Source organism: Coloeus monedula (assembly GCF_965178545.1).
Source record: "Coloeus monedula genome assembly, chromosome: 3".
Taxonomy (NCBI): Eukaryota; Metazoa; Chordata; class Aves; order Passeriformes; family Corvidae; genus Coloeus; species Coloeus monedula.
Window position 1 is genome coordinate 46987033 of NC_138783.1, and position 135555 is coordinate 47122587.

At 42.8% G+C, this 135555-nt stretch overlaps 3 protein-coding genes across 4 annotated transcripts; 1 reads left to right on the forward strand and 2 right to left on the reverse strand.

The window, feature by feature from the left end:
• Positions 1-8490: 8490 nt before the first annotated feature.
• AMER2 (APC membrane recruitment protein 2) lies at positions 8491-10344 on the reverse strand (the record flags this gene model as incomplete). The annotated part of the gene is made up of 2 exons (XM_082277750.1): positions 8491-9365; positions 9540-10344. 2 exons carry the CDS (start codon positions 10342-10344, stop codon positions 8491-8493), a joined length of 1680 nt encoding a protein of 559 aa, XP_082133876.1.
• A 32744-nt stretch (positions 10345-43088) lies between these two features.
• Positions 43089-66867, reverse strand: MTMR6 (myotubularin related protein 6). Its single transcript, XM_082278388.1, has 14 exons — positions 66760-66867; positions 62752-62868; positions 60643-60805; positions 59561-59718; positions 58727-58855; positions 57538-57672; positions 56332-56464; positions 51585-51694; positions 50400-50525; positions 49138-49187; positions 48142-48342; positions 47450-47584; positions 47244-47370; positions 43089-45433 (listed from the first exon to the last, which is right to left on the reverse strand). The coding sequence occupies exons 1-14, from the start codon at positions 66781-66783 to the stop codon at positions 45173-45175; spliced, it is 1869 nt and encodes a 622-aa protein (XP_082134514.1). The 5' UTR covers positions 66784-66867; the 3' UTR covers positions 43089-45172.
• Positions 66868-69436: 2569 nt separating this feature from the next.
• Positions 69437-104971, forward strand: NUP58 (nucleoporin 58). 2 transcript variants are annotated; one of them, XM_082277398.1, is made up of 16 exons: positions 69437-69728; positions 73306-73445; positions 74766-74804; positions 76244-76396; positions 77411-77545; positions 78028-78138; positions 80855-80879; positions 81323-81388; positions 82166-82340; positions 83614-83693; positions 84339-84457; positions 86549-86631; positions 89583-89784; positions 95628-95726; positions 98523-98618; positions 103117-104971. In XM_082277398.1, the coding sequence occupies exons 1-16, from the start codon at positions 69619-69621 to the stop codon at positions 103284-103286; spliced, it is 1803 nt and encodes a 600-aa protein (XP_082133524.1). In that variant the 5' UTR covers positions 69437-69618; the 3' UTR covers positions 103287-104971. The 2 variants fall into 2 exon arrangements, with proteins under 2 accessions (XP_082133524.1, XP_082133525.1); XM_082277399.1 differs by having other exon boundaries at positions 74769-74804.
• The last annotated feature ends 30584 nt before the right edge of the window (positions 104972-135555 follow it).

The following is a 135555-nucleotide window of genomic DNA, read 5'->3' on the forward strand; positions in this document are numbered from 1 at the left end:
TCTCTTTTATGCTGTTTTGGTGACATAACTCCCTAATGTCTTGCTTTGAAAAGCCTAGTATTTTCCAGTGCACTGAATAGATTGGCTCTAACTTGAACATCAAAAAGCAACCTTCACATTCATCGATGAAAAGTGACAACTGATTTTATTGACTGTTTTCATTATAACACATGACAGTGGGAATATTTTTCACTGTTAAGATTTTTGAATGGAAGAAAAGTGCAGTTAGTCTGAGTTCCTTACATTCATTAGAAGCAAGACTATTGAAACCATCAACATTTACAGTGACACATAAGCAAACACCAGAATCAGTGCTAATAAATACAGAGAGTACCAAAATAAATATTTACAGAATTAAAAATATAACAAACACTGATTAGTATATCCTTGTGAACTGCCCGGGAAGAAAGACACCTATTGCTATCAGTTAGGTTGTAAATACATTAAGAATACAGTGATTCCAGGAGACACGTACTCATCAAAGTTTGTAGAGGTGGAAAGGAGCAGAGTGTGTCTAACAGTCTGTTATAAAAACACCCCTTGGAATGTTGTGAGCTTTCATTATGAAAAAGTTGGTGCACCCAGACGCACCAGATTATTACCAAACCTTTTAGATGAGAAGAGTGGGGAGTTCTGGCTTTACTCGCTTGTTATCTCAAATAGGTCATATGCTACCTTACAGGAGGTTGCTGACACAAAAAATACAAGGAAATATTGTAATTAACCATGATCTGTCAGCTATATCTCATCCTATAGAAACAGGCTGAGTGACTTCTAACAGGACACACGTGTCCCCTTCAGCATGCAGGAAACACTGAGTTGGTTTGTCCGATGCAGTCCCTGCTACTCTTTCCTCAGGCACACCAGGATGTTTAAGCAGAGTTGGGTTGTCAAAAAAGTCTAAAGCCATGCTGTATTTTCTGGGTTTATTGAATCTGTATTTTCCATCACCCATATTCATACCTTCATACTTCATCCCCCATTTTAACAGGACCCCAAGCTTCACCACCAGAACTTTTCTGAGACAGTCTATTAAAAAACAGAGCAGGGAAAATTCAGATGGAGCCAAGTTATGGGCTCTTCACTCAATAAAAACCAACAGCACTAACAGATCCACTGATTTCAGAGAGAATACTGGTGGAATGAGATATTGTCTATATTACATAGACAAATTACAATTTCACTCATGGCAGAGGATTTATTTTAATTTTATGAAAAAGCAACCACTTTAGTCTTGCTCCCCCTTTTGAAATGCAGGATGATGTTGCTTAGTACTTGTTGGTGCTGCTGCACAATGTGTCTTACACTCCCTCCCCACTTGTCCTCCTCCTGCTGCAAGGGAGCAGTCAGAGCTCACCACTCTGCCCATGGCTTGGGTCTTTGCATCTTCCTGGCAAAATGAGGATGGGAGAGCAGTGAGATGCCACAGTGATGGGCTACAGGGGACTTGTGGATGCTTCTGTGCTGAAACTGCCTTTAGAAACCAAGACACTGGGCACTGCTCAGGTGTGGATGAGAGCAGTCACACAGTAGTCCACCTGCAGGAGTGCTGGCTTCAGTACGCCCGAACTCACGCTGGCTCCTAACCCAGTGTAACACAGCAACCCCAGCAAGCATCAGTGCAAGAAGAAAAGGATACAGATTTTTTAGGTATACACACAACTTTCTTTTTCCACAAGGCTTTCATCCCATCTCCCAGATGCCCTATCAGCACTCCCACCCCAGCACAGCACCCCCACCCTGCCTTTTCCTGCTGCTGTCCAGGGCTGACACCTCCACATGGCAACACCTTGCACCCCTCTGCTGGCACCACATGGCAAGGTTAGACAGCAAATTCTGCCGGTGACTTAGGGTGCCTTGCTCCCCCAGTCCACAGGGTGCAGGTGAGTTGGGACACACCTTCCCCCCTGCTGTCATTAACCGAGAATAACATTTTAAGGTCAGCCTTAATTCAAAGCAGATATAACCAATTTTCTTTTACGAGCACATTATGTTCAAAGCTTCCAATGCATCTGCATAAAAAGCCCATGGAAACAACCTGATACTGATTTAGCAACTGTTTTGATGCAACATCATCCAAAATAATAAAAAGCTGTTAAAGATCTTACCATTCAGTCCCCACATACCTTCTCCCTAATGACACATTTAAAATGTGGCTGTGCAATAATTAAAGGGAGGCTTCATTAGTTACCATACCAAAAACATGAACAATGACAAAATAAGCAGGGGGTTTAGAGCTCTGGAAAGAATCTGGTCCTGTTTTTGCCATCAAGAGTTAAATTAAGGAAGGCAGTGATTGTGTTAGCTGTAATTTAAACATGCTGAGCACTGGAGTTATGTGCAGGAGTGCAGCTTGTTAAGATGAAAAACAATGGAAAGACATGTTTTGCATTCAGATCAGTGAAAACACTACCACAGTTATATAAAAAGACTGCACAAACACCTGAAAAATGTTAATCTTAAAAAAAAAAAAAAAAGGAAGACTTGTTTAAGAAACACTTTCTATTTCCTTACGATTAAGAGATTAAGAACCTCTGCCAGTTCTTATTGGAGTCAGTGGAAGCTTTGCCACAGCAGAACTGGACCATAGAAAGAGATTGTCCTGTTGGCAAATGCCAGTTTTCTCACTTCGTGGCCATAGCTGGATTAGCTTTTATTGCAGAGCATTGCTTGGATGTGATATCAAAGTAGGCAAAGCAATCTTCTGTTAGCCATTGCTACCAGAAGCCTTTCAGCCTGGCAGTTTAAACTTCTTGCCCTGTGAGGTGCATAACCTTTTCCTCTCTGTACTACAACTTTGGCTCTATTTTTTTAAGTATGTACAGAAAGGAAAAAGGAAAGCAGTTCTTACCAAAGATAAAGAAAATCTGGGCACAGTCTCCATAACAAACAGCTCCTGGGCTTTCCTACAAGAGTGACCTGCTTCCCTGCTACATTCACTAAATTGTCCACAACAGGAAAATACCACTCAACATCCTCACTCGCGTATGAGATCACATAGCAGGTATCTTTCCCTCTTATTCTGAGGAGGATATAATTTTTTTCAAGACCAAGAAGTTGAAACAAAGACCTCCTGAAGAGGAGGCATACTGGCAGCAGCTCCTCTTTTCTAGCTGGAAGGCTAGATCAAAAATCTCAGTTTCCCAAGCAACTGCAGTATGGCTGAGAAGGAATGAGAGATATAGAGGGGAAAAAAAGGGTCCTAGGCAATAGTACTCACTGTTTCGGGGGAAAAGCCTTCTAAGGCAAGAAGAGTTTTAATAACCTGCTTTTGCAGGGATAAAGGCCCCCATGATGTGGCTCAAGTGGTTATAGCTATTATTCCTTTGCATATGACAAGTTCTTCCATTTCTCTCTACGTGAAATGGACCTAGGAAACATCAAATCAGTGCTGAATGTTCCCACCCGAGATGCTCACAAGGAAGACAAGATATGAACTAATGATGAGTAAAAAATTCCTGTGAGTTAAATTAAAAATAAACTGTCCCCTGAAAACAAACAGCAAGACAGACTGAGATACCTCCTGCTCACAGTAAACAGCACGTGGACTCATGACAAGGGAATCTTATCATCCCATCCCTCCCATCCCTCAGTGGAAGGGAGGGATGTTCAGCAGGAACCAGTCCCAGGCCACTGGGGACAGCTGACAGTGTATTCTCAGCACTGACTCTCAGAAGAGTCAGTTGTTGTGCAGTTCTGCTCGGACACGTGGGGTTATGTCACCATAATAAAAACATAAACGGGGGGGGGGGGGGGGAGGGGGAGAAAAGCCAAAATAAAAACGAAAAAGAAACCCTGCAGAAGCTGTCATGTGTAAACTCTGCCAAGACTAATTTCTGCAGTGTCTTTGAGTTGGTGTCAATTTGTTTTTCCAAGAAGGAAGCCCCAGCCTTTCATATCAGTAACTATGAAAATACATTTTCAGGCCACCTTGCCTAGAATCCCCCGTTGCGGCTGTTGGGTAACCATCTGTCTTGTAAGTGGCTATTGTTACTGTGATCTGTCCCTTTCATACCATTATCTTCCTGAAAAGCCTTTGCTGAACGTAGTCCATTAGCGCAGGGAAAGAAAAACCTCGGTGCATGGCCACATAGCAGAATCAATGGCTCCCTTTGATCTGCAAGCTCAGTCAGTACTACAAATTTAAGAAACAACAAGGTTTTGCTTTGCTAAGCAAAGCCTGTTAATTTGGCTCATCTGCACTCATAGCATCTTACTGAAAATGCCATCTGTATCAGATGTTTTAAGACTTTGGTGCAATATTCGCTTAGCTTAGATAAATAATTTAGTAAGATTCATTAAAAAATAATCAGTGAATTAATTTTCATAGTGTACATCTATGCACGTAATTTTTGAAATTCAGTCCTCTACTACCCTGAAGGGCAGTGAGGATATTCACAGTGGAGGAAGAAAATGCTGGTTATTGATGGAATAAGACTGAACATAGTTTTTTCTTATTCTAGTCATGAAATTTCGTCTGAAATATACTACAAGCGTTTGAGTCCTATTACTGGCAAGAGCAAAATGCATACACACTACATGGAAAATGAGACCTTTTATGTCTGTTGCAGGCCACACATTTAGTACAGGAAACTTAGCTCCTATCATGACAAAACAAGTCCACAAAAACATAACTTCATGCTACTGAAAGAAATCTTTTGTGCTGATATACAGGAGTGTATACCACTGAAATCACTGTAGATAGCTATAAAACACTACGCAATATATAGAAAAATCCTAAGAACATACAAAATTTACCAGTAGGGACCTGAAAGTGCAAAGAATACACATAACTAAATACCAAGTCCTGATCTATAAAATCCTTTGTGAACGACATACAGCTGATAATTACAAAGCATCATTCAGACAACCAAATAACAAATGAAACAAATAAAAACCAATATTCTTTAAGAAAATCAAAACAATGACAGCGTTGGGAATGTTATCTTTGGGGCTCAGAACACCATTTCTACCTCAATACCTACCAAAGCCAAGGAAAATATATGCTTGAACAGAGTAACATAAATAAGAATGCAAGCTACCACAAAATGCCTCAGGACCATTACCTCTTTATGTCTCAGCCTTTAAACCCAGCAAGCCATTAACTGTTTGTTCTTAGGCATCTCACAGTATTTTACAGGGATCTTTCAGGAATTATATATAGGTCTAAAGAAAGCCTTTGAACCTCCTTTCAATGATTGTTTTAAGCACTGTGTGGAGTTACACAAATATATTTGTATGAAAATTGAAAGCCTTAGTAAATATTGGATCTTCTATTACCTTTCAAAATAAAAAACATAGATTGCTTGAAGACAAAAGTGATTTTCAGAAATACAAAGTTAATTTGAACACTAAATTGTATCTTTACTCTCACACAACCATTACCCTGAATCAACGTCAGTATGTCGCAATGATTCAAAACACTGACACCCTACTACCAGCTACTTTCCCATTTTCCTTTTAAGGATATGATTGTCCTTAAAATATGTACATAGCAAGCAGCCAAACAAACCGCCAAGAGATTTGCAAAATGTACTTACACTGGGTATGTGACAGAAAGCTTGAGGGAGCGGCTGGGGAGCACCTGGGCTGAGCAGCTGCCCTCCCACCCACGCTCCGCTGCCAGCCCAGGGCTCCTCGCTCCAGGGGTTAGCACCGAGGAGGAGGCCGCCCGCCACCATGCAGAGGATGGAGGAAATATGTGGCAGAAAACAAAGGAGAGAGAGAAGAATGAAGGGAAGCCAAAGCATTTTAATGATGATTCGTGTTAGTGGTTAAGTGAGAGGGAGTTAAGCTTAGTGTCACACTATTGATTTCTCAATACAGACATGCCACAATGCAAACAAAACACATATGATGAATAATTTGACACACACAAGTCCTGTAGAGATGGCAGCTGGTATCTCCTAGTGGGTTTAAAGACCCACCACTCCTATTACCTGTACTCAGTGTTTCCAGTTTTTATGGTACTACCACCACATCCTCCCTCCCTCTCAACTTCCAGTACCCTATAGAATTTCTCAGCACAATTTGTCCTTAGAACAAAATGGGGAATTATGATTTTTCTGCAGAGCTGTTGTGCAAGGAAAGATGCATCCCTTACAGTCAAACAAAAACAAAAGGACAGGAAAAGGAATGTCATGTTTAGGGCTGAGGAGCAGGATAATATTCCGTGTTCTGTACATACATCCTTTTGAGGGTGTTTCAGCTTTGACTTTCTAAAATGCACAAGTGGAGTCAGACCAAATGCAAATCCCTTTCTCAGGCAAAGAAAACCATTGCCAGCATGTTTGGAGGCAGATCTCGAGCACAGCCCCCAGCCTGTGCGTGGGAGTGCTCACACGAGTGTGAGTGTGCACAGGGAGCGCCTTCGCGGGCGCACAGACCCTGCCAGGAGCTGTGTGCTCGCCGCACGTGCATATGTACAACACGTCTGTGTGAGTGGGCACACAGGGAACCACACACGGACACGTCAGAAAGAAAACACAAAATTCTCCTCTTTGAAGTGTATTAAGGTTCTTAAACCATGAAAACAGGGGATGGTCAGGGAAACTAACACTTTCACTGGGGTGCTGCAACTCGGTATTAAATTCTGCAGCAATTTCAAAACTGGATGCCAATTTCACCTTCATGACTTTAAGGTCATTTCCCCAGTGAACCATGAATCATGCATATACATATATACAATTTGTATTATGGTATTTCCTAGCTTTTTATGGTTTGCCTATAACCTTAATATCCTTCAAATGTATATTCTGTATATTTATTTTCCTTTTTTTTTCCTTTAAATTTAAGAGACAATAAAACCAACTGCTATGTAAGATCAGACCCATTAGCTTCAATGATGTGAATTTAGGATTCTCTGCATAATATAGACATGTATATTTTTAAAATGTATATTATTTTTTGGATACACTGGAGCATATATTTTATATTAACTGTGGTCTGATGATTAAATACTTATATCAAAATATTTTGTAAATACATAACATTTACCTTTAGACTTCAGTGATTTTTAGAGCTTTTTCAGTGTATCATAAAAATATGTCCTCAGGCACATTAAAACCCTATTATATTTCTTTGAAATGTTGCCAATGCCCATGTACAGTAGCCACCATTCAAAAATGTCATGGCCATTAATACATTTCTCCTAAGATCCAAGCTCATCAGACCTTTTTATGTACCACTAGCTTACCATATTTTTTCTCTCTTAAAGTAAAATTATTCTGACATTATTGAGAATGAAAATAAAAAGCAACAAGAACCCAAACTTTCTTTAAATAGTCAAAAACTAATTTTATATATTTTTAAAAATAATACTTAAAAAACACGTTTCTTTGCTGGGTTCCTTCTCGGTAAGGTTTAAGCCCAGAGCAACTTTGTCTAAACCCCTGAAAATAGAGGTTTGCAGTGGCAGTGCTGTCAGAACATCAGCTCTGAGCCATGGAATGTGCCACTGGAATAAGATCAGCACTTCAGACTTACTTATCTGGGGATGCATGAGCCCATACAAACCAGAGTTTTTCTCTAATTTAAGGTACTTACACAAAGTTCTATCCTTTTAGAATTGTAAAATTATCTACCTATAAAAACTAACTCTTGCTTAAACTCTAGGTAATAAGGACAGGTGATTTTTTTTTTTAATATATAAAAAATCTGCTAAAACACATATATATTTACACACGGCGAGCAAGTTATTGTATAAATTTGGACAGTGTGTATATATTGGCATTTAGTAAAATGTTTCCCTGAACCTGATTGTATGCATTATCGGACGAGTAGTGATGTAAACATCTGAACCTATGTCAGGTGTCTCTGTTATCCATTTACATCAGACCAGATCAAAACCAACCAGACAGACAGACAAACAAAAATATGTTTTCCTGTTAGACAAGTCCACCTAACTCCTTAGTTTTATCTCCTGCACACAAGTCAATCAAGTCTGCTGCTGAGCAGTGTTCTCGTTCCTACAGCAGGTAAAATACCTGTTAGGTGGGTTGTTTTCTGCTTGGCATTTTTTCCAATATCTTGTAGAGCAAACATCATTTCCAGAGCCAGCCAGGCACCCACCCTCTACTCCTCCCCGAGAAATGATTAAAAGATAAGTGTATTGGAGAACCTCTCATGTCGCTCCTCTTATAACTCTGTTCCCTTGAAGAACTCATGACGCTGCTTTGCAAGAGGAAGAATCGTCATAATCCAAGTCCTGCTTCCAGAAAGGCATGTAAAAATGAACCTCCCCAGTGTTTAGCGTTGCAGAAAAAAGATACAAATGTAAAAAAAAGTGCTCAAAAAGAAGTTGACTTTTCATATTTAGCCATACAGTCTAGTAAGAAGAGACTCAGAAGTGCAGGCCCATGGAGTACAGCGAAGGAAGCCTTTTAGGTGACTTTCTTCAGGTGATGCAAAATTAATTCATTTTCTGTGGTCTCCTATGCAACTTTCCCACAATGACTTTGTTCTCTGTCTTTGTCTCCACCTCTTACCCAACTACTTTTTGGCACTGTCCTGGTACGTGGCAGTTTTCACCGTTGTCCCTGCTACGCCCCTGTTACTGACCCGGCGTACTAGTACTTTGGAGACGGGGATTTTTGTTCTGTGCATCTCACTTTTGGCCAGGTGATGGTGTGCGACGTGATGGCTGTTACTGGCATCTGCTCCATGGCTGGCGGGATGCGACGAAAGATGTTTAATGCTGATGGGTATCTTGGAGTCCTTGGCTGTGCTTGAGGGTGTTTTCAGTGAGCTCACAGTCGTTATTGGAGACACGGGCTTGGAGCGTGGCACACTGGGGACTTCATTCGTAGGCCCCGCTGGTGGGTTCTCATCCGGCTCAGCATAGAGGTCGTAAAGCGCATCCCCACTGTAGATATCCCTGGGAATGGTTTCCTTCTGGATGCTTGTAGAACTATCTTCCTCGGGACCAGGGGTGGTGGAATCCCAGTAGCCCTCATCACTGTTTGGGATACCCTCGTGCTGCTCCTTTTCCCTGCCCTTCTGCTCCTCTTTGTGGTTCAGGTGAATGGTTATCTGGTGGAGGCCACCACGTTTCACCACGACCCTATTCTGGGCCCCCTCAGTACCTCGGGTTTCCTTCAACCCCTCGGGCTTCTTTGTCCCTCCTCCACTTCCTCCTGCTTGTGTCTGAGTCTCGTCTGCCTGCGACAGCATATCCCAGAACTCCTGCAGGCAGGTATCATCCACCTGGTCGGGGCTGGCCATCTCCTCCCCTCCTCCCTGGTAGGCCACCATGGTGGGGTGCTTCTTGGTGGCACCCAGCTTGCTGGGCCCGGGGGTGCTCTTCTCGCAGACGCCACTCCCGCCGCCCACATCCTCCTCATGGTCCGCAATAATATCTCCGCAGCCTGTAAGAGAGTCAAAGCTTTTCAGTGAAGTCACGTCAGCAAACATCAAACAAATACGATCAATCGATTGCTCTGAGGGTGGATCAACAGAGGAAGGGTCAGGGGCGGCTGCCGTCTCTTGACCGCTATCACAGTGAGGTTCAACAGGGGGGATAGTCGTTATTGGAATGTCACCTGTTATCGCCGCATCCTTGGCAGTCCCAACCTCTCCGGCGGCCGGCTCCGGTCGCTCCCGGCTGAGCTCCTCGGGTGGCCGCACGGCGGCGGGCGGCTCCTCCCGGGGCGGGGGGCTGCTGGCCCGCGGCTCCGCGCCGCTCGCCTCGGGCTCCTGGGCCGCGGCGGGCGCCTCGCCGCTGCGCTTCTCCCGCGGCGGCTCCGGCCCGGCGTCTCCCGCGCCGCTCGGGCTCTCAGACAAAGGTTTCGGCGTCTCCTCCTTGATGCACTCCAGGCTGGCGGTCAGGGACCCCGGCATGATAAGGCCGGACGGGATGTCCGAGGTTTCCCCCCTCTCCTCCTTGCCGATTTTGTCCTTTCTGTGCCACCGCATGCTGCTGAAGATCCCCTTCAGCCCCTTCTTTTGTCTGCCGCCGGCCCGCGGCTCCGCGCCCTCCGTCTGCCTGCCGTTCTTCCTCAGCAGCGAGAAGAAGCTGTGCGACTTGGCCACCGCGCTGCCGGCGGGGCCGCCGAGGCTGCCGGCCGGCCGCTCCTGCGCCTCGCGGCTCTGCGGTTCGCCGCCGCCCGGTTCCTCCTTCTTGCTGCTCTCCAGCACGGCGTCGGCCAAGCCGTCGTGCGTCCGGCTCCGCACCATCCCCGGCTTGCCGGCGCCCTTCCCCTCCCCGCCTCTGCTCCGCACCCCGAAGATGCTCGGCATGGTGCCCCCGGACTTCCTCCTCCTGAAAAGCTTGAAGGCGGTTTTGTTAATCCTCCCCGACGGCTGCTCGGCGGCCGGGGGCTCGGCACAGTCGCAGTGCGAGTCCATTTCTGCCTCTGCCGCTGCTGCCGCTGCCGCCGCCGCCGCCGCCGCGGCTTCCCCTCCGCCGCGGAGCGCGGTGCGATCCCTCAGTGACAGCCCCGCCGCCGCCGCCCGCCCGTCTCCATGGCAACCCGGCGGAGGGAGGGAAGGAGGGAGGGAGGGAGCGGGATAAGCCGCTTTGCCCCCGCCGCCGCGGGCCCGCGCCAGGCGGCCGCCGCCGCTCGTTCCGAGCCGCCCCGCGCCGCCGCAGCGCCCCCGCCCCGCGGCCCTTACATAACGCGGCCCCTGCCCACCGCCCGCCGCCTCTCCTACGTACAGCCGGGCTCTCGGGTGCCCCGGGAGAGTGCCGCGCCCGGGCGGGCAGAGCTCGGCTTTTATTTATGAGAGCGTTCTGCATCGCCGCTGTGTCCTGCCGGCACGGTCGCACCGCGCTCTGGACCGCGGGCATTGCGTGACTGAAGCCATGGGCTGGGGGATGCAGCGAAGCGCTCGCAGCGCTGACAGAAAGCGGGGGACGGGGGCGCTGGGGGCTGGTGGCCGTCTACAGGTGCCAGTGCACCACACGGCAGGGACAGGCGGGTGGGTAGATGGGACACAGACCGAACCCGGTACGTAAATACTCCCGCGGGCAGAAGTAAAGGATGCTGAGTTCTCCCTTCTCCCCCTGCTTTCCCATCTCCCACCTCACCAGGACGACTCGCACCGTCCCCGTGTCCCTCTTTCTCCTCAGTGCCCGGGGCCACATGTGCCCACTGCCGACGACCAGAGGGGAGCAGTGGTACAAGCTGGGGCACAGCCCAGCCCTCGCCCCAGTCGCCTCCCCTGCCATGGAGGGGGAGGACGGTGGCAGCCCCCACACAAACCTTTTCCCGGCCCCTGCATCCACTGCACACAGTCATGGCACCCAAATCATACCCATGTCGAATTGCTACCAGGGATGATGGCCAGCGGTCCAGTCACATCAGGGTGGCTGGTGTCACCCTGAGCACAAAACTCCTAACTGGCTGCAAATCTATCCCAAGTAAGAATGGAATGGAACGGAACGGAACAGAACAGAATAGAATAGAGCAGTTCAGCTGGAAGGAACCTATAGCGATCATCCAGACCAAGTGCCTGACCTAATGGCTGAAAGCACATTATTAGGGGTATTGTCCAAATACCTATGAAACACTGACAGGCTTGGGGCATCAACCACCCCTTTAGAAAGTCTGTTTCAGTGTTTACCACCCTCTCACTAAAGAAAGGCTTCCTAATGTCCAGTCTGAACCTCCCTTGGTGCAGCTTTGAATCATTCCCATTCATCCTGTCGCTGGATACCAGGGAAAAGAGCTCAACACCTCCCTCTCTGCTTTCCCTTCTTAGGGAGCGGTGGAGAGCAGAGAGGTGGCCTCTTAGTCTCATTTTCTCCAAACTAGACAAACCTGGCCAAAACAACTCATCCTGGGCTCCAGACTCGCTGAACACCCAGCTCTCTCTCTGCTGGGTTATTTTAGCTTGGGGCAGTTCTCTGCACTAGAGCTGCAGAGAAGACCTGCTTTCACCCAGAGCTCTAATAGTGCCCGTGCCCTGGCAGCCCAGCTGTGCCATACAGCACTAGTATGGGCTCCTCAATACAGAACCACTTGTCTAGGTTTAAGCTCTAAATGCAAGTGAGAACCACTAAAGAGAAGTCACGTGTGGGCCCACTGGCATTGGGCTCCCTTTGAAATCAGTAAAAGGCTTTGCCATTGACTTCACTGGCTGGAAGAATTAGTTGTGGGTTTGGGTGTTTTTTAAACATCATCAGACATTCACTGCACTCTCCCATGAGAGCAGGTTGAATTATCTGTTGTGAATAATTTATCCAGTGAATTTAGTCCTGTTCATGTATTAAAAGTGCCATTTGCATACAGAATTAGAAGTGTTCAGTAAAAGCAATATGAGCGAGCACAACATTCAACTTACAGGTCTCTTCTGCCTTCTGCAAGAGACAGAGGAAAGGACAGATGAGGCAGAAGCAAAAATATTGGCTGGAGGAGGAGGAGTGAGTTACATTTTGCAGAGTACAGTTTGTAAACGTGCCCAGCACCCAGAAGCCACAGAGACAGGAGACAGACCAGAACTTTGACTCAGAGGTGCAAGTTCCTCACCTTGACTGTGTCTCCATCAATTGTACCAAGTCATGAGTTTCCCCATTATGTGGTCATATTTCTGCTCTTTACACAGATGAAGGAAACTTGATAAAAAAGAGAGAATACTAAATGCTCTTGAGAAAATGCTAATACAAAGAGCCAGGCGTACTTTTGAAATTTGAAAGAACAAACCCTGATCGTGTATCTTGGGAAAAAATGGGTGAAAATACTAACAAGTAAGACTTGGCCACATGACTGAAATTCTCAGTTTTTGCACTTTCATCCTGGTGCTTTGCCACATTTCACCAACCGTTTATATTTGGCCAGTTCTTCTTACAAGCATTGGGTCCAATGGAAGGAGACTCAGAGATACAAAAGGCAGAGGAGAGATGACTTAATGCATCACAGCTGTATGGAACAGACAACTTATTGTGCCTTCTTTCTTTTTGTGTCAATATTTGTGGCTGTGACAGAAAGGGCGGACTTTCAGCTTGTTTTCAGCCAGCTTAAAATCCAGCTGTTAAGGGAGGAAAATGACTTGAAGTCAACCTGAAATTACAACTTGGGAAATGTTTTGACAAATTGATTTTTTTTTCTACACATTTGGTTTCAATACTTTTTGCACTTTAAAAAATATTTAAATAACCTTGAAGTACCTCTGGAAATGGATAATCATTCTAAAATGGAATGGTAAAGCACTGAATTTTGAAAGTGACAAATTAAATATTCCCATTTTTTATCTTTTAACATGTTGTTTTAGCCTGAAGACATCCATGGATTCGTCATGAACTTATGACATGCTTTTCAGTCCCCTGAATTACGGCAGGGATTTCTTTATGGCTTCCCTTCATCTCTGTAAGTCTGAAATGGAAGTCTGCTTCTGACAGTGAAAAATGTCATAACTCTGCATGCCTGGCAAGGGGGAAGAACAACTGACAGACACCTTGCAAAGTGAAAACAAACGAGGAGCTCTAATTTAAAAGCACAGAGAGACTCGGAGCCAGCAGGGAGCTTCTGATGACATGCAGAAGAGGGGCAGCTGAGCCGCTGTGGATGGAAGAGCTGTTTCTACTGCATTCCCCTGTCTTAGCCTGAGGGCCATCAGCTATGGTGGAAGAGCTCCCATGCTGAGCTGCATGGCACAGCCACACCAGCAGGTTTTGTTCTAGCTGAAGGGGATACCAAAAGGGTCTGTTCTCCAAGGTGGATTTTTTTCATGTTTAGATTGAGTATGAATGAAGAAAACCAGATAAGAAACACTACATAAAAAACTATGCAAAAGAGCGTAATATAAAAAAATGTAGCATTTATAGGTATACATTTCTTTACAGAGATTAAGGACTTTGTCGTGAAGGCTATCCTCTCCTTGTTTCCTGGACATACCCTACAGCTATTTTGGGCTGCTGATTGAAGGTTACTGTCACAGAGTGCTGGTCCAGCTCTCCTTCCTGGCTCCATCACTGACCTGTGCCGTGATCCTCAGGAAGCTACGGCTTTGCTCATTTCTCACGACGGTACCTTCTCCAGTGACCCACAGGTGCCGCAGTCCTGTCCCAGCCTCAATCCCTATGGAGTGGTGGAGCTGCAGGGGCACCTCTGCAGCAGAGCCTCACCCTGCTTTCTCCCCAGTCATTATACCACACAGATGCTCTCAGTTGCCCCAAAGACTGCAGTCTGTGGCACAGAATGAATACTGAATGACATCCTAGGATTCATCATGTATGAATTAGTGATGGGAGTGACAGGTAGCAAACCATCTTGTACCTCATTTTGACAGAAGCCCCACTTTTTTGGTATTTCAAAGCTGCCTCACGTGCTGAATGGGAGCACTGGGCACAGGGTGACAGGACAGAGGTGTTAGAACGCCTCTGCAGGAGTTTTTCACTCCACGCTTCATTCCTGTGAAGCTTCAGTGACTCCAGAGAGTCAGGAGCAGCCCTCTCAATATAAGCTCAGTTTTAAGCCAGCATTTACCTGTTTTTTTGCTGAAGTGCTTTACATATTTTTTTTAGTTAGCATTCTCTGTGGTTGTATTTCACCCACCACATATACTATAGGATCATAGAATTGTTCCAGTCAGAAAAGACCTTTAAAACCATTGAGTACCACTGTTAATTGTACATATGCATATATAATTCATGGGGCTCAAAGATGCTACATCAATTTAAAACTTGTAGGTCTTCTTAATGATAAGCAGTGAATTTAAATCACAGAATGTGAATTGCAAGACTTTGGCTGGCACAGTGCCTGCATCTAGGCCCCAGCTGGTAATGGGAGAAAGTCAGCAGGCTTTTAGAAAGCAATAAATAATTACCTTGCCAGGATCTAGAATTTAAGGATGAGTGCAGGGAGGCCTGGAGCAATAACATGTCCATAGGGAAAACAGGCCCACTACCTGAAAAGTTACTTTGAACACAGCAGTTACTTTTTACATGATTAGGTGTGCTACTGCACAGTTAAACTCTTCAATGCATTACAGTGCCAGAAAATGGAGGAGTGCTGTTTGCTGGATTACTAAATCAATGGGCTCATTAAGAGAGACGTAAGTAGTGTCAGATCTCCACTGATACCTTAAAATCTGCTTAGGGAGCCACTGGGACTGGAAAAAGAGAAGAATGAAAACCAGCAAAAAAATTCAGAAAAAGAAATGGGGAATTAAAGAATCCCTCTTTATTTTCCATGTGAGCATTCTTGCTGTAACACGTATCAGTGGCTTGTACAGGTAAAGGGGAAAAGTGTCTGGATTTCTAACATTTGCCACTTGTTTGTATTTGTCTCCCAACAGATCCATGTCCTCTAATACCGCATATTTCCTTCCTCCCTCTCCAGCTCATGCAGCAGCAGCAGCTAAGACCTCTTTGGAACCATTTACTTTGTTACTCCTACCTCTGTTTTTCCAGGTCAGACCATTTTCCATATCCTTTCCTCGAACCAAACTTTCCCCAGCTACAGAGGCATAAAGACCAGAGATGTGCAGTTCAGCATGACCAGAGTCTGGCCAACCCTCACTCAAGACAGCCCAAATTTGGGGATATCTCAGGGAAAAAGTTCTTAAAGGTATCCAAAAAAATGCAATGTATGAAAGGAAGAGTAAAGAGCAGCAAGTAGAAGATGAGGGATAAAGTGAAGAAACTCTATCAGACTGTCATCTCCACACAGGCTTCATGCTCTCCAGAAACTGCCCGGTTAACACATGCAAAACTGTCACCAGCAAAATCTGGTATCAGTGAAATGTACAGACAGCAAAGTTCATCATGACTAGGAGATGGGCATGTCCCTGTAATGTATATATCCAGCCTCCTGGGAGATAATAAACTGTCATTACTGTGTTTTATTGGATGAAGAACTGCAGTACTGGGAAGTGTTCAGTGAGCAGAACAAGACCTGTTTCCCAAAATAGAGACCTGGACTCTATTTTCAGAAAATTATGTCTAAACTCCCCAAATTTATAGAATTTGAAAGTGCCCGCTGCAAAGCTGTGTAATTTAAGTAACCAGAACATCCTCTAAATCTCCAAGAAACTGCACCAAATGAGCTGAGGTACAGAATCTTGAATAGGTAACAATCATGCCCTTCCATGGCAGAGAAGTGGAGGAAAGAAGAAAACAGCCACTAACTTTTCATGTGTTTAAACACTGGCTCAGTCTAGCCAAAACAGGAAGAAGTGTCATTTCACGAGCCTGGAAGACCGTGTGTTAGACCTGAGACCTCCTAAGTGAGGACTTCATGAGGAGGAATACTTGTCCTCACTGCTAACATCCTTGCAGCAAAGGCCGACAACTTCTCTGCATGTGAAAGGAATCCTGTGGCCACTGTGAGGTTTGCTTTTATCACTGTCCCTCAGCCCCAGCATCTCTTCTGGGTGCAACTTCAGAGAGGAAAAAAAAGAAATTCAGCAAGAAATGGATGTTCGGGTTGGGCAAAACAATCATGGGGTTTCTGAAATCAAATAAACCATCTGAACTCAGAAAGGATGAGGATAGAGTAGCTCCTCCAAGATTTTTGTAGAGTTTTTTGTTGTCAAAACAACTTTTCTGTATAAATGGCTTATATTTTGCTGTTTTAAAGAGCAAAATAGGAAAATAACAGTAACCCTCCCAAAATGAAGCAGAACATGATCTACACCCCAAAGAAAATTATTGAATGTTTTCCAGTTCAGTCAACAGATTGAAAAAAATCAATTCTCTGCACATTTTCTCTGTGTTATCCAACTGTTCTTCCCAATGCAAAACAAAAGGATTACAGCGAAATAAGGAAACAACTGAGAAACTGAAAGAAGGGAAATATCCATCATTTGTCTTAAAGCTAAATACAAATTAAAAATGAAAGCACTGCATGTAGTCCCCCAAGGGACAGATTTACTTCTAATTAATAATATGTTAGTGCCCTAGCCCTCTGCATTTAAAACCCAAAACCTTTTAATCCTGCTGGAACAGTATAGCTAGAACCTCTAAGAATTAACCCAGTCCAATCCCAGCTTTACTTGCACTGTAATTACTGGAAATGTTTAGAGTTTATTTTCTACCATATTCTGAACTGAAGAGGAAGGTTAAAAAAAATATATCCTATAAACAGGATAGATGGACATACAGTCATTTTTCTTTGGATATTTGCAGTATCTGAGACATAATAAAAACTCAAATTTTATTTCTAATTGTACTAGTTAAGTTTTTCTACTTCAAAAATAAATGAAAATAAAATCTTGGCTGTGCAGACTCAGCAGACCTGACAGACAATGGTACCACAGGAGGGATGGGTCTTCCCCACTATCTTTAATTAAAAGCCCAAACAGGAGTATAAGCAGATTAAGGGGGACCATGGGGAATACTGGGTCAGAATATGTTTTTCAAACAGCTGAGATGCAGTTGAGCATGATTTTTGGAGAAAAATTCTGCTGAGACACTTTTATTGAGAGGTAAGCATTTAGAAAACTTTAATCACGTTGGGGATGCCTGAGTTTTTTCCTCACCTTTGTACTATCTCTGATCTTTCCATTGACTTCAGCAGAAATACTTCTGATTAGTGTCAGCAGGTGAAAAAGTCAGAATTGGGACCTTAATTAAACATTCAGCTTCCCTAAATAGGATACCTAGATAGATGTGATCTTTTTTTTAAAGTAAGAATTCCTTATCCAATTTGCTAACAAGGTGAGATTTTGTGACATTCAGCTGACAGATAAATTTTTTTAAAGTCCTTTCATTACAATTATGGATAGATACATTATTTGATTTAAGGAGTGTTCTGTCTCACTTCCCTCCTCTCCCCTCATTTCACTTTGTATAAAGCAGCCAGGCCCTGAGCAGAACATGGGTCAGGGCAGTTGGGTGCCAGCACCGTGGTAACATGTGGAAGTCTTTGGGCTCAGATGAAAGGACTCAGAGGCCAAGTGTGAAAGAAAAAAGACACCTGAGCATGTGTGAAATACACAGGCTGCAAGGGAATTACTGAAATGCTTTGGGACCAAATCTGTGTCTTGGAACATGGTGGGAAAGGAGAGAAAGAATTGTGATTTTTATTATGACAAATTCTCAAAGCTAATGATAAAATTCATTCACAGGATTATTTTCAGAGCCCCAAAACTGCAACTACTCCTGTATGCAGATACACACTATATATTTTGTGTTTGAAATAGGGTATGTCTCAGCAACTTACAAAAGGGTTGGCTATAAGATGCCACACAAAACCAGGCTATGCCTTGCAAACCTGTAGGAACCAGTGGCTTCCATCTGTCTCAAACCAAAACGTAGGTTTTGTCTCCCCATGCTTTAACCAGCTGCAGAGTAAACAGCTGCATCTCACATAGTTAGCCTAAATCCCCTTTCTTTAATGTACCAAAAGATAGGTATTCTTAGGGTGCAGTTTATGTGACCTGTTTTACCTGGTTTTTTATGGGTGGATGAGGTGAATCTTATCCTAAAAGCTCTGAGCTTGAGTTAAATGTTCAGAGAAAAACACCTAAATTTGCTCAAATCAGCCCCTCTCTAAATGTTTTGATACTCATGGTATTAATTTCCTCACTTTCCCAAACATATCAACTAACATTTTTCAGTTTTCAGATTTTCCATTTGGGAAAAACATTGTTATGCAGAAAAAAGACATTTTCCATCATCTCTAAAGCAAGCACGTGTGTTGCTCAATGTATGTGCACATGGCAGTGCCTTTTTCTTGCACTGGAGGAGCTACTAAGGTGGTCATGAGTTTGCAGGACTGGGACTCTGGCCAAGGTCACACCATGGGAAAGGCTTGATGCAACCTGAATTTTGGTTGTGTTGGTCCCTCAGAGCTGTGAGGGTTTCTAAAGCAATCCGACCCCACTTGTTCTTTCTAGAAACTCTGCCTCGATGCACATCGGTGAGCTCGTTAGTTGGAGGCAGTGGCGGGGGTGCTGGTGGCTTGTGGGGAAGCACACGATTAATTTTGCACACAGCACTTCCACTGATCCCATTTCGATGCCGGTCCCTGACGCCCGGCTCTCACCAAGGAGCATTGTGTGGGACACGCGATACAAATAACACCAGAGGTTTTTTTCCATAGGGCTATTTTTGACAAGTGCTGGTGCTTTGACAGCAGATCACTCGATCAATTCTAACTGAATGTCAGCTAAAGGACGGCTTTTCAGTTGTCTCTTTTTCCTTTTTTTTTTCACCACTAAGAAAAACGAAGCAGTGGGTGTTGATTTATGACAGTTTTACTGAAATATCTAAAGAGTACAGTGCAGTTTAAGAATAGTTTAGTACCAAGGGGAATAATCACTGGGGCTTCCACTCCTGCTCTTCTTCTTGCTCGGACAAAATAGGCTTCTAGAGAAGCACCATTTGAACAAGAACCATGTAAGAAACATAGGATTAGGCCCTCTGAGTTGGCTGGTAGGGTACCTGGTAGGCAGAGCAAGCATCCCCCAGCCTCTTGGAACCTGAAAGGCTCTCCACAGTGGTGTTTCCACACACAATAGCTGGATTCAGCATCTACCAAGGATAACTGCAAAACTCCCACCCAACTCCACAGTCCTGGATCAGGGCCAGGGACAAGCAAACTGGAAACCAGTAGTACCAGTTTTCCCAGTGTCTCTGGCTGATTGGGAAAGGTCCATTTCTTTTGATTTCTGGCCAGGGCGTATCATCTCCTGCTTCCAGCACAAACCCAATGGGAAAATTATGTACCAATACAAAAGATGTTGTATCTATCACATGGGACAGTCAAGATCATCCACTCATTTTTGTGGAGTTTTTCCATGGAGCTTCACAAAAATAGGCTGACAGGTGGTCACAGAGCTTTGCCTGAACTCGTGGATTACCAGGACAGAAGGAAGCATCCTGTGGCTGTTAGATCTGCAGACTTGGAAGAAACAAGCTGGAGAAAATGACCTGATTTTTTTGAAAACACATGACTATGGCCTGTCTCTTTTTGGACTTTCTTGCTTCATGATGCACGTGCACACATATATGTGCATAAAGTCCCAGAGCATTTTTTTCAGAGAGATTCTTTTTCACACTGGTCTTAAACATGCCTAACAGTTTTTTCTCTCTCAAAGTAACTCTCAGTATTAGTTTTCTTATCTGTAATTGTATCTATGAAATAGTAAAGGGGATAAACAGACTACAATCTGCATCCTTCACTAACACTTATCTCAGATCAATTGATAATCCCTTGTCAGGCTGATTGCTGTCAAAACCAGGACAAGCAAAGGCATTTTTCATTCCCACCATTGCAGCTGTTGTCTCTTTCTGTTAGCCCAATTAAGCAAAGCAAAAAGGAAGAGCACCATATCAGAGCCAGCTTGCCTTAGGATATAAATTGTCGTCTTTTATTTGTTCATAGCCAATGCTGCAAGAATAACAAAGCAATGCCATAAAACTCAACCACTGCGCTGAAAACACAAAGGAGCCATTTTTTGTCCTCCAACTCTTGATGGCATCCAGCCATGCTGCCCCATGGCAGGCGCCAGCCCTCCCTCAGCCTTGCTGATGGCAGGGCTGTGCACAGACACCCTGTGCTGTCTGTGGCCAGCCCCGTGCCCCTGCTGCTGGGCACCAGGGCTCAGCCTCCCTCAGCCTGAGCCCAGCAGAGCTGGGCTTCCCCCCACCACTCCAGAGCCAAGGGGTTTTGCTGGGTGCCTCCATGAACGCTGCTTCCCCTCCTCCACTGCTCCTCCACACTTGGCAGGAGAGAGCCCTACACCTTTCATCTTGGAAAACAAGAGGGAGCCAGTAATTTTCTCTAGCACTGTTAGCCAGAGCCCTCCTGGAAAGTAGCTGATGCTATTATTGTAGAAGTGTAGATGACTTATGGCAACAAATGCCAAAGAAGTGCATCACCCTTGTGGCTTGTTGTCTGCATGGCAGGACACCCTGTTGTGTGTTGGATTGTCACATGTAATCTATGCAAACGCAGTCATTAGCTTTAGCAGATGTTTTTTTATTATGCTGTTTCAAAACTGAAAAAGAGATCAGCAGGCATTTTTTTTCTTACCTAGATTTTGAGGAACAAGAATAAATTTCAATGGCCTGTTGCTAATGTGAATGCACCCTTCCTGATACATAAGGCTCTGTACCTACTTCCACTCTATATAAGAACATTTTAATTACTGCTTTTCACTTTCTTGATCTAATTTTCAACAAAAATCCTTGTAACAGCCTTAAGAAAGTAGGTGTGTGTTTAGTGCCTGCCTGTGACACAGGGAGACAAACAGACACCTTAGCAAGATATCAAAGCAGAGCATCAGCAGCAAATTTAAGTTCTTCATTCCTGGTCTTTGCTGCCAGGCAGTGCCCCTCATCACAAAATACGCTTTTTGCTCTCCTTGGGCTTGTGCATCTCTGTTAGGTGCCTATGACAGCTACTAGAGCAGCAGGCAAGGTAGTTTGTATACAGCCACGGGGTCTGAGGGTCAAAATGGTTTAATGGTATGAATGCAGACTATTTTGTGCCTGGTGTCTCACTACCAGACAGAACCCCATGCAGAGAGCAGATATAACCTCAATGTTCCATCCTCGAGCTGTGGTCGGGCGCCATGAGAGCGCCAGGGGCACAACCGCAGTCTGACAGCGAGAGTTTGCAGTGGGAATTGGGACTGCAGCAGGGACCAAGGCAAGGCCAACATCAAAGAGGCAAGAAAGAGGGTGAAGCTGAACTAAGAGGATTTGCTGGGGGCTGTGCCAGGGAGCCCCTGGAGCAGCCATATGGCTGCAGGCAGTGCCGGGCACCACCAGGCTCCATCACTCCTGTGACCATACAATCAGCTTCTTCTCAGCAGCAGAGCAGTGGCGTGCTGGGGTGGCCCTGGGCTCCTTGCCTGCCTTCCCTACGCTCTGCAGCTGCTAGTCCAGGGCCACCAGGCTCACCAGGATGTGGAGAGAGGGTAGAGAGGGCTCAGGAATTGTGAGTAAGTGGAGCAGGGAGTGGGGGGCTGGAAGAGCCCAGCGGAGCTCTGCACCCCACAGCCCTTCCCTGCAGCCCCTGAGCATGAGCCCACCGCCCCTGGGCACAGAAGAGGGCATTAGGCTGTGCTGCGGTAATTAAGTGTGGATCGTTCATGCATCTCCAGGATATTTAAATGTGAACCAGTTTAACTGAGGTTTAATTAAAGCTGTTGTGAATCGGCTTAAATCTGTGCTCCTTCAGTTCTCTGGGAAGATTTTAGCTGCAGAGGTGGGATGCTATCTCCCAGAGGCAGGAGGGTTTGAGCTGGTTAATTGTTAGAGGCGTGTGAAAACCTAAATGTGCTGACCCAAATGCAGCTCTCAGAAAGGGCTCAGCTCAGTGTTCTTGGAAATCACTGAGTCCAGTTGCTCTGGGAATGGAGTCTCACAGGGACTGGAGACATTCAGCCTTTCACCTCTCAGTCCCAAATATAAGGTACACTTTCTGTTTTCTCCAATATGAATAGGTTTGTGTATCCTAAAGAAAACCAACCTTACCAAAATATTCAGTTGCACCAATAAAAGGGAAAGGGTAACAAAAAGACCAAATAACACTGACTAGCTCCCTTACTAAACAATTGGAAAGCACTTAGTGATAAGAAGGCATATAAAATAATAATAATAATGAACAGAACACAGTAGCACAGAGCCCTAATATAAATTTGCTGTGACTCCAGCATCTGACTTGCCTTTTGCACTTCAAATATGGTGAAGCATTTAAAGGGAATGATGCTTTTCTATTAATCATTTATAATATCAATAACTTCTTTTAAGAGTACTTTTTTTCCTACACTGAATATTATTGATGTTCAATTATAATAAAATGTTGCAAACAATTTGCTTCTAGCTAAGGAGAAAGATTTTCAGAGGAGTTTCTCTTAACATCAAAAACAAAAAGTCATTTCCATAAAGGAAATACATTAACCTTCTACCAGTGAAGAGAGTACAGTATTCTCAAAAGGTTCCTGAAAATTTTAAGTAGCATCAGATGGTAAATTATTATCTTATAATACAGTGTTTGTGCATAGTTTGTTGTGTTTCTTTAATACTTACTAAGATTTGAAAAGAACAAGAATGACACAGGATACTCCTAAAAAGGCAGGAAACAATAATCAAACACTTTTCTCCACCTTCATTTCACACTGGGAGCATGTTTGTCTTTCTTTGAAAGAGAGAGTACTACTACATGCCACTACAAATCGCTGTCCAGTGTGTTGCTCTTTACTGGGGGTTTCCTGCTATAAGCCATGGCTGGACAATCAGACTACTGGGCTAAATTACAAAGGCAGGGCTCCAAAGTGTAGTTATTTTTATACTACATCTGTAACACCAGGATCAAGCAGAACCCCGGGTTCCTGGTTGTGTAAGGTAGCACTATCAGAGATGTAGAAAGCTGCACTTGACAGTAATTTACATTAACACATTTCCAAGTGAGAAGTACAGATCTAGACATTGTATAAACCACAACCTGAGTGCCTACATTTGCATTTAAGCATCTTAATGCACAGCTAAATGAAAGTACCAAAAATCAAAGTTGTAATGCGAGAATAGCAGCTGACTTAACTCAGAGCTCAGCCAGGCCCTGCAAAACCTGAGCCAAAGACCAAGCAGAGTCGTGAGGATGCTGGAGAGGGCAGCTGGATGCAGCGGGGCCAGCCCTGGGGCTGGTAAGGATTTGGTTCCCAAAGTTCTGGTTCCCTGCTGTCCCATTTCCTGGGTCTGGAGACACCTGAGGAACAGCAAGGAGATTTCTCTTGCACAGTCAAGGAAGTACGGGGTTGGAGGTGCCACACAGAGCCAGAAGAGGATTTCCCTTTCCCGTAGGTCTCTTGAGGACTGAAGAAGAGCTGAACGCTTCTAATTCCAGCCCCTCAGACCTCTCCAAGGGGAAGCAGTCATGGGAAGAGGAGAACTGGGGACAGCATGGAGGGCAATGCCAAGTGCCTCCTTCCTAGTAAGGCATAGTGTGCCCAAGTTACACTCAATGCCCCCAGGAGCCTCCTGGGCTACGTTTGATACACCTCACATTCAACAGTTTTGGATCTTCACCCCACACTCATACTGTCTGTCAGTAACAAGATGAAGAGTAGGTTTGTCCAACACATAAAAAAAGAATTAATATTACTGAACTGTAGAAAGTACTGACCTCATATGTATCACAAAATTTTTTCTCTTAATGTGTGAGATGGCATCACTATTAGAGATATACAGGCTCCATACAGTAGACAGTAATTGTCAAAAAGGTTTTTTTTTTTCCTGTCCCTGTGCTCATTTAAGCAGTTTTCTGTAAAATTCAACTGGGAATTTCCTAAAGATACTAAAACTACTAGACCAGTTTAATCCCTGCTTGCTTTATCTGCATTTCCAAGTCTCAGAATGATTTAATTAGTAACCAGCATTACAGCATATGTGCATTACAGTCCTTTCAAGACAAAAATATTTTTAGCAGGATTTAATAAAAAAAATTTGCAAACGTCCATCACTCTGGCCCAGTCCCCAGCCATCCAGCTGGACAAATGGGAGCTCATATGTTTGTGAAACAGTTCTGGTTTTGGGCAGATTTATTGAGTTTTTGCACCAGGGAACTGCAGACTTTTGAAGCTCTTTCTGTGGCTCCTCTGGAACACAAAGTATGTCGTGGATCACTGTTATCAAAATAGAAATGGCTATGCAGGGCCAGGAGTTTGATTTGATGATCCTTGCGGGTCCCTTCCAACTCAGCTTATTCTTTGACGCTGTGATTCTGTGATTTTTTTTCTTTTTCCGTAAATATGGAAATAACTTTATTGAAAACTGGGTTAGACAGTAATCTCTCCTGACATCTTGCAAAGCAAAAGCAGCTTGTACATGCTGGGGTTGGTCTGTGTGAGTGGATACAGCCCCACACTCCAGAGAGCAGCTGGGCTAAGGAATGGAGAATTGTTTAAAAAGCAGCAAGGGATGAGGACAGAAAAATTTTAAGGCCATGCCATATAGAAAATACAGCATGCAGACCATGTCTTCTGTCTCCCACATATCACACAGACTCCAGTTCAACTGGGAAATACCCTGGGCTGCTGCAGCACAAGCTGACACAGAGGCTAACACATGTGGAAGTGATGCCCAGGAGCAGTTCTCAGGCACCAGCAGAGCCCAGCGCTGGCATTTCTGTGATGGTCTCAGAGTATCAGTTGCACTGGAAAGCAATCTGGTGAAAAGCAAAGCTGGAGACATGGCTGGAGTGCAGGCAATACTGGCTGGCAGAGCAGCCAGCAGTCCAACACCTTGTTTTGAGGGCAGGAACAGCAATGAATGCTGAAAGAGAAAGCCCCAAAACTGGCAGCTCCGGAGCTGTCACCAGAACTGACACAGGTAGGACCTGGTGGGGCAGTCAAGGAGTGAACACCTACAGATGGTCACACAGGAAACTCCTGGCTGCGGATACTGCCCATCCTCTGCTGCTTTCCACAGAGAAAGCACCTGCTGCATGGCTGGAGGAGAGGACCCTTCATGCTACTTTGTCCTGTGGGAAGTGACTGAGACCCTTGCTCCACACCCATTTCCATACGTGACTGAAAACCAAGGAAATGAAATGTCTCTGAACTTGCAGGCAGTGTTGCATAGAGATAAGAGGAAGATAAAAACCACACATGCCTTTCTTTTTTGCCCTTTCCAGGCAAGGGCAAACAAATCTGGCCAAGATAGTTTTATAACAGAATTGAACTTGAAAAATGTGCCTACTTTTGCATGAACTAAGACTACTTGAGCTCTCTCTAACACCTGAAAGATTGCTGGGTTTGCCTGCCATGAGCCAAATTCCAGCCAGCTGGTGTCCTTATTGCCATGTCAGACCACAAAGGCATCATTACTGGTGTGAGCAAGTTCAACTCACCAATCACTGATCTTCTGGCCCTTCCAGATTTTCATCTCATAGTTTCCTCTCACTGTTAAAGGGCAACATCCTCAAGAGAGGAATGTGGCAGTGTGGGAAGTGGCTGAGCTTCACAAGAAGTCCCAGACAAGATCTGATTTCTGTTTCTGATCACTTATTTCCGGCCATTTCTCAGCTGTGTCCTCTAAAAATTCCTTGAGGGAAACATATACCCCATGGAATTTGAGTTATCCTTGATACCCTTCAAAGGCTGAATGTTACACAGGTGATTTGTTCTCTTCTTTTCTTCCCGTGCATGCAGATGAGAGACATTGTGTTCAACAGTACTTTCAAAAAGACGCTTCATATTCTTGCCCTCAAAAGTAGCACACACATTCAGTTCTTTATTGCTTTGAGGCAGTAGAGAAAAAACAGTAAAGGACAAGGTTTTTTGAGGACCACCTCCAGGAGCAGAGGATAAAATACAGTGCCCAAAATGGGCCAGTTAGAAAAAAAGAAACACGAGAAAGGAAAAAACAGGAGTAACAAACGAAGGGCAGGGGAGAACAAGCTGGTGTGCAACAGAAGACTGACTAGACTTCTTGCTGGGCCTGATGAAAGGCACACAAAACAGAGAGACTGGAAAGCCAAATGAGAGGCCAAAACGTCCACTCTGCAGTGCTGTATCCTGAGACATGCCCCAGTGCCTCGGGCGACTCCAAGGAGAGGAGCCAGGATGTCTGCAACCAAAGCCAGCACATACACTCACGGAAAAGTCACCACCACCACCATGCCCACACTGCAAAGGCAGCCATAACAGTTCTCTCTGGAGCTGAAAAGGGCGTCAAAGCCCCTCTGAAAAGAAATAGCTAATGTGTGACACACAGAGGGGCATTCCCAGATGTATGTCCCTCCCCTGTTTAAGGGGATCATTGATTCAACAGACATGTGTGGTTTGAGTAACTGTAGAATTTAGAGAGTCAAACTGATGTGTCTGTGACAAACAATTTCATTAAAAAACCCCAAAAACCAGAATTGCCAGTTTTTAAGTGGCAAAGACTTGGAGAGACAACAAGGTATTCCCAAGAGCTCAGTGGAAAATGAACCCTCAAACACAAGACCTGCCAGCTGACAAGAACAGCCTGGCATTTTTTGTCTCAATTGGCTAAACCTGTGATTTCACTTCCTCCAGGGTGGGTTTTTTTGTATGTTTACAAATAAATTCCTTAAATCCTTAAATCTTGACACAACAAGCTGAATGTCAAGACTCTCAATTTGCATTACCTTTCCTTTCACCAATGTTGTGGAAGAACACAGGCACATTATTTTAGTAATTAGGTTTCTGTTTCTCCAGCTATTCAACAAATTAGTAATATGGTGAAATAATGTTTTAATGTTAGTTTAGGTTACTTAAATTTATGATGCTGTGCAAGTGGAAAATAATTAGCATGAGACCTCCGAGTATCTACAAAACTTACTGCAATTGTGCTTGTAGAAGGTCATTAGTCTTTCTTCAACATAAAATTTGTCAGTTAATCAAGACCTTTTTTCTTGCTGTTTTTATCTGAGAGCTGTAAGAAACTGTGGCAGTTTCTTGCTTTCCAAGTATAGAAATTCAGTCTGTTCCAGCAGAATTTTGATATTTCTGTTAGTTGGTATAAGGCTGTGCCTATTTGCCCTTGATTTTATGTTTAATTAAATCTACAGTATTCCATAATTAATCTCTTAAACAAGATCTGAAATGGAGATTAGCTCTTGTTAGAATTCTCAGCTTAGTCATCTCTTTTTACTACATGAAAAAGCCGATGCATTTATCTCAAACATTATGTTAACTCTTCATGCTGTTGCCCTAGTCCAAATATTCCAACCCTTCCAATCAATACGGACAAAAAGAAGCAAGCAGCTAACAGCGTTCTGAGATGGGTTGGATTTTCCCTCTAGCCAGGCTCCCACCTATAAAATTTCCACCAGCAGGTCTCCGGCCTGCCATTCACTCCTACTGGAGCAAAAGTAAAACCAGCCTGCATGACTGCTCTGCTGCAAAGTTTCCCTCTTTCCACCCCAGCTCCCAGCCTGAATGTTCTTTGTCTGGGCTGGTGCTTTGATGTTGCATCAGGCAGTTTTGGAACAATAATTTGAAGACAGCATTAAAGCCAGCCAAGGGTAAAACATCCAGCCACTACTGTGCAACTGTGCAGATAATATGTCATGGCTTTGCTGGGAACCTGGAGATGGCCATAGAAGTCCCCGAATTTGAGACCAGGGGTTGACTGGCTGCCTCTCACAAGGAGCTCCACAAAAGCCAGGCCAAAAGCTCCATCCTCCCATTTTGAACCGGTCGCTACTTTGAGTGCAAACAGGACGGATACAGCCTTGCCAGAGCTGTTGTCCTGTGTTGGTTTCTAACAATGGAGGATTGAGAGGGGGAAAAATAAGTTGTTTGTGTGTGTGTGTGCATCTGTCAATAAGGGAGCTTAAGTTGGGGATGAGAGACGAGTGCTGGAGAGGTACTTAGGGAGATTAAGTGCAGCAGATTTATAGGTGAAATCTGGTTAGTGTTGATGCAAAAGGTTGTGGGGGAGATTTTCAAAAGCACATGTGGGAGGAGAGTGCTTGCATACTATTGATTTTCTATTTTGGTGCCTAGCTCTCATCACTGTATGACAGCCTTGTGAAGCACCGGAGCTTCTGGAGACACTGGAAGAGGTCTGTGAAGCAAGCAGGTGATGAGTCAACACTGACACCATCACCCACTGCAGAAAGGGAGGGAGGAAACCACGTGAAAGAGGCCCCCTCCCCCCACACCGCGAAGTGAAAGCAGTGCAATGGTCCTGATTCCCCGTGTGTTCCAAATAGCTGGTGGAACAGGCAGAGGTCAGAGAGCAGGAGCACGATATAGAGCACACATTCATGAGCTGTGGGCATGTTTCCAGCTTTGTGAGCAGGAGTCATCCCTGCATCCGGGAGCACTTTCCCTGTAATTAACCCACCCTCATGTGGAGGCAATCCCTTCTGTTTTATCCAGACCTGTGTGATGGCATCCGAGCACCAGAGGTAGGACTGCAGCAAGTGCCCACACACAGGAGCAGGGAGAGGAGGATGTGAACACAGGAATGGGTTTAGCAAAGCTCTGAATCAGGGGCTTTACAGCTCTTCACTCGCTGTCAGGAAACAGCAGCTGCTGCTCCACCACGTGCACTTTGTTTTTCCTCTGAAGGCAGAAAATAAAGTAGGTCACTATTTTGTTTTCCAGAAGCCGAGATTAAGGATATTAGGAAAGGGCACAGTATAGTGTAAGCTGCTGATGAAAACACCAGAGACTCAAGCTGCATGTGTTTATACATGACATGAATGAGAAACTCAGTTGTTGACATAAAAAACAGAGATCATGTGTGGATACTACATAAAGAAGAGATGTAAGGTGCATTAATTAGAGGCTATTAAGGCAAAAATGTAAGGTTTCTGGCTCTTGAAAAAAAACAGGAGACAAAGTAGAAAAAAATATTAGCTGTCACATGAATAGGAGAGTGCTAGTTAAGTACCTGTTTATTTTCCTTAAGAAGGCTCAGTTTTTGTAGGTGTGCTGTGTTTTAAAGCCTCTCCAAACCACTGTGGGTAACCAACAGTGTTTAAGATGATTAAACCAGTGCTGGGAGCAGCAGGACATCAGCTGTAGGACCACATAGCCATTAGGCACAACAAGCATTGTCACATGTGAAGAATTTGAGTGTTTTTCCATTAAATCTTACACCCTGAGATGATAATTGTTCACGCTCTCAACTCAGGCATGTTCCATCCAGGAAGAAACAGGGAACATGATATGTAAGACAAGTCCAATTACAAACAATTGGTAAATTCAAGGAAAGTGAGAGAACAAAAAATGTTGGGTTGGTTTTTTTTTAATTAAGAAAAAGAATGAAGACATTCAGTGGAGAACTACAGGAGATCATCTGCAGAAATTACACAATGCAACAAGAATTTGTACACAATTCTCATAAGTATTGTACATTTCAGTGGAGTGTGCAATTTGAATCTTCAAAGTTCTCTCTGCCTTAGCCCTCTCTTGCGACTCTGCCCACACAGATGTGTCCTTGCACAAGCAAGGAGGCAGTCACCCTTGTTAAAAGCAGTGAAGGTTTTCAGAATCAGCCCCTTCACCCCAGCATGTCACTAATGCGATCTCTCCTGAGCAAGCATGTCACAGAAGAACTGAAGTTTTTGCAAGTGGTCAAAAGGCATCAAGACTGCAAGACTCACTTCTATCTGTGATAAAGCAGGAAGTTTAAGGTTAGATATTATTATAATGTATATTGCCTTGGAAACAGACAACATCTGAAAGGAAGGAAGAGCAGAGACAGGGCAGATTTATCCATAAGTCATTATATGAGATTAGCTCAGTTGTTTAGAGCATGGTGCTAATAATGAGCAAGGGTGTGGGTTTGATCCCTGTGTGGGTCGTTCACCTGGGAGCTGGTCTTGATGATCCTGTGGGTCCCTTCCAGCTCAGAATATTCTGTGGTTTCTTTCTTTTTTCTTTTTCCCCTTTTAATTAAATAATTAACTTATTTCTAAATCCCCTTTCTTTCACTATATGAGGAAGAGCTCCTGGAAAAAGCTAGCAATGAAGTCTCAGCCTGGATCCTCATTTATGTTTCTGCCTAAACCCTTCCAGTACAGATAAAGGTTTATTTGCCATATAAACCCAAGCCAGGGCTTTCACAGTGTCCAGGACTCAGCCCAAGTTCTCAAAGCTGAGAGACCCTTGCCTTTCCCACAAACAGACAGGGAGTCCCAGACCGTGGCAGTAGGGGCAGGTTGGGGATGCCCCAGCAGGAAAAGCAAAGGCAGAATTACTGAGGCAGTCAGTAAAGGCAGGCATCAGCCCAAGCCACAGCCTGGACATGGGCTTTGTGCTGCCCTCTATGTCACAGCAGAAGAGCCTGGAGCTGGTCTAGCCCCTGGGGATCCACTGGTGACACGCTTATCCCACAGAAGGGAGGGAAAGTTATTTCAGACATGATTCATCCTTCTCAGTCAGGCAAGAGAAACCCAGAGTTAGAGGTCTAAAACAGGATACATGGATGGCTACCTAGAAAAATTTTTCTTGATTGTCTACAGGGGAGTCCAGAGGAGTTTCAAATGCTGTCACCTGACACTCGGACATAAGCACTCAGACATATACTCTGCACCCTTGTCCCAGCTCCTCCGTGCCACCCAGGAGGGACAACTCAAGCCATGCTGACAGGTGAGGGAAAGACTCAGCCCACCAGGAGGAGCTGGCATCTCCCATGAGCAGGGCAATCAGAATTCAGATGTTTGGACCTGCTTCACCAAAGGCAAAGAAATCTGGATCCTTGATGTTATTTATCTGATTCTGAACAGCTTTATGGAAAGAATTTTGTTGTTCACATCTTCATTAGCTATTGCTTAATTCTGTACTTCCCAGTTTCTCAAGGCCTCCAGATGTAACAATTTCAATTCTTCTCTTTACAGAGGAAAGCTAATGCATTAAAACAAGTCACTTCAGACTTTCATTTCTCATGTTGTTCTTAAATTGTCCTTATTCTTCCTCAGTTTTGCCTCACAAGCTAATGGAAAAGAAAGATTTATTGTCTTCATTTTCACTGGTACTTATCTTTAGCACTTTTTCTTGCCCAATAGATCTGTTGCAACTGGTAATAAGGGGAATTGCTACTGTCTGACTTCCACAGAACTTACTTTCTCTCCTTTACAAGCTTTTATGACATTATGGAAATACCAGCCATCTGAGATTAAGAACAGCATTTTAGCATAAAATATTCAGACTGTACCAACACTGGGGACCTTCATGCAGCAGCTTTATGCTGTTGTTCCAGTCACCTAGATACAATATTGCATTTCTGCAATTTGATAGAAGTTTTAAGCAGTTGGGGAGGAATTGTTATTCATTGTGATTTTACTGGATTAATAGATTAATTGTAGATATTTTCTAGATAATACTATTAGAAAATAGAATTATCTGTAGATCCAGCTTCAGGGCCCTCAGTGAAATTGGTCCATATAAATAATATAATGCCAGATCTTTGACCTGAATAGATTGCAATCTAAGCAAACCAAAGAGACAACTGATGAAAAGAGGATATTATCGTAGTTTTCCACAGGCAAACAGGAGTAACACTGAGATTAAAATACTTATCTGAGGTCAGAGATAGCCTGCAGCAGACCCTGCTGTTCAATTCACATCTCTCAGAGTTCCACATTTAACTGTGAAGCCATCTTCCTACTCTCCTACACTCATACAAGGTAATTTTAAAAGCTGGATGATTAAATCTTGGTTTATTGCTGTCTAGAAATTATTACAATGTCTCAAAGAGAAATAAAATATCTTTCTTTGCATCATGTATCTGTTAGTAATTTAGCTGTTTTTCCAGAGAGCAAAGGTACAATCAAAGTTCTTGTTCCACCTAAAGAATCTGGCATATGGGAATATTTACAAAGTATCTAAGATGCCTTGGTGAAAGCAAGTTGCATATTCACATCATGGATTTTGTTAGACTTGCCACATGGAAATGAAATATTGCCTTCTGTAGCAATTGCTACATTATTCCCCACTTACCTTGAAGTGAATCTCCTTCAGAGACAGTAAAATAAGAGATAAGAAATTAACGTCTTCACTGTACAGCACAATTGCTGACCACCACATGAATGGCAATTTTTATCTTGTGTTTCAAACTCTGCATTTTCAGAGAGAAGAGAGAGAGGAATTTCCTACATGTCCAAGGCAATAAAAGCTTCGCCTCTACACAACACCTGGGGCTTCATCCCCAGTGAGGAGCACTGCACTCTATTCAGCAATACAGATCCAGCTCTTCCACTTCCCAGTTAAATGTATTCAAATGTTGGCATCACTTCTTATCCTCAGACCTTGGTACACCTGTGGCATCGGGACACATCCAGAACATGCCTTGGAAATAATGAGGATCCAACACTAGTACCAGTGAGCCCTGTGGGAAGTACGTACGTAGGAGGAGAGCAATATCCCTTGGGGACATCACAGTTTAATCACAAAAGGTACATCTCCTTTCAGCATCACAAAGCTCTGCAGCAAATTTCTTTTTAGTTCTAGGCTGGTTTTCTCAGCACCCTACTTACAACCCAGACTACTTCAGATGTTCCCCCTTTCAGAGATAACTCATCTGTTTAAAAGTCTTTGGCCCATTAGGCTCAAATCTCCCTACCTAGGACGGGGACTGGTTCAAAGCCTTCTCCTTATGCAAGGTGATCTCACAGCGAGCTCTGAGCCCCAAGGAGTCCCAGAGCACTTGGCCAGGAAGATGAAGATGAGGGTTACAGTGCTGTTCTTAGATGAGTACACACAGAGTGGTACTCCCTTTTATGCCCCTTTTCTTCTCTTTAATTAATGTATCTTGATTAGTTATCTGGAGGCCAGCCTTGCTTCCCTGGAGGGCTAGGAAGCCCTCTGGTGCTCCATGACAAGCTTTAGTCATCACAGAGAGGCCCAAGGAGAGACCAAAGGTAAGAGGGGGGTGCTCTCTCAGGGTTTCTGCTGCACTGCAACCCTGCTCAGCCCAACATGCAGCCCAAGTGCCAGGACAGCTGTGCCTGAGAGGTGTCTGCCTGAACCCACCCAGGTTTGTTAGAAAAATGAACTAGAGCCTCTCCTTCCAGGTGCAACTCTTAACCAGTACATTAATAGCTAAAAGGCAGCAGAGCAGGAGGAGGATTTGGGACCTGACCTCCTTGCCTCTTTCACCAAGCACCAGCATCCCTTGCTGGCAGTATCTTAACCAGCTCCCTGCTCTTCACATCAGTGTTTTGAATCCTATTCTTCCATGTCTCTTGCCAGCCAGGCAAACCCATCTGTGGGCTGCAGCCCAAGCTTTACTACCAGAGGGATGAGACTTCAGTCTCTGGTATCTATAAATAGCATCCTGTGAGTCCCCCAACTCTCCACAAACAGCACAAGATGCCTTGCAGTGCTCCCCAGTGCTGCTCTGGAGGCCACTGCCAGGAAGTGCTCCATCCAATAACCACTGCAGTGTTGAACCTCCAGGCACTTTGCTCCTCCATCAGCCCTTACTTTCCCGGGCATGCTTCTGAGCTACTCCAAATTCCAGCCCTTTAACCTGTAAAGGCAGCTGGGATGTGACTCACAGTGCCTTGTGTGGCACGACTGAGGGGGTCACCTGAGGCTCCCTGCAGTCAAATGACAGAAACAGGCATCTGCACCATGTGGTTCCTGTGACCCATTTCAGACGTGCACCATCCCCAGGGCAGCTGTGCACCAGAAGCAGCTGTTGCTCTGTGCAGGAAGCCAGGGGTGACCAGCTCAGAGGTTACATCTGCACAGAAGTGGGCACATAAAACTGGGGATGAATCCCACATGGTGCCACTGGGACCTGGGTACATGCCAGCAACTTGTGATTCCTCCTTCAGGCTTGGCTGGGAAGAGTGCCCAAGGATTTTGATAATTTACATGGATACCGGCTGAAGTGGGCAGAGTAATTTCATCTCTCCATCTCTCCATTGCTTGTGTATGATTTACAGCTTTGACATGTATTTCTGCACTGCTCCTGTTTTATTAAATTAGTGTTAGGATCTCTTGAGGCAACTTTTAAATAATTTGCACAGCTTACCTAACATTACTTGCTTGCTCAAGGTCTCATATGAAATTTACTTGCATTCAACCCAAGTCTTCCAGCCAGTTAAATGTATTACTCCGGAAACAACTGAGAATTTCAGGATTGATGAATTGTTCAGCAACCTCATCATTATTCTGCAGGTTTACATTCCTATTTGCAGTCTTAGAGGACTTGATAAAAGTAATGTTTTGTATCTTTCCCTAGGAAGTTATACAAATGTCTTTCCCCACCGTATTTGTGGCTTTCAGTTTTAAATAAAATCTCTTTTTCAAAAATCAAACTTTTCCAACTAAATAGTCTGATAAAACATAATCCACCACATATTAAAGTCTACAAAAAATGGCAGAAAGAAAGAGGGCAGTTGCTATTATCTTTGTAGTACAGAAAGGAAAAGAGTAATGCTTAAAGGAACAATAAGTCAAGTTCTAGCTGAAAATGATAATGTCACAGCAACATAACTACATTACGTAAGTAGCCTCAGGCTCTTTCCATAGTTCTGACTCAGCCTAGGTGGCACATAAAAGCTCATCAGACAAGGATTGGCAGTGGGTGTGTGGCTCCAGCCACACTGTCATTAGAATGGCAGGAAAAACAAGGAACTAAACAGTGTGGAGAGCTGCCTCTCAAACCCAGACTGACAGTAGCTAATATTTCAATTTTCAAGTCACCATAAAGACCAGTTCCAGTTATTTTATGTTCTAATAACAAGGTATACTTAGCTTTGACAGATTTTTTCTGAAGAAGCTGCTTTTCTCCCCCACTCCCCTGCCCTGGTTCTGTTTAGCTTTATGTCCAGAGAGTCAAGGACCCTAAAGCAGAGCAAGCAGCTGGATGAGGATGTCATGAATGCAATTCTGTGCTGAGCCCTTCATCCTCCATGAGGGTTTAAAAATGAGGCTTTACTTAGCTTGTCAATATGAACTGGTGTACACAGGCTTGACAGCTCCCTCTCCTAAACATCAGCATATTTGTAACACTCCAGAATGGGCAATTAAAGCATTGTAGAGTAAATGTCATCATAATTTGATGGATATTAATAAAATATGCCACATAGTAAAAAAATTTTGGAAAATATATAGACTCTGGACACAGCATTTCCTTCACCCAAAACAAGTCTCTGCCTCTGCAGAGTATCTGACTAGGAACGTCTTCAAGACAATGGATCACTTTGAAACACACCTTGCATGTGTGTTTCATCCTATTCCTAATAAAGTTAGGAAAATATTGAGGAAATGTTGTGGTTAGCAAATGTTGAGGCCACAGTGCTCATGATATTGTCTTCAGAGAAACTTTACTTACCCACTTCAGAGAGTGTGAATCCATTACAAAGAAAAGTATGAAAAAATTACACCAAATACTCAGTATTATTTTCAGAATTAAGCCAAAAGATATCTTCATTGCTTTGTTTTTTCCTTTCTTAAAACTATATGGATTAAAAAGATGTTTTACACAAAATCTCACCAGTTTTAAATTGCTACATTTAATTGAAAAACTATTAAACAGACACAGGAACATGCTGGATAATTTTTTCCTCCTATAAAGCATACTGTAATTTGTGGCCAAACACAAATAAAATTTTTTATTTAAAGTGAAGAACTCAGTTTAGTCCAAGTTCTACCAGAGAGCTGTGAGGGCAGCTTTTCCTTAATTTAGAAGCAGTAGACACTCACTTAGTGGTGTACTTGTAGTTCTGTTTAATGGACCAAATGCTGCTAGAAAATCAAGTTCCCTTGACCTGGTAAGACCTGAGACTCCTTAGCTCCTCCCAGGCTGTGATTTCCAGTTCTAACCACCTTCCCAGGGAAAGAGCACACCCTCAGTGCACACACTGCCTGCTTAACCAACATTAAAGGCAACCCCATTATCTCTTACATTAATAAGCCTACAAAGCCACAGACTGAGCATGAGCAGCACAATTTCAGAATCCCTTTTAATTGCAGGAAATCAGAGCAGCTCTCTCTAATCCTCACAATGAAAGAGCACCACACTCTTCAGATCCTCAAGTGCTGCTCAGAAGTGCTGTTCTTGCAGCACTTGCCTAATGGTCCTTTTCAGAATGGGGCCAGGCCATTAGGAAATCTGCAGACCTGCAGATACCAATACTAAATTACTGCACTGTGCTGCAGCTCAGGCCCAGAGTGGTGCATGGTTGCTAAAAATCCCCAGTGGTGGTTTTCCACCTTGCTGACTTGGATAGCTGCTACCAAGAGGAGCAGCTCAGTAGTAAACCATTGTCCCTTGGCTGACCTCTGCAGCTACATGTGAACAGCTCTCCTCAGCCTCACTTGCCTTGGAGTCAGACTGAATACGGACAGAGAAAGGAAAAGCAAGAGAATAGCAGAAATCACCAGAAACTGAATAGCCATTAGAGCACTTAACCACAAGAGAACATAGGGGACTCAATACAAATCTGCAGATAAGAGAGCAGTCTCTACCAGGTTTTGCTCTTTAAATAAACTTTTGGCAAGACTTTAGGACAGCAAAGCAGAATTTTACATATGGATGCTCTTCCTAAAATAGAACAAGCCAAATAGAGACCCAGGAATTTGAACTTTTAGGACTATATATAACCGAGCTTTAGGGTAATATAAATAGATCAACTGCTCTATACATTATCATACTTCAAATATCAACCACTTGAACTCAGTTAAAGTACTTCTTACTGCCAACCCTAATCCTTTCCCTACTGCCCAACTTCAGCTGACCAGCCTTTCTCCTGCAACAGTCCAAGGAGAAATTCATCCTCTGATAATCACTCTTGGTATGCAATCTTCTCCACATGATCTCTGCTTGGGAAGCAGCTCTCCTTTCCTTTTCTTGGCTGGTATCAGGAAATCACCAGATATCAGTTATCTCTCTTCTCCCAGGCTGTCTTTTGGCAGCATGGATGGACCTGTGTGCTGTGGGATACAAGCAGCAGCAAAGGAATTAGAGGGCAGTTCAGCCTCGAATGTTTTTACAGCTACCAAAACCTCAGTGCCCTCCTCTGCACTGCATTTCCCAAAATTCATAGTGATGCTTACATTCAACTGTGCTCCATGTCCCCCCTTTACATTCTCCTGCCTCAAAATGCATTCCATCCAAACTCAACTCACCATAATATTAAAAAGAACCATTAGATTAATATTTACAAAGCCATCTTGTTAAAGCACCAGGCTAAAAGTGCTTAGGCATCTCTTTTGAGACTACTAACCATCCACCTCTCGATGCATTCACACTGGAATTTAAATCACTTATGAAGTAGCATTTTCAAAACAAACCCCTCCTTAAATGTAGAATCAACATATGCATAAACATTAATCCTTTTTCATCCACTTATCATTCCTTTCAGTATGTGTCATAATAGCTATAGGTAAGTCTCCTCTGACATTTCCTGGACCGACAATGAGCATTTAAAAACCATTCATATAAATGATATAATACCAATTAGAACAATTTTTCCTGCTAGTGTGCTGTCTTTATCACAGTCAAGGAGAAAAGTACTCAAAGTTATTATTCTATCTTGTCAGACACACTTTAATCTCTTGAATATATTGTGGACTAATGGGACACATCACCAGATCAACCAGAAAGCCAGTGCACATGCAAAGTCCAGCGACCAAGCAAAAATCATTTGGTTTATCAAGAATCATTTCCTCTGCCAATATATGACAGAGAACAAGTTTACTAAAAGCTTAAAGTGGGATTAAAAGATAAAGAGGGATCCAATCACTGACAGCATTTTCCTCTAAAGCATTCTCACATGAATCTTAGAGCACTAAGCTGCAGCAGTCTCGTACTTTCCTAGAGGGACTCAGCTTGAGCAGTGTCAGAGCCAAGGAACACATCTAACAACATTCACACTGCTGAATATTCAGAGAACAGCCCTGTCCTCTGCCAAGCCATTCTCTTGCAAGAAAGCAACCATCTTAAATGTGTTACCCAGGGCAGCTTCAGGGGATGGAAAAATAAACACAAAGCAGACAGCGTTTTTAGGATCACTCAATCTTTTGTCAGATTCTGGAACTAACTCACAGCCAGCATTAAAGCCCTCAAGCCACTGCTGTATCAGCCTTTCCTCTTCCCACAGCCCAGTGTGGCCACCACAAAGATGAAGAAAGGCATATCCATGTCCATTTGGCTTTTATATAGTTTTTAAGTCCCACTTGCTTCACTTCAATCACTCTGCACAGTAGGCAGCTATTTCTCACACGTGCTGTCTGTCCTCTGTCTGAACATGCACTCTGCAAGTACTGCATGAACTCTGGCAGGCTGTAGTTGTAGACAAGAGAGGCAACAACTGCACCCTGGACTAAGGCAGTGAAATAAATCAGCCAGCCTGGTTATACTCAGAGCAAGTTAAGCTTAGCTTTTCCCCCCACTTGTGTATGCACATATGGAACCAGTGCTTCCACCACAGCCAGCAGCATCCACGCACAGGAGATGCGGATGAACACGCTCATGCCCTTCGTGTTCTGTGCCACTGGACACAGAACCAACAGAGGCCACCATCGTTGTGGCATATGCTTAAATCATACTGCTCTGACTTCTGAGTTTTGACATTTTCCCCTAATGGCACTAGCCAGATTCTCCTATCGTGTATTCCAACCACCCAGCTTGCCTTACCTGAAAGGAAGCCATTGAGTAAAATGGATTGAGGAGAGCCCTCTAAGTTGCATCTACCTACGGCAGGAGGGTCCCGTTCTGTAATAGACATCACATTGACTAGAAACTGCACAGTCCAATGCTCCAGTGCATGAGTTTCCACCTGTACTATGCACAGAAACCATATTCTCAGCATAGATCACGATGAAGCTGGATGTGGCTTAAATAAATATGAGCTGTTGGAAGAAGCCTGAGCACTGTGTAGCAAGCACTAATTAGGGAGAGCTTTAGCAACCATTTTTGCCATGGTACTATCTTTCCTAAATGAGGAATCAGCTGCATAGACCCTAAGAGGCCCCAGAATTAAGAAGAAAACTGTTTTTAATAGTTAATGGAAAAGTCACTGAGAACAGAAGCTGGTGTTTTCAGAAAATCACTCCAATTTCCTAATCAAATGTAGTGTTGCTGTTGAAAACACTTGTCTGGATAACCGAGTATGCAGTAATGGTAACAATAAGTAAATACAGTACTCTCTTCTCCTGACACTTAAGTCCTAAATTAAGCTCAGAATTGTGCCTGTAATTAACAAGCCAGCAGTTGAGTCAGTAACACAAAGCTGAGCCAGTCTCCCATACCTAAAAGTTACAGAGGCATTCAAGAAACTAATAAATAGGTCAACTCATTTCTGTATTCTATACTCTGTATCAGGTATGATTCATCCATAAAATAAAAATGTCAGTGTTCACACAGTTTTTATAAACGCTTATATATGTTATTATAAATATTTAATGTCCAGTTAGATTGGCAATATTAAGATCACTTTATTTTAAGCCATATGGATTTTGAAAACACATACAAATAAAATACTTGCTACAAAATTCCATTTGCTAAAGTTCCTTCAGGAATATACATCAAGCATGATCCCAGCACACAGATAAATGACTTTTACAGAAAACATTACATAGAGCAATAAATGCTAGTGAAACAGCCAGTCTTTCCAGATACTTTACATGAAAAGTTCTCTTTCCCTTTGCCATATCTAATATTGGACTAAGTTTTATATTTATTTATTTTAAATAGCCATGTCTGAATTTAAAATGCGTAACCAAACCAACTGTGGAAGTCAACAGGCACTCCAAAGCCCCAAAGGGGAGAGTAAGCACTACTTTTCAAGTTCACTAGTTCAGGGGTAAAAATCCCTGAGAGACAGAAAAACACTAAACCCATTTTCTTCGATGGAAAGACACTTGTCAAGGGACATTGCCAACAGACAGCCATAAAGATAAACTGTAAGGCTGAAGAGCAATAGTAAAACAAAGCAAGGAAACCAATCTGTAATGTTAGGTAACGAGGAATGCTTGGTGGAGCAGCATCATGGGACCAAGGCTGCCTGCTTGCAAGAAAAGCACTCAGCAGAAATATATGCAGAGATACAAAGCACAAGATATGTATGTGCTAACCTTGTCATTAAGATGGAAAACACTTAACAGTGTGTGCCAAAACTATAATCCCACCTAGTTGCAAACAGTATGCAACTGACCTCAAGAGTTAAAATATAAACAAGAATAAACAAGATATTGTGCTCCAATTTCAACATCACCTCAGGACATTTATTACATGAAGCCAGTAGATTAAGAAACACACACCCATATATATTTTCTGCTCCTCGAGGCCAGCACAGAACTGCTCAGCAACAAGTGTTTAACAGACCAGGTCACTGAATTCTCTGGGACCTGGAAACTGATCTCAGAAGCAGTATGCCTCTGACCTTCCACCTCAAGTCCCTGAGTTGCTGCTGGACATCAAAATAGCTCTACTGCTTCTACTTTATGAGTCATACCCCTGCAGTGTCCTGTTCCTTGCTACATGCTGTGACAAGGGTCCCCGACTCCATCCCTTTCCTTAAGCCTGTTGTGCGTACAGAAGTTGCACCACTGAATGATGATGCTGTGCTGAATTTCAGTGTTATTTAACATGGAGGCAGGTCAAGCTAGCTAGATCAAGCATGAATTCACTCACACTGTTCACTAAGGCTGATGTGCGCCTTCAGAGTAGTGGAAGAAAGCCACAGAACCCTCAGGTTATTGAAACATCCTAAGCATTAAGAAGCCCATTACATCTGACGGTTGTCAAGCACCACAATAAGCAACACTAGGAGGAAAGTGTGGCGTAAATGGTGAAAGCAAGTCCAAGCAGACCTCAATCTAAAGACCTAATTCTAAATGTTAATATAGGTTTCACAACCACTACTATGATCAGCCACAGGTTTGAAACTATTAGCAAATAAACAGGAGTTCTAAGAGCAACCTTTAGGTTATGACCTAAAGATCTATAAATACCACTGGGGGGATGATCTAGTTTGAAATCAGATTATCTTTAAACTAACTAGAAAGCAATCGTGCTTACGTGAGGCCCTCATGCCAGTCACACTTGCTCCGGAGCAGGGCAGCACTCTACAGAACTGAAGTTGACAACATGCGCCCTGTGCTATTTTAACATCCAGTTTCCCTGTATTATTTATATCACTGCCTTAAGAGAACAGTACTTAAGCCAAGCTACACCAGCCTCACTTCAGCCCAGCCGTGCATCCAGTTTTGTGCTCAGTTTACCGGAATGGGAGGAGCAAGTTCTCAGAGATTTGCTGATGTGTTACTTTAGCAAAAGGCCTCAGGAAAACAGTGACTAGAGAGGAAGAACACATCAGCTTTCCCAGCAAGGCATTCTCCACTGAGCTTACCCTGAGGAGACACATCAAACTGTCACAGTTTGATTTGTGCTAGCTTTCCCTCTACAAAACCATTATATTTAGGGCATTTGTTCCACATAGGGATGTGCCGTTTTATGGAAGGACTGCTGTTCCAGTTCTCTAAACGGACTCTCCAGACTTCAGGCTTCTGCCCTAGATTTAGGTCACTAGTAATTGGACATGGGTAGAAAATGCACAGGCTCAGTTCAGTGCTGCCTAATTAATTTCTTAGTCTGTTGATTTGGCAGTCACCCTACAAAACAGAACAGTTGGATACTTCAACTTGTTTTGAAGAATACTTTATGACACTAGCAAGCCTCCCAAAAAATAAGCCCAACTCTTTCCATACTAATGAAATAAATATTTTAAATTGCCTGGAGTACCAAAAGTGAAATCAGTTTTTTCAGGTGAGACTATCAGCTTGGTTCATTAAAAGAATAAAGATCAAGCACAGCACAGAATATAGAAACTCAAAAGCTTCACCTAAGGAGACCTCCTTAAGATGAAGCACAGAATTGTCAGGTGTCAAAATCTTGCAACCTATGGAGCAGAATCAAATGTACCAACTTTCTGTCTAGGACATTATATTCCCAAGCAACTGGTGAGCATACCACCCACAAACTAATGTCACAGCCTGAGAGGATTCTGCACATTATTTTGATCTGTATGAGGTGCCTTTCCGTATGTAACTGCTCCTGGAGTAGCATATTCAGGATGAAGAAAAGCTCATCCACTGAAATTAGAATTAAAATTAGTTCTTTTCCTAGGCTTCTGCCACAATATTTTAGTTAATTTGCTTGATTTTTTTTTAAATCCTTCTCAAAGGACACAGAACAGCCCCACTGTGCTGAGTCCTGGCCATCCTGCCAAGCTTTCTGTTGGAGCTCACTTGACTACCATCTATTCACTTCACCACAGGTCCCATGTGCTTTAGGTAGTTTTGGCTTAGACCTAAACAGCAAATGAGAAGGGACAGATGCCTCTCTGCAGGAACTTTCCTCACTGGTGACCCTAGGGGTTGAGTTGCCAGAGCTACCTGAACCTTACAAGGTGGTTGCTCTACAAAACAGCCTTATAAAACTCTATTCACATATTAACTGGAGTAAAATATTTACTTCACATCAGGAAGTATTGTATTTTTTGATGGGGAAACAAGCTCAGTGCCTGAGCAGAGTGTTTTATGGCCCTTTAAAGGTGATCTGAGGTGCGTACCTTGATTTAAAATATAAACACATTCCAATTTCTTTCCCTAAGAAGTGAACTCTGCCAATAAAAAGGACCTGAAGACTGAAATAAACTCACTGTAACCGTACTGGAAGGGAACAGATTTCTCTCTAAAAGCCTTGTATACAGGGGCACTCAGATGGCTGTTACAGTAAAAAACAACATACGACGATATTTGCAAAAAAGCTTAATATAATCTTTTGAGTCTATAAACTCTAAACAATAAATAGGAAAAGTGTACATGGCACACCAGAGCAGCTAAATATTAATACAAGTACAAATTGGTAACACCTACCTATATGGTCAGCAATAAGTTTGTTTCACTACTGTGATACAATACAAGCTTAATATACAAGATGTTTTTACAAAGGAAAACCATGGAAAAAAATTAATACAGAAGGTGAGGGAGAAGGGGAGACAATAAATAACAAGGCACAAAAACCCTCTCATGCTGCAACCCTGTAAGGCACCACTTGTGCAAACATGAAACTATCAAAACCTGTAGTGGAGACATTCTAAATGTGTTTAAATAACTGGACAATGTATTTTAAATATGAAACCATGCTTGTATCTTTGGAAATAGAAATGCTTATGTTTTAAAAATTAAATAAGTGAAATGGGTGAATTAATAGCCCGATACAAGAGTCACAGCTAGTTTCTCCCAGACAGCTCCACAAGTGCACCTTGATCTTGACCTATACTGGCCTTGCTAAGAGCCCTGGATCCAATATGGTGCAGAGGGAAATGCTGCCAAATTCTGTCAAATTGTGCACACCAGTAATTGTGACAAAACACACTTCAGGGATTAGGATGATAATGAAATTATTTTCATTTGAAAACAAAAATTATTTTAATCAAGATGTAAAAGGTCAGTAGCATTAATCTAACATAAATAGGGATCTTAATACCCAAAATTATCATTCATACCTCTATTTAAAAATGGACCAACATTTTTCTCCCTTATTCTGTACATGATCAGAAAATCTATCATGAGACAACCTTCAGAAAATCCTTCACCCTTACTAGAAGATTACAGATACATAGTTAAGCACACAAACTGTACATTTCCCCCTTTTTTCTTGTGTTCCATGATCTCTACTGCATGCTGCTAGAAGTTTTTGTCCTCTCTCCAAATACATAAAAATCTCCAGATACTAAAATTACTTAAAATATGCACAGGTTGGACACGTTTTTACAAGGTGAGAAGGGTTTTCACGAATAATCAAAATTTTCTTCTACTGAAACATTTAGGAGGCACTCCATTTCTCATGAGCTTCAGACACGTGATTTTTTTTTTTCTAACTTGGGAACAACGTCAGTAGACTACATTTCTAAAAGTTCTGCTTGCATTCTTGCACAGTAAACAATCTGAATGAACCTGACTATTCAGTTATTGGCTAGGTTTTGTTTTCTTACGTAACATGTCTTATTTCACATTTAAATACCTTGCCACAAATCAAAACACTTAAGGTCAGACAACCTGCAGCTTTAATGATGCTCAATCTACTGAGCTGCCAGAGAGGAAAATCAGGTCAATCTATAATATTTTAAACAACAGAGGAAATGGAAGAAAAAAGTCTTAAGTGATAAGTTAACATTCATATAGCTATTTGCTGAAAGGCTGTGCCAGCTTAGGCATGCTTCATTCGCTATATTCAGTCCTGTTTTAAGGATATAAAAATTTGAGCAAATACAATGTAAACAGAGCCAGGTAGACTGCAGTAGTAAAGGACAAAATCATTGATCTGACAGGTTTAAGGCCAACTATTTACGATTTGAAATATGTCATACTTTTCCATGGCACTTAACACACTGAAAGTTAGTACTGGGTGACACTAAGCCAGGGAATACATATTCATATGAGATATATACAAGTAGCTTCAGTTCCTAAAATAGAAAGTTCAAGTTTTCTTGTCCAAATAAAATCAACTTGTGAAAGACCACCTGTGGTTTCCTATACTGAATAAAGAAATATTACTATTTAAATCAATTTAGTGCAAACTGACCTAAGTCCAAAGACATACCACTCCTTGATTCTTTAGTCACTACTTACCAAATGCCCTATTCCTTTCAAAAAGACAACTACATCTTTTTTTCCCCCCCCTTAAAAGAACAGCAAACACTTGACAACTAGCATGCTGTTCTAGTCTACACTGACAAAACTTGCAGATATACAAATCGTGCTTTGGTCATGCAGTCCTGAAAATGACCCATCTCTCCATTTAATCAGTCTAGAAGAACACAGGGCCAGATTTCAATTAGCAGGTCATCCTGGCCACTCCGTACTCCAAGCTGACAACGGCAGGCTCAGCTTTGGAGAACTCGGACACAAGTTCGCTGTAGCGGTTGTCTGCTGTGTTGCTGCCCTCTATGGTTCGCACGGCGTCATTCACTGGCATCGGCGGCTGCTCCTTCTGGAAGCACGGAGGGGTCTTCTGTGCCACGGGGGAGAGACAAGCCGTCTGTTCCTGTTCCTTCACAAGGACCACATCTGACTGGCCGTTTCTCTGCTTTATTTTCTGAAATACAAAGAACAGTTACTAACAGCGTGCATGACTCTTTACTGATAATACTGTGTTTTTAAAGGAAATGTATCCCCTTCTTTTGCTGGCTAACTCAGTGTCTCCAGAACTCTGTTACATACCCTAGGTTAGGCAGGTAACAGTATTGTTGAATGTTAGGCCATTCCTTATGATTTTATTTCCCACAGTTTACAGCAGATGCTACAAGCACTGTTTGCTTACAATTTGCAGATAAGCAGAAAATAAAGAACGCCTATCAATATCTCAAGAGAAGGAGAGGTTCCTCCAGGGTTGCCCCTTGTTTGGTTGCTATCAAGATGGGAATACTTTCTGGAGTAGAGGCAGAGAAAGACAGGCCTTGGTACTGTAGCAAACAGGGATCTTGCAGTCTCTTAAAGACCGTGAGTCTCTTAATGACAAAGCACTTTGATACCTAAAGCCCTTCTATCCTTCATAAAAACCTTCAAAAACATCTTTCCTTTAGATCCAAGAAATGCCAATACAGTTTGTTCAAATGCATGAATATGCTAACAAAGTCAACTAAAAACCAGGAAAGGGGAAAAGAATGTATCCTGCCAGCATGAGCAAGAGAATAGGAAAGATTTGGATTGAGGGATTTTTCAGTTCCATGGTTCAGGTTGTTTGCTTGTTTTGTTTTTAATTCAAACTCACTCACCCAGTAACTGGGAGCTTGCACTAGTTACGTGAACAGATTTCTTTGTTGATGTGCTTGTGTTTTATTAGAACTGAGACTAGAACCAGAAGACTGGTGTCTCTTGACATCAACTTTTTATAGATGACAACAGCAATAGCAAAGTCTACATCAGGATTTCAAACAACTACATATCTTCTTCACTCAAATGAGAAATGTAGGCTCAGGTGAAGTTAACATCTTGGAATGAGGTTCTAGAAAATTCAAAGCTGAGGCTCCACTTTCCATCTTGCTTATTCTTTGGATGGCTTCATCTTGAGTTTTCTTCACCTTACTGCTTCAATTGTATAAAAATTTTAAAATATAAAATTAAGATTTGAAACAGTATTAGATTAAGTGACATTCATTCATTACATTACAGGAGGATCAGTCTAATAAAATCTCTCCTCCTAGAAAAGCTGTACTTCCTCCCTTTCCCTCCCAACATAATAGACAGGAGTTGTGTTACCATTTCTATCCACACACAAGTATTAAAACTTGTAGTCAAAAGACTTTTGCATTCTTTAAAAGGTATTATTCTGAAGTTTCAGCACCTTAACTGACTGTAACAGAAGTATCTATCAGCCTTTCCTGGCTGTTTACTGTAGCACCTAGAAGTCAATTATAGACATCTGATCGCTGGATTTAGCCCTGTCTTCATAAAAGCATTACAATGTACATGACCCATCATTATGGTGACTTACAACAGCATGCACCTGCATATGAAGTTAAAAGAAGGACAATACTTACTGTTTCCATTTTAGTAGCTATAATGAAAATAAAACATTTTCAGTCTCCTTAGTTTAGCAACACAGCTGCAGCTACATGGATACCTCATTACCAAAGATAGTTTAATGTAGGTTAAGCTTCTGTGAAACTTACCATCAGTAAGGCTTTGATAGTAGCACTTTCACATAATACAGTTCATTAATAAAGCAGAATAAATAGTGCCTTAGAGCACTGATCATAGAAGCAAACAGTGAAAGTCCAAGTCACCATTACACAGTGAAAGTGCTAGGCCATACAGCAGTGACATTCATGTGAAAGCCAGCGGCACTATTACAACCGTAATTTGAAGAACAGGTCACAAGTACACATTTATTTTGCAATACTTACAGCTTCCAGTTCTTTAATGTCTTCCTCCAGTTGTTTATTTTGCTCACTTGTATTCATGATAAGATTGAACACAGACTGCCTGGGATGCATACTTCGATCAAACTGATGGTACATATTTCTCCAAAACCTGCACAAAACAGACAGGTTTAACTATGCAAGATAATGACAGAGCTGAAGAAAAAATACTGTATCTTATTTAGACTTACTTAAAATTGAATGATACTGTATTAGGCTCCAAAAGAGTTAGTTCTGGAGAAAAGTCTGGATTATACAGAGGATTCTGGTATTTCTTCTGTTCAGCCAAAAGGAACGGCCACAAGGAATAGGTCTTCTCTTTTAGTCTTAAAGCAAAAAGAGATAGAGGTCAACACACTGACTGCAAGCAGAAAACCAGAAGATACTGCTTATGGTGTGCAAGTTTTGCCTATTTGAAATAAATGCTTTTAAAATACAGTGTGAGATGAACTGATAAAAACTTCACAGAAGTTTTCCAACTAAATGCATTGGAAGATATCCTACTAATAGTTCTAACTGAGTAGTCTTGAGCAGGCAAGAATTTTAAGATTACCTAAAAAGAGATTGGGAGAGGAAATGCCATGATGCTTCCAAAGTTAAGCTTACCTACCTTTAGAGTGAAAAAAACCCCCAAAAACTAGATGAGGAGGAAAGATACTTTAATTTTCCCTATGAAAACAAAGCATGTGATTTTCTCCCAATATTAGAAAGACTGTCTTCAGCACGTAAAAGCACAAGAAGCACTGCTGTTCCCTGATGCAGTTCAACATAGTTTTCAGTACTACCAATCCTTCCTCTATTCAGAGCCTAAAATGAAGAAGATTCAAGGAAGTTCTTAGTCTTCCAGAATAAACAAAAGACACATTACAATGTGCCTGCTTACTTTAGCTCTTCTCGTTCTTTTTGACAGTTTCCAAGGAAGTTACCAAACTGGCACGAATGGACGTGTTCATGGATTTGAAGGAGAAAAGCTTCATTGTACTCAAAGGCTTGTGGAAACTGCTCAGTCAGATTCCACACACTTTCTAAAAACTGGGTGAACACTGGTGAGATCTCTTTCGGATCACCATCCAACTGACAACACCTGAAAAAGATTCCATAAACAGATTGAAACTGGTTTAAGTTAGAAATCAAGAAAGTCTTGGCTGCAATTGTTTTTAAACAACAGCACCTTAATTTGACACTAGCTTTGATTTGGAAATTGAGCACCTAACTTCAAGAACTGGGACAATTTTTGAATAGAAATAAGTCTATATTTAACCTGTTTTTCTGACTTGTAAGTAATCACATCTATATTAAGTACAAAAGAGCAACATAAGACAGTTAAGTTCCTTTGTGTCTAACAGTCACAGTCAACATGTGGAGTATACCAGCTAAAAGCAAATGAATAAGCAGTAAATAGCAGCAAGGCTATTGTCATATGTGATGACAGGCAGATCAAGGGAAAAAACAGAACTCTTAACATAGAGGACTTCTAAAGGTAGGCGTGACTTCATCATCAAAGTAAACGTAAATGCAAACTTATCTTTAAAGATATCAAAACTATGTGTTTCATATTGCCTAAATAGCTGGGATGTAGCTTTAGATTGGTTTTGCACTGTCTATACATAGGTGCAGACCTTGCTGCAGTCATCAGCTTCTGAGAACAAGGCACCAGGAGCACTAAAAATTTATGTCTGCAATAAAGATCAATTATCCAACAGGTATTTGAATAAATTGCAATACACTGTAGACAGCAAGACAAGTGCCTTGTCCCCTGAAAACAGCTTACTCATTGCTGAACTGGTGCAGTGTGTCTAGAAATACAAGCTGTCTTTTGTTTAAAAATACTTAGTTCGGTTCACTGTATACACGTTCCTGTATCGGAGGAGTGAACTACCTGTCAGAGAATTTGTGCCCAAAAGAGATCCAGTCTTTCTCTATCAAGACCTAGAGGGTAAAAAAACCAAAATGTCATGTAAAATATTACTCAATCTTATACCTACAGTATTAACCGCACAGGATATCAATATATTGTACCTTAAATCTGAGTCCAATAAGCTACAGTAGAAAGAACTATTTATCACTTTGTAGCTTCTTGATTTTCTTGGAAGTTTTTCACATGATTCTCAAAGTACACTTCTAAAACTAGTAAAAAAAGTTAAGCAACTTGCTAATCAGGTACCTGATAATTTTAAGAAAAATGTTGCATGATTTCACTAGTAGTTTATTAACTTTCTCTGGCAAAGAATAGGAAAAATTGCATGCCTACTATCAGAGTTTACATAAAACCACATAATATATTCTTTCTAACATTTATAGCAGTAAGTTTGTTAATATCCACACCAGCTTGTTTTATCACTTTGTTCACTATCAAGCACCAAAAACAACACAGGACCTTCACAGAAATTCATGTGAAAGCAAGGATTAATCAAAACCCAAAAAGATTAAATTACTTCCCTAAAGATTACACACATTCTCACTATTTACAATAAATTAATCCTCTTCTAATTCTTCCTCAACTTCACTTTCAATGTTTGTAATATTTGTGGCAGTTAGGTCTAGCCAATACATTGAACTAGTTTTATGTATTATTTTTGAGGAGTTCCCATAACACCTTGCCTTGTCACTGAAGGACACTGTTGCTTTTCCTAGTCTAAAATTTGGAATAATTGTATTGAAATTCTTCTCTACAAAAAGATGAAGAAATTTATACTGCTTAGACATCTTTAAGTCTCTATCACGGGGGGAATTGTCATTTTTAGATTTTAAAAATGTTGGTTTGGAGACAAATGATAAAACACAGAACTGCTGTAATTTAGTACATGGGCTACCTCACATAAGCACTTTGGAATCCTTCTATGTCATAGATAAGGGACTTGTTTGGATGCAAAAGGCAATCATTGCAACATTTCTGCAGGGTGACTAAAGCAATCTGCTATTTGTATTTCAGTTTTTTAGATTTTAAATGAATGTTTTTTTCAAGTAGCAAACTGTTTCTATATGAAATATTTATCAATATGCCGCAGATCTCATTTTACACTTGTAACTACAAAAAAAATCCTGAACAGCATGTTTACTCTGCTCCCTTTCACACTCAAACATTTTACACCCTTTCTTTACCAAGGAAAAACTCAACATTCCAACTCAACATCTACTTACCATGAATCCTTTGATTGTTCTGTAATAGGAATCTAGCAAGAGAGCTCCAAGAGAACAAACTTGGGAAGTCCTATCCCAGCCATCTGAACAGTGCACCAGTACACTTGCACTCTCAACCGCTATTGCCTGCAAAACACAGTTGTTTCTTCATCAATGATCTTTTCTAGACAGAAGTCAAAAACTAGTAAATAAATAAAAACACTACATTTATTTCCAACTCATAGCATAGGCCATCTTATTTAACAAAGCCAGGAAAATGTTTACTATGAGGAAAAGAATTAATATTATCAGAAAGTAGGAACTTCTCTTCATGGAAGTATAGAAAACTCCTTGAAAAGAAAAGGAATTCAACTACCACCTTTACATACCCCAACCTCTTCAGGGGTTCCCCCTTCTCTCTCTCTCTCTCTCTCTCTCCCCCTCGTAAAACTAAATTGACAAGAAAACCTAACAATAATTAGATTGCACATTACAGAGTACAGATTAAAAAAAACCAAACGACATCAACACATCATAAAGGATACCACTTGTTCATCATTATGCTACATAAAACTAAAGGCCTAGGAAATGCTTATTAGCTTCTGCTGAGCAATCAACTCCTGTTGGCTCAGACATTTTTGAGGGTCATCTTTGGGACCATCACCCACTTTTAACTGAGATAACTCCTTATTATTTGACCTAGCAAAAACAAAGATCCAGGTTTTTTCTTTACCCACTCCCATGAGATCAAGCCCTTGCCTTCATAAGTGCTTGGCAAAGGCAATTGTTCCTCTGAGTTGTTCACAGAATCCTATTTCCTTGCCAAATGAAGTCAGCATAGCCACCTTGGCTGCTCTACAATTACTGCCCCAGTTCTATTTTTCAGGATACGCTGAATAATAGTTTGTTCCATCCACCACTAAACTGGTTACACCTTTCAAAAATACCTATAGAAGCAGGAAGCTTAAGAATCCCTTTGTCTCCCAACAACTTGACCAAATAGCATTCAAAAAATCCCAGAACATTAGCTGGAATATTTAATATCTCTAATCATAAAGAAACACATAATACTTTAACCAGCATATTAGATGTACTGGTCTATATACTAAGCACCTACCTCCAAAAAGGTCAGTTGCAGAATTTTATACATTACATAATATTAAACATATTTTTTTCTGGTAGGTTTCAGCTTTTCATGCAAGTTACCTTGGCTAGAAAGACAGCAGCATCCAACACAGCTTTGACGTGACGCAGCCATCCAGAATTCTCCAGACCAGACAAAAAGTCATTGACAGACAAACCCCTTGTGCCACTGACTGAAAGAAACCAAGAGTTAAAAAGCCTTAAGCAGTTGCAGGTACCTACACCCTGCAATGTGGAAAGAAGAATAAATGCATGTTGTTTCTAATCCACTATATTCTAAATTGAGTGGTGGTTTCTGGAAAGATTTCGAATCAAATGGTTAAGGGAGGGATACTACAAAATGTTGTCCAGTCAGAATTCAACTCTGCAGAACTACATAACCACGAGTGACAAGAGTACCATCTTTGTGTCTTTTCAACAAAATGACATTCCAAGTAAATACAGTGGTTATCCCCACTAGGAAGCCTTACTCTTGTCTTACCAAGGAAGGCAATGCAAATGCCAAAGACTTACTGGAAACTTAATTACTACTAGTAGGAGGGAAGTAACTGCTTCCAGACAACATACACAGTTCAGAGCAGTGACACTGCCAGAGTTTCATCACTTCCACCCTGCTTAGGAGAATAAAGTAAGTGCAGTACATGAACACAGGGACGAAATCAAATCCATTTGAGATTTTGTCTACCTTCGGACTTGACACACTACATTTCTGACTGATCTCTACCATTCTTCCCTAATATATTTGGATCCTGTAACAATAATGTCAATTCAGAGGGCAAGGAAGAACTTAAATTAAAGGAAAGATGCTTTGGAGTGTAGCAGCAAGAGATGCAGAGGCAGACCAAAAGATTCTCACACAGACACCAATTCACATGTGAGACAGGTAACCTGGTTCTTGTACAATTTTGAACAGTAACTCATACAGTTACATTACTGTCCAAACACGACAAACTTCTGACCATTAAAACAAAAATTTGCTGGCTAACATAACTTCAGCTATATAATTCTAAGAGAAGATACCCAAGGCTGGCAGCTACAAAAATACCTGCCTCTTCCACAGTGGAAGCCTACTTTCCACTAAGCTTAACAGTTGGACTTGATGATCTTACAAGTTTTTTTCAACCTAAATGATTTTACGATTCTAAAGCATTGGGCCCCAGATGAAAATAAAAAGGTTCGGTAGATGAAAGTCAGCAGTAGGGATACAACAGCTGCAAAATCATCTTTATATCTGACCATGGAAGGAAGTGAGTCAGCAGCAAAAGTAGAGAACAAAATTCATCAAATCATTCTGTGATGCAGCTTCATATTCAATCAAGTCCCCTGATGTAATGAGGGCTATAAACTCAAATCACTGCATCAAAGAGCTTTCCTGTATCTGCACTAGATGTTTCTCAGCTTTCAGCCAAACAAGTTTTGGTACACTTCCCACTGCTCAGGAAGATTCATAGTGCCAGGTGCTGCTAAATACTAGAAGAATGACAGGCTTCCAAATAAGTATTGCAGCACCTTTTCTAAAACCCACAGATCTTCGTCATCTACAAAACTATCTAGCAAACCACAGCACAATGAGGTAACAAAACACCAAGAAATCACAGGACAGAAGACCTGCTTTTAAAGGTTAGTCTGTAAATATCAGTAAAAGAACTAAAAGCAAGCCAGCTTTCCTTTGTCCTTGAAAGGCATCATTAGGCAAGAGTTCTGCTTCCAAAAGATCTAGCACGTGAAGGAAATCAGATGAGAATGTGAGCTAGCTGAATGGATCAAGTCATTCTCTATACCAGTGGTTCCATACACCTCATCAGTCACAACAGTACACAAACAGGTCCACCACTCTTTGGTAAAGGAAAGAAACTGAAAATAGTCAAGTATCTGGAAATTCAAACATCTGCAGGGAAGGAACTGGACAGACGAAGCCATGTCTAGAGATATTCTTCATGGCAGCACACCCACACATTCTGTAACTTAGAGTATAAAGCACAAGCTTTCCAGCTAGAAAATAAACAGGCTTCCAGCCCTCAGTTTGTTTTCACCCAGATACTGCTGTCAAAATCTGCTTCTGATCACAATTTTCAGCTTGGCAGAAATATTTCACCACTAGTATTTCCCCTTTCTAGCTAGATTTCTATATTTTTATAAATGAAGGCAGAGATGGGAACACATATGTTGAGCCCCAAGAGTTACTTTCCATTTCTGTGAATTAACACAGGCATTTTTATACTGGTTGGTGATTCAATCAACTGCATTGATACTGTTCCAATTCTTAAATGCTGAAAAAAGTTATTTTCCAGTTCCTTATGGTCTTCTAAAAGGTCCAAGATGCTTTATGGTACCATTTATAGTACCACTAAGATAATTCAGCTACTTCACAATAAATGAGATTCAAGATAGTTCTGCCTATATGGATCCCATCACAAAAAACACAAGCCCTGCATGGACATAAGCCCCAAAACCTCAATGTTCCCTTGTCTGATTGTCATTATTCACACTACTAGCAAAGCCTCAGGCAGCAGTTCAGGAGGTGACTAGACCTGCAGAGTGAAGCACAGCAGGTTGTAGACAGAGGTTGTTTTTTAACAAATAAAAAAACCTAGCTAATCCCTTTCACGATACAGAAAACTCCACATAACTCACAAAACGGCCTCAGTTAACCTGCTTCCACCATAAAAACATATGCAACAGATCGCAGCATCTGTTGGGCTTTTCCCCCAAACATCTGCAGAAATGCTCCCTCTTGATATACACAAAATCCTTTTGCTTATCAGAGTTCAATCTCTTTTGTTATGCAACTTTGTAATTTAAATATATAAAAACTGAACTTTGTATTTAATACCACAGCTACAAATTTAGCCTATGTGAAGTTTCGCCCATGAGTGTTGTAGTCTGCTCATCGGGGGGCCAGAGTCATTATGTTCATGCTGAAGAAAACTATTTTAGAGAAGTTTTGAACCACTGCATGCAAGATATTTGAGTAACAGCTGAATCCAAAATGAAGAATAGACTGTAAATCCCCCTAGCATGCTCCATGGTGTTGTCCCATTACAAGAGGATGTTGGGAAGGATTACGTCTCACATTCAGCTTGCCACTGGAATCATTAGGTTCTGAAGGAAATCAGGCAGACAGACACAGAGCCGAGGAGCAGGACACACACCAAACAATGAATAACAGTTGTTTGGTACAAAAAGCCCAAACAACTGAGGGCAGTCCCAGTTACAGTGGTGCTTGAACAAACAGCGTCACTGGTATCACGCTCTGATTTGTGAACATTCAGTTCAGCACATTCAGGGGAAATGAGTACACAGAAGCTAAATGGCATTTTCCTCCTTTCAAGCTATGAGCAATTTTCATGGCATTTTCTCCCTGATCATCCCACCAATGGCACATTTCTAGAGAGGGATGAAGAGTAAATTATTGCATACATCCCTAAATTTTAAGGGTCCTTCCTACCCCTGAAGAGGCTCCTACTTCTAGAGTGGAATTCAGCAAAACTCTAGTGAATCTCAGTACAGACTGAACAGAGGTAGAACAACTGAGTTCATTTACTAAAAAAACTTATGTGGAAAACAAGCAATAGAGATCACTCATGACTTTGTTCAATAGTGTTTAAACAAACCAATTCTCCACACAAGGAAAAACTAAAACATATTCCATCTTTAAAGAAAGTTACAGAAACATATGTACTAAGTTTTGCTGGTGGGATGCCAATTCAAATGAAAGGAATATGAAGTCTGTGAAGCTTAACTGTGTGATGCACACACTTCTGCATCAGACATTATTACACAGTAGCAGGCCTCCCAATAAAAATAAAAATAACAATTAAGATTTATTAGCTAGTTTTCTAGGATTGAACGTATTAGTAAGAGAAAGGGGGATTATGTCAAATCTAAAAACTCAAGCTCAGGACCATGCTTCTCATCTTTCCTTTAGGAAAAAAACACATGCAGGAATAACCAGAAAGATACATATTATCAAAGCTCAGTAGGATTCCGTGCAGAGGGCCTGAAGAATAGGTTAGCAGCACATCCAATCAATGAAAGTGAAGACTACACCACTGGTCTGTTATCTTGATTAATGTAGCCAGGATCCCTTCATCAAAATAGGCTTCCATACAAGCATAAACCTTCTCCACGACTGGAAATACCTGCATAATTCTAGAAGCCAAGCACTTACACACGTATTGTCTGTCAGGTGTGGAAACCTCACTTCTGCCACTGTATTCTAATCTCAGTATTGGTACTCCACAAAATGTCTTAAATTTTCTTTCAGCTGTCTACCTAAATAAAATATTAACACAATTATGAACACATTTCTGCCTCCCCATTTTCACCACCAGGAGGCAGGCAGTGGTATGGTGAAGTGGCTCTCGTTTCCTCCTGCCCCTTCTCTATAAACACCTACAAGCACTCAAGCGGCTCACCAGGTCAAGGAGCTCAAATGTTGTACATATGCTTATTGTGAATGCTGTGGAACAAAGTACTCCTTGAAGAAATATTCTGTAAATGAAAATGTATCTACAGACGCACACTTGGAAAACACAGCAGTCTTTCTCACTGACATACTAATAAAGTTCACTAAAGATGTATGTGCCATTCAATTTTCTTCAAAATAACCCCATTCAGTTGGGTTTACAGTTTGAAGGTCGAGGTTTAAGGTAATTCGTTACCACAGAGCACAGCAAACTGGTTCTAAACACACAGCTGGAATAAAACATAGAAATGTCAACGCAGTTTGTGAAAGCTACTACTGAAGACTTCAGAAAAACACTTATCCTGTTTTCAAATACACTGTTTTAGTACAGTTAAAACATACCTTCCAGGAGTTTTTGCAAGCTAGATCTCATTACATGAATATTTTCAATGCCAACAAACTGGAACCTGATGTTTGAGTAGTTGTCTTCGTTCTCATAGCCTTTCCCAGCAGCTCTGTTAGCCATTGCATTAAGCTTAAAAGAGGAAAATAAAAATACTGAAAAACATTATTGGGATAAAAACATTAAATTAAGAAACAAAATTCAAGCAATTTCAATTGAATACATTGGGAAAAAAACACAAGAGCACATAGTATAAACAGATTCTAATACACAATTTGTGGCAAACCAGCTTGAAAGCACTGAAGAAAGGGACAGTATCTATATAAAAAAAAGAAATAGTCTATATTTAGAACTGATACATCTGAATAATGCATTTAGTAATTTCTATCCTCTTCTCCATATTCCTAACTAATAAAGCTTTACTTGTGTCCAAACATTTCTGAGCAAAGACACTACAAAACAACTCATCTACAAAGGAAAGAGTAAGATCCAGACATTTTCAGCTCCTGTGTTCAGACACTTGAGTGAAATTAATACTAACTGAAACACTGATGGGTCTAAAGAGTGCAAGTTACCCACAGATTGTAACACAGGTCATAACATAATTCAACTTAATAAAATAACAGAATTTAATTTAATTAAACAGTGATGAAGTATGATGGTGACGCACTGGAAAAGTGCCCAGAGAAGTTGTGGATCCTGGAAGCGTTCAAAGCCAGATTGGACAGAGCTCTGAACAACCTGGTCAGAGGGGTTGGAGATGATGTTTAAGACCCCTCCTAACTCAAGCCATTCTATGATGACCTCAGAATGTTACAACAGAATTTCCCCCACTTCCTCCTTTCTGAGACACAGAACATAGTACTCTCTCCCACTCCAAAAAGAAACCCCATCACAGCTCACCATTTCATGAATTTCATTTCAAACAGTTAAAGTACTTGGATCCCACTCAACTATTACTTCTTAACTACGATTTAAATATATTTTATATGCACTGCTCAAAATTCAGTGGATTCTAGCTGACTACTGGGACAGGTTCAACTTCTTTAAGAAAGCAAGTAATTAAACACGTGAAGAGAGAGGTCTAACCTTACCTTTAAAACATTTTTGCTTATACTTAACTCCAAATTTTTCAGAATTACACTCTATCCCTGTACTCTAATGTTCAGGAGGAGAGGCTTGTCCGTAGCACCCAGAGTACCCACCTTCGGCCTGGTGTCCATCACGTACATGTAGCGATTTGAAGGATTTGCTTTACTGATGGCTTGCAACATGTGCTCATCTTCCAGGCACCTGGCGCTGAAACCTGAGAGAGGTTGACTGCATCTGCAAATTGCAGCCTACCAGAGACAACAAAGAACAAATTAGCATCAGTTTAACACCTGAACTTGAAGTGCTTTGCAGAATCTCAAAAGACACTGAAACGAATTGTTTCATTCAGCCGATAGCACCAGGAAACTGAATAAAGTTCAGGTGTTCCAACTTTTTAAGCGCAACTCTTGGAAACCTTACAACACAGTACCTACACCTTAAATCTACAGGTTCATCAAAACAGTTTTTCAGGTTCATCTACACGGGCAAGGTATCAGTTTACATAATGGACATAAAAACTCACAAAAGTACAGGCTGGAAAAACTACACTTTAGGAAAGCAAGCTACTCCCTTAATATGAAATGAATTAAGTGTGGTTTTATTAATGCAGACATGATTTTATTATTCCAAGTGCAATTTGTTATCACCTAATGTAATTTTTGTAATGTAATTTTCAATGATATGTTGTATTTCAGGAGGTATCAGGTACATCTTCCAATGTTTAAATAATAACATAATTATGTTTAAATCCATCTAGTAGCTTCACATTCATCAGTCAAGATCTTTAACTCAGCAAGGTGACAGTCCTCTCCTTCCACAGCTGAGACTCGTACATGCTGCTTTACATCCCTCTCTGCAAAATCTTATTTCCTACTCTGTAGGGTTTTTTACCTTGCAAATAACTCCTTAAGAAACCAATTCTGTTATTTTGTTGGTCCATCATTGGTTTTGTTTAGGTTTTTTTCCCACTATTTTGACCTAACAGATTTTATTCCTGATACACCAAGGAAGACAGATCCCTTAACAGAAAGCTATCTTCAGTTACCTTAATGTTAGTTCCTGAAAACTTTAGGAGATTCGACTGATTATCAACTGATTACTTAAGGATTTCTTTTAAACTGCCTAGGCTTACTCAGCATCCTGCTAGGCATCACTCCCATCAGCTGTATTCAGGGTTATCCTGAGTCACACCCTTGTCACACAAGCCACTGTACTTGAACCTCCTTACCAACCCTTGAACTACTGCCAAGTGTTGAGAAACACTTTTCAGCACATTTGCAGAAAAAGGAAGTCACACTATACCTCTTTATTTTTGTGATAATATGACAGCACTGGGAATCTTCCTTTGCTTCTGAACTTGGAGCTACCAACAATTATGGGCTTGCTTGCAGTTCTGGGAACATAAAGTTCTCTAGGATAGGTTTCACAAATCTGAAAGACACAGACAAAAACGATTTTATGGGGAAGGTACAAAGTCTGCCCTAGTTTTATTGTATTCAGTTCGAAAGATGTAAGGTGAATTAAGACACAAAGGATAAACACTACCATGTTTCTTTACACACATGTAAATAACTCAAAGGAGACAAGCCATCGATAAAGTAGAACAAACTGCTATCCAAGTTACACAGCCAAGCATCACCATACCAGCATTCATTCTCAAACAGGCAACTCTGCAGTAGAAATGCTAAGAATGTGTTTCAGATAAAATACTGCAATTATTTCCCTCTTTTTTAGTATTTGCAGACCACAAAGTAAGATGAAATCTAATCTCAGAATCAGCCACACCACCACAACCAGCACTGCAAATGCTAAAGTAGAATCCTGCTCAGTTAAGAGAGAGATCACAAAGCTGCAGAGCTCCAGAATCACTGGGGCTGAGCTTCCAACAGTGAAGTATACTCTCCAAACAATCCCAAAGAACCCATGCATCCATGCACACATGCTCTCTCAATGAGGCCTCGGGAAAAACTTTAATCAGGAGTTGTGAGATTGCACACTGATTAAGGAGATAACTCTCTCTCCCTGCAAGTTTTTGCTTATATTGCAAGCCAAGTGATTTCATAGTATTAGGCTGTTTTCTGTAGGTCTCATCAGAAACAGATGCAGAGCAGAATGTGTTTCCATTACAACACTTACCTTGTAATCACGATTTGCATCAGACAACTGCCAGTAAGCATTTGGCACTCCCATTCTCTTATATTCTTCTGCTAGATCAATAAGTTGCCAACCTTTGACTTGCTCAGATTCATTTTGTTTTGGATTATAAGAAAAGGCATAGAGTTCTTCATATTTTGCTGAAAGGTAAAGAATATGTAATGGAGAGAAAGTCTCAGGCTTCAAGATTCACAGAAGCAAGACTAAATAACAGATACTTGACACGTTTGAAATATCTATTTGCAACTATCCTACAATTAACTGACACAATTACAGATACTTAGTCAGAGGTAGGTTATGAAAATTTTCCTGAGTGTGCTTGACCTATTTCAGAAGAGACATTTGTAAAGCCATAAGGGCAAAGCACCGGTCACAAAATGAAGACTGATAAACTTAAGGCAAAAGGTAAAATTATTAGAAGACTTCACAGGAACTGAAAGAACAAACTATTTTGGGAGGCAAGAACTGAAATTTACACCTACTGACCTTCAAAACATTAAATTATAGTTTTCCTGAAAAAATAAAAGCTTTCAAACATTTTGTTTTTCATAGTATGCTATTTACTTACCACAGATGACACTTTGCACTGTTCTAAATACAAAGCAGAAAATGCAAAAGACCATACTAAGTGACAGAAGTCTCTTGCAAAGCTGAATTGGTAATGTTATTCTAGCATCAAAATTTCAGCTTAATTTTTGAAACTGCATGAAATTAGTAACAACTGATTTGCTTAGTGGGTTTTTAATCTATGAAACACAATTAAGAGAGACTACACAAATCTATAATCACAATTTCAGGAATAACACTAGAAATGCAAAAAAAAAACCTAAAGGGATCTCTCATGCTGTTAAGAAACATTAATGACATACAAAAGCCAAACAACACAGCTTCTAAATTTTATGCAGATAAGTATTTAATCAAAAAAACTATTTATATACCAAATCCATGTAAGACTTTACATTACATGTGTTTAAAAAAAATAAAAGAGACATGGTTTACACACACACCCCCCAACTTGTTATCCATGCATATACTACAAAGTCTTTTATAGCTACAAGTATTACCTGTTCTTGATAGCTGAAGCAAAGAGTTATAAATGTCATGGCAATCTCTCTCTCTGGGTACAACAAAGTGAACTATCCTGAAGTTCTTGCACTGGATGACAAGGGGGCAGCCAGAAGTAGTCAAGGGAAGTTTTTCCACTGCAGCAATGTGATGGTGTAGTATCTGTGACATACAAAAACTCACAGAGTAAGCATGCTGATGAAAAATAAGAACAGCATACTGTTTAGATCAGCAGATGTAAGACAACACACTAAGCAATGCTGAATATGGATTTTGACTAATTTTGTCGGTCAGTTATAAAAAGAAATACATTTAGAAGCAGAAATCCAAGAACGCCATTTTGATCAGGATACTAAAATTTATAAAAATTTAATTATTCTCTTCTGTCATTTTGAAGTATTACCTAGTGTTTGTAAGAAACACTAAATATCCTTCTAAATGCAAAAGCGAAATGTAAAACTCCAATATGGTTGTTCAGTCTTCTTTTAACTTTGTTAACTGACAGGCTTATATCTCATTAGGCAGTGTCCAGACAGGATATCAAATTAATTAAAGGATCTACAGGAACATACTTCAGAATTTTCAGACAAAATAAAGCAAGTAAGGGAAAAGAATTCAATGTTTGAAAGATAAAGAAGATCCTGAAGATGTCAGAACTCCAGTATTTAACATCTACAGAAGAAACAGGACGTAAGAAAAACATCTCCTATATTACTTGCTGTATTAGATAAACATGACAGTTTCTCAGCTAAATGTTTATGACCACTTGAACAGAACTGCCACAGCAATGGACATACAAAAGCCTTCCGTAGATTTATCTGTGTGGCAAATCTACACAAGATTTAGGTAAACACATGGAAAGTAACATCTGTTCAACTGTGGGAAGAAAGGTCCAGATACATTACCTCAACTGAACAAGATGTTCTCAATAGAATTTCAATTACCTCACTGAAGCAATCAAATCCTCTCAAACATTGATCAGAATTTGACAGGCATATGAAAACTATGCTGCCAAATATGCATTTACAAAGAGACTATCTTGGAGACATTATGATAATTATACTTGGTATTTGCATTATCATCAGAAATGCAGTACTTAGAGTATAGGTTCAATTTCCTCAAAATGAAACCTTCTAATGTAGTGCATAGGGAGGTGCAAGCAAGCAATGCTTCTGAACCATGTTTTCCCCAAAAACTCATTTTGTAGGAAAAGATAACAGTTTGGTTTGTACGAAGTTGTACGTTGTATCCAAGAAAAAATAATAGAAAAATAAATTTTCTTGAAAGCACCATGAGGCATTTAGTCAGATAACCAAGATACAGGATTAAGGGTAATCCAGGAAAATACACCTACAGAAAAAAAAAATTATAACCACAGCCAGGGAGATGATATTTCATCCTGGAGGACGAAAGACTTAAGGCACTAACTCAAGCCAAGTGGCTGGGCTCCAGTGGGAGCCACAACTTGATCTCCACATGTATGCCATCAGGGCACTGAGCATAAAAACTAATGGGAATTACTGTACTAGCCAGCTTTGACTGCACAACACTGGTAATGGTCAACAAAAAGCTGTGGCCCCATCTGAAACCTTTTATTCCAGAGATGAACACTTGTGAAGAAACAGCTGCTTACTGCTCTAAAAAAGTGCATGTTATCTTCAATATTCCACCAAACCCGAGATCTTAGGATTTTTGCTATCTCATTTAGCCTAAATACAACCTAATTACAATGTAAGTTAACTCTGAAATTTTAAACCTGATGCTTAACCTATGTATCAGGTCTCCCACTCCTGCCTCAGAATTATGGTGCCAGTCAGTTATTTAAAGAAAACCACAACAGATGCATTCAGAAATACCAGTTAAGGCTACAGAAGAAATTACAGCAGCTTGAGGAAAAGTCAAAATTTTCAACATGACCTGATTTCAACTGCAGCAGTGTCACGCAAGAGTATAATCTGTGAACCATTAACTTATTATGATACCATGAAGGAGGAGAGTAGAGGTAACAACAAAGAACATTTTAGTAAACAAATTCAACCTTAGATCAGGAAGAACAAATGCATCTGGAGAGCCCATGCCTTTAAGCTGCAAGCATTCATTATCCTTACCCACGTCTCTCTCTGGCTTGAATCTATGAATAACAGATGAGTTGCTGTAAGGTACAGAGTTCCCGTCAGTGACTTATTGCTTGTGCTGAACCTATCCAGTAATTTCACTTGCTCTACCTGTAACAAAAAAGGGGAGTGGGGAATAAAACTTAATTTTTAATTTTTGCAGAGATGTAAATCCTAACTTAGCAAAGGCTTTGTCAGTTTGTGCAATAATTTTGAAAACGGTAGGAAACGTAACACAGCACACACAAGGCTATTCAGGCCAAACTATAGTGGTCACAAGCTTTGAGACCAACTAGTTCAAATATCCTGTTTCATTACAGAAGTATTGAGCTTTTTTTAGTTTCAGGCTTTTTTACAAGGAAGAATTATTAATTACTACGCTTTTAGGCTGCTTCCCCAAAAGGCAGCAAACATACACTAAAAATTTCCTGTAATCGAGGTGCCAGCAGTGAATTAACAGCTGATCTCAGCAACATGCTTTATTGGCTGTCTGCAGGCTCCAAGCCATAAAGATTATGCTCTCCTGATTTCAATTTTAGCTATGTACTGTCTTTTATAAATTCTCCAACTTCAAAAATCTGTATTATTATAACCTTGCCTCTTAGTCAAAATACATTCTTAAGAAAATGCAAACATTATACTAATAATTACAAAAACCCCCTAGAAATTCAAGGACTGTGCTGGCATTTGAAGCAGATAATTCAGGCCTGAGCCTCACAAGGGCCAATGACTCCTGGTATTCCATCAACATTGTTATCTCAACCCTGTGGAAAATATTTCAAAAGAAAAATTATTTCTAGATAGCCTGCATTTTATCTGCTCCTCCTAACTTCACGGGCTCCACAGAGTGCTTTATTTGAACCAAGCATTACCCGATTCTTTGTGTGCAAGAACAGGAAAGGAGTGCAGTGAATGGCTTATCTCCACGCATTCCTCTATTTCTTGGCAGCACCATCTCGTTAATGCCAAGTTAAAACTATGTGCTACCATTAAATGCATGGCAGAACTCCAAAAACTTCCACATCAGCAAGACCAGCACCCAGAGGAGGCAACAAGGAAGAGCCCAAATCTACTGTGCTGATGTTAAAGCAATTTTTAATTCCTATGTACAAACTTATCTAGCATTTACCTACTAAAGGTACATACAAAACAGAAAAAAAACAGGTATTTCTTATGATCTAGAAAGGCCTAATTTTGCTTTTGAAAGTTAAAAAACCAACTTAACAAACACAAAATAGAATGAAGGAAATACAAATGTATACTAGAAATCAACACTACGATAATATTCTAGATTCCAGTTTAGAAAGCTAAAAAATTGGAAACTACATGTCTCAGTACCTTAAAATACATTATGCTGAAACCCCCAAGGTATCAGTCCTCCGGTATAGAGTGGCATAAGTGAATACACCACAGCCAAAACACAGAATTCATACTGGGCAGATCTGCAGCAATAATTGCTCCGGTACCTGGCACTGCACCTCCCCAGCAAACTGAGAAGTGCACAGAAACTGCTCCAGCTTTGCTCCAGTAACACAACCCACAAAATCCTGGCATGCAAGGTTTCCTTCACCTCCGTGTAACAAGGCAGCTTTTCTCAGAGCTGTATTTCTACATTAGATGAGGACAGCCATTAGTGCTCCAGCTTCCACCTAAATAGGTAAAGTCTTCAAGAATTCTGTAAGCTAAGTCATAGATAAACTTTTCTTAAAGACAACTGAAATGCTATTTAGATTCAGCCTCCATAGATGACACGTTCATTTAAACCTGATTCAGGTTATTATACAGCTTATTCTTTTGTTGTTTAATTTCATTTAGCAAACTAAGCAAAATTTTCCATCTCCAATAGAAATCCAGCAGTATTTTCACTAAAACAGATTTGATGTCAAACATGCAAACAGATTTGACTGAAGAATTTTCAGTCTTTTCTACTACATTCTGCTTTAAAATATCCTTAAGGATACTATAAAGATTCACGGTAAAACCACATATTCTTAATTTCACCACCACACTTAATAAATTGAGTTTGATCATTTGTTGCTACATAAATATAAAACTCTCAGAAGTTATTTTTAAATTGACCTCACTTCCATATTCAACATAAATCTGTTGGACAGTGTAATTTCACAAAAACCTTAACTTAATTTCAGGTAGCTGTGTTGACAGTTTTAAGAAAATTTTAACTTCACCATTCCCAGAAAACTGAAGTTGGAGGAGGTATAAAACCTATTCCATCACCTTCTCCTGGGGATAACAGCTGCCCTGTACAGCAGTTAATTTACACAAGACTGCACTGTTATTTCAAGTTTATTTCACTATGACTTAACTAAACTAAACTGAAAAAACAGGAATGCCATCAGAATAGACAAAGCAGGGATGTCTCAGAACAGTTGGCATGAGATCCAGCTTGAACCTACACACAAATTGAACTTTAAAGACCCACAGTGCAGGTTGTACTTTACTTTTCTTGCTTCCTATACCTGCAATGCTCTCCTATATGCATTTTAATCCATCTAGGTATTCGATAAACCAACAGCTTACAAAAAGCTAAGCAAGAAACACAGTTGTAACAAAAGAAATACCACACTATTTCTCACCATGACACTGATTTTTTAGAATGCATAATTTTTTTGGTATGATTTATAAAAATAATTCCTTCAAGTAGTAAGTCTTGCATCTTACAAACTGTGTTCAGAGCTCATTTCTCTCTTCAGTTATATTGTTACATGAAGTATTTTTTTCCTTAGCAGCGCTCCAAAAACATGCAGAAACACAATCTGATGCAAGGAAGTCAGCAACCTGCAGCCTTTCTAGTCTCAATTTCAGGTCTGAAACTTAAACAGCTACTCTGATCATCAAGACTCGTTGGTCTTAGTCTACCTTTAATTTCAAAATCAGCTACTGACTGTAACAATACAATATTAAGTTTCCAAACAAGGACTTACATGTTTATAAATAAACAGGCTGATAAAGAAACTTTATCTCCAATCTCTCAGCATGGTGCAAGATTAATAAAGTGCCACTAACAGTAATTTCATCAGAGACCTTCCTTCTGTTTCACATATACACGTGTATATGAAAAAGTAGCTATACACATTTATATAAAAGTTATGTAAGCTGTTACTCAAAAAATTTAAAAGTCTGTTCCTTTATGTAATTATTGGTTATAAATCCACTATTTGGACAATTATATGAACACTCCTTCTCTAAACATATCTATAAATCCACTTTAAAATCAGACTACCACGTTCAGGAATTAATCACTTGACAATTTCCAGGACCCAAGAGACAGGGGTAGTCTTTTCAGCAACCTTTGCAGTCAGGGATGATGAGCAAGGTGAGAAAGATACTGTTAGAAATTTAATTCCATAAAAGCTGTGACTTAAAAACTCACTTAAAAATTAGTCACAACAAGAAGACCTTCCTTTTGCATCTTCATTATACAAAGAATACTAACATATTAATAATAGGAAATAAAAGTCAAGAAGTCCAAAATGTCAACTACAGCTTGGCTGACGTTTTTTTAATAGCCTAACACATTACACATGCACTGACGGCCTGCGTATTTAACAACACATACTAGAGTCTTCAAAAACAAAAAAACCAGATCGGCTGTTTTCACAACCGATTTGCCTCCAAAACTAGAAAAAGCTGCACAGAACCATATCCAGAGCACACAAAACAACTGCAGTCCTCTCCCAGCTCGCTTCTCCTGCTCCCCACTCCACCACAAAACCCCCTAACCCAGGATTTTTAGCGTCTTCCCCTTATTACAGACATGGGGCCCCACTGGAGCAGCATGCCCCGAGCCCTCCACCCCTTCGAGCGGCACGGGCCGCTCCAGAGCCCCTCGCGGGGAGGCACGAGCCACAAAACAGCAGGAGGGACGGAAAACAACAACGCCCTCGCCCGCAGCGGGCGCGATGGGCTGGGCAGGCTGTCCCGGCCCCACAGCTACCGCGGCTCTCCTGCCGCCCCCCGCCCGTGCAGCAGCACCGGGAGTACCTTGGTGGTGCGGATGTGCTCCATGGCGGGGCCCCCCCGACCACAGCCGCCTCCCGCCCGCCGCCGCCACAGAGCCGGGCCGGCGGCCGCTCCGGCTGCGCTTCCGGGGCGGGGCCGCGCCGGAAAAGGGGCGGGGCCAGCGCGGCGCGCGCCCTTCAGCGCCCCCGCGCGGCGGGAATGGCGGGAGCGCGGCGTGGGAAAATGACTGGGGGTAAAACGGTGCCGGTGAGGAAGGTACGAGGGAAACACGGTTGTTACTCCCGGGTGGGAAAATGACTGGGGATAAAACGGTGCCGGTGAGGAAGGTACGAGGGAAACACGGTTGTTACTCCCGGGTGGGAAAATGACTGGGGATAAAACGGTGCCGGTGAGGAAGGTACGAGGGAAACACGGTTGTTACTCCCGGGTGGAACGCGGTCGGCGCACCCGACCTCCCACACACAGTATAACCCAAGGGGGACTAAACGGAGGGCGGAGCAGAGGGGAGACCCCGCAGCCAGGCTCAGTCGAAATCCTTGCAGATGTGGGGACTTGGTGGTGCTTTCCAGCTGATAAGCCTCACAGCAGCTGAAAACCAAGGGAGATAAAGAAAGAGGTCCTGCTGTTGAATCAGCAGCCATGGCGAAATCTCTCTCCTTGGGCTGATACATGTTCCCATCACCAAGTTATTTCAGGTACTATCCTGAGATATGCCCCTGCCAAGGTACGACCACCCCTCACTGAGTAAGATACATTACTAAAGTCACTCAGTCTCCACCTAGACATAAAGGAATAATATAAAAGTGAGTTAAGAGTGAGAAATTAGGGAAGACTCCATCATAACTTCTGGGATCAGTCAATGGGCTAAACCTGTCTTCTACCCCATGGAGATGTCTAAGAACTGTACCTGTGCATGCTAAATGATTATCTCCTCCTAGCTTTTGTTAGGGATTACAGTTTGTTAATATTTTGCTTTGAATTAATACATTGCTTTGAATACATTTTTGCAGTCAGATACTATCACAGGTGAAAGGAATAAGACGAATGCGTCTTTACAAACAGACCATGTGAATCCACTTGTGGATAGGGCTAGGAACTTACAGATAGGGAAGCAACAGAAGAAACTATTAGTTCTGCAAAAGGTTACTAATCAACACAGACCCTTGCTCAGCCAAGGCAATGTTAAATTCCTGAACCTAGAGAAAAAGAACAAAGACTTAATAGAATTATTAATTGTTTCTTTTTCTTTCTTTATATAACAGAAGGGGAGGTGCATATTAAAGGGGGGCATAGAGTAGGCGATTTGGGAAGTCTGTACCTTCTGAGTACCTCAGCCAGTGGGGAAGAGGGTGATGCACCTGGGAACTTAGGACAAAAAGGGGGCTGCATCCCCCAACAATTTAAGAGACCCCATGGGAAATGCTCCATGGCCTCTCCCTTTACTTGAATAAATGACAGGACTCCTCTGTCTCCTTTTTGGACATAAACCAGTGGCATCTTGGATTAATTTTCCTAATAACGGGGTGACAGTAGGTGTGTGGGAAATGAGTCATTCCCTGGTTACCCAGGCCTCTGTTTCAGTCTGTGAGTCTTGCACATGAGGATATTCCTCGAAGATGGTTCTTTTTGTTGTCTCTGGATGTGCCTCCAGAGACACGTGCCTAAACAGGGCCCCTCTGAGCCAGTTGCCCAAGACCACGTCCAGGCAGTTTTTAAGTATTGTTAGAGATTCAGACTCCACCACCACTTATTTGGGCAACTTGGTAAGTTCTCAGTCCCTCTAGCAGTGTTTCCTGATGTTAAGATGGAACCTCTCATATTTCAGTCTGTGCCCACTGCCTCTGGTCCTGTCACTGGGCACCGCTGGGAAGAGCCTGGCTTTGTCCTCTTTGAACCCTCCCTTCAGGAATTTATATACATTATATAAGTGCCCCCTGGGCCTTTCTAAGCTGCAGACTCCCAGCTCTCTCAGCCTTTCCTCATATGAATGGCATTCCAGTCACGCACACAAAAATATGGACTCACCAGGATCCTTTCCCCGACCTGTTGGCAATGCTTTGCTGGTCGACAGTGGCAGAACATGAGCCAGAAGCGTGCACCTCAAATCCTGTGTTCAGTTCTGGGCCTCTAACTACAAGAAGGACATTGAGGGGCTGGAGCGTGTCCAGAGAAGGGCAACGGAGCTGGGGAAGGGTCTGGAGCACAAGTCCTGTGAGGAGCAGCTGAGGGAGCTGGGGGTGTTTAGCCTGGAGAGAAGGAGGCTCAGGGGGGAGCCCTGAGCTCTTATCGCTGTCTACAACAGCCTGAAAGGAGGGTGTAGCCAGGTGGTGGTCAGCCTCCTCTCCCAGGTAACAAGTGACAGGATCAAAGGACACAGTCTTAAGCGGCGTCAGGGGAAGTTTAGGTTAGAAAGACCTGGAACCCAGATTCCAGAACCATGCAACAGTAGGAATTTCTTCACAGAAAGGATGATTAAAAGAAAAAAAAAAGATTAAACATCAGAACCGTGGAGAAGCCACCGTCCCTTGAGGTGTTTAAGCGACGATATGGCACTCACTGCCATGGTCCAGTCAACTTGGCGGTGCTGGGGCATAAGGTGGACGCACCCATCCCAGAGGTCTTTTCCAACCCAACTTCCGGGGGTTACTGTCTCTTTAAGGGCCGTCAGGCCGTCCCGTGGTGCACTGCGGCGGGCGCGCGGAGGGGAGCGTGGCCGGTGTCCGTCCGCGCGCTCGGTGCCGCTGCTCGCTCTGCAGTTGGTGGCGGGCGCCATGCGGGGCTGAGGGGCCGCCACCCCACGACCGCCCAACCCACTCACCCACCGACCCGGCCCTCGCCTCCGGCTCCCGGCCCCGCTCTCCGGCTCTTCCCGCCGCCGCCATGTCTGCGGGCTTCTCCTTCGGCGCGGGCACCCTGGGCTCCACGGCGGCCGCCGGGGCAGGAGGAGGAGGAGCAGTCGGGGGCTTTTCCTTCGGAACCGCCACGCCGAGGTAACGCGGCGCCCCCACCCCTCTCGGTTCGGCCGTGCCGGCAGCCCCCCGCGGCCTGAGGCTGCCGCGCGGGTCCGGGCCCAGCCCGAACCAGGGCCCCCGTGGTGCGGAGGGCCGGGGTGGCCCGTGCGTGTGTGTGTGAGTGAGCGAGCGAGTCCCTGCCCCGGGCTCGTGGCTCGGCGCCTCGCCCACTCCTGCAGGGGCCCGGGGCTCCGGCAGTCCTGGCCGCAGGGCCCTTGGTGCGCGGGCGAAACGGCTGCACCGTGTCTGCTCCGGCCTCCTTGCCTCGTGTCCTTCCCGGCTTGCGCCTTCAGCAGAAACGTAGGGAGCGACCTGTTCAGCAGCTAATAATTAAGAGAGTTGTTCTTCTTATTGTGCTTTGGTTTGGCTTTGGATTCCTCCCTCCACGGTTCACCCTGCCGCTCTGAACGCAGGATGTGAATCAGTTGTGTATCCAGGTCTCTCTCAGAGTCAGCCCGAGTTTGTGTCCGCGGCGTGGAGCACTTTGATGCCAGAGCCCACGTGTTCAGTGTCCAAAAGTGATGTTCCGTACGTGTTTTCGAAGTTAGGTTCGATCTTACACTTTTGGACAAAAATAACCTTGTGTTTGGCATACAGTATCTTAGAGGAAAAGGAGATCTTTGTGCATGTGATATACAGCAGGCTCTGTACTCAAAGCGTTATGGTTTAGGCTTCTCAGAATAACAGGTAAGTCTTTCTTGTTGGTGGGTTTTTTTTCTGTTTCTTTGCACGCAACTGGACTAGCAGAGCCTGTTTATTCTGACCTGCTTGCTGTTGTACTTCTGTTGAAGAATAAGTCTTTTATGGGACTTTGTGTAAGAGACTTTCCCAAACGTGATCAGAATTGATCACTGTAGTGTAAACTAAATGGACACGGGCGATTACTCAAGGGAGATTCGCTTAAGGTGATACATTTGGAAATACCTGTTAGAAACGTCAGGAAATAGGATTGTGAGATGGAGAGAACAGAACATCTGGATCTGAAGGACATCCATTTAATCCTTGGATTAAATGGCAGTATTGCTTCTTTCGAAACCCATATGAGAGGGAACAAGATTTCTGAGTTTCTTGTAATAATGTAGATGTTGTGGTTGTGACAGATTGATGACTTTCTTGTGTTATTGCTGCTTGTTTTGGGGGGAGGGATTGTTTGGGGATTTGGGGGTTTTGAGGTTTTTTTGGGGGGGTGTTTTTTGTTTTGTTTTTGGGGTTTTTTTGTTTGGTTGGTTTTGGGGTTTTTTTTTGTTTGTTTATTTTTTGGGGTTTTGTTTATTTTAACTCCTGTAGTGAAACTGATGTGGACTTTAGGTAAAGAGTTTTTGCTCTTTTGCTTTATGCCTTCTTAATGTAGGTTTCCTGTGATTAAAATGAACAAGTTAAAATAATATTTTTTAATTCAAAACGATTCTTCTAAACGTAATTAAATAAGGGAAACTCTTTTATCTTGTTGATATTCACCTTAAAAAACTGCCTGTTGAACTTAAATATTTCTGTTTGGTGGGGTTTTTTTGTGTTCTGTCTGGCTTTCCTATCCCTTAAAAAAAGTTTAATAGGTGCTAAGTAATAGCAGTACGGTGCTCTGCATTTTTGTTCATTTATTTATTTTTACAAGCAGGACCAGTCTTCAGTGCTGTTGGTCAAGAAATATCATAGAGGAAGGGGCCTTCTAACTGCTTCTTGAACATCCCTATGAGATAGTTTGCTTGATAACATGTTTGAGACTGTAAGAAGCTGTTCTTCTGATCTGGGTCTAAGATGATATTGCCAGGTGTTGGGAGAAAAAGAATTTGGTTGTCTGGTCCAAGCATAAATGTTATGTGACCAAAGACTATATTCTGGTAGCCAAAAGCCTTTGTGACCTGCCAGCCTATCTAATTCCTGCTTTGCACCAGTAGCCTTTCAGGTGCTTGCGCTCTTTTTAGTTGGTGTTCTGCATCTTGTGCTTTAGCCAGGTGCAGTGCTTCAATCTAGCTCTAGAATTAAGAGTTCAGGCCTGACTTCAGTGACCTGAGCTCTTCTTCCTTCCATCTGTGTCCTTCTGGCCCATGCTTTCTCCTGCTGGTGAGAATGACTAGTGAGAGAAGCACAATTTTGTATGTTTAAGTTTACAAGCACTTAGGTCATGGTGCTGCATTTTGGTATGTTGAAATTTTGGAAGTAAGGATGGCTGAAATGCTCTGGATTTATGGGACAGTTAGTGAGTCTTTGTCCTTCTAAACTTCTTGGCTTCCCAAATTACTGCCTAAAAAATAACTCACACCTAGTTCTGAATTTGCAACCAACTGGGCTTGCCATGATCAGTTTTATAGATAGTTTGACGAGTTCTAATTCAAGAGCTAATTGTACCTTTTTTTAAGGATTTACTTTTGTGTTTGACTTGTTATTTTAGGAACTGCCCTCATACAAAAAGAGAGAGGAGATTAGGGAGCAATGAGAGAATACTAAAACATCTGAAAGAAAGAACTCCTTGGCACCTACTAGCCTGAAGTCTAAACTGCATTTTGTTTCAGTGCTGCTGTTGTACTTAAACAAAAGTGTTTGTGAAAACCGAACCCTGTTTCTAAAAAGGCTCACAAATGGGACCCGGAAGTTACTGTTATTCATCTGATAAATTATTCATCTGTTCTTTCCTCAATTAAGAACAAAATTTTTAAAACCATAGACTCATCTGGGTGCTAGTACCTGTAATTTCATTGGCTGGAGATAACCATGATTATTGTATTCTCTTGTGTTCTGTGCTAAATGTAAAGCTTGTTCTCTATTTGGCATGAAATCTCTAAAATGTGTAGTTATCCAAAAGAAATACTAAAGCCTTCATTTTCCTAGGGATGACTGATCTGATTCTCTCTTGTTCTTTCTCTTCACCTTTAAAAATAGATCTGGAAGTTTTTTTTCTGTAACCTTCTGACAGGTAGACAGTCTGAAAAAGTACAGTAGGAATATGGTTGGCACCTGTGCAAAAGGATAGCATTTTGGTTAGAAAATTAATTCATGCTTCAGTGTGTTTTGATAGCAAGATAGAGTGAAGTTGTGCTGTTGATGTGAATGGTTCTGTATCTCTGCTTATCACTTAAGAATGAAAGAAAGCAACACTGGTTGAAGTTTCTGGTCAGAGATAACTAACTGGACTTGTAACCTGCTTTGAAAAGATCTTCATACAGATTTGTTACCATCTTTGTGCTTCCTCTAGCATTTGTTCTCTCATTTCAGTAGCACAGGGAGAACAATTAGGCAGAATGAATGAGATATTCTAACACAGGAAAGTTTAAATATCCAAGACGTCTAGTAAGATCTGTCAGCTCAACAGCAGTTGAACAAATGCTGGAGTTAGTGTCAGGGAAGCAAGGAGAGTTATGGAGCTGTGGAAGGAAGCAGGGAAATGGGCTCCTTCTTTCTGCTCAGTGTCAGTGAGGCTGGACTGTCTTGCCCAGCTGGGTTGTTTGTGATGAATGGTGTTTGTGGGAAAGTGAATGAAATCAGAAAGAAATTGAAATGGGGGGGGTGTTTGTTTTCATTTTGACATAGAATTACTGCTAATGGTCTTATTTTGTAATAGCTCAACAGGAGGACTTAATTTTGGAACTCTGGGCTCTTCCACTGCTACAGCAACTACATCAGCTCCTTCATTGGGCTTTGGGAGTGGACTTTTTGGATCAAAATCAACCACTGGCTTTACACTAGGAAGCACCAGTACAGGTAGAAAAGAAATCTTATACTGCAGATTTTGGATTCAGCAGTGAAGAAATAAATTATATATATTCAAGAAACTGGGTCATCCTAAAGTGTTTACTATTTTATGGTAGTTCTGTAGCTCAGAATATTACTTATACAGTTTTATAAAATGGCTTCATTAAGCAGTTTAAAAGATTATTCATTGAGAATTAAGTGGTACCAGTGCAGCAGAAACACAAATGCAATTACTAGAAAACTTCCTGGGCTATGTGTAAATTGTTCTGTAGTTTGAATCCTGGTGTATTTTAGAAATCTTAACTCTTCATCCAGGATACTCCAAATTGAATTAAGATTGTGGTATATTTAGATTTTAAAAGTATTTTAAAATTTCGTGGAGTTGTTTGCATTTGTGATGCAGTACTTGTAATTCTACAGTAGTGAACCTTTCTCAATTTGTTGTTTGAGGATTTTGAGTGCTACATGCCTGAAGGAATTGAATATTTTCTTAGGTCTCTAATTCAGCCTATGCACATAGTTTCTTACAGGAGTAATGGACTACAAAAGAATAAAACTTTTCTGACTGGGGGTATTTTTTTTTTCAGCCATCAAGCAGACATAACTTAATAATTGCTGCAATATTGCTGGATAAAATAGTCTTTTTCTTGTATGCTTATATGAGTAGATGGGGAAAATTCTAAGAACCAATCTATTAAAAGTAAATTCAGCAATAGACTGAAAGCTTGTATTACTGTGGTTGGCTACATTGGGGTAATTTTCTTTCAGTGATTCTCTTGATAATCTAATCAGATGGCTTTTAAAATATGAAATGGCCTAACACTGTGTCCAGAATAATCTCTTTAAATTCAGTGGGGCAGAAACCCTAAACCAAGACACAGGATTTTACAAGGACTTTAGACTCCATAATCCTCTTCATTATACTGTAAATCTGATGGTTTACATTCTGGTGTTATGTACTACCACATGGCTGAAAAAAATACTTGATAGAATTACTAGTTTTCATCTTTTTACCTTAATTTATTTGAAATTTCAGATAACTTTTCTTTGTAAGAGGCTGCTAACAAAGAAGCTAATGTTAACACATTAACATGTAAATTATGTTTTTTGAAGTCAGTTGTGCTTTCATTTGTGCTGCTGGTGCTTACCAATACTATTTTCTGTGTTTATGTCTTATTTTCAATACACTACAGAAAAAAACTTGTATAGTAGTTGTCTCATAATGTTGCATTGTTTCAGGATTTTATTTCATGTTTTTTTTACTGTCATAACTTCTCCGTAGCCTTCTACTACTGTTCTTACCCTGTTTATTTGTTCTCATTCTTAAAGCAGGAACAGCAACAACTATTGCTACAGGACTGACGTTAGGTAAGGACCTAATTTGGATTTTAATGTTATGCAGATAAAAAAAACCCAAGAGACAGATCTTTCTTGAAATGTATAGAGTTAGTGATCATATGTGAGCTTTTTCCCCATTACTAATTGCAGTTTGCTTTGCAGCCCACATGTTAAGGCCGTAAATCAGAATGGAGCCCTGCAGTTCTGGGCACTGTTACGTGTTAAAGGATTATTCAATTCCTGTACAACAGTGACAATCAAAAGTTGAACTGTGTATTTATGCTCCCCTAATGAGTTTCATCCTTCAGCAGAGGGGAGGGAGATATGTTATCGAAGAAATATTTATACGGAATTTCTTGATCTAGTGAACCCTGTGTGAACATATCTATTTGGTAATTACCTCTTTTAGAAGAATAAAGAAGGTTGAACTGGGAACAGACTCTGAGGATATTTTTTGTTTCTCTGATCCATCTGTGGTGACTATTTTGCAGCTGTCATTAGAAATAGAGGAGTAAATGAGTTGTTGTTGGCTTGGTTTTGATTTTTTTTTTTTTGAACAGCAGCTGAGATCTGAGGAATAACTGAGCTTGAGTATCATGACTGTTAGGGGTGGAGGTGCTACAAGACACACTTCAGTCAAAGAACTTAGGAAGCCATACTATGAATAAATAGGAAAAAATAGTGTTGAATAAAGAAGCAAATCAAGTGGGCAGAAGAAGGGAGGAGCAGCAACTAACCCAGAAGAGACTGTGTGATATGTAATCGTATGTGGAAGTCACTACTGTGCAGATGAACATTAATTCTGTTCACTAGCTGGATGAAATTATGTCATCCAAAACAGACAGCAGTTACTGAGAATACAAAATATGTCTTTGCTGTAGTGGTTTGTGTATGTATTTGCACACTCCTTTATTTTGGAATAGGGATTCTAGAATGTGAAGTGTGCTCTAACCAAGAAAACAGCAGGAAGTGGAAGTTTATTGCTTTACTTAAAAATGTTCAAAAGTGAACTTTGAGGAAGTAACATCTCAATGTATTTTTCTTGTTTACAAATTGGAAGGATATATGCATTCATTTTGGCATGCACATCTAACTGAGAATTTGTAGTCTGTATTTTGAGTAGTATTGTTTATAGCTTCATTTACTGTTTGTGTCACCTACTAGATGCTTTTGGTGGAAGCTTTTTTTTTTATTCTTTTTACACAGTTTAAAGATTGCTACTAGATATAATTGCCAGTCCAGAATTAAAGCCCACTGGATCCCTAGGAATTCTGGAGTAAAATGTCTGTGCAGTTGATGTAAACCACTGAAATTTATTTTAAAGTTCTCTGGGGGTATTTTACTTGACGCAAGTGATGTTTTGTGCTATGTCGCTCATGCTGGTTAAATGAGATGCAGAAGAGGTGGTGAATTTAGCTGTTATTCTCAGAGTGTTCCAAGAGTGATAACTGGTTTTGGGTTTCTTTTAGGCACACCTGCCACCACATCAGCAGCTACCACAGGTTTTAGTTTAGGTTTCAACAAACCTGCAGGTTCAGCCACACCATTTGCTTTACCTGTTACTTCTACCTCAGCGGGTGGCCTGTCATTATCATCTGCTCTTACATCAACTCCTGCAGCAGGTAGGAAAATGTTTGGGGCTATTTTTTGTTTGTTTAACAATAAAATTTTATTGTATAACAGTTCTACATTTATTTTTTTATTATTTACATAATCTTGTACTTAAATAAAGGGGTTCATTGGACTGCTTGAGTTCTACATTTGGGTACCCTAATACAGATAGAATTATGGTCAGTGTACCTAGCAATATAGACAACATAGAGTCCAAGTCATTAGAAGTGTAGCAAGAGCTGATTCATCATGTAAAATTATTTCTCTTATTGTTAACTCTGCTGAAGATTGAAAGCTTCCTACTTGTGCATCTGCAAAGTTTGTAAAATGCCTACCTATTGCAGGTGGCCTGAAATGGTTAACTAGCAGTGGAAATAATGTTTTTCCTAATGACTTCTCATACTGTCATGCACCTGCCACCATATTTAACTCGGCTGAACTGCACTAAGCATGATGGTAATTGAGACTGGAGTTAATTTTTCTTAACCTTGTAAGTTCTGCATTTGAGTTCAGCTCTCTGTGCCCTCTGTTAGCTGTCCCTTTATGCTTGTGGTCTTTCTCTACTCAATTCTTCCCTATTCTACTGAAAGTTGGGATGCTTAATTCCAAAAGGCACCTCAAGCTACTATGGAAGTGTTGTTGTATCATGTGTCTTGTATAAATATTTTAATGTTGAAGATTAAACACTAAAAATTTCAGTATTTTAATATAAAAATCATTATCATGAGTTCCATTATGCTGTAAAATAAATTTTGTGTTAGGTTCTAGATTCTGTAGTGTTCTGGCAGACTGCCAAAATTTTTATATAGTTGCAGGTAAATACAGACTAATTAGGGTTATGCAGTTATAAAGCAAAACAACATAATTCAAAAGGCTATGGCTGTGTGTGAAAACTCTGCAGGAAGTAAAAACACTTATTATCCAGTTATGATAAAGATGCTATTCAGACCTTTCAGTTATTTCAGATTGTCTGTGGATGTATTTGAAGGCAGTGTCTACATGAAGCTGGTTTCCTTTCTCTGCAGGAACTACTGGCTTTACTTTAAATTTGGGTGGTGCAACTGCTCCAACTACAACTGCTTCCACAGGCCTTTCCTTAGGAGGAGCCTTAGCAGGCTTAGGAGGTTCACTCTTCCAGAATACAAGCACAGCAGCAACAGGTGAACATTATTTTAGTTTTTTCCTCTTGTCTCAAAGCAGTGACATTTAATGTGTGATTGTATAATGTAAGATTTAGTTTATACAAAGTGTTAACACTGTGGAAATTTAGTTTTTAAGTGTTACAGTTAAGAACAGTATTGCTATCCATGGACAATAAAAATGAAACTGAAATAATTGGCTCCTTTCTTATTCTTAAATTCATTTGTACTTAACACTTATTAAAAAATGAAAATGCAAGGAAATCTTTGTCATTCCCATAATTGGCTCAAGGAAGTTGATCATGTATGGGGAGAGGGCAGTGATACATGACTGATTCTATCTGTGGAGAAATGGAAAGCTCCTTATTTTTGGTGAGTTTTGGTCTGAATAAAGTATCTCACTATCAGTGTTGTCATTTCACAGCTCCAGAGGAAGAATTTGTGCTATGTTGTAGTCTTGATAACACTGCAAAATGCAAAAATGCTGTTTGGATTTCTTGTAGGACTTGGGCAGAATGCTTTGGGTTTGACTCTGGGCACAACTGCAGCTCCGTCAACTACTGCCAATGAAGGTCTTGGTGGCATTGATTTTAGTAGTTCTTCAGACAAAAAGAGTAAGTTTGTTTTAAAACACTCCTTTTTTTTTTTTTTTTAATTGAGAGAATGATCAGAACGCTACAGCAAACCATTTAATTGGTTAGGAATGTGGTATTGAAGTTGATAACTACTTGCCTCTTAACAAAGGCATTTCCGTTGATTTCATTCTTAGATATTGTGCTTGTACAGAAGAACAAGATCATGCTTGCAAATGCAATGCAGTATTAATTATTTATTTTAGAAATAAATATAGGCTTGAGAACCAGGACCTAAATCCTTTAGCTTTTTGGGAATGAAGACTCAGGGCTGCTTGCTGAGATGCTGTCACAGGTTTCTGCAGAGCTCTGTGTCAGATTGTCACTAGAGGGAGGAGCAGAGCAATGTTTAAGTAGTGTGTTGCAAGTATGAAAAGCACTGGTTTGGAACTAGCGTTGTCTAGCTGTAACAGATCTTAAACTTGGGGTTTTTTTGAAAACCTGCACGACTGAAGTGTCCTAATTTTAGATGTTAGTCTTCAAAACTGTTTCTGGTGGTGTGTAGTTCTATATTATGTGTTCTGTCAGGTTGTTAAAACCAGTTACAAAAACTTTACTTCTGCAGTAGCTTTAAAGTACTTAAGTAAGGGAACACTGAGCATTGACATATGGATGCTTGTAATTTGCCTTGCTTTTATTGGGGAATCAGTACTGTTAATTTAGTCTCTTGATTTCATTTGGAACTGAAATTTTGATTTAGGTATGCCAATAGCTAAAAGAGAAGAATATATGTAAGCTCTAGGAAACCAGCTTTACAGAGTAGCATCGTTTGTGGAGAGTTACTTGTAAAAGAGAGGACATATTCAAAACTGGAGTGCTTTGCATGATGTTGATTGTTTTTGGAATTTATTACTGAAACTTTGAGTAATGAAAAGGCTCTGATACTTAGGGATTTCTATTACTGCAATATTAGGATATCATAACACTTCCATAACATACAGGTATCATAAAATAAGGACCAGAGAACCACAGAGTCAAAATCGACTTTGGTAGTAGTGTTATGTTCACCTTTTAGGGTGGAAACTTAGAGTATCCTGAATTCCCCCATATGTTGTGTAGTGGAACTGGGTGAGTTGGACTATTGCTGTCAGGATGAGCAGAGATCCCTTAGCTAAGCAGTGGGAAATGTCAAAGGAGACTATGTTTTTTGAGGTTTTAATTCAGAAGTGTTTCCCTTAATGGCTAGTGCTGGCTTAAGCAGCCTTTGTAAATATCCCTACCCACGTGCTGCTATTTAGTTCTGTCAGTACGGTTGCTTATACTACTATATGGGGAACTGCATTAAGGTTTGAGTGTGGTGGTTCTATGGTTTTGAGGTTTTTATTTCTCTTTTCCTCATGAAGAAAAGGAAGGGGGTGATATGGCTATGAAAGAAAAGTGCCCCAGGAGTCCCAGGACAGATAGGGACTAGCACCTCTGTGATCTCTTCTGGAATTGGTTATAAGAGTTTTTGCTTCTGAAGACTGACCATCTGGTATTTCTTTAAAATGTGGCTGCAGGGGGGAAAAAAACCTGTTCTAATACATATTTTCCTCTTTTTTTTGCTAAAGAGAATGTTAAAAAATACAAAATCTGAAGCACTCACTTGCCCAGAAAGTAGCAAAATCTGATGTGAAATTTGTATCTTGTAAGTATTGTGATGTACAGCAACAACAAGGTGGCTGAAGCACAAAAGCAAAATGTGCTTAGTTTTCGGCCTTTTAGATTATCAGCAGACAAAGAAGTCCTAAATTCTGATGTTTGTCCCTCATGCTTTTTTTCCCTCTAATTTTGTGTGGTTTTTTTCCCCTTTAGCAGAAGGCATAGGGAATGGTTGTGAGTGCAGTCTGTCTAAAGTACTGGGTGACAGAGTCTGCCAACGGTTTAAATAGATGTTGCTTCTAAAAGTAGTAGCTTCTCCTGGCAGGAGCACTGACTTGTGCAGCTTCAAATGTCTGTGGTACTAGCATTAGCAGTGTAGCTGCTTTCTGTCTTGGTGGCACTGACAGGATGTGAATTGGATTCAGCTGAAGAAGACGAAGCCTTTTTCTTGGGCTGAGTGCGTGCTCTTCCTAGCAGACTGCTGTGGTATGGAATGCAATTACTGCCACAGCCATGACTAGAAATAGTCATGCCCTGTGTTATGCATGATGCTGTTTGCAGCTCTGTTCTGTCACTCAGAGGCATTTGGTATCTTGATCCACAGGTGTGTAATTTAGAGTGTATAGGTGGCAGGTAAGCAGTAACATTTTCAGTTCTGTAAAATCTCACTCATTTCTGGAGTTAATAGCAGAATTCTTAGGAAGCTCAGTGGGCAAATGTTCATTGCTTTGATATCTGACAGGAGACTGCCATTGCTGAATTTGAGCACTCAAATGTTTTGTGGCTGCAGGTTGAAGTGAGTTGAGGCTGCATAAGCAGAAACATGAAACATTCCTTATGCAACTGCAGTTGTTTATGCATTTGTAGTGACTTGTATAGTGACACAAGAGGTTGTTACTCTGAGTGCCAAGAAATTAGCACCTCAACTGTTGAACCATTGTTCCTGACAAGATAGTTATCTCTGAAGGGGGTGTAAATTAAAACCTTTTTTTCTGTTCTGCTTATCATGAGAAATCAAGCAGATTGTAGTTATTAGTTCTTTCTTAAAATCTCATTAAGATTGGGGATTTTTTGTTCTTCAGAGCTTCATTTATGACCTACAGTTTTTATTTTCTAGGTGACAAAACGGGAACAAGACCAGAGTAAGTGTCAGATTTTCTTTGCATTCCATGTTTTAATAGGAAACACCTAAATGAATACTTTAGCTTTTGTGCTGATTTGTTATTGAAAAAAGATATGCATAACCAATATTTGCAATATGGGCAATTTAGTAATGTTTGATCATGATTTTAAGCATTGCAATTCTTCCTTCAAATGCAATGCCTACAGCTTATCTGGCACCTGCTATAGACTGATCATCTGGTCTGAAAAGTGGTTTCTGCAGATGCGTACCATGCTTACACCACAGGCTTGGACCCTGGATAGGATCTGTGTGCATTAATACAAATCATTCCTAGTTGCAACATTCATGCGATGGGTGCAAAACTCTGTAATCACTTGCTTAAATGTTTTAGTGATATTTACTAGTCTGCAAAAACGTTTGGCGGTATTGAAGGACCATCTAAACATTCATTGTCTCCTGTAGAGATAGCAAAGCACTGAAGGATGAAAATCTACCTCCTGTAATATGTCAAGATGTAGAAAATCTACAGTAAGTAGTGGTTGTTACTTATGATAGTTGTTTAGCTGAAGTATTGTATACTGTTGATGCTCTGTGACAAGAACTGCAGGCTGCATGAAGGATAAGTTATTAGCCAGAGGCCCTTCAGCAGGTCAGCCTTGGGAACAGAATGGATGGATAATTCCAGTAGCTGAAATCTTAGTCTGGTTTTTTTCAGTCTCACTTTTACATGCATTTATGCAAATGGGCCTGCCCAACAATACACTCTTAACCATCTCTCTCAGAGTATTAAACCTGTTGCATGTGTATAGTAAGTATCGAACCTTATGTCTGTATTGCATGTGCATCGTGGATCTTCTGTGGAATAGAGAATTGTAAAAGAGTTTTCCCTCGGGCAGGAGGGAAATGGTTTGTAGGCTAGGCTGCATGCATTGTATTTGTGAGTTCAGAGTGGTAATTGCTTTTACATAGATGTGTATATATTCCTATATATAGATATAAAATGTTCTATATATCTTAGTTTGTCAGGGGTCAGCATAACATTTTTAAACACTTGCTATTTAAAGTTGAGGAGTTTGGGGGAGGGGGATTGTTTTTATTTTGGTTTGGTTTTTTACAGTATTAACATGCTAGGAGTTAAGATGGTACTATGCCATACTGTAATTTTACTGTTCAGTACTTTGTTTTGGAAAAATAAATGTAATAGCTATTAAAATAATGTTACCGAGAGCTAAACACTTGGGTACTTCAGGTTCATTATGTTATGTTTCTTTCCTCCCCACCTCCATTTTTTTTTACGTTCCCCAGGAAATTTGTGAAAGAACAAAAACAAGTTCAGGAAGAAATTAGTAGAATGTCCTCTAAAGCAATGCTTAAAGTACAAGAAGACATTAAAGCTTTGAAACAACTTCTCTCTGTAGTTGCCAGTGGATTACAGAGAAACATTCTTAATATTGACAAGCTGAAAGTTGAAACTGCACAGGTATAGTGAATATAACTTTTGTTATGTAGAGTTTGTATGTTGATTATTTCATATAGGATAGCTAGCCTTCTTTATTAGTCAAGTTAACACATGTGTCCCAGCTAAGCAGTTGTGAACAGGATGAAAAATTTAATCGCTTCTGATCTATTTGAAGTTTCTGGGGGAAACTGAAATCTGTGATGTCAGTATTTTCAGATAAGTACAACAGCAGTAAAATGATTTCTATTCAGGAAAGCATTCCTACGTATCAAAGGCAGTGGAAGGGAATGTATGTCCACTTTAGTTCAGTTTCAGTAATATATTCAGCTGCTAGTGGACACATTTGTAACAACATGATGGACTCTGGAGCAGCAAAAATACAAATACATGTTCTTCTGGTAACTTTAGAGAAAAAAAATCCCATAATGTTTCAAGACCAAAATTTCTTGATTAGCACTCTAGTATTCATTTAGGGAACCTGAGTCACATCTCCCTCCACCAGTGTATGTCTTAACTGTGCAGACAGTTTGAGCTCAAGTTTTGATGCAGATGCTTTTCAAGTTAAGTTCTGTACCACCTTTTATTTCATCTAGCATGTCAAGGCTGCTTGCTATATAAATAAGTGATAATTTATTCTCAAGTCAAAAATTCAATGGTTTATTTTATCCTATAGTTGCACCTTGCCAGCAGTTTTCTGTGAAAACAAAAGCTTGTTAATGATATTCTCATTTCTGTATATGGGTTGAGTATAATCACAGACCCAGGCACTGAGAAATTCTTAATGGTTAAGTCGTTAGGAAATATTAAGCAGAAGTTTATGCTGTAATTATCATGTACAGCTTGATCATTTCTATAGAGGCATTTTTCTAAACTAGTTTATATTTTTTTAAAAAGTCAAAATAATCTTTTTTGTATTTTTTCTCTTTTAGGTGTGTTACTTCCTTGTACCTGGCTGCTTTTTTTCCCCTCTAGTTCTCAATAATTATTGTATTTCTGAAGTACAATAGAAAAATTTGTCTCTGAGAGTTAGGTGCAGTATTTTCTCAACTTCTGAGCACTTAATGTGCTTTCAGTATGTGCTATCTTTCGTTCTGTCCCCAGACTTCTGTTGGTATTTGCAGTTCTTTAACTTTCTGGTAGTATATTCTTTGGAGCAGTTCTGATCAAATTCTATCACAGTGTTAAATACACAAAGAAAATATTTTATGTGAATGAAGAGTAGAGTCCTAGCATTTTTATTTTTGAACAGTTCATGCAGAACCTTATATTTTATTAATTTTCTCTGTTTATTTAGGAGCTAAAGAATGCAGAAATAGCATTGCGAACACAGAAAACTCCTCCTGGTCTTCAGCATGAAAATACAGCCCCAGCAGAGTAAGTTGCTGTTAGTCATAAAAAATAGTCAATAATATGACTTGGAGAAGAGAAAAACTGAGGAGACCTCATTGCAGCCTTTCAGTACTTAACAGGGGCTTGTAAAAAAGGCAGGGACAGAGTTTTTAGTAGGGCCTGTTATGACAGGGGAGATGATTTTAAACTGAAGAGGGCAGATTAAAAGTAGATACAAGGAAGAAACTTTTTCAGTGAGCATGGTGAAAGTGGAAGAAGTTGCCCAGTGACGTGTTGGATGCCCCATGTCTGTAAATATTAAAGGCCAGGATGTCCCTGCTTATGGCAGAGGATTTGGAAGGGACCTTTCAAGGTAATCTAGTCCAATCCAACTGTTTAAAGATTCTATTAACCTCATAATACAGGTTTTTTCCCCCCTGCTTCTTGTAACATTTATATGGAGTGCTTCATAGAATCAGTATTTTATTTCTTCACTTGAATTATCTTTATGTCTTAGACATCAGAAATAGTCTTCACACTTGTTCCGGTTGTAGAGTGACATCAGGAATGTCATACAACCTAACCGTGCCATTAACTGAATGAAAATTGGCAGCTAATAGAGATGAGGTAAAAAAGTTCCGACAAATTAGTGAAGTTTAATCATACCATTTCACTGTATTACTCATCTAGCTACTTCAGAATCCTGGTTGAACAGTTTGAAGTACAGCTGCAGCAGTACAGGCAACAAATAGAAGAACTGGAAAACCATCTCGCTACTCAAGCAAATAATTCACACATAACTCCGCAAGGTAAATGTTTCAGTTCTAATCTTTTGTACATGAAGAATTTAGCAAACTTATACCTGTAATGAAAACTTAGTCATTAATCTCTCTTCTCTTTTGTTATTGTTGGGTTTTCTCATTTAATGTACTGAACAAATTAGTGTTCAGATAAATTCTGCAGTTGTTCGGTGTAAAGATTTGGAATTAAAGGCTCTATTCATAAGGGTTCTTGAGCTATTTAAGATGGATCAATTTTCCGAGTTGTGATTTTTAAGCCTGGTTTGCTTTTGACATCCACATCTCCTTCCCTTCAGCCTCTAGCTAATGTCTGGCACCTTCTGTCTTGCACTGGGCTTTCTGGCCAGGCAAATATGGTGCCTGCTCTGTCAGCACCAGATCAAAATGAGAACTCATCTGTAGTTTGGAGCCTGTTAGTGTTGCCTTCAGCTCTGACCAACTGAGAAAATTCAGTCTTGTTTGCTGACACATCATTCAATCTTGAGAAAATGTCTCTGGTCAAAGAATGCTGACCTCTGGACAATAGTCTTCTGGTTGGTTCCCATTCCTGTGGTTATAGAGAGTTTTATCTTTTGGGCCATTTTAGGTACGGGTCCTGCAATAAGCAGTGGTTTCAAGTACTTGTCTTTTTCTGCTAAATCGTACTCAAACATCTTGCCATCAGAGGATGGTGCACAGACTTTGGACTTTGTATGTCAAAAAGCAAGAGGACTGTCTAGACCTAGCTTCCATAATGAAAGATCTGCTGAATCTTGAGGGTCCTCTATCTTTGTGTGACCTTCTTGTCCATCAAGAGTATGAGAAGGATGCCTTCACAGATTTTTTTGTAAGGTTTTCAGCAGTTTCTGCTATAATGGAAAGATTCCTTGCTTCTGTAAGCAATGCTCAATCTGTTGTGCCAATATGAGCATATTGTCAGCAATGATCTAATGATGTAGTCAACACTCCATTGCATGTGTAGCCTTTATCATTCAGAAAAGCTTCCTTTGCCATGCAGGTTTCCATGACTCAGAATGTCCTGAAAATTTTGAAATACCTAGTAGTCAGTATCAATAAATTGCCTCCAAACTATTTGGATACTTGTGTCCAGTCTTCCTAGATACTACTGCCTCCGCAACCCTGTGGGTTGGCATGAGATTGATTCTACAGCTTTTCTGTTTTATGAGGGTGAAATTCCCCTATGGAAATGCAAACATTTTCAGTTCGAGAATCATTGCTAGACCTATGCATCTTCAAGAACTTGATAGCTACTATATGCATTTCAGTGTGTGTGTGTATATATATATATATATATTTGCATTCAGACTGTGTGCATCATTCAGAGGAAATACAGAAGCTGATCTTGTCACAATGAAAGACCCACTTCAGCACTTTTTTGTCCTCCACTTTGATACCTTGTTTCAGTGCTTGTATGAGAAGAGCATTTTTTTTGAGCAGATGCCTCATTCTGCCAAAACCTCTGAAATTTTCCCTTTGGTACTAAGGTTTTGCCTTAGTGTTGGGTCAATGCCCTGAAAATACTTTATATCTGTGTGGGAAATAGGATATCCTAAATATAAGATTTGTAGGCAAGAAGCTCCCTATTGTTTCTCTGATTATGATATGCTTGTGGGTAGAGCCAGATATAGAGATCCTGTGATGCTTGTTAATTATGTCTTTAAAATGTAGATAAAGCTTCCATTCTACTGCTATCTTTGACCAAAAATCAACTGAACACTTGACTATGCTTTAAGTCAGAAAGAGTGGAAAATACACACAAATGCAAGCAAATCTGATTTAACTGTATCTAGGTAAAAGCCAATGAGGTAAAAAATGTTCCTATGTAACTAGGTAAAATTAGGTTAAATATTGCTTTTTGCCTTTGCTAAATAATAGAATCATAAGAAACTTTTTTTACCACATATATAAAAATAAATCTGAGAAAACAGTACCTTACGAAATAGTTTGAAGCCCTGTCAAAAAGTAGTCCTTGGATGATTTTTGGATTTTTTGTGTTTTGTGTGCTGTATGGGCTTTGGGTGAACTTCTTACTTTGGTATAAACACTAAATCTTCTGATGATGAGATTGTCACTTACCAGTGTTTTATATGCCTCTTACAGATTTATCTATGGCTATGCAGAAAATCTATCAAACATTTGTAGCTTTAGCTGCACAACTTCAGTCAATACATGAAAATGTAAAGGTATGTTGCTTTGATGTGTTCCTGTGTATTTCCTGTATGATTTTTTTGAAACTATGTCTTCAGATTGCTTTTTGTTGGTTTTTTTTTTTTTTTTGTCCTTCTAATTAAATTGACTGCTTTTAAAAATTTTCAAACTGTCCTGGAGAAGTGCTTTGATTAAAAAAGTAGCTTTTGTTCAACTGAAGTTGCATTTAAAGTATTTACTAATAGGGATGACAGCAACTGACCACAGTCATTTGAGTTACAAAATGTTTTTCATCTAACTCTTTTCCTTCTAATTGTTGATCAGTTTTTAAAATGTCTGTTTTTGAGCTCATGCTTGTATATTTTGATTTTTGCCCAATGACCTTTTGATCTCAAGCAAAGATGATCTAAATCTGCTCTTGCTCAAATAGGTAACAGGAGAAAAAAAAGTGAGTTTCCATATGTAAGATTTTTCAGCATATCAAGGAATGTTGGTTAAAGTTGTTCCATCTATTTTATTGTTTTTAAATCTGGTTTTCATGGTAAGTCGTATTTGTAGAAGGAAAAAGAAAAGATTATGTATCAAAGCTTATGTATCCAAGGTCCTAATTAGGTCTGTTTTTTCCATCACAGACTATGGCTCATTCCATTTCCATACAGTTCTGGATATGTTGACAAAATGTCACTGTCCTGCAATACATGATTTTTCTTGAAAACATCAGAATCCTTCTTGGCTACAAAAAACCAAACCAAAACAAACCAACGTGAAGAGTCCAAGTGTTTGAAATTGTTTCTGCTGAGTGACTTACTTAATGGAAATAGCTCTTAAATCTTCTGCTTCCTTCTCTAAGCTTCTTCTGCACAGCATTACTAGTTCTCTAAACACCTGAAACTTTTTACTTTTTCTGAATAGAGCTCAGGAATACTGACGGTCTTGTATGATCTTGATTCCTTGCATTGCATTGCTCCTGTCAGCATAGATACTCACTGGTTTACAAATACCTGCCATCAGATATTTGTGCTGCTCTTAGTTAAATCAGTTTTGCTGCCAGGTATGGAATATATCAGCTCCTCCATATTTTCAGCAGAACTACCCAAAAAGTATCCCAAATGTCTTCAGGTCTCGTGGCTTCTGAGATCTGAGTGTAGCCTGAATTTGTGCAGTGGTCTTTGTGATGATGATGTTTTTGTTGTTCTTAAGTATGAACAGCTGGATTAGTATGCAGGTATAAGCAATGGTATCTTCAGTACCTTGTCAGTGTGACTGAATAGGAAAGACTTTCTTCAGTTTAGCGTAGAATTCTATTGCCTGAAATTAAGGGGGTGGTTTGAGGATTTTTCTTCTGGGAAATTTTTTTGATATTTAATCTAGTGGATGCACATGGATGCTGATATTTTTGGAAGGCATTTTATAAATAAAGCTTCAAAAAACAGATGAATGTACTGCTCAAGTGAATCTGTCATTATAACCATCTGTTTTAGTTTATCAGCTACAAGATGCTAGAAGAGGAGAGCACTTTTGGAACTGTGGTCTCTGCCTTATCAGATGGATGTGATACAGTTTGTGAAAGGCAGAGCCGTGATCACAGTTAATTTCTTTTCCTGAAGTAGGCTTTCTGGTTTGCACATACACTTTGATTCAGTGGTTTGAATTTGTAAAAAAGGAAAATTTGGCCTTAAAGATCTTTGTACTGTAATTGGGGTTAGTTGCTGAATATATCTGTGTCTTGTATGAACATAGAGCTGCATTCTGTACCTCAGGTCAGTGAAAAGTGAGAATTGGGTGCAGTTGGAGTAGGTAACATCATTAAATCATTCAGTGTAGTTTAGCCTTAAGAATTGCTCCATGATATCGAATGCCATTTGTCAACTCTTAGGGCAGTCAGTGTGGCACTGTGGTAAATCCCATCAGAATTCTACAAATGTCTTTTCTCTCCAAAGACAGCACTTCTGATGTGATAATGAGGTCATTCTTTGTGTGTTTCTTTCTGTTGCTGATAGATTTGGGATTATAGCTGTTCAAATCCCAAGTCAGAATTTTTGGACTGTAAACTCCTCTTTGAGGAAACAAGCATATATTTAGCCAGGAACACAGGACATACTATGCCTTCCATAAACTGGAAACTGTTGTCCTTTAATAAATCTATTGCATTTAAAGATTTTCTGTTATAAGATGGAAATAATTCTATCAGTTATCTAGTTAAAGCTATTTATTCTTTTTTTGTTACGCAGGATATCTGTAGTTTCCTCATCTGTGACAGAAATTGCTCATGATGAACAAGCCAAGCTGGGCTGTTGCCACAGAAGGTGGTGGAGTTTTGAGGGTGGAAAGGGCAGGGGCAAGGGAAGGTGGGACATGACACAGCAGATTTGTTACCCTAAGGCAGAATGATCTGTTGCATTTGGCCTGTGTTACACTGCTAATGAAATGCATCAGAAACAAGAGTGAGTTCTAAAATTCTGGTAGCTTCTTTAGCTTTGTGGTAAGAAGAAATGCCAGAGTGAAAGGAAGGAAAGAAACACAGGTGAAGGTGATGGGGGAGCAAAAGGAGACTCCATGGAGAAAGGGTACCACTTAAGAAAAGTGTGTTATTTTATAAGCTAGTAATGTGGCTTTATTTTGCCTCTTGGATTAGCTAAGTACAGTGATACAAATTGAATTGTGGTGATTTGCACCAGCATTGAAAGACTTCAGTTAACATACTGAATGGTATCAGTTACGCTAACAGCTTTGCAGAATTGAAGTATGGAACCTGTTCTGGCTGTAGCTGTTGCAAACCAGTTCTTTCTAGCTCATAGCCTGACAAGGTTTTTTGGGTTTTGGAGGGAGCTTCCAGTTTGTTTTGGTGGTGGTGTTTGTTGGTTTGGTTTTTTGTGGGATTTTTTGTCCTTTTAGGAAATGTTATTTATAACTTCTCTTTCCTTATTAAGTTAAGGGTTCATGTCCAATACATGGAACTAAAATGGCTTCCTCACATCCCCTTCAGATGCTCAAAGACCAATACCTTGGCTACAGGAAAAGCTTTCTGGGAGATGCCATGGATGTGTTTGAGGCAAGACGAACAGAAGCTAAGAAGTGGCAAAGCGCGCCACGTGTTACCACTGGACCGACCCCTTTCAGCAACATACCAAATGCAGCAGCCGTTGCAATGGCTGCAACACTTACTCAGCAGCAACAGCCTGCTACAGGTCTGAGTGCATTCAAGTTATAGATTATTAGTGTTACAACAATAGTAAATTCGTGTAATATTTTCTATCAAGTCTTCCTTTGTGTTAGACTAAAAATCTGAACGTTGTGATGAGCAAAGTTACTGATACATAGCCAATAGAAAAATGCAGGGTAGACTTAGCAATAATTATACAACAGATACTTAATCTTGTGAATTTACTTGTATTAGTGATATTTACTGTATTGTTCTGACTTACCCCTTGGAATGTGAGTCTTCACTCTTAAGTAACATCTCTGAATACATGTAGTATAGCCTCTTTCCAGAAATTGTATCATTGCAGTAAATTATTTTAAATTGGAGAGGAGAGAATACCTAAATGCATAGTATCTTTTCCTTATGTAAAATTAATAATTCATTTTTATATAGCACTTTGGAACTGTAAAATGAAAAATGCTGTAGAACAGGAAGGATAGTGAAGCAAACCTCTGTAGAATAGGAAGTCAGATGCCTCGCTTATTTTGTAGCCAACTCCTTTGTCAGTATGATGTTGGAGCAGTTTTTGCTGGCCATTCTGCTATTGTGCATAATTAATAGAGAAAGTAGAGTGGGTCAGTGGTTCTGCCTAGGTGTGTGAGTAAGAGGAAGGCCAAAATAGAGGAAATGCATGACCCACTCCTAATAAAGAATGGATACATACGGCAAAGGAAATAACTTAAGGCACCTTAATTGACATTGTTATACTTAGCAATCCTCTCTGAGAGGGATTTCAGAATACGGACAACTGAATTTATATGTCATCATTTAACAGAAATAAGGTCAATTCCATTTAATTTTACTTGAACCCCTGTTCATGGATATGTATCTATGTCAGCAAATTATGAAAAGTATAGGTAGCTTCATTCTACCTTTAATTTTCCAAAATGTTATTTATGTAGGTGTACTGAAAATCATAGTGCTTTCTCTGGTGTTGTAACAGCAGTGATACTTTGAATGATGTAATTAGAGACATATGCAGCAACCACCTTAAGTTTGACACATTATTAGACTGTCGTTGCCTTTTCATAACAGAAATACAATGTGCTTCCAGCCCTTGCCCTTCTAAACAGCAGGGAGATGGGTTTAAATTACAAGTATGCCAAACTACTTTGAACAGAACTAAACCCAAAATTTTTATGAAATACTTCTTTTTGGAATTTCAGTCATAGACCACAGTCTTTCTGTTGCTGCTATGTTAATCTATGGAAATTTTGTTGAAGTGGCATCTTGAAAAGAGTTTGGTTTTAAACAGAAAACATGAGTTAATGTAATGTCATGCTTTAGTGGTTTTAATACAGATAGTATTGTTGCACACTGCTTGTGCAGCCTAATGTTGCCAAGGTAATTTACTCTTCATCTTTTTCCTTTTCTTACATTTGTTTTTTTTAAAGACCCTCAGTGGTCATTACAGGATTAGTTGTTTATGGAAGTCATACTGTTTGGTAGTCACACTTAAAGTCATTCCTGCATTTTCATGAATCGAGGTGAGGGTTTTGAAGTTCCTGAACTTCTTAGTCCAGATTCAAGGGAACTGCTAATGACTTCAGTGAACTTATGCCACTTATGGCATGACTTTGTGAATACTCTTAGTAATAGGAATGAAGAGGGGAGGGGGGGAAAAAAAAGCCCAAAACAAATGGCAGAATTGGCCTGTACCAACACAACTGAGGTAATGTGACGCTATACTGTGAGATACTTTGTAACATTTTATAGTGAAAGGAACAAATCGGAATTTGTGAAGGTTGGTTTGGGGTTTGTCTCTTTTTTTCGTGGTTGTTTTGACAGAGTATTTTAAACCCCAAAAATGTGTCAGCTACAAGAGTGATGCAGATAGAACAAAGCCATTAACTTATATCAAACATGCCAACAGAAGTAGGCGTCAATCTTTTTACTGCTTATTCGGTTGTAATACTTTTGCCCTCTGTGCAACTCACTTGAGGAGCTGAAGAAATAGAAATAGATCGATGTTTTGAGTGGCACTTCAAGAATACTTAAAACTCTTTAGGGTTAGATGAACCAAAAAAGGTACTTTGAGTTCCCTCTAGATCAAAACTACAGTTAGTCAGGCCTAAACTATTTCAAAGATATCTTGAGGTCCTAAAGGCTTGTTAGATGGGAACATTTTGTAGCTTTCCTAAATTACTGATTTCAGTGCTTGACTTTTTCCTAGTTTCAGATTAAAGCTGCCACTTTTTGTTTTGGAAAAGGAGAAGAATCTGTTTTTTCAACTTTGCAGGAACCTTTAAGGACTGCCTCCATTTCGTTGTTTTGAGTTTTCTGATGGCCATTTGCTGTAGTAGAACTGCAAATGCTGCATGTTCTAGCTTTGTATTATGTTGTTATGAATTGGAAATACTATCTGCTAGAAGTTAAAAGCGCACATATTTCTTTGCAAGATCTAGATCCTGAAGGGTGGGCTAGCTGAGGGTTGGTAAAAGGTTCTGAGAAAAAAGGCTATGAAAAGAGGTACATGTAAAGGGAGGGGTAAGGAATGTCTGTGTACTACCTGATATGCTGTTGCTGTTTTTGAAGATGAGAATAAAACAAGAGAATCAATCTGGCCTTCAAAGTTTTTGATGAAAAATGTAATATATAATACTCTAGTATTGGATCAGGATGCTGAGTCTCTTTTTAAAAGTGTTCAATGTTTACAGGGTTAAGTATTTAATAAGATTAACTTAGAGTTAGTTACTGTTCTTTCTCTGAAAAATATAATAATTTATTTTACATTTATTTTTAGAAGCCAAAAGTTTAGTAGCTACATCTAAGATGTGGGATCAGGGAATGTTTCCCCAGTTCCTGGGTGTAGATATGCACCCTGTGTTCTCTCTGTGTGCCAAGACATTTCTGGCTTCTATTGAAATAAAGCCAGTGAGTCGTGGCCGTATGGAGGAAAGGGAGCAAAAATGCGCTCCACTGCTCGCCTGGGATGGATAATCAGGACTGTGGTGTGCACGTTAAAGCACAATTTTTGTGCGGTTTTTTGAAGCTAGAATTATTGAAATTATGCTTAAGTTTTGTCTGTACACAACCTTTCTCCCTAGTTTGGCACTTTGAGCACAGCTTTATGGTAGCAGCGAGGCTGGTCATGCCTTCCTGTAGTAGCAGCTAGAGTTTTAAACACTGCCTCATCTGCACCCTCCCTGAGCAATCTTGAGCAGCATGGAAGTTAAAGTGGTGGTGACTAATCTATTATGATTAATGGGATTACAGTAAAATATTTCAAAGGAAGTGAAAGTCTAGTGCAGTGAGACCTGTAAATGCATGAGGCTGCAACTGATCTTTTTCGGGTAAGACTAAATTCCTAAAAAAATGCTTTTCTTTGAGCTCACCTTTTCTCCTCTATAAAGAACCCCCCAACAACTCACTCTCTCCTTAACTGGTGAAGTACAAAGTTAGTCAAAGCATTATGACTTGACTCAGTGTGAGATTGAAGTTGTAATGGGAAAGGATACTGAAATCTTTATAGCACTTAAAATTTTTATTGTGTGGTTTGATATTGACCTTGGTTAAAATTAACCGGTGTATTACTTTGTCAGAATCAGATCGAAAATTGTGACGCTAAATTTGCTCACTCTTGGAGCAGCTGTGATTTAAAAAATTGTAGAACATCAACAGGAAATCTGTCTGACCTGTCTGGGCTCTCTGTAATGGGTCCTGTTCATTAAACTGAAGAGCTCTACAGGGCAAATACATCAAGTTTTAAAATGTTAAAGTACTTGTTACAAAGAATTTGTCTCATACCTGTAATAGCCAGAAGTGCCATTTTTTTCTTGCTAATACTCTAGGCATCAAAGAGTCTTACTAGTTTTTTGCTATTGAAGATGATGTTTACTTACAAGAACTAAAAGCAGTGATGATACCTTCAGAACATTATGGTACAAAATCAACAAATACCATACGCTGTTGCTCAATAAAAAGTTTGTTAGTCTAAGGCATAAGATCCTGTTTTATATTATCTGAGGTGTTTTAGTATCATGTTTTATACTGGCGCTAAAAAAAGCATATTGCATTTGGTAAAAAGCTTGGCCTGGAGGACTGTAGTGTTTTGTTTATAAGGTCTTCCACTAACAGTGCCTCCTACTGAGATAGAAACCTGTGTACTTGAGAAGGAACTGGATATGTGGGTTTGGGTTCTTTTAGTTTATTAGCTTACTGACTTGTAGGGGGTTTTGGTTTTTTTATTGTCAATCTTTTTTCTTATTTTTTAAGAGCTGCTAGGTAGATGTATCAGTATTTAAACTGGATGTAAACAACTTTAGTTTGAAATCTGTTGAAATTTGTAATTGTGACATCTGATATACTTTTTTTTAAGTGGAAGAAATAGCTTGGGTTTCCCAACTATTCCCTGCTAAGCAGAGACTGAAGGCTAACAACTTTAGTTGCCCTTAAAATTTAGTTTTAACACTACTTGGAGTATACAGATGTCATTCAGCTCGGATCACAAGAATTTTGTGTTCCTAGTGAAAGATGTTAATTTTCAATATACAGTGCCTTCCACTTGATTCAAAATGATTTTCCATTTAAATCTTCAAATACTGAAATGATTTTAAGAGCTTCAAATACATTTTAAAACTCTATATAAATATTAATAATGGGAAATTTTGAATGAAAATAGCCCAGATGTGATAATGGTTTAGGAAAAAAGCCAAAATCATCTGAGCTTTATCGTAATATTTGAATAAATCATCACTTTCACAGATATTAGGATGTCAAGTATGTTCAAAGATGGAGAAGGCCATCTTGAGCAGAGGTGCATATGTCTGTGGATTAAGAGTTTGGCACTGTATTTTATCTTTAATGGTTACACTTCTATAATAGTGCACTGAAAACTGTTGGAAAAAGACAGGAATAGAGTATGGTACTGTGAAAACTGTCAAAATATATTAATTATCAGAATTATTTTAAAATGTGTTAGTAATGGGCTAGCAAGTTGATTCTTTATTCCCCATGGTTAAGGTAAAAAAAAAGGAACTGAGACTGTAAATTTCATCTTGCAGACTGAAATTGTTTTTTGGCAGTCCTGCATCTTAATGTGAATATGCAGGGAGAGTACTGTCAGCTTTTTTAAATTATGGAACAAACTCTGACTCTGAAAATTTGAATGTATCTAATTCATTAAGGTACACAGAACTGTGCCTTCTGTAAATGATTATTTAAACAGGTGGTTTGACTAGTTTACCTTATTGAATGGTGTTATGTAGCAGAGCTTAACAGAACTCAGTTATCACTTGTGTGGAAAAAAATGAATTGTCATGTTACTGTGTAATTGACTTGCTTAAAAATGAACAATAAATTTAATAAAATAAAGTCATTGTCTTGTTTTTTATCTTAATGTTCTGTTTAAATTTGGATGGAATACTTGAGTAGTTTTGAAGAAACATATTTATTAAATTAACTTTAGGTAATACAGTTGTAGGTACATTAGTGTCAGTCAGTTCTTATGTTTTTAATTTGAAAGTGTTCCCTTACTCTGATTCCATTAATATACAGGTGGCAAAATGTTGTTATCTATGAGTTCTCTCAAGGTTTTGATTGACGTTTTAAAGTTTAAGGTGAGACTGGTTAGCTTTTAAAAATACTAAATTATGGTTTTATGTTATTAGTTTTGGTTAGTTTCACCTTATTACAATCAGTATTTTCTTAGATTTTTGCCAATGTAGAGGCAGACAGTTAAGTGAGAAATTTTGAGGTAAAATCTGGGGTGTTAATGGGATTTGTTGAAAGCAATGATGTTCACATTATCAGATACTTGAATAAGTAAATAAAGGACCTCTTTACTATGAAAAGAGTAAGGCAAGTTTGTTCTCATTTTTTTTGTACCAGGGCCACAGCCATCTCTGGGAGTTAGTTTTGGAACGCCATTCGGTTCAGGTATTGGCACTGGCTTGCAATCAAGTGGCTTAGGTTCTTCAAGCCTTGGAGGTACACTTTAACTTTTCTAATCTTTCATTGAATTATTATACCGCACAGCTGAATCTCTTGCAAACCTTTAACTCCCCTAAGAGGATGATCTGTTTCAGGGAAAACCTTACAATTTGGCAGGTCTGTGCTTTCCAGGCTTCTTCCTGCCTTGCAGAAGGAATTGCTAGGACTAAGCCATTGTAGTGAAACCCCAAGATGAACAAGATGAGGTAATCACATAGAAGTTGTGCTCTAAAAGCTAGGGAAAGACATCAAGTACTTCCATTTGGAACTAAACTTGACTGAATTTTATGTATATGAAAGTTGGGCACCTGAGACATTAGATCACGCTCTAGGTAATCCACAGAAGTTTTTCACCTTTTAACTGTAGGGATCCGTTTCTGCTTTTATTAAGAATAAATGTTAAAAAGTTACTGCAGTTCTGGAATCCTGTTTGCTGAAATTTGTTTGCTTTAGCAGTCACTCTGTGCGTCAGTGGTGAGATGGAAAAAAAAATCTCTCCCCAGGCTGAAAAAGCAACATGTGAAAGTGAGGGAAAAATACTTACAAAAAATGTTAATAGTGCTGGTGTGGAATATGTTCCAGGAGGACACATGACTGTGAAAGAGTAGACCTTTTCTTTTAAGTGTAGTGTGTTCTCAGTACTAGAACTACAGATAGCATTTAAGTGGTTAGTAGAATCTAATCGACATATAAATTTCCTGTCTATATAGGTTGGCGTTCCTGCAGACACTAATGTCTTCTGAAGCTTTTAGAAGATCTGCAAAGAAAATTGTTACCTCTGCTGACCACAAACATAATGTGGTTTTTCTTGTTACATCCTCCCTTCTCTGCAGCCTCAGTCCATATTCCTACATTTTACCTATGAGCTGAACATACGAGTCAGTGTTGTAATGCATTTAAAATAATTAAATGTCCCTCAGTATTGGGAAGGTGATGTAACTTGAACATTACATGAGTTTTACCTTAAATAATCATCTTGAAATTATCTTTAAATCTACCAATGTCCCTTCTCATCAGATTTTTAAGCTTTTTGAGGTGAAAGAAAATCTGTATATCTAAACAAGAAAAAAAGTGAAAATAATGGGCTAAAAGGAAATTACTTTGGAATTACCACTTTTTCCTCACCATGTTTAAAATGCCTTAAAAAAACCCCCATAAAATTCTTCCATTTCTGCTGAAAAGGTTGTAGACTAAAGATTGTTCACCAGTCCTACCAAGTAAATAAATGCTAAGTAAACTGCCTCTAGTTTTGGCTGAAAAACCTGACTTCTCTTACCTGTATTCTCTTTTTTTTCCTAGCTGTCTACTTAGGAAGGTATTTGCTTGCATTATTAATTTGCAAAATGTCTTTTAAAAAAATCCATAAGAGTATCAGATGGAAGCAAGTGTAGAAGAATAAATACCTGCAAAATAGCCTGTAGGTGTGTTCTTGGAAACAAATTAGCAGATTGATTACTTAAGTTTGTTTGGGTTTTTTTAATCTTAGGGATTTAGGTTTTTGAACAGGACAAGTTCTAGTGTATGCTCTGGAAGTGCCATTTTAATTGGGGAAATTTGCTCTTTCCTTGATTAATGGTCTGCATACTTTCAGTGATAAACAGAGGCTTTTGCATTTAAGTGCATATATTATTAGCATAGATCCTATGCTTTGTTAAATATTTACAGAAGCCTTGCCTGATCATTGGTTATGAATTTCAGCCTGGATAGGGCAAAAGATTGTATCATTTAAACAAACTGTCCTACACTGAAATGATACTTGCCATTATCTACCCTTAATACCCCTTTGATTTAAAATTTTCAGGAAACTGGAGAACACTGCTTCAGATAGTGTGTTCAGTCCTTACTGGTTTTAAAATCTCAAAAATATTTCTGTAAAGGAATGCTAACGGCTCAGTTTGCAGTAAATAAAAGGATTTTTCCTGATACTTGAAACGTAAGATGGGAGCATGATTTCCTCAAATACAAATACTGTTCTCTTTGAAAACCTAAGATAGCCAATATCAGAATATACAGTTTTCTTACAGTTCCTATTGTCTGGCCTCTATTTCAAGCTGCAAATATCAACTTACTTTTCCTTCTAAGTGACCTCCTATTAATAACACAATTTGAAACCTTAACAAATTTATATTACGAAATTATGAATGTCAATTACAAAATCAACAGCATTAAATTTTATCACAGCTGTATGTCTGTGGCTGCCCTTTTATGATGATTTTTCACATTAAATATTGTGAAATTTGTGTCTATTCTCTATTTAACCTATTCTGTAGTTTCCTAGATAAAGCTGATCACGAATAAACTGGAACGGGAATGGCTCTAAAATGAGCTAAGTGTAAACTGAAGAAAATGCTTACTCTGTTTTAAGCATATTTTCTTTTTCTAGAGTTATAGATGAAGACTGTGTCTTTCTGTAATAAAAATCATGTAACTTGTATCTGAAATTTCTTAGTTTTAGCTCATTTTGTTACCATTTCCTGCCAATTTAACAGCAATTCAATTGAAGTTTCTTAAACTCTGATAGTTTACAATGCCTGTTTTTATAACTTTTCCTTTAGTCAGTTTTGGATTTTGAAGGTAGTATTTTTCTCAATGCTTTCCAGTTTGCACAGTTTTCTTAACACTATGCTGTGTCGAGAATAAAATACTCTCCAGGCAATAATCTTAGGAATATTTGTTTACCAAATAATGCTTAGAATTATGTTTGGGTTTAGAATACTCAGCTAAAACCTATGTGTCTTTAATTGCTGTGTCTGTAATTTTTTTTGTTGTATGTCTTTACTATTATTCTACTAGGATTTGGAAGTAGCTCTGCCTTTGGAAGTAGTGCCACAGGAGCATCGTCATTTGGGTTTGGAACTACAAGTAAACCATCAGGAAGTCTAAGTGCAGGTTGGTTTGTTTCTTTTGAATTCATGGCATCTCTATTTACCTTTTAAATAGGAATAATAGTTTGCTAAGCTATTACCAATCAAATAGCTTCTATAGTCTGTTTTACAATCTTTTTTCAGTGGCACATTGAAGGAGGATCATGTCTCAAGAAAAATATTTGTTCAACTGCTATTAAAAGAAAACAGAATTTTGCTGGTATTTACTAGGAAGCACTGATTTTTGTTCTGGATTCTCCTTAGTGATGAGTTGTTAGGCCTGTGAAGTACTTTAAGCTTTGTATTATAAGGTAGAAATCGCTCACTAAGCTGGCTGTGTAACATTCACGAATGTTAACAGCCTAGTAAGTTCGTGATGGAACTCTCTTTTCAGTATCTGGTGTCCAAGCATCAACCTTCTTTTACTTAGCTCTTAATATGAGAAACAACTGGAAGACTTACACTGCTTAAGGTTTTCCCCTGCAGCTTATTGTTCCTAAGCCTATATTAAATTAGCCATTGTATATAAATAACATTGCAGCATTTCAAGCTGCTGAATTACAAAGTTAAAAATTTAGTTTTAATATATTAAATAGAATTAGAAAACTACTTGTATGGCTCAGTTGTCCGTCACTACGGGAGTATCAAGCCAAAGTAAATAGCAAGTCTGTCTTAGCTGTGGTGGTGGTGGTGTGCAGAGGCAATTTAAACACCATTTCCCTCAAACCAGGCTTTGTCATGGAGCCAGTGCTGTCAGTGTCTCTTTTGCAAGTGAGAAGGTTGCATCAAATAAAATAAAGATTTTCAATTATCTCAAGTCTCAGCTACAGAAAGTGGTAACCAGGAATAAAAACAGTTGAAATGTAATTTCTGTCATTTTGTGCTTAGAAAATCAAGTGGTCATGAAATCCTTATCTAGACTGGGATTATGGAATAGAAACCACTATTAAAAATTTGGTAGCCCAGAAGCACACTAACTTTTACGTTTTATATCCAAAACATTGTCACATAGCATCTGGATTGCATAGGATTTTTAATTTTATTGAGAGTGTATAAATGGGTTTGAATGATATCTGAGGCTAGCCAGGTTATATATACTTTTTTTTTAATGTTTGTGTTCTCTTTCTTAGATATCATTTACAGGATTCTGAAAGCATATACTGGTTTATATTACTGTGTAATAGTTGCATCTTATTTCTGAATCTGGGTTCTGGAATTCACTGTTGCTGCTTGGGTTTAGATATGAGCACTCAAGTATTTTCCCAGACTAATGCGTATGGGAATACTAGTTAAGTGTGTGTTCCAACACACACTGTTCCAGGCTGCTTAGGCTGCCCCAGGTCTCCTCCACAGGTTTTCCATTGGTTTGATCTTATCTTACAATTAAAATTAAAGATCCCCAAATTGGTTCTGTCAGATATTTAATTTTTTTGAGTTAGATTTAATTGCTTTAAAAGATGTGAAAATGTTTCTAGTGGTATTACTGCTCTTCTCAGTTTCAAGTTGTGCGTTTGAGGAGAAAATTGAGTCCTCTGATAGACCTTGAGTTCCTTTAGTGCACACAGATGTGAGATGGAAGTGTGTCCGGCTTCCCTCTGAAACACAGAGACATTGTGGAAAGCTGACTCCAAAAGAAGTCCCATTTAATTCCTACTCTTATTCATTTAATGGCAACCAGAAAGGCTAATGTGAGTGGGCTGTTGTAAAGGGCATTAAGACTCTTAAAGTAACAGGAAAAGGGAAAAATCACCATTGAATTTCCCTAACAATTTCATAAAATGTTAAGGGGAGGGGGAGTGTATAAATGCAATTTTTGTGAAAACATGCTGAATATACTTTGAAGATCTGAGTTGAAAATTCTTGTTGGAGACTTATTTTTATTGAAGAATTGCAGCCTCAGTAAATGACATAAGAGATAATCAAGTGGGATCATGACTGGATGCACTCATACTGCTAAAAAACAGACCTTAATATAATCCATGAGCAACTTTTAGATAGAGAGGCTAATAAATCAGTCAAAGCTGTTCTTGAAATACTTTTTGACCTAGAGCACCCATTGTGGTATGTAAGATGAAAGCAGGAATAGGTTGCCATGTGATCAACTGCTGTTTTTCCCTGTAGTATTAAGACTACCAAAAATATACTGTTATGGGGAGTTGTGTACTCATCTTTGGCTTACTGACAGAAGCAGAGATGCACAAGCCCAGTGAATAAAGTGTGATCATAACACCCTTCAGGGAGATGTGAAGGCTGTGTCCTCGAAGGGCAGGTTGTCGTTTACTTCCTGAAAATCACTGTTTGCACATTAAATAATTCTAATTTCAGCAAGGACATTGTTGATCACATTGTACCTATGGTTTGAGACTTTGTGAGTCTTCCCTCTAAACTGAGCTATTCTTTGACTGATTATCTTTTCTTGCAACAGGAATAAGACTCAATATATACCTTGTTCAAGTTTTTTATCTTGAAAATTTTTCATTTGAATGTTCAGCTTTAGGGTTTGGTTTACTTCTAACAAAACTTGGTACCTTGGCCTTGTTATGCTGCCATGACAGGAGAAAATCATTTAGATGAATTTCACATCTGCCTTTCTGTACTTTTATGGCTGCCCTTAATGTCACTTCTGACAGCTATTACTTCCCAAGCTGTATCTAAATTAACAGTTCTCAGTCTTCTATCACATGGTTTATGTATCTCTTACTGTAATATTACTCAAATAAAGCATAGACTGCCTTCTCTGCATGCTTGAAAATAATCCCTGCATCTGGAAGCAGCAAGGTGGAGGTAATTTATGAGCACTGTGCTCTTGCCTGCTGTGGCCCTGACATGATACGTCACATGCACCTTTATTATGAATGGCATTCATGATGTTTTCTATGGGAAGCAATGCTTGCCTGTTACTTCACATACCTGAAGTAAAAAGATAACTTTTTGTCATTCATGAGACTCCCTGATACATCTTGGCTGGGATTCAGAGTTATCAGGGAAATGGAAGAACACCTGCATGTGTTTTGCCCCTTACATCCTAGGATGAGAGACAAATTAACCCACAAAATTTAGACAAGACCCAAATGAACACTATCAGTCGCTATCATCAGTCGCACTCTAGATGTGCACAGCCATTACACTGACAATGAGTTCCATGCAGACCACTGCATGCCAGAGGACTGAGAGTTACTGGAATGTTAATGATGGATTTTTTTGACAATATGATGTGTGTAACCCAAGTCCAGACATTGCAGGAAGAAGAGTTTCGTGTTATGTTTTGAGGTAGTTCTTAATGCAGAGTGTCAGTAGCAAATGAGAGAATAGAAAACATCAGGCTTGTGAGGGCTACTTTAGGATTCTGATGAGACAGCCACTTGGGCTTTTATTTCTGTCCGCCAAAAATATTTTAAGCATTGAGTTGAAGATACTGATGTGACCAAAGAATTGCTTTAACTGTCTCCTAGAGACAGTTAATGAAGCAATATAAAGTAATGCATATTGAGAATATACTCTTTCTTGATTGTGAACCAGTCCTATTTTTCTTGTTATCTTAATTGTTTGCAGGTTTTCAGGTACAACTTGTATGAAGCTCTTTATTAAAATCTGAACTTGGCTCATGTCTTACTTATTAGTTTGTGGTCTCTTGAGACAACAAAAAGTGAAGTTACGAAGTTCTGCTTCTTTTTAAGTAATCTTTGAGAAATTTCTAGCGTTCTCTAACACTATCCAATTATTATCCAAGTTGGTTGTGCATAACTGATACAAATTTATAAAAGAAAGTCAAATAAGTTAGTGTTGCTGGAAACTGTAGGAAGACTTTCTTAAACAGATGTTGTTTCATAGCTGAACCACATGTTCAGTTTGTTTACCTTGATAGAAGGGGGTGGAGGAGTTAAAACAGCACAATTTGCTCAGCTAGTTGCTCAGTTTTTCCAAAGCTTTGTTTCTAGTGCTGTTTTTTGGTCTGTCATAAAAGGGTGTTTTTAAATATAAGCAATTTGGCAAGGATTTTGAACCTTTTCTGCCTCACATTTAAGGTGTGGTCTGTGCCACGTATGTTACAAAGGCTGGCAGAGGTAGCCAAGTCAGTAGGAAGAAGGCTGAGCACTCCAACTCCAGCTTTGCCATTTGTCTGCCGTGAGTGGTCCATGGTCCACCTGTATCTTCTGCCTTCCCTCCCACCTTAGGGAGTGCATTGCATGTTTATGCTGAGAACCTGAGGAATTATGGTTCTTCTGTTGTACAGTTTCAGTGAGACTTCCGTGTGCTACTCTTGTATGGATAATGGTATAACAGACTTGTGATTTAGGATGTAATTGCACTCACTGAGGTAGTCTGTGTTCGTGCTGCAATATCCAAGTAGTCATGGCAAGTCCAAGTACTCTAGCAGAGTGATTTACCATTGTTGATCCATGTTGGTAGAAGGTGTTTCAACTGCTGGTAATAAAGTGGCTGGTGTTCAAAACTTCAAGGAGAAAAAATTTACAATCCTGATATAACTTATATTTTTAAAATATTTTTCCCTCCCCCATAAGGCTTTGGGAGCTCGACTACATCTGGGTTTAACTTCAGCAATCCTGGCATCACAGCATCAGCTGGCCTGACATTCGGGGTGTCTAATCCTGCATCTGCAGGCTTTGGGACAGGAGGGCAACTTCTTCAGCTGAAGAAACCTCCAGCTGGAAACAAGCGAGGGAAAAGATAGGCCCCCCTTTTAGGGAGGGGGAAGTGCATCAACTTTGTTCATCTGAAAAGTCTATTTTTCTAGATTGATATGTTAATTAAATTGCATCCCAGGAGATTTATAAAAATTTTGCTACTTTTCCCTAGTGAAATCATAATGAACAGCTATTTTCTTGTGAATAGAAACTCGTTTATGTATTCTTATTTTGGGCCCTAGTTTTAGAAATGTTCTATACTGCATTATTATTAAAGATTCTTGTAAAATCATCTATTTAACCTAATGTTAGTAGCAGAATTATTTTTTGTTAATAAGCTTTATACCATATGAATATATGCATATTTGTTTTTTTTGTACAGATAAAATATATTCTAGTACAAATACTAGAGTTCATATCTTCTGTTCCTGGATATGGCCTTTAAATCTACTTCAGGGTGTTTTTGTGTATATGGATGTAAATATATACAGTACAGTGCACACGTCTGTGTGTATGTATGTGTATATATATATATGTATAAAACACAGATGTGCATACCTTACCCCATAGACAGATCTCCTTTTCTTTGTGTGTTCTGTTTCTTCATGTTGCCCTGTGGTCCCATATCTTGATGTTCCTAGGAATTTCAAATGGTGGGTCCCAGGCTATGTCATCACTGCTTCTGTGTTTTGTTGTTTAAAACCAGCTGAAATACAATGTTTACTGTTTCATAGAGTTTGGTAGATAGTGGTTAGCAGCTGTTTTGTTTTTGGTTTGGTTTTTTTAACCTTTTTCTTGACCCATTTAGCAGCCAACTCTGAAGAAGAATCTGAGATTTCAACACAGACATTTCATAGATGATGTTCCCAAACTGTTTGATTTTGGTTTTTTTTCTCCTGAGCTGAAGAGTAGGGCTCTGCAGGATTTCAGCTGAAAGCTCAGGATGCCACAAGGTCTGCGTTGCAAGCAGGAGTTGTCAGGCTGGATAAGCTTTCCCCTGCAGTTGAGGGAGATAGGATGTGCTGTCCTAGTGAAAACCCGAATTAGGTGTTACAAACCCAAGTTGATTCATGAGCTTCTTGTCAGCACTGCCTTAAAAGCAGTTGGGCATCTGCTTTCAAACAAGGTGTAGTACAGTAGCTTGCTGCTCAAGAACAGAGGAGGAAAATGATGTAATTTGAAGGTTAAAGCTATTGCAGCAGTAGTTTATGAATCTTACATACCGCAACATCATAGCTTGTTGTTCTGCATCTCCAATTGGGTGTGCACAAAAAATATCTGGGAAAATATCTTAAGAAGGAAATAATAGATCGATTCTTTGCAAATAATGATACCAGTTGATGTGTGAGCATGAAACTTTGGAGCCAAGTTGACTTTATGTATAGGTTTTGTCTTTTGCTTTCTATTGTTAAAGTGTTACTACCATTTTGTATGTTTTGGAAGTGTCTGCCTACAGCAGTGATTGCTCTTTGACAAATGTTTGGTATGTCACTTAATCTGATAAAATTAAGGGAAACTGAGCACAGAATTCTTCACTTTTGTACTTGTATGTTATTGCATCTTTGTGAGCAGTCTCTGAGGAAGGGATATGTGTTTTTTTAATGTCACAGAAAAATAAAGCTTACGGTTTATTTTGATTTCAATCTGTTTTTAAACTTTTATTGGGCTGCAGTCAAAACTGTAATGTTTGTATTCCTTTGTTACTGCTTTTTTTAATAGTTAATATGTTAAACCACTGGACTCTTACAATGTATTAATTTGTGAAACTAATTCTAAATGTGTACTGTTTGTCCATATGTGCAACTTACCATTGTGCAAACAATAAAACAATAATGCTGTGATCCTTGTAATACATATTTGCGTGAGAGATCATTTTCTGATGTTCTCCTACTTTATAGGAGAAACAAAAACCTCATTGGCTAATATGTAGAACTGTTTTTCCTAGAATTCATATAGTACAGAATTGTTCTTGCTGAAATTAGGGCCTTGATCCTGGATTGAAAGTGCAGAGGGAGGGGGGTAAAGGGAGGTATTGTATTGTGGGGTTGTCTAGAATTTCTTCACAGTGCATGATACAAACCTGGATCATGGTGTAATATAACACAGCACTAGGAATGGCTTTGTAAACTGGGAAACAGTCTGAGCCTCCTGGCTACCTGTGCTCTGTTTCTTTTCACATTAAAAAACAGTTATGTCCTTAATTTAGCCCAAGTGAAAAAGTGATTATATAATAGAATAATCACATATTGTAGTACAAACTAAAGTCAAAATGGGATTTTAAATTATTATATTCCCAGAATGTTACTATGGGTGGTTGAATTTAGCCATGGTTTTCAGGGATCAGCACTGTAGACACTGTTTCAAATTATTCCCCCTCCCCCAATTTAAGGACATTTTAATATGATTAGAGTGTAAAATACAAATGCATTCAAGGTGTGGCTTGGTTTTCTACAAAGCCGGTTAAGAAGCTGACCTATATTTAAACACCATGAAATTAAATCAAGTCTGGATTACTTGTTCTGTGAAGAAAGACAAGTCTGTACTGGAAGAAGGTTCAAGGTACATGTAAGACAAGGTTTTCTATTAGTTTGTACCTTGTTGTACAGCTGTGGGATAAACTTAGATATGTGACCTCTTTCTTTTAGTAGAATTAACTTGTTTTTCCTTCAGCGTTTTCACTACGATGAAGATAGCAGGAGAAGGGAAAGAGGTATGCCTTAGATTGGTTCAGGAACCTCTTTCTGATCCAGAACTCCTTTGCACTCACATTTGTCTTTGTTCCTGTCAGATCAGTTTGGTAGATACACCTGCTTCTTTCTTGTGAATTGTGAGGGAGGAGATTGAAATGAGGTGGAGTGGGACAGAGTTTATGCATCTTCCTTGCCACAAAAAATCCAAATTCAGCTACACTCCCTCCATCTACATATTCCTAACATAACTGCATTTTGCGTCTTGATTGTATTTATAACATCATTTTTTTAAATTAAGGTTTGGGAATACAGCTTTAGTGGCCTTTTCTTCCCTCTTTAATGTCAGTGGCAATTATTCAGTTATTTCCACTCTGCTACTCATGAGAACAGTAGAAATAATCCAGAAATGATGTCAGCTCAGTTATGTTACTGGTTATACTTGGAATGTCTCAGCAGAAGAAACACGTTGTAGATTCTTGATGAGAAATTAAGAGTATCTATCAGTACCCTAGAGCATAAATGCCTTATGCTTTGTAAAAAGTTTGTTCCCCTAAAACTCTTTTGCAAGTTTCTAAGAGCAAAGAACTGTCTATGTGCAAAAATTTCCAGCAACAAATTATGTAGTTTTGGAACTAACTGCTGGGCTTGTGCTGTCAGGCTGTTCCTCTCATCCCTCTCATGAAGTACCTTTCAGCACTGTGGCTGCTGTCTCCAGACACCGATGGACAGTTAAAGTATCACAGTCATTGACTGGTATGGATTCTATTGGAAATGGGCACCTGGGTTTGGGGAGGGGCGTGACATGGAGTTGATGCCTGCAGCATCTCTGAAGACTATGTACCCACTGCAAGTGTCCATGGAGCTCCAGCACAGCTGTGATGTGCCATCTCCACTCAACCAGGCTCGTGGGTTCCTTAAAAGGAGAATGGAGGTGTGATGGGGATAAAGTGTGGGGAGAGGTGAGGGGGATGTAAGGCACAAGGCTTTCTGCTGTGAATGGGACAACGCGTTTTAATTCAGTTCAGGATCATTTCTGAGCTCAGTGTTTAATGTTCACCAGGTGGCAGGAGGCTGCCAGTTACATACTGCCATCACAGGGCCCTTGCAGGAGTAGCTGACATGCAGCAAATACAGGGAAATGGTCAGTGACCTGCCATGCCCCCTAGCCCCAAGTTTGTGGGGCTGGATGGGATCCACCCAAGGATGCTGAAGGAGCTGGTGGAAGAATTAGCCAAGCTACTTTGAATCATTTACCAGCAGTCCTGGCTAACCAGAGAGGTCCTGGTTAACCAGAGAGGTCCTGGTTGACTGTAGGTCAGCAAATGTGACACCTGTCTGCAAGAAGGGTCAAAAGGAAGACCCAAGGAACTACAGCTCTGTCAGCTTGACCTCAGTGTTGGGGAAGGTCATGGAGCAGATCATCTTAAGTGCCATCCTGTGGCACATGCAGGAGAACCAAGGGATCAAGCCCAGCCAGCAGGGGGGGTTGTGAAGGGCAGGTCCTGCTTGAGCAACCTGATCTTCTGTGACAAGGTGACAAGCTCAGTGGATGAGGGAAAGGTTGTGTATGTTTTCTACCTGGACTGCTGTAAAGCCTTTGACACGTTCTCCCACAGAGTTCTCCTGGATAAACTGGCTATTCATGGCATGGACAGGTGCAATTCTGTCAGCAATGGTGTGGCCAGCAAGACCAGGGCAGTGATCATCCCCCTGTAGTTGGCGCTGGTGAGGCCACTCCTCCAGTCATGTGTTCAGTTTTGGGCCCCTCACTACAAGGACATTGAGGGGCTGGAGTGTGTCCAGAGAAGGTCAGCGGAAGAGGGGAAGGGTCCTGAGCACAAGTCCTGTGAGGAGCGGCTGGGGGTGTTAGCCTGGAGAAAAGGAGGCTCTGGGGGGAGCCCTGAGCTCTTATCATTGTCTACAACTGCCTGGAAGGAGGGTGTAGCCAGGTGTGTGTCAGTCTCCCAGGTAACAAGTGACGTGACAAGAGGAAATGTCCTCAGGTTGTGCCAGGGGAGGTTTAGTTTGGATGTTAGGGAAAAATTCTTCACTGGAACAGCCTGTCCAGAAAAGTAGTTGAGTCACTGTCCCTGGAAGTGTTCAAAAACAATGAGGACTTGGTGTTTAGGGACGTGGGTTAGTGGTGAACATGGCCATGCTAGGTTAATGGTTGGACTTGATCTTTCAATCTGAACAATTCTATGACAAGGTATGTCACCTTTTGTCTCCATGTCATAAACATAATCTTTTTTTTAAGGTGGTAGAATTTTGGTGAACTCAACATTTGAACAATCCTTTTGAGCCATTTGAATCCTGTTGCTAAGAGGTTTATTACTTAATGCTTTTTTCACTCCACCTCAGGAATTTAATCTTTATAACCCATGGCTGCAGTTAAATGTCACAGTGAGGAGGTGGGTAGGCTACATGTTTCATTAGCTTTGTTTTCTGTTTTCTCACCTTTTAGGGATAAGGCAATTCTAGCTTATTATCAACAGGTTATGATTAAGTTTAGAACAAACTACAAGTTTGAGCTTACATTTGTTTGAGTACAGATCAGGCCCCACCAGGATATCAGGTCATTTCTCTTGAACAGTTGTATGGAAAACTTGAAATACATACTTCTGTCCTAAATAGGTCAATAGCTGAAGAGGGAAAAGATACTTGTTTGTTCAAGTAATGTTTCACAGACTGACGGATTTCTCTTCTTTTCTTTTCTCTTTAATGCAGGGATCACTCTACGGCGTGTGCTTGGGTACCAGCAGGACAGCAGTTTATTAGAATGTCGGGTAATTGCTTCCAAAATAAAGTTCTGATTAGAGGCTGGTATATAGCTCCTGGGAAAAAAGTCCCTCTGTGCATTTAATGTGGCACTTTGTGGCAACAGGATATGCTTCTGGGGAAATGATGATGCTGGTCACAAAAGCAAGCTAGGAGGATGAGGTTTTGATCAGTCACTGTGCTGTAGTAAAAAGGGAAAGAAACACAGACTCGATGAATATGCAAAGTCAAGAATTCAAAATCAAATTTTATTTGAAAAATACTTATTAAGACAAGAAAGGGATAAGTTCTCATGTGGGGAAAAAAGTGATGGGCAGCTTGAGTAGACTTTCAGTGGAGTGAAACCTTGGGGAAAAAAGTATGCACAAGCTGTGTACAGTTGGGTAGTCTATTAACTCCATGGTTAAGTACCTAAGTAGAAGCTACCCTGAAGTGGAAAAACACCCTAACCTTCTTGTTCTGTTGACAGTGTTAGCATTCCTTGGCTGTTTGGGCCACCCTTATTTCTTTATTAACATACACATATAGGAATGTAACCTTTGAGCATAAACACTTTCGCTGTGGTTCTATCCAGGGGTAAGGTAAGATAGATGTGATAAAGGTGTCCTTACTGAAAAAAAAAGCCCATCTTTCAAAACAAAGTTTGGAATGAGTGGGCCCAAATGCTTAATGGAAGCAATGGCAGTGAGCAGTTAGTCCTCAGTAGTGTGGGGACATCTCTCCATCTCTGCCGGAGACCACTCCTTTTGTGATAATGCGTGGAGGAGTGATGGTGAGCATACCTGTATCTTACCACTGTGCTGCCTTTATTTGGTGCACCTGTGCGTGGCACAGCTCTCCGGAGTGTTGCCTCCTTTAACAACTATGGGGCTTCTAATATAATGTCGGGTCAGACAAAGTGAATGGACAGAAGTGATATGAAGGAATCATATCATTAAGGTGTCAGCCTTAATGCCATGGAAATGAGTCTTTGTAATGCACATTACATCTGTTTCAAATAGGAATTGTCTTCTATCTTATTTTATTTAGTTGCTGACTAAGGCAACTGGTGGCTGTCTGAAGGAACTCCCTGCACCTGACATGGACATTGCTTGCCCCCACAGTAGCAATTTCATGCTTAAACTACAGGAATAACTTTCAAGGAGCAGGTAGAGGTTCACATACCTCCAGTAGCCAAACCAGAACAAGTCTTATTCCCGGGGAGGGGGAGACCTTTGGCTGCTAACTAAGCTTATGTGGTACAGCCCACAGGGCAAAGCTCCTACCTGATCCTGTGGTGGCAAGGAGAAGTTGATGCTGAGCACTGCTCTGAGACCAAAGAGGGAAGGCTTTTAACATTGCTTGTATTGGCTTCTGGCATGATGATGCTGTCAGTGCCAATAGCAACCTCCTGTTTCTGTCAGGCAAGTGAAAAAGAGGCTGGAACTGTGGCAGCTTGTACAAATTTAATTTCTGTAGTGGAGAGGCAGGTCAAATACAAAGGTATATTTAGCTTAAATTTATACTTTTTTAGTAACAATATTTAGCTAGAAATACTCTGAATAATTTGCCATTTTACACTTGAGAATTACCACCTTCATCATCACCTCTCCCAGTGACTTGTTTCTAATGCTGCAGTACCTGGTGCTTGTTGCTGTGTCACGGTGATATCCATATTGGGGTGGCATCAGGGCTTGCCAAGCTTTGGAGCTGCTGGGAAATACAGGGACAGAAGAGATATGGGGGTAAGATCCTGGTCTCGGGTAGACGGTTGGTGATACCATGCCAGCAGGTTATATACCAGCACAATGGTATAGCAGTACCAGAAGAACAGAAATATAAAAAAATCTAACACTGCTGCAGAGTGCTGGATGTATCATTTAAAGTTAGCCCTGGGAAGTGGAGGGAGGGTCAAAATTCTAAAGCCTCCTTGCCAGGCTAGATAACTGTCAAGTAAAATAGGAATGATTCAAGCAGATACAGTCTTTTTTACTTCTTCTCTAAGCAGTATAAAAATGTCCTGATCTAGGAAATATTCTCAGCAATATTGTTAATTTTCCTCAAAAAGTTGCTGCTTCTTGCTTGTCTGATGTAGTAATCCCTATATAAACCCCCAAACTGCAATCTTAGCTGTACTAAGTCCTGTTGAGCTGTACCTAGAGAAGAAGCACTTTTTTCTTCTTGGACCTCACTGATTTTACAGTGCAGGCAGTAAGTGCAATAAAAGGCAACATCCGTGTGCTGATGCTACTTCCATAGCATATATGGTGCCCAAATCCTTGTCCTGCGCTATGGCTTTAGGAGGTGAACAACAGTAAATTTCTTCTTTGAAATATCCTTAGTATCCTCTTCCTGCATTTGATAAAATTCTAATACTTGATGCTCTGCATGGCATAAACTGAAATGTAAATGTGGAAAATTCCTATATTTTCATGTAGTTTTCTTATTTTAGCTGAAATAACTTTATGAAAATAATGACTTATCACATTGGCCAGTCTCACTATGAGAGCACACAGTCAAAAGATGGATCTACTCCACAAGTGAACACTCCTCTGCATTTTGGCTCAGGCGAGTGCCAAGCAGAAAGAAGAGTAGGGAGCGATGTTGGGGCAGTGTCGCGCTCCGCTGGGCATGCCTTACACACTGTCAGTATCCCCGTAGCTCTGAGGTTTGTGGTTGACTGAACGCTAACACTACGCGTAGCCCTATCCCGAGGCACAGCCAAAGAAACAGCATTGGTCTGAGGCAGGTCCCAAGGAGGACATCACTAAAGCTGCAACATAGGCTGACTACTGTGTTCTCCTTGGCGTGCGTTTCGCATTGTCAGTGTCCCTGGAGCTCTGGGCTTTGTGTTTTTCTGAAGCTTAACCCTAGGCGTAACCCTAACCCTAGCCCTAGGTCGCAGCCTAAGAAACAGCATTGGGCTGAAATGGGTTCTAATGAGGAAGCCACTGAGGCTGCAATGTTGGGGCAGTACCGCGCTCTCCTTGGCATTCCTTCAGCATTGTCAGTGTCCCTGGAGCTCTGGGCTTTGTTGTTTTCTGAAGCCTAACCCTAGGCGTAACCCTAAACCTAGCCCTAGGCACAGCCTAAGAGCATTGGGCTGAGTTGGGTTCCAATGAGGAAGCCGCTGAGGCTGCAATGTTGGGGCAGTACCGCGCTCTCCTTTGCATTCCTTCCGCATTGTCAGTGTCCCTGGAGCTCTGGGCTTTGTTGTTTTCTGAAGCCTAACCCTAGGCGTAACCCTAACCCTAGCCCTAGGTCGCAGCCTGAGAAAGAGCATTGGGCTGAGTTGTGTTCTAATGAGGAAGCCACTGAGGCTGCAATGTTGGGGCAGTACCGCGCTCTCCTTGGCATTCCTTCAGCATTGTCAGTGTCCCTGGAGCTCTGGGCTTTGTGTTTTTCTGAAGCCTAACCCTAGGCGTAACCCTAACCCTAGCCCTAGGTCGCAGCCTAAGAAACAGCATTGGGCTGAGTTGGGTTCCAATGAGGAAGCCACTGAGGCTGCAATGTTGGGGCCGTACTGTGCTCTCCTTGGCATTCCTTCCGCATTGTCAGTGTCCCTGGAGCTCTGGGCTTTGTGCTTTTCTGAAGCCTAACCCTAGGCGTAACCCTAGCCCTAGCCCTAGGTCACAGCCTAAGAGCATTGGGCTGAGTTGGGTTCCAATGAGGAAGCCACTGAGGCTGCAATGTTGGGGCAGTACCGCGCTCTCCTTGGCATTCCTTCAGCATTGTCAGTGTCCCTGGAGCTCTGGACTTTGTTGTTTTCTGAAGCCTAACCCTAGGCGTAACCCTAACCCTAGCCCTAGGTCGCAGCCTAAGAAACAGCATTGGGCTGAGTTGGGTTCCAATGAGGAAGCCACTGAGGCTGCAATGTTGGGGCAGTACTGCGCTCTCTTTGGCATTCCTTCCGCATTGTCAGTGTCCCTGGAGCTCTGGGCTTTGTGTTTTTCTGAAGCCTAACCCTAGGCGTAACCCTAACCCTAGCCCTAGGTCGCAGCCTAAGAAACAGCATTGGGCTGAGTTGGGTTCCAATGAGGAAGCCACTGAGGCTGCAATGTTGGGGCCATACTGTGCTCTCCTTGGCATTCCTTCCGCATTGTCAGTGTCCCTGGAGCTCTGGGCTTTGTTGTTTTCTGAAGCCTAACCCTAGGCGTAACCCTAACCCTAGCCCTAGGTCGCAGCCTAAGAAACAGCATTGGGCTGAGTTGGGTTCTGTAGCGGGTTGAGTTCGAAACCAGGCAGAAACACCAATTAAATGTAGTGGTTTTGGTTCAAAGTATTCATTACTTACTCATTTTCTTTCTGTGAGATAAGAATTAGGAGAAAAGCAAAGCAGGCACAAACCTTAAACAGTTGCAGTACAATGAAAGAGTTTTATTACTAATAGAATTAAAAGTAAAGAGACAATAACAAAACAAAATTAAAGCAAATCCCCCCCCCCCCCCCAGCACTTCTCTCCTTTTACCTAGCTCACACAAGGGATAACAGAACATGGGATGTTAGTCAGCGTTCCAGTTCTTGAAAAGTCTCTCTCTTATGCTTAAGGGAAAAAAAAAGGTTTTTCCTTCAGTTGCACGTGGTTCCCAAACTGCCACCAACAGCAGATCCGCCCGGAAACAAACAATCTGCTGTGTGTAGAACATCTCTCCCATGAAAAATCTCGCAGTTCCTTCACACTGCAAAACATGGGCCATCACATGGGGTTATTCATCTTTTTAAGGATAAGTTCTTTTGGCCTGCACACAAAGGCTCTTCTTCGCCACAAGTCTCTAACAGCCTCTTACTACTATAAAGCCTGGCATCGGCATTCTTCACAATCTTCACAGGCACACGAAGATACTCCATCCCCCCATGTTCTTCAAATGGATTAAAGAGACAAACAGTTTGTGGTATTTCTTACCACGGCATGCAAGAAGGTTTCTTTTAAGCTGCCCGCCAGAATCGCGGCACCGCCCTCTTTTCTCCCGTCGCCATTTCCAGCTCCGTCCCACGTGACTCACTTCTCTTTCTCTCTGACTCTGACACCGCCATGCTGAAGAGTGTTCTTGTTCGGCCTTTACGGTGGGGAAAGCCTCGCTCCCTCTGTGCTGCTGGCTGCGTGGTGTCTTCTTCAGTTCAGCACGAAGTGTGCTGGCTGCAGACAGGAGGTTCTGCCGGCTCCCGTTGACTCTGCCGGCTCCGCATGGAGAGGAGAGGGACCCGCCGGTCCCCAGAAGCCACGCTGGATGGGTTTAGCTGTGAGCAGTCCATGGCTGGGTTTAGCTGCCTGCAGCTCTGAGGCAGCCCCCCCCCCCCCCCCCCAGCCACCCAGGGACCGTGCCGCAGCATTGGGAAAGGGGGAAAGGGGCAGTGGCCCCGGCCCGGCCCGGTGGGGCCGGGAGGCTCCGGAGCCCCCACTTCCCAGCAAGCGAGCTCCGACCAAAGGGGAAGTCCCGCCTTTCTGTGCAGTTTAAATATGTAAATTGTGAGAAGCGTAATTGGTCTTAAAGACTGTCCATCAACTCAGGGTCAACCCAATACAGGTTCCAATGAGGAAGCCACTGAGGCTGCAATGTTGGGGCCGTACTGTGCTCTCCTTGGCATTCCTTCCGCATTGTCAGTGTCCCTGGAGCTCTGGGCTTTGTTGTTTTCTGAAGCCTAACCCTAGGCGTAACCCTAACCCTAGCCCTAGGCACAGCCTAAGAGCATTGGGCAGAGTTGGGTTCCAATGAGGAAGCCGCTGAGGCTGCAATGTTGGGGCAGTATCGCGCTCTCCTTGGCATTCCTTCAGCATTGTCAGTGTCCCTGGAGCTCTGGGCTTTGTGCTTTTCTGAAGCCTAACCCTAGGCGTAACCCTAACCCTAGCCCTAGGTCGCAGCCTAAGAAACAGCATTGGGCTGAGTTGGGTTCCAATGAGGAAGCCACTGAGGCTGCAATGTTGGGGCCATACTGTGCTCTCCTTGGCATTCCTTCAGCATTGTCAGTGTCCCTGGAGCTCTGGGCTTTGTGTTTTTCTGAAGCCTAACCCTAGGCGTAACCCTAACCCTAGCCCTAGGCACAGCCTAAGAGCATTGGGCTGAGTTGGGTTCCAATGAGGAAGCCGCTGAGGCTGCAATGTTGGGGCAGTACCGCGCTCTCCTTGGCATTCCTTCCGCATTGTCAGTGTCCCTGGAGCTCTGGGCTTTGTGTTTTTCTGAAGCCTAACCCTAGGCGTAACCCTAACCCTAGCCCTAGGTCGCAGCCTAAGAAACAGCATTGGGCTGAGTTGGGTTCCAATGAGGAAGCCGCTGAGGCTGCAATGTTGGGGCAGTACTGCGCTCTCCTTGGCATTCCTTCCGCATTGTCAGTGTCCCTGGAGCTCTGGGCTTTGTGTTTTTCTGAAGCCTAACCCTAGGCGTAACCCTAACCCAAGCCCTAGGTCGCAGCCTAAGAAAGAGCATTGGGCTGAGTTGGGTTCCAATGAGGAAGCCACTGAGGCTGCAATGTTGGGGCCATACTGTGCTCTCCTTGGCATTCCTTCCGCATTGTCAGTGTCCCTGGAGCTCTGGGCTTTGTGTTTTTCTGAAGCCTAACCCTAGGCGTAACCCTAACCCTAGCCCTAGGTCACAGCCTAAGAAACAGCATTGGGCTGAGTTGTGTTCTAAAGAGGAAGCCACTGAGGCTGCAATGTTGGGGCAGTACCGCGCTCTCCTTGGCATTCCTTCAGCATTGTCAGTGTCCCTGGAGCTCTGGGCTTTGTTGTTTTCTGAAGCCTAACCCTAGGCGTAACCCTAACGCTAGCCCTAGGCACAGCCTAAGAGCATTGGGCTGAGTTGGGTTCCAATGAGGAAGCCGCTGAGGCTGCAATGTTGGGGCAGTACCGTGCTCTCCTTGGCATTCCTTCAGCATTGTCAGTGTCCCTGGAGCTCTGGGCTTTGTTGTTTTCTGAAGCCTAACCCTAGGCGTAACCCTAAACCTAGCCCTAGGCACAGCCTAAGAGCATTAGGCTGAGTTGGGTTCCAATGAGGAAGCCGCTGAGGCTGCAATGTTGGGGCAGTGTCGCAGCGGGGATTACTGCAACAAGTATATTTCAAACCAGGAGTCCCGTGGAAACCGAAGTAGATATGGACAGATTCGTGGTAGATGTTTCAGAGATGTTTATTTCTCCAGCCGCATGGCCGGGGCTCAGCTCAGGAACTCCCCGGTCACGGGACCCGAGGGTCCTTGGCCACACCGGGGAACCCAAACCAACCAATGGGAAATGAAGCTGAGCAGGGGCAGGGAGACCCCGTGTCTCCCCCCAGGGCCCCTCTCCCAGGGCTCCATGGCAGGGGAGGGACCCCAACAGGGCAGTACCGCGCTCTCCTTGGCATTCCTTCCGCATTGTCAGTGTCCCTGGAGCTCTGGGCTTTGTGTTTTTCTGAAGCCTAACCCTAGGCGTAACCCTAACCCTAGCCCTAGGTCGCAGCCTAAGAAACAGCATTGGGCTGAGTTGGGTTCCAATGAGGAAGCCACTGAGGCTGCAATGTTGGGGCCATACTGTGCTCTCCTTGGCATTCCTTCCGCATTGTCAGTGTCCCTGGAGCTCTGGGCTTTGTTGTTTTCTGAAGCCTAACCCTAGGCGTAACCCTAACCCTAGCCCTAGGCACAGCCTAAGAAACAGCATTGGGCTGAGTTGGGTTCTAATGAGGAAGCCACTGAGGCTGCAATGTTGGGGCAGTACCGCGCTCTCCTTGGCATTCCTTCAGCATTGTCAGTGTCCCTGGAGCTCTGGGCTTTGTGTTTTTCTGAAGCCTAACCCTAGGCGTAACCCTAACCCTAGCCCTAGGCACAGCCTAAGAGCATTGGGCTGAGTTGGGTTCCAATGAGGAAGCCGCTGAGGCTGCAATGTTGGGGCAGTACCGCGCTCTCCTTGGCATTCCTTCAGCATTGTCAGTGTCCCTGGAGCTCTGGGCTTTGTGTTTTTCTGAAGCCTAACCCTAGGCGTAACCCTAACCCTAGCCCTAGGTCGCAGCCTAAGAAACAGCATTGGGCTGAGTTGGGTTCCAATGAGGAAGCCACTGAGGCTGCAATGTTGGGGCCATACTGTGCTCTCCTTGGCATTCCTTCCGCATTGTCAGTGTCCCTGGAGCTCTGGGCTTTGTTGTTTTCTGAAGCCTAACCCTAGGCGTAACCCTAACCCTAGCCCTAGGCACAGCCTAAGAAACAGCATTGGGCTGAGTTGTGTTCTAATGAGGAAGCCACTGAGGCTGCAATGTTGGGGCAGTACCGCGCTCTCCTTGGCATTCCTTCAGCATTGTCAGTGTCCCTGGAGCTCTGGGCTTTGTTGTTTTCTGAAGCCTAACCCTAGGCGTAACCCTAAACCTAGCCCTAGGCACAGCCTAAGTGCATTGGGCTGAGTTGGGTTCCAATGAGGAAGCCGCTGAGGCTGCAATGCTGGGGCAGTACCGTGCTCTCCTTGGCATTCCTTCAGCATTGTCTGTGTCCCTGGAGCTCTGGGCTTTGTTGTTTTCTGAAGCCTAACCCTAGGCATAACCCTAACCCTAGCCCTAGGTCGCAGCCTGAGAAAGAGCATTGGGCTGAAATGGGTTCTAATGAGGAAGCCACTGAGGCTGCAATGTTGGGGCAGTACCGCGCTCTCCTTGGCATTCCTTCCGCATTGTCAGTGTCCCTGGAGCTCTGGGCTTTGTTGTTTTCTGAAGCCTAACCCTAGGCGTAACCCTAACCCTAGCCCTAGGTCGCAGCCTAAGAAACAGCATTGGGCTGAGTTGGGTTCCAATGAGGAAGCCGCTGAGGCTGCAATGTTGGGGCAGTACCGCGCTCTCCTTGGCATTCCTTCAGCATTGTCAGTGTCCCTGGAGCTCTGGGCTTTGTGTTTTTCTGAAGCCTAACCCTAGGCGTAACCCTAACCCTAGCCCTAGGTCGCAGCCTAAGAAACAGCATTGGGCTGAGTTGGGTTCTAATGAGGAAGCCACTGAGGCTGCAATGTTGGGGCAGTACTGTGCTCTCCTTGGCATTCCTTCAGCATTGTCAGTGTCCCTGGAGCTCTGGGCTTTGTGTTTTTCTGAAGCCTAACCCTAGGCGTAACCCTAACCCTAGCCCTAGGTCGCAGCCTAAGAAACAGCATTGGGCTGAGTTGGGTTCCAATGAGGAAGCCACTGAGGCTGCAATGTTGGGGCCATACTGTGCTCTCCTTGGCATTCCTTCCGCATTGTCAGTGTCCCTGGAGCTCTGGGCTTTGTTGTTTTCTGAAGCCTAACCCTAGGCGTAACCCTAACCCTAGCCCTAGGTCGCAGCCTAAGAAACAGCATTGGGCTGAGTTGGGTTCTAATGAGGAAGCCACTGAGGCTGCAATGTTGGGGCCATACTGTGCTCTCCTTGGCATTCCTTCCGCATTGTCAGTGTCCCTGGAGCTCTGGGCTTTGTGTTTTTCTGAAGCCTAACCCTAGGCGTAACCCTAACCCTAGCCCTAGGTCGCAGCCTAAGAAACAGCATTGGGCTGAGTTGTGTTCTAATGAGGAAGCCACTGAGGCTGCAATGTTGGGGCAGTACCGCGCTCTCCTTGGCATTCCTTCAGCATTGTCAGTGTCCCTGGAGCTCTGGGCTTTGTTGTTTTCTGAAGCCTAACCCTAGGCGTAACCCTAAACCTAGCCCTAGGTCACAGCCTAAGAGCATTGGGCTGAGTTGGGTTCCAATGAGGAAGCCGCTGAGGCTGCAATGTTGGGGCAGTAATGCGCTCTCCTTGGCATTCCTTCAGCATTGTCAGTGTCCCTGGAGCTCTGGGCTTTGTGTTTTTCTGAAGCCTAACCCTAGGCGTAACCCTAACCCTAGCCCTAGGTCGCAGCCTAAGAAACAGCATTGGGCTGAGTTGGGTTCCAATGAGGAAGCCACTGAGGCTGCAATGTTGGGGCCATACTGTGCTCTCCTTGGCATTCCTTCCGCATTGTCAGTGTCCCTGGAGCTCTGGGCTTTGTGTTTTTCTGAAGCCTAACCCTAGGCGTAACCCTAACCCTAGCCCTAGGTCGCAGCCTAAGAAACAGCATTGGGCTGAGTTGGGTTCTAATGAGGAAGCCGCTGAGGCTGCAATGTTGGGGCAGTACCGTGCTCTCCTTGGCATTCCTTCAGCATTGTCTGTGTCCCTGGAGCTCTGGGCTTTGTTGTTTTCTGAAGCCTAACCCTAGGCATAACCCTAACCCTAGCCCTAGGTCGCAGTCTGAGAAAGAGCATTGGGCTGAAATGGGTTCTAATGAGGAAGCCACTGAGGCTGCAATGTTGGGGCCATACTGTGCTCTCCTTGGCATTCCTTCCGCATTGTCAGTGTCCCTGGAGCTCTGGGCTTTGTGTTTTTCTGAAGCCTAACCCTAGGCGTAACCCTAACCCTAGCCCTAGGTCGCAGCCTAAGAAAGAGCATTGGGCTGAGTTGGGTTCCAATGAGGAAGCCGCTGAGGCTGCAATGTTGGGGCCATACTGTGCTCTCCTTGGCATTCCTTCAGCATTGTCAGTGTCCCTGGAGCTCTGGGCTTTGTGTTTTTCTGAAGCCTAACCCTAGGCGTAACCCTAACCCTAGCCCTAGGTCGCAGCCTAAGAAACAGCATTGGGCTGAGTTGGGTTCCAATGAGGAAGCCGCTGAGGCTGCAATGTTGGGGCAGTACCGCGCTCTCCTTGGCATTCCTTCAGCATTGTCAGTGTCCCTGGAGCTCTGGGCTTTGTGTTTTTCTGAAGCCTAACCCTAGGCGTAACCCTAACCCTAGCCCTAGGTCGCAGCCTAAGAAAGAGCATTGGGCTGAAATGGGTTCTAATGAGGAAGCCACTGAGGCTGCAATGTTGGGGCCATACTGTGCTCTCCTTGGCATTCCTTCAGCATTGTCAGTGTCCCTGGAGCTCTGGGCTTTGTGTTTTTCTGAAGCCTAACCCTAGGCGTAACCCTAACCCAAGCCCTAGGTCGCAGCCTAAGAAAGAGCATTGGGCTGAGTTGGGTTCCAATGAGGAAGCCACTGAGGCTGCAATGTTGGGGCCGTACTGTGCTCTCCTTGGCATTCCTTCCGCATTGTCAGTGTCCCTGGAGCTCTGGGCTTTGTGTTTTTCTGAAGCCTAACCCTAGGCGTAACCCTAACCCTAGCCCTAGGCACAGCCTAAGAAACAGCATTGGGCTGAGTTGGGTTCTAATGAGGAAGCCACTGAGGCTGCAATGTTGGGGCAGTACCGCGCTCTCCTTGGCATTCCTTCAGCATTGTCAGTGTCCCTGGAGCTCTGGGCTTTGTTGTTTTCTGAAGCCTAACCCTAGGCGTAACCCTAAACGAGCCCTAGGCACAGCCTAAGAGCATTGGGCTGAGTTGGGTTCCAATGAGGAAGCCGCTGAGGCTGCAATGTTGGGGCAGTACCGTGCTCTCCTTGGCATTCCTTCAGCATTGTCAGTGTCCCTGGAGCTCTGGGCTTTGTGTTTTTCTGAAGCCTAACCCTAGGCGTAACCCTAACCCTAGCCCTAGGTCGCAGCCTAAGAAACAGCATTGGGCTGAGTTGGGTTCCAATGAGGAAGCCACCGAGGCTGCAATGTTGGGGCCATACTGTGCTCTCCTTGGCATTCCTTCCGCATTGTCAGTGTCCCTGGAGCTCTGGGCTTTGTTGTTTTCTGAAGCCTAACCCTAGGCGTAACCCTAACCCTAGCCCTAGGTCGCAGCCTAAGAAACAGCATTGGGCTGAAATGGGTTCCAATGAGGAAGCCACTGAGGCTGCAATGTTGGGGCCATACTGTGCTCTCCTTGGCATTCCTTCCGCATTGTCAGTGTCCCTGGAGCTCTGGGCTTTGTGTTTTTCTGAAGCCTAACCCTAGGCGTAACCCTAACCCTAGCCCTAGGTCGCAGCCTAAGAAACAGCATTGGGCTGAGTTGGGTTCCAATGAGGAAGCCGCTGAGGCTGCAATGTTGGGGCAGTACCGCGCTCTCCTTGGCATTCCTTCCGCATTGTCAGTGTCCCTGGAGCTCTGGGCTTTGTGTTTTTCTGAAGCCTAACCCTAGGCGTAACCCTGACCCTAGCCCTAGGTCGCAGCCTAAGAAAGAGCATTGGGCTGAAATGGGTTCTAATGAGGAAGCCACTGAGGCTGCAATGTTGGGGCCATACTGTGCTCTCCTTGGCATTCCTTCAGCATTGTCAGTGTCCCTGGAGCTCTGGGCTTTGTGTTTTTCTGAAGCCTAACCCTAGGCGTAACCCTAACCCTAGCCCTAGGTCGCAGCCTAAGAAAGAGCATTGGGCTGAGTTGGGTTCCAATGAGGAAGCCACTGAGGCTGCAATGTTGGGGCCGTACTGTGCTCTCCTTGGCATTCCTTCCGCATTGTCAGTGTCCCTGGAGCTCTGGGCTTTGTTGTTTTCTGAAGCCTAACCCTAGGCGTAACCCTAACCCTAGCCCTAGGCACAGCCTAAGAAACAGCATTGGGCTGAGTTGGGTTCTAATGAGGAAGCCACTGAGGCTGCAATGTTGGGGCAGTACCGCGCTCTCCTTGGCATTCCTTCAGCATTGTCAGTGTCCCTGGAGCTCTGGGCTTTGTTGTTTTCTGAAGCCTAACCCTAGGCGTAACCCTAAACCTAGCCCTAGGCACAGCCTAAGAGCATTGGGCTGAGTTGGGTTCCAATGAGGAAGCCGCTGAGGCTGCAATGCTGGGGCAGTACCGTGCTCTCCTTGGCATTCCTTCAGCATTGTCAGTGTCCCTGGAGCTCTGGGCTTTGTTGTTTTCTGAAGCCTAACCCTAGGCATAACCCTAACCCTAGCCCTAGGTCGCAGCCTGAGAAAGAGCATTGGGCTGAAATGGGTTCTAATGAGGAAGCCACTGAGGCTGCAATGTTGGGGCAGTACCGCGCTCTCCTTGGCATTCCTTCCGCATTGTCAGTGTCCCTGGAGCTCTGGGCTTTGTGTTTTTCTGAAGCCTAACCCTAGGCGTAACCCTAACCCTAGCCCTAGGTCGCAGCCTAAGAAACAGCATTGGGCTGAGTTGGGTTCCAATGAGGAAGCCGCTGAGGCTGCAATGTTGGGGCAGTACCGCGCTCTCCTTGGCATTCCTTCAGCATTGTCAGTGTCCCTGGAGCTCTGGGCTTTGTGTTTTTCTGAAGCCTAACCCTAGGCGTAACCCTAACCCTAGCCCTAGGTCGCAGCCTAAGAAACAGCATTGGGCTGAGTTGGGTTCTAATGAGGAAGCCACTGAGGCTGCAATGTTGGGGCAGTACTGTGCTCTCCTTGGCATTCCTTCAGCATTGTCAGTGTCCCTGGAGCTCTGGGCTTTGTGTTTTTCTGAAGCCTAACCCTAGGCGTAACCCTAACCCTAGCCCTAGGTCGCAGCCTAAGAAACAGCATTGGGCTGAGTTGGGTTCCAATGAGGAAGCCACTGAGGCTGCAATGTTGGGGCCATACTGTGCTCTCCTTGGCATTCCTTCCGCATTGTCAGTGTCCCTGGAGCTCTGGGCTTTGTTGTTTTCTGAAGCCTAACCCTAGGCGTAACCCTAACCCTAGCCCTAGGTCGCAGCATAAGAAACAGCATTGGGCTGAGTTGGGTTCTAATGAGGAAGCCACTGAGGCTGCAATGTTGGGGCCATACTGTGCTCTCCTTGGCATTCCTTCCGCATTGTCAGTGTCCCTGGAGCTCTGGGCTTTGTGTTTTTCTGAAGCCTAACCCTAGGCGTAACCCTAACCCTAGCCCTAGGTCGCAGCCTAAGAAACGGCATTGGGCTGAGTTGTGTTCTAATGAGGAAGCCACTGAGGCTGCAATGTTGGGGCAGTACCGCGCTCTCCTTGGCATTCCTTCAGCATTGTCAGTGTCCCTGGAGCTCTGGGCTTTGTTGTTTTCTGAAGCCTAACCCTAGGCGTAACCCTAACCCTAGCCCTAGGTCACAGCCTAAGAGCATTGGGCTGAGTTGGGTTCCAATGAGGAAGCCGCTGAGGCTGCAATGTTGGGGCAGTACCGCGCTCTCCTTGGCATTCCTTCAGCATTGTCAGTGTCCCTGGAGCTCTGGGCTTTGTGTTTTTCTGAAGCCTAACCCTAGGCGTAACCCTAACCCTAGCCCTAGGTCGCAGCCTAAGAAACAGCATTGGGCTGAGTTGGGTTCCAATGAGGAAGCCACTGAGGCTGCAATGTTGGGGCCATACTGTGCTCTCCTTGGCATTCCTTCCGCATTGTCAGTGTCCCTGGAGCTCTGGGCTTTGTTGTTTTCTGAAGCCTAACCCTAGGCGTAACCCTAACCCTAGCCCTAGGTCGCAGCCTAAGAAACAGCATTGGGCTGAGTTGGGTTCCAATGAGGAAGCCACTGAGGCTGCAATGTTGGGGCCATACTGTGCTCTCCTTGGCATTCCTTCAGCATTGTCAGTGTCCCTGGAGCTCTGGGCTTTGTTGTTTTCTGAAGCCTAACCCTAGGCGTAACCCTAAACCTAGCCCTAGGCACAGCCTAAGAGCATTGGGCTGAGTTGGGTTCCAATGAGGAAGCCGCTGAGGCTGCAATGTTGGGGCAGTACCGCGCTCTCCTTGGCATTCCTTCAGCATTGTCAGTGTCCCTGGAGCTCTGGGCTTTGTTGTTTTCTGAAGCCTAACCCTAGGCGTAACCCTAACCCTAGCCCTAGGTCGCAGCCTAAGAAAGAGCATTGGGCTGAGTTGGGTTCCAATGAGGAAGCCGCTGAGGCTGCAATGTTGGGGCCATACTGTGCTCTCCTTGGCATTCCTTCAGCATTGTCAGTGTCCCTGGAGCTCTGGGCTTTGTGTTTTTCTGAAGCCTAACCCTAGGCGTAACCCTAACCCTAGCCCTAGGCACAGCTTAAGAGCATTGGGCTGAGTTGGGTTCCAATGAGGAAGCCGCTGAGGCTGCAATGTTGGGGCAGTACCGCGCTCTCCTTGGCATTCCTTCAGCATTGTCAGTGTCCCTGGAGCTCTGGGCTTTGTGTTTTTCTGAAGCCTAACCCTAGGCGTAACCCTAACCCTAGCCCTAGGTCGCAGCCTAAGAAACAGCATTGGGCTGAAATGGGTTCTAATGAGGAAGCCACTGAGGCTGCAATGTTGGGGCCATACTGTGCTCTCCTTGGCATTCCTTCAGCATTGTCAGTGTCCCTGGAGCTCTGGGCTTTGTGTTTTTCTGAAGCCTAACCCTAGGCGTAACCCTAACCCAAGCCCTAGGCACAGCCTAAGAAACAGCATTGGGCTGAGTTGGGTTCTAATGAGGAAGCCACTGAGGCTGCAATTTTGGGGCAGTACCGTGCTCTCCTTGGCATTCCTTCAGCATTGTCAGTGTCCCTGGAGCTCTGGGCTTTGTTGTTTTCTGAAGCCTAACCCTAGGCGTAACCCTAAACGAGCCCTAGGCACAGCCTAAGAGCATTGGGCTGAGTTGGGTTCCAATGAGGAAGCCGCTGAGGCTGCAATGTTGGGGCAGTACCGTGCTCTCCTTGGCATTCCTTCAGCATTGTCAGTGTCCCTGGAGCTCTGGGCTTTGTGTTTTTCTGAAGCCTAACCCTAGGCGTAACCCTAACCCTAGCCCTAGGTCGCAGCCTAAGAAACAGCATTGGGCTGAGTTGGGTTCTAATGAGGAAGCCACCGAGGCTGCAATGTTGGGGCCATACTGTGCTCTCCTTGGCATTCCTTCCGCATTGTCAGTGTCCCTGGAGCTCTGGGCTTTGTTGTTTTCTGAAGCCTAACCCTAGGCGTAACCCTAACCCTAGCCCTAGGTCGCAGCCTAAGAAACAACATTGGGCTGAGTTGGGTTCCAATGAGGAAGCCACTGAGGCTGCAATGTTGGGGCCATACTGTGCTCTCCTTGGCATTCCTTCAGCATTGTCAGTGTCCCTGGAGCTCTGGGCTTTGTTGTTTTCTGAAGCCTAACCCTAGGCGTAACCCTAAACCTAGCCCTAGGCACAGCCTAAGAGCATTGGGCTGAGTTGGGTTCCAATGAGGAAGCCGCTGAGGCTGCAATGTTGGGGCAGTACCGCGCTCTCCTTGGCATTCCTTCAGCATTGTCAGTGTCCCTGGAGCTCTGGGCTTTGTGTTTTTCTGAAGCCTAACCCTAGGCGTAACCCTAACCCTAGCCCTAGGTCGCAGCCTAAGAAACAGCATTGGGCTGAGTTGGGTTCCAATGAGGAAGCCACTGAGGCTGCAATGTTGGGGCCATACTGTGCTCTCCTTGGCATTCCTTCAGCATTGTCAGTGTCCCTGGAGCTCTGGGCTTTGTTGTTTTCTGAAGCCTAACCCTAGGCGTAACCCTAACCCTAGCCCTAGGTCGCAGCCTAAGAAAGAGCATTGGGCTGAGTTGGGTTCCAATGAGGAAGCCGCTGAGGCTGCAATGTTGGGGCCATACTGTGCTCTCCTTGGCATTCCTTCAGCATTGTCAGTGTCCCTGGAGCTCTGGGCTTTGTGTTTTTCTGAAGCCTAACCCTAGGCGTAACCCTAACCCTAGCCCTAGGCACAGCCTAAGAGCATTGGGCTGAGTTGGGTTCCAATGAGGAAGCCGCTGAGGCTGCAATGTTGGGGCAGTACCGCGCTCTCCTTGGCATTCCTTCAGCATTGTCAGTGTCCCTGGAGCTCTGGGCTTTGTGTTTTTCTGAAGCCTAACCCTAGGCGTAACCCTAACCCTAGCCCTAGGTCGCAGCCTAAGAAACAGCATTGGGCTGAGTTGGGTTCCAATGAGGAAGCCACTGAGGCTGCAATGTTGGGGCCATACTGTGCTCTCCTTGGCATTCCTTCCGCATTGTCAGTGTCCCTGGAGCTCTGGGCTTTGTTGTTTTCTGAAGCCTAACCCTAGGCGTAACCCTAACCCTAGCCCTAGGCACAGCCTAAGAAACAGCATTGGGCTGAGTTGGGTTCTAATGAGGAAGCCACTGAGGCTGCAATGTTGGGGCAGTACCGCGCTCTCCTTGGCATTCCTTCAGCATTGTCAGTGTCCCTGGAGCTCTGGGCTTTGTGTTTTTCTGAAGCCTAACCCTAGGCGTAACCCTAACCCTAGCCCTAGGCACAGCCTAAGAGCATTGGGCTGAGTTGGGTTCCAATGAGGAAGCCGCTGAGGCTGCAATGTTGGGGCAGTACCGCGCTCTCCTTGGCATTCCTTCAGCATTGTCAGTGTCCCTGGAGCTCTGGGCTTTGTGTTTTTCTGAAGCCTAACCCTAGGCGTAACCCTAACCCTAGCCCTAGGTCGCAGCCTAAGAAACAGCATTGGGCTGAGTTGGGTTCCAATGAGGAAGCCACTGAGGCTGCAATGTTGGGGCCATACTGTGCTCTCCTTGGCATTCCTTCCGCATTGTCAGTGTCCCTGGAGCTCTGGGCTTTGTTGTTTTCTGAAGCCTAACCCTAGGCGTAACCCTAACCCTAGCCCTAGGCACAGCCTAAGAAACAGCATTGGGCTGAGTTGTGTTCTAATGAGGAAGCCACTGAGGCTGCAATGTTGGGGCAGTACCGCGCTCTCCTTGGCATTCCTTCAGCATTGTCAGTGTCCCTGGAGCTCTGGGCTTTGTTGTTTTCTGAAGCCTAACCCTAGGCGTAACCCTAAACCTAGCCCTAGGCACAGCCTAAGTGCATTGGGCTGAGTTGGGTTCCAATGAGGAAGCCGCTGAGGCTGCAATGCTGGGGCAGTACCGTGCTCTCCTTGGCATTCCTTCAGCATTGTCTGTGTCCCTGGAGCTCTGGGCTTTGTTGTTTTCTGAAGCCTAACCCTAGGCATAACCCTAACCCTAGCCCTAGGTCGCAGCCTGAGAAAGAGCATTGGGCTGAAATGGGTTCTAATGAGGAAGCCACTGAGGCTGCAATGTTGGGGCAGTACCGCGCTCTCCTTGGCATTCCTTCAGCATTGTCAGTGTCCCTGGAGCTCTGGGCTTTGTTGTTTTCTGAAGCCTAACCCTAGGCGTAACCCTAACCCTAGCCCTAGGTCGCAGCCTAAGAAACAGCATTGGGCTGAGTTGGGTTCCAATGAGGAAGCCGCTGAGGCTGCAATGTTGGGGCAGTACCGCGCTCTCCTTGGCATTCCTTCAGCATTGTCAGTGTCCCTGGAGCTCTGGGCTTTGTGTTTTTCTGAAGCCTAACCCTAGGCGTAACCCTAACCCTAGCCCTAGGTCGCAGCCTAAGAAACAGCATTGGGCTGAGTTGGGTTCTAATGAGGAAGCCACTGAGGCTGCAATGTTGGGGCAGTACTGTGCTCTCCTTGGCATTCCTTCAGCATTGTCAGTGTCCCTGGAGCTCTGGGCTTTGTGTTTTTCTGAAGCCTAACCCTAGGCGTAACCCTAACCCTAGCCCTAGGTCGCAGCCTAAGAAAGAGCATTGGGCTGAGTTGGGTTCCAATGAGGAAGCCACTGAGGCTGCAATGTTGGGGCCGTACTGTGCTCTCCTTGGCATTCCTTCCGCATTGTCAGTGTCCCTGGAGCTCTGGGCTTTGTTGTTTTCTGAAGCCTAACCCTAGGCGTAACCCTAACCCTAGCCCTAGGCACAGCCTAAGAAACAGCATTGGGCTGAGTTGGGTTCTAATGAGGAAGCCACTGAGGCTGCAATGTTGGGGCAGTACCGCGCTCTCCTTGGCATTCCTTCAGCATTGTCAGTGTCCCTGGAGCTCTGGGCTTTGTTGTTTTCTGAAGCCTAACCCTAGGCGTAACCCTAAACCTAGCCCTAGGCACAGCCTAAGAGCATTGGGCTGAGTTGGGTTCCAATGAGGAAGCCGCTGAGGCTGCAATGCTGGGGCAGTACCGTGCTCTCCTTGGCATTCCTTCAGCATTGTCAGTGTCCCTGGAGCTCTGGGCTTTGTTGTTTTCTGAAGCCTAACCCTAGGCATAACCCTAACCCTAGCCCTAGGTCGCAGCCTGAGAAAGAGCATTGGGCTGAAATGGGTTCTAATGAGGAAGCCACTGAGGCTGCAATGTTGGGGCAGTACCGCGCTCTCCTTGGCATTCCTTCCGCATTGTCAGTGTCCCTGGAGCTCTGGGCTTTGTGTTTTTCTGAAGCCTAACCCTAGGCGTAACCCTAACCCTAGCCCTAGGTCGCAGCCTAAGAAACAGCATTGGGCTGAGTTGGGTTCCAATGAGGAAGCCGCTGAGGCTGCAATGTTGGGGCAGTACCGCGCTCTCCTTGGCATTCCTTCAGCATTGTCAGTGTCCCTGGAGCTCTGGGCTTTGTGTTTTTCTGAAGCCTAACCCTAGGCGTAACCCTAACCCTAGCCCTAGGTCGCAGCCTAAGAAACAGCATTGGGCTGAGTTGGGTTCTAATGAGGAAGCCACTGAGGCTGCAATGTTGGGGCAGTACTGTGCTCTCCTTGGCATTCCTTCAGCATTGTCAGTGTCCCTGGAGCTCTGGGCTTTGTGTTTTTCTGAAGCCTAACCCTAGGCGTAACCCTAACCCTAGCCCTAGGTCGCAGCCTAAGAAACAGCATTGGGCTGAGTTGGGTTCCAATGAGGAAGCCACTGAGGCTGCAATGTTGGGGCCATACTGTGCTCTCCTTGGCATTCCTTCCGCATTGTCAGTGTCCCTGGAGCTCTGGGCTTTGTTGTTTTCTGAAGCCTAACCCTAGGCGTAACCCTAACCCTAGCCCTAGGTCGCAGCATAAGAAACAGCATTGGGCTGAGTTGGGTTCTAATGAGGAAGCCACTGAGGCTGCAATGTTGGGGCCATACTGTGCTCTCCTTGGCATTCCTTCCGCATTGTCAGTGTCCCTGGAGCTCTGGGCTTTGTGTTTTTCTGAAGCCTAACCCTAGGCGTAACCCTAACCCTAGCCCTAGGTCGCAGCCTAAGAAACGGCATTGGGCTGAGTTGTGTTCTAATGAGGAAGCCACTGAGGCTGCAATGTTGGGGCAGTACCGCGCTCTCCTTGGCATTCCTTCAGCATTGTCAGTGTCCCTGGAGCTCTGGGCTTTGTTGTTTTCTGAAGCCTAACCCTAGGCGTAACCCTAACCCTAGCCCTAGGTCACAGCCTAAGAGCATTGGGCTGAGTTGGGTTCCAATGAGGAAGCCGCTGAGGCTGCAATGTTGGGGCAGTACCGCGCTCTCCTTGGCATTCCTTCAGCATTGTCAGTGTCCCTGGAGCTCTGGGCTTTGTGTTTTTCTGAAGCCTAACCCTAGGCGTAACCCTAACCCTAGCCCTAGGTCGCAGCCTAAGAAACAGCATTGGGCTGAGTTGGGTTCCAATGAGGAAGCCACTGAGGCTGCAATGTTGGGGCCATACTGTGCTCTCCTTGGCATTCCTTCCGCATTGTCAGTGTCCCTGGAGCTCTGGGCTTTGTTGTTTTCTGAAGCCTAACCCTAGGCGTAACCCTAACCCTAGCCCTAGGTCGCAGCCTAAGAAACAGCATTGGGCTGAGTTGGGTTCCAATGAGGAAGCCACTGAGGCTGCAATGTTGGGGCCATACTGTGCTCTCCTTGGCATTCCTTCAGCATTGTCAGTGTCCCTGGAGCTCTGGGCTTTGTTGTTTTCTGAAGCCTAACCCTAGGCGTAACCCTAAACCTAGCCCTAGGCACAGCCTAAGAGCATTGGGCTGAGTTGGGTTCCAATGAGGAAGCCGCTGAGGCTGCAATGTTGGGGCAGTACCGCGCTCTCCTTGGCATTCCTTCAGCATTGTCAGTGTCCCTGGAGCTCTGGGCTTTGTTGTTTTCTGAAGCCTAACCCTAGGCGTAACCCTAACCCTAGCCCTAGGTCGCAGCCTAAGAAAGAGCATTGGGCTGAGTTGGGTTCCAATGAGGAAGCCGCTGAGGCTGCAATGTTGGGGCCATACTGTGCTCTCCTTGGCATTCCTTCAGCATTGTCAGTGTCCCTGGAGCTCTGGGCTTTGTGTTTTTCTGAAGCCTAACCCTAGGCGTAACCCTAACCCTAGCCCTAGGCACAGCTTAAGAGCATTGGGCTGAGTTGGGTTCCAATGAGGAAGCCGCTGAGGCTGCAATGTTGGGGCAGTACCGCGCTCTCCTTGGCATTCCTTCAGCATTGTCAGTGTCCCTGGAGCTCTGGGCTTTGTGTTTTTCTGAAGCCTAACCCTAGGCGTAACCCTAACCCTAGCCCTAGGTCGCAGCCTAAGAAACAGCATTGGGCTGAAATGGGTTCTAATGAGGAAGCCACTGAGGCTGCAATGTTGGGGCCATACTGTGCTCTCCTTGGCATTCCTTCAGCATTGTCAGTGTCCCTGGAGCTCTGGGCTTTGTGTTTTTCTGAAGCCTAACCCTAGGCGTAACCCTAACCCAAGCCCTAGGCACAGCCTAAGAAACAGCATTGGGCTGAGTTGGGTTCTAATGAGGAAGCCACTGAGGCTGCAATTTTGGGGCAGTACCGTGCTCTCCTTGGCATTCCTTCAGCATTGTCAGTGTCCCTGGAGCTCTGGGCTTTGTTGTTTTCTGAAGCCTAACCCTAGGCGTAACCCTAAACGAGCCCTAGGCACAGCCTAAGAGCATTGGGCTGAGTTGGGTTCCAATGAGGAAGCCGCTGAGGCTGCAATGTTGGGGCAGTACCGTGCTCTCCTTGGCATTCCTTCAGCATTGTCAGTGTCCCTGGAGCTCTGGGCTTTGTGTTTTTCTGAAGCCTAACCCTAGGCGTAACCCTAACCCTAGCCCTAGGTCGCAGCCTAAGAAACAGCATTGGGCTGAGTTGGGTTCTAATGAGGAAGCCACCGAGGCTGCAATGTTGGGGCCATACTGTGCTCTCCTTGGCATTCCTTCCGCATTGTCAGTGTCCCTGGAGCTCTGGGCTTTGTTGTTTTCTGAAGCCTAACCCTAGGCGTAACCCTAACCCTAGCCCTAGGTCGCAGCCTAAGAAACAACATTGGGCTGAGTTGGGTTCCAATGAGGAAGCCACTGAGGCTGCAATGTTGGGGCCATACTGTGCTCTCCTTGGCATTCCTTCAGCATTGTCAGTGTCCCTGGAGCTCTGGGCTTTGTTGTTTTCTGAAGCCTAACCCTAGGCGTAACCCTAAACCTAGCCCTAGGCACAGCCTAAGAGCATTGGGCTGAGTTGGGTTCCAATGAGGAAGCCGCTGAGGCTGCAATGTTGGGGCAGTACCGCGCTCTCCTTGGCATTCCTTCAGCATTGTCAGTGTCCCTGGAGCTCTGGGCTTTGTGTTTTTCTGAAGCCTAACCCTAGGCGTAACCCTAACCCTAGCCCTAGGTCGCAGCCTAAGAAACAGCATTGGGCTGAGTTGGGTTCCAATGAGGAAGCCACTGAGGCTGCAATGTTGGGGCCATACTGTGCTCTCCTTGGCATTCCTTCAGCATTGTCAGTGTCCCTGGAGCTCTGGGCTTTGTTGTTTTCTGAAGCCTAACCCTAGGCGTAACCCTAACCCTAGCCCTAGGTCGCAGCCTAAGAAAGAGCATTGGGCTGAGTTGGGTTCCAATGAGGAAGCCGCTGAGGCTGCAATGTTGGGGCCATACTGTGCTCTCCTTGGCATTCCTTCAGCATTGTCAGTGTCCCTGGAGCTCTGGGCTTTGTGTTTTTCTGAAGCCTAACCCTAGGCGTAACCCTAACCCTAGCCCTAGGCACAGCCTAAGAGCATTGGGCTGAGTTGGGTTCCAATGAGGAAGCCGCTGAGGCTGCAATGTTGGGGCAGTACCGCGCTCTCCTTGGCATTCCTTCAGCATTGTCAGTGTCCCTGGAGCTCTGGGCTTTGTGTTTTTCTGAAGCCTAACCCTAGGCGTAACCCTAACCCTAGCCCTAGGTCGCAGCCTAAGAAACAGCATTGGGCTGAGTTGGGTTCCAATGAGGAAGCCACTGAGGCTGCAATGTTGGGGCCATACTGTGCTCTCCTTGGCATTCCTTCCGCATTGTCAGTGTCCCTGGAGCTCTGGGCTTTGTTGTTTTCTGAAGCCTAACCCTAGGCGTAACCCTAACCCTAGCCCTAGGCACAGCCTAAGAAACAGCATTGGGCTGAGTTGGGTTCTAATGAGGAAGCCACTGAGGCTGCAATGTTGGGGCAGTACCGCGCTCTCCTTGGCATTCCTTCAGCATTGTCAGTGTCCCTGGAGCTCTGGGCTTTGTGTTTTTCTGAAGCCTAACCCTAGGCGTAACCCTAACCCTAGCCCTAGGCACAGCCTAAGAGCATTGGGCTGAGTTGGGTTCCAATGAGGAAGCCGCTGAGGCTGCAATGTTGGGGCAGTACCGCGCTCTCCTTGGCATTCCTTCAGCATTGTCAGTGTCCCTGGAGCTCTGGGCTTTGTGTTTTTCTGAAGCCTAACCCTAGGCGTAACCCTAACCCTAGCCCTAGGTCGCAGCCTAAGAAACAGCATTGGGCTGAGTTGGGTTCCAATGAGGAAGCCACTGAGGCTGCAATGTTGGGGCCATACTGTGCTCTCCTTGGCATTCCTTCCGCATTGTCAGTGTCCCTGGAGCTCTGGGCTTTGTTGTTTTCTGAAGCCTAACCCTAGGCGTAACCCTAACCCTAGCCCTAGGCACAGCCTAAGAAACAGCATTGGGCTGAGTTGTGTTCTAATGAGGAAGCCACTGAGGCTGCAATGTTGGGGCAGTACCGCGCTCTCCTTGGCATTCCTTCAGCATTGTCAGTGTCCCTGGAGCTCTGGGCTTTGTTGTTTTCTGAAGCCTAACCCTAGGCGTAACCCTAAACCTAGCCCTAGGCACAGCCTAAGTGCATTGGGCTGAGTTGGGTTCCAATGAGGAAGCCGCTGAGGCTGCAATGCTGGGGCAGTACCGTGCTCTCCTTGGCATTCCTTCAGCATTGTCTGTGTCCCTGGAGCTCTGGGCTTTGTTGTTTTCTGAAGCCTAACCCTAGGCATAACCCTAACCCTAGCCCTAGGTCGCAGCCTGAGAAAGAGCATTGGGCTGAAATGGGTTCTAATGAGGAAGCCACTGAGGCTGCAATGTTGGGGCAGTACCGCGCTCTCCTTGGCATTCCTTCAGCATTGTCAGTGTCCCTGGAGCTCTGGGCTTTGTTGTTTTCTGAAGCCTAACCCTAGGCGTAACCCTAACCCTAGCCCTAGGTCGCAGCCTAAGAAACAGCATTGGGCTGAGTTGGGTTCCAATGAGGAAGCCGCTGAGGCTGCAATGTTGGGGCAGTACCGCGCTCTCCTTGGCATTCCTTCAGCATTGTCAGTGTCCCTGGAGCTCTGGGCTTTGTGTTTTTCTGAAGCCTAACCCTAGGCGTAACCCTAACCCTAGCCCTAGGTCGCAGCCTAAGAAACAGCATTGGGCTGAGTTGGGTTCTAATGAGGAAGCCACTGAGGCTGCAATGTTGGGGCAGTACTGTGCTCTCCTTGGCATTCCTTCAGCATTGTCAGTGTCCCTGGAGCTCTGGGCTTTGTGTTTTTCTGAAGCCTAACCCTAGGCGTAACCCTAACCCTAGCCCTAGGTCGCAGCCTAAGAAACAGCATTGGGCTGAGTTGGGTTCCAATGAGGAAGCCACTGAGGCTGCAATGTTGGGGCCATACTGTGCTCTCCTTGGCATTCCTTCCGCATTGTCAGTGTCCCTGGAGCTCTGGGCTTTGTTGTTTTCTGAAGCCTAACCCTAGGCGTAACCCTAACCCTAGCCCTAGGTCGCAGCCTAAGAAACAGCATTGGGCTGAGTTGGGTTCTAATGAGGAAGCCACTGAGGCTGCAATGTTGGGGCCATACTGTGCTCTCCTTGGCATTCCTTCCGCATTGTCAGTGTCCCTGGAGCTCTGGGCTTTGTGTTTTTCTGAAGCCTAACCCTAGGCGTAACCCTAACCCTAGCCCTAGGTCGCAGCCTAAGAAACAGCATTGGGCTGAGTTGTGTTCTAATGAGGAAGCCACTGAGGCTGCAATGTTGGGGCAGTACCGCGCTCTCCTTGGCATTCCTTCAGCATTGTCAGTGTCCCTGGAGCTCTGGGCTTTGTTGTTTTCTGAAGCCTAACCCTAGGCGTAACCCTAAACCTAGCCCTAGGTCACAGCCTAAGAGCATTGGGCTGAGTTGGGTTCCAATGAGGAAGCCGCTGAGGCTGCAATGTTGGGGCAGTAATGCGCTCTCCTTGGCATTCCTTCAGCATTGTCAGTGTCCCTGGAGCTCTGGGCTTTGTGTTTTTCTGAAGCCTAACCCTAGGCGTAACCCTAACCCTAGCCCTAGGTCGCAGCCTAAGAAACAGCATTGGGCTGAGTTGGGTTCCAATGAGGAAGCCACTGAGGCTGCAATGTTGGGGCCATACTGTGCTCTCCTTGGCATTCCTTCCGCATTGTCAGTGTCCCTGGAGCTCTGGGCTTTGTGTTTTTCTGAAGCCTAACCCTAGGCGTAACCCTAACCCTAGCCCTAGGTCGCAGCCTAAGAAACAGCATTGGGCTGAGTTGGGTTCTAATGAGGAAGCCGCTGAGGCTGCAATGTTGGGGCAGTACCGTGCTCTCCTTGGCATTCCTTCAGCATTGTCTGTGTCCCTGGAGCTCTGGGCTTTGTTGTTTTCTGAAGCCTAACCCTAGGCATAACCCTAACCCTAGCCCTAGGTCGCAGTCTGAGAAAGAGCATTGGGCTGAAATGGGTTCTAATGAGGAAGCCACTGAGGCTGCAATGTTGGGGCAGTACCGCGCTCTCCTTGGCATTCCTTCCGCATTGTCAGTGTCCCTGGAGCTCTGGGCTTTGTTGTTTTCTGAAGCCTAACCCTAGGCGTAACCCTAAACCTAGCCCTAGGCACAGCCTAAGAGCATTGGGCTGAGTTGGGTTCCAATGAGGAAGCTGCTGAGGCTGCAATGTTGGGGCAGTACCGCGCTCTCCTTGGCATTCCTTCAGCATTGTCAGTGTCCCTGGAGCTCTGGGCTTTGTGTTTTTCTGAAGCCTAACCCTAGGCGTAACCCTAACCCTAGCCCTAGGTCGCAGCCTAAGAAACAGCATTGGGCTGAAATGGGTTCCAATGAGGAAGCCACTGAGGCTGCAATGTTGGGGCCATACTGTGCTCTCCTTGGCATTCCTTCCGCATTGTCAGTGTCCCTGGAGCTCTGGGCTTTGTTGTTTTCTGAAGCCTAACCCTAGGCGTAACCCTAACCCTAGCCCTAGGTCGCAGCCTAAGAAAGAGCATTGGGCTGAGTTGGGTTCCAATGAGGAAGCCGCTGAGGCTGCAATGTTGGGGCCATACTGTGCTCTCCTTGGCATTCCTTCAGCATTGTCAGTGTCCCTGGAGCTCTGGGCTTTGTGTTTTTCTGAAGCCTAACCCTAGGCGTAACCCTAACCCTAGCCCTAGGTCGCAGCCTAAGAAACAGCATTGGGCTGAGTTGGGTTCCAATGAGGAAGCCGCTGAGGCTGCAATGTTGGGGCAGTACCGCGCTCTCCTTGGCATTCCTTCAGCATTGTCAGTGTCCCTGGAGCTCTGGGCTTTGTGTTTTTCTGAAGCCTAACCCTAGGCGTAACCCTAACCCTAGCCCTAGGTCGCAGCCTAAGAAAGAGCATTGGGCTGAAATGGGTTCTAATGAGGAAGCCACTGAGGCTGCAATGTTGGGGCCATACTGTGCTCTCCTTGGCATTCCTTCAGCATTGTCAGTGTCCCTGGAGCTCTGGGCTTTTTTTTTTTTGAAGCCTAACCCTAGGCGTAACCCTAACCCTAGCCCTAGGTCGCAGCCTAAGAAACAGCATTGGGCTGAGTTGGGTTCTAATGAGGAAGCCACTGAGGCTGCAATGTTGGGGCAGTACTGTGCTCTCCTTGGCATTCCTTCAGCATTGTCAGTGTCCCTGGAGCTCTGGGCTTTGTGTTTTTCTGAAGCCTAACCCTAGGCGTAACCCTAACCCTAGCCCTAGGTCGCAGCCTAAGAAACAGCATTGGGCTGAGTTGGGTTCCAATGAGGAAGCCACTGAGGCTGCAATGTTGGGGCCATACTGTGCTCTCCTTGGCATTCCTTCCGCATTGTCAGTGTCCCTGGAGCTCTGGGCTTTGTTGTTTTCTGAAGCCTAACCCTAGGCGTAACCCTAACCCTAGCCCTAGGTCGCAGCCTAAGAAACAGCATTGGGCTGAGTTGGGTTCTAATGAGGAAGCCACTGAGGCTGCAATGTTGGGGC

Excerpts from the sequence above, each read along its gene's own strand:
- MTMR6 (XM_082278388.1), bottom strand. The coding sequence starts at position 66,783 with ATGGAGCACATCCGCACCACCAAG. Across the intron at positions 58,856-59,560 it reads ATGCAAATCGTGATTACAAG|ATTTGTGAAACCTATCCTAG; the intron begins GTAAGTGTTGTA and ends TGTGTCTTTCAG. Across the intron at positions 49,188-50,399 it reads GAACAATCAAAGGATTCATG|GTCTTGATAGAGAAAGACTG; the intron begins GTAAGTAGATGT and ends TTTACCCTCTAG.
- NUP58 (XM_082277398.1), top strand. The coding sequence starts at position 69,619 with ATGTCTGCGGGCTTCTCCTTCGGCGCGGGCACCCTGGGCTCCACGGCG. Across the intron at positions 77,546-78,027 it reads TACAAGCACAGCAGCAACAG|GACTTGGGCAGAATGCTTTG; the intron begins GTGAACATTATT and ends GATTTCTTGTAG. Across the intron at positions 81,389-82,165 it reads CAAGATGTAGAAAATCTACA|GAAATTTGTGAAAGAACAAA; the intron begins GTAAGTAGTGGT and ends TACGTTCCCCAG.